This window comes from Thrips palmi, unplaced genomic scaffold, assembly GCF_012932325.1.
Source record: "Thrips palmi isolate BJ-2018 unplaced genomic scaffold, TpBJ-2018v1 HiC_scaffold_5, whole genome shotgun sequence".
In the NCBI taxonomy this organism is placed as follows: Eukaryota; Metazoa; Arthropoda; class Insecta; order Thysanoptera; family Thripidae; genus Thrips; species Thrips palmi.
Window position 1 is genome coordinate 14,031,990 of NW_023144632.1, and position 131,105 is coordinate 14,163,094.

Sequence of the window (131,105 nt, forward strand, 5' to 3'; positions counted from 1 at the left end):
ACCGCGCGCCGCCCTACATAGTCAGCACGGGGCGTGGCACGGCGCGCGTCGCGGGCTGGGAGGTGACGGCCGCTCACTTCGTCTCGCGACAAATACGAAAACGAGGCGTCGCGGCGAGTTTCGAACCCGGGACCCGGCCGGTCAGCGCGCCGCCTCGAACCAAACCTCGAATGACCACCACGTGCCGCGGGCAGGTCGAGCAGTGTAGGGCAGCCATGAGGGCAGCAAGGGGGACCTTGGTCTAATAAAGCGTTGTTAGGCCTTGAAAGGGAGCCCATGGCGGCCCAGCCCGGCCCAGCCCCAATCGAGGACGTTTATAGAGGGTCATCGGTTCCGGAAGACCCGGACAAGACTTTCCGTTGCGCCCAGTCCGACAGTCCGACCCGCGCCACGTCCGCCGCCCGGCGCCTCCTCGTCCGAAGAGTCCAAGAAGGAGAAGGAGAGGCTCCCCGGCTCTTTTACCGCCAATTCCTCGGCCGCCCATCACGTTGCCAGTTCCACGACATTTGGCAGTCGCGACCGCGACCCTCGACCTCGGAAGGCTGATCGTTCTGTCCTCCTCGCACCGGTGGGGCGGCCGGTAGGGGTGCGAGAGAGACAGCCGTCCGTCTCCATCCGCACCCAAGACGCTGCGATGCTGTCCAGAGTGTGGTCCAGAGACGTCCGGGATGACGATTTACGGGGCGAGCCCATGGGCGAGCCCTTCACCGTGCTATGGCCAGTTTACGGCGAAGGGTGGACCCATGGGCGGGGTGGCGGAGTGTTGTGCCGCTCACACTGTCGGGGGAGTGGGTGGGAGTGGGGCATGCCCTGCCCTGGTAAAACTGAAGCGTAGTCGAAGGCGTCATTGAAGCATACAACTACGCTTTTAACGACTTTACGCTAGTCAAGGGTGGCCAAGAGGTCTCTGATGCATTGAGATAGCGCGACGGGAGTGGAAAGAAGTACTAGACGCTTGAAGAAAGGCGTAAAAGTACGCTTCAGTACCAGTACTACCAGTGATGGCGCCGGTGGGGTCTGCGTCTGTCACGTCACCCAGTGCACGGGGTAGCCCAGCGGTTCCCAACCTTTTTCGGCTCGCGACCCCAAATTTGTAGCCAAAAATTTACGCGACCCCCAGGAAAAATTTTGCGACCCCACGCGACCCCTCCTGTAGCATGCCTTTGTTACGGAGTGCGATAATCCGCCTTAGTTTGGAAGCAGTATTGTCTCAAAGTTGATCAAAACGGGCACAAATGTCTGAAAAATCGTGTTTTGGGCCGACTTTAAGCATCCACTGCGTCTGATCCGAGGCGGTATTTCGTCCTCCCTCAACGGGCAATTGGTCTTTAGACCTTCCTTTTGCATGCCTTTGATACGGAAAGCGATTATCTGCCTTAGTTTGGGGGCAGTATTGCCGCAAAGTTGATCAAAACGATCACAAATGTCTGTGAAAAGTCGTGTCTTGGGCCGACTTTAAGCATCCACTGCGTCTGATCCGAAGCGGTATTTCGTCCTCCCTCAACGGGCAATTGGTCTTTGGACCTTCCTTTAGCATGCCTTTGTTACGGAGTGCGATTATCTGCCTTAGTTTGGGAGCAGTATTGCCACAAAGTTGATCAAAACACGATTTTTCAGACATTTGTGACCGTTTTGATCAACTTTGCGGCAATACTGCTCCCAAACTAAGGCAGATAATCGCACTCCTTAACAAAGGCATACTAAAGGAAGGTTCAAAGACCAATTGCCCGTTGAGGGAGCAAAATGCCCGCCTCGGATCAGACGCAGTGGCTGCTTAAAATCGGCCCAAAACACGATTTTTCATGGACATTTCTGAGCGTTTCGGCCAACTTTGAGACAATACTGCTCCCAAACTAAGACTGATAATTGCACTCCGTAACAAAGGCATGCTAAAGGAAGGTCCAAAGACCAACTGCCCGTTGAGGGAGCAAAATGCCCGCCTCGGATCAGACGCAGTGGCTGCTTAAAATCGGCCCAAAACACGATTTTTCATAGACATTTCTGAGCGTTTCGGCCAACTTTGAGACAATACTGCTCCCAAACTAAGACTGATAATTGCACTCCGTAACAAAGGCATGCTAAAGGAAGGTCCAAAGACCAACTGCCCGTTGAGGGAGCAAAATGCCCGCCTCGGATCAGACGCAGTGGATGCTTAAAGTCGGCCCAAAACACGATTTTTCACAGACATTTGTGACCACCGTGGGAAACCACCGCGACCCCAGGCGACCCCAGCCACCTCGCCGCGACCCCTCGAAATTTTTTCGCGACCCCATTTGGGGTCTCGACCCCAAGGTTGGGAACCGCTGGGGTAGCCTCTGGGTTGCCTAGCTCGCCTCCCCGCCATGTGTCTGAGTGTGCGCCCTGTTTGCCGTTCACACGGCCGGCGGTCGACCGGACCGTGTTGCTGTTAGCGCCTCGGCCGCCTCGACGGCAGCCTTCGACAAGGACGCCTTTGAGACGGTCGGGCCGTCAGGCCGTCGGGCCGCCCGGGAGGTAGGCAGCCAGTGGGGGCTCACCAAAGCCATCTACAGGCTGCGCCAAGGCTGCACCGCGCGTGCAGGTCCCCGCCCCGGCCGCCGCGAAGACGCCCGAGATGCCACCTGCAGTGCAAGTCCTGCCGGGGTGCAGCGAGCCAGCCCCACTGCAGCACCTGGTCCACTTGAAGGGGCGTCGCGCGCTTTCGCGCTGTAAGACTGAACGCTTGAACGGCCCGAACGCAGCCCGATGTAGCGCGACGCAGCGGCGGCAACGTCCCACTCGGAATAAAATGCAAAGGCCTCCATGTCTGTTGACTGGGCTTGCTGCGGTTTTTGTCCTGTGCCTCGGGAGTTCGCCTCGGCAGTTCGCTGTCATCGTACGGGACCGCTCCTTGGAGGCGCGCGCTGCTGTGGCGCTGCCGCTGATGAGTGTCGTCGGCGGCCGGCGGCCGGCAATGTGTGCGGTTTGGCGGTTTGGCGCGACTCGCAGCCTGCACTGTGTAGACACGACGAGCCGAACCCGCAAAGTGGCGCAACGACAACTTACTCGACGACGGCGGAGGACGGCAGCACGGCGGCGTTGTCCTGGAGGACTGCACACGGCGTCGCCGCACCGTTCCCTTCGGTTCACATGCCATTTTCCAGCCACAACGTCACCACGTCTTGCTGTGCTCCGCTACGGGGCCGAGGCGAAGAAGCACTCGAACTTGAACTTGAGAGGTTGGACCGCAAATGATCGTCGACGCGGATCGGTCACACGCGTGTATTCGCGCATCGTGCGCGCACCGCAGCAGCGCGCAGCCCCGAATCGAGGCAACTCAAACAAATTGAGACAACGAGGGGACATTCCCCCTCCAGCGACCAGAGCTCCGTCTCTCTCGCACTCGTGGGGCCGCCCGTGTAGGTGCGAGAGAGACGGAGCGACGAAAAGGACTCTCGGAATGAGTCTGCTGGTTAGCCGCGCTGCCGGTGTGAGGTGATGAGTTTACCCACTACCCTCGGTAAAATGGTCCCGGGACCGTTCTACCCCCCGGTTCAACGGTCCCGGGACCATCTTACCCCCAGGTAGAACGGTCACGGGACCACATTACCCTCTGGCAGGAGGGTAAAACTGTCACGGGACGAGTTTACCCCCTAACACAGTCCCGTGACTACATTACCCTCCCATATGGAGAGTAACATGGACCCGGGACCATTTTACCCCCTTTGACAGGGGAGTAATGTGTTCCCGGGACCACATTACCCCCTTGAAAAATGAAATTCAGTCGACATTTGACAGCACTATTCAGATACGGGAGTGAGACTGTCCCGGGACCAGGTTACCCCCGCCTTTGTGGCCCGCCAGGGAGTAGAATGGTCACGGGCTGGGAGGGTAAAACCGTCCCGGGACCAGGTTACCCCCACCTTTGTCGCCTACCAGGGAGTAGAATGATCACGGGCTGGGAGGGTAAAACCGTCCCGGGACCAGGTTACCCCCGCCTTTGTCGCCTACCAGGGAGTAGAATGGTCATGGGTAAAGGCGTCCCGGGACCGGGTTACTCTCCATATGGGAGGGTAATGTAGTCACGGTACCATTCTACCCTCTGGTCGGGGGGTAATGTCGTCCCGGGACCGTGTTACCCTCATATTAGGGGGTAAACTCGTCCCGTGACAGTTTTACCCTCCTGCCAGAGGGTAATGTGGTCCCGTGACCGTTCTACCCGGGGGTAATATGGTCCCGGGACAATCTTACCCACGGTAAACTGGTCATGGGGGTAACATAGTCACCTCACACCGGCTTGCTCGGGCTTGCGGCCTCCGCGCTGAGCATCCCGGCAGCGCGGCGGAATGAAATAGTCATCCGCCTCGAAGAATGGTTCAATTAGCGGAAAAGAGGAAGCCCCAGCTGTACGCACGCCTTCCTGCGAAACGGAGAGGGGAGGGGGGACTCGTAGACACGTGTCCGTTTTGCTGACAGAAAATCAGCACAGCGGCCGAGGACGGCCGAGGCATGAAAAATGAAAACACAAAGGCCCGAGACACGACGTCTCATTTACTTAGTAGCTCCACACAAGCTCCACTGCGCGTGCACTCTGCACTCGCAAGCACGTCGGGGGCAGGACGAGGGGCAGGGGCAGGGGCTCGCACTTTGGACTGTTTGTTTTCCACCCGTCATTATTGGCAGGTGGAAGGGGGGGGCAGTAAGGCAGGTTCTGCATTTACTGAGCTGCGTGATGGAAAGCGAATACAGTTCGTAACCCTGAGGCTGCAGAAGGGAGACGATAGGAAGCTTGAAAAATACTAAAACGTTTCTGAGTGCGCCTGTTGTTGCATTTTTACGCGCTCCTGCAGGCTCGGGCAGGGGCAGGGTGGGACGAGGTCCGCAGGGACCGCGCTGCCCAGCATCCTTCGGCAAAACACCATCCGAGACTGTGGGACACAACAAAACACGCGGTGGACGTGAGTTGGACTCGTAAAGCCCTCCGATTGAAAGCGTCGCGACGCCCTGACCCTGGCTGGGCTGGCTGGGACGGGTGGCGCGGCCAGCACAATGGTGGCGGTTATGGCGTGGGGCGGGGCAAGGCGGGGCAAGGCGGGGCAAGGCGGGGCGGGGCGTGTCTCCCAGGGCCGCACCCTGCGTCGCGTCGCGCGTCCCAGAGAGCCCGACGCGTCGCTTGCTCGGAGGGACAGCCAGCGCGCTCCGTTTCAACTTTGAAATTCCGCACGGAATCCGCATGCGCCGTGACGTCATCCCACGGCTACCCGCGGAGTGGTTTGGGGAGGGGGGGGGGGCAGGTAGGGGGCCACGCCGAGCGGGGTATACCTATTATGTCGTCTGTTGTCCCGCGGGCACACATACACACACTCACACACACGCAGGGGATAAAAGGGGGGGGGAGGCCGGTTGCGTGTGTCTGAACCGGTGTATACGTGTGTGATGTCGTCGCAGGCTGTCACAGAATGCATACCTACGAGAAGGCCCAAGTAAGAAGATAACGATGATAAAAATAAGAAAAACGAGGGAGGGGCGACGAGGATCAACACACAGCAGCGAGAAAAATAAAGGACACGACGTGACGGATCCAACGACAGGGAGCAGGGGCAGCAGGGGCAGCAGGGCAGGCCGACACCGCCGCAACTCTTGTCTCGCCGGCGGCGCGCTGCGGCGGGCCGGCTAGTTGCGCGGATTTGGTTTTGGCCGCGTCGACGGCGTGGTGGCCAGCTCGAATGACGCAGGGTGCCCCGTGAACCTATGTCTCTCTCGCACTCATGGGGCGTCCTGCGGGAGTCCTGGGTGCCATGAGAAAGCTCGTCGGTGGCGGCGCGGTGGCCGCCTGTGCCGACAGCCCTGGCTCTATCTGCCCTGCCGGCCTATCGCCGCGCGATCACACAGATAGGCCCGCGGCGGGCCGGGCCTGGCCGGGCCCCATCATGGCTGTCTCTCTCGCACTCGCGGGGCGTTTCGAAGGGGCGCGAGAGAGGCAGCCACAGCGTCGCCTCGTCCGCGCAATTCATCTTGGTGGCGCTGAGCGCGCTGAGCGGCACGCGCGCTGTCCCCGCAAGCAGCCTCGGAAAAAATACGGGAAGGTGAAACCGACTGTCGGCGGGCAGGACGGCAAGGCGGGCAGCACGATTGTGCACCTGCGATTCCCCGCGTGGTTATCTGGTAATGGCGAGGCAGACGGCCTCGAGTCCTCGACGCGGCGGCCTGGAGACATCCGAATGCTGTCGCAGGTCGGAGGACGCCCACGCGGTGCACGGGGAGGGAGGAGGGGCGGAGAAGGGCCGAGAGAGGGCGTTTTCTCCAGGCTCTGGCTCTGGAGGCTCCGGCAGCCTGTTGTCCGGCGGGCCATCTGGCGGAAACGAAGCGAGGAGTGGAGTGGATGCGCGCCAGGCCCAGGCGCGCCACGGCAGGGCATAGACACACGCCTCGCCTCGCCACGCCACGCCTGCCTCCCAACTCCGGGACGTGGTGGAGCGAGGAGGCGAGGGCGAGGTCGCGGGGCGCGCCGAAACACTCCCCTCGTGCGGGTCCCGCGCCTGTCGCACGAGGTGCCGAGCCGACTGGAGGACTCGTCTCGCAAAGCAGGACCGCGCCGGTGACTCTCTGGCCAAGGCCTGGCAAGGCGTCGGCGTGGATCCATGTCGGTCGACGCGGTGGCGGTGTGGAGTGCGGAGCCTTGCTGCGTAGCTGCGTGTGTACTCACCACGCAGGATGTGATCATTGGCATGCTGTAGGAGTCAGCCGCGCTGGCTGCGCGCTGCGCTACAGGGCCTGCGCGGTCACTGGGGTAATCCTAATCCACAGCCGAGTCCTGGGCGGTGCATCGCCGGGTAATCCTCAGTGGCTCCAGACTGTATCGCGGACTGGGGGGCGCGCCGAGAGAAACGCCCTCGGCCACACTGTCATCAGACCGACACTGCTTTATTCGTCACTCGCGTCACTCCACCTCGAGGTCCTCGTGGTCCTCGTGCCGCTGGTGAATAGCCGGTCACCTTCCGCGAGTTCCGCGGCGTGGAGCCGAAGAACGTGGGACTCAGGCTGTCCGAGCGACGCGCGGCAAGCATGTCCTTCCCGTGCGCTGGAACACAACGAACTGAAGAGCCGAAGCCGAAGAGAAGCCGAGCCGAGCCGAGCGCGCCCGAAGCGAGTCGAGCCCGCGGCGAGCAGCGCGCGCGCCCCAACGCGAGAGCCGACCGGTAGCGGGGTGGGGGCAGGCGCGATGCGATGCCGCCGCTGCTGGCCGTGCCCCGCCTGGGCCGGTCAGCGCGCGCACGGCTGTCTTGAAGGCGAGGAGGAACAAGAATGAGAACAGAAGGGTTGATGCTTGATGAGGGGAGAGGGGCTTCCTGCGACCGGCCGACCGGCTCAGGAGGGTGGGAACGAGCTGAGCGCTAAGCTCCCTCCGAACCACCACCGGCCGAGTCGCCTCCCAAGGACCTGCCACTCTGTCTCTTTCGCACTCATGGGGCGTCCCGTATAGGTGCGAGAGAGACAGAGCGGCGAGGACGTCGACCGGCCAGGACGCCGGCGGTGTGAAAACGCGTGTCCGGGCGCGTTTGGCGTTTGAGTGTGCATCCTGAGGGACACGCCCCCAGGGACGCCGCGGCGACGCCATGGCGACGCCGGCCTTGTCGGATTACTTCTGCGAAAAGCAGCCGTTCGGAAAACACTTCTCTCACGCGAACGGGACGGAACGGGGCAGAGCCGGCCCCTCGCGGCCCCTCGCGGCCCGACAGCGGCACGCATGGCGCATGGCATGGCGCATGGCATGGCGCATGGCATGGCGCATGGCGCCGCCTCGCCCGGCCCACTTCCTCTGCATGTTGTGCCCCATCCCCTCGGTCCTCTCCGTCGGCGACGTCCGCGTCGCGCTGCGCACTGCGAGATTAAAAACAGATCTGGGATGCAGCCTCGCCCAAGCCTCGCCGCGAAACAAAAAGTGCCGCGCGGGAACGGATGCAGCTCAAACATTCGAACGCGGAAGGGTTTGGTACGCCGCGCCACGCCACGGCATGGCACGGCACGCCCGGGCACGCCTAAAGGCACGCCGCCGCGCCGGAGGAAGATGCGTTCCACGCGAAGCTTTCTCTTCTTCAAAGACGGTCATTTCTATGCAGAACAAAAATTATCAGTGCGGTCCCCGAATCCGGCCTCCGTTGCCTCCGTCGCTGGGTGTATAATATCGGAATAAACTGTGACGCGAGATGAAGCGGAGGCTGGAGGCAGCAAGCGTGCGGACGGGGACGGGACGGTCGGAACGGCAGTCGAGTGATTCACAAGAATCGCTCCGTCTTCCTCTGTCGCACTCATGGGGCTCTCCATAAGGGTGTGACAGACTGAATCGGCGCGGGCATGGTGCATGGGATAATACGTGGGTAATGCGGTAGCGCCGCGGCCGGGCGTGGCGTGGCGTGGCGGCGTACGCCAGCAACAATGGTCCATCCAGCCGTACCGCCGCGTACCGCCATCCAGCCCTTCTTGACCTGTACGTACTGCACCGCGGACCCAGCCCAGCCCGCTACGGCCCGATTGCGACACGCTCATCGCCAGCAGCCCGGACACCACTTTGAGTGCGCCGCCCTGGAATGCAGGCGGTGCAGGCGGTGCAGGCAGTGCAGGCCCAGCCTACAAAGGTCACGCCTTATCTCTATCTGCATCGCGCTCCACAGAAAGACATTCTGGCGCGCCGCAGCGCCGCAGCAGTCGCTTTGGGGCTTGGAAGATGGCTGCGGGTCTCGCAGTCTCGCCATGCGGATTCATTCCACTCGAGAGGAATGTCCGAAGGGTTTGTAGTAACTTACTTCTAATGGGATCCAAGGTGGCGAGCCTGGGACCCTGCAATCAAGGACCCCTATCCAAACGAGCGGGCGAATGCCCGAAAGGGTGAAGAAATGAGCGCCGAATTTACGACGCACCAGGTAGCGTCGTGCGCGCGCTCACACACACAGTGCGTGAGCCTGGCGTGAGCGTGCATGTTGCTGCAGGGCTACATGAACGGCGATTCGGGCGGTCTGCCCGCGGGATGGACGTGTATAGAGCTTGTTTTGAGGCTGAAGGCTGACGCCAGGCTGACGCACTCTGGCACGCAGCAAACCTCGCGGTGGCCTGTCAGGCCGCTCATCCTCGTGCCGTGCCAATATCGAGCGTCTGGCTGCACGCTGCGCTGCTGCGCTGGCCCTGAGGGCGTCGCGACGCTTCGTGTCGTCGGCCTCCCTGCCCCGTGCTCCTGCACTGTATTTGCGGCATTCTCGGTCGCGCCCGGCCACTGGTCCAGAGTCCCGCGCCAAGTCCACGATCCAGGCTCGGACTGGCCAGGGCAGACAGGCAGAAAAATCTGCCGGGGCCTTCGGGTTTGGGACCAGTAACGTCACAAAGTTGGTCAAAAAGTGACTGAACCTCCGAAAGTAGCCGTTTTCGCTGAATTGGAGCGGCCACTGCGTCCGATCTAGTTGCGGCCAACGGCCTACCTCGACGCCCTAGTATTCTTAAGACCCTACTCACTCATGCCCTGTATCGGGAAGACGTTGACCACAACGATTTTGCCTTTGACCGCAACGATTTTGGGACCAAAGTTGGTCAAAAAGTGGTCGAATCTCGGAAATTTGCTGATTGTTCTGACTTTGGCCGGCCACTGTGTCCAATCTAGTTGCATTAAAAGGCCTCCCTCGGCGTCCTTGTATTCTTAAGACCCTACTCTTTCATGCCCTGCATCGGGAAGACGTTGACCACAACGATTTTGCCTTTGACCGCAATGATTTTCCAACCAAGTTGGTCAAAAAGTAGTCGAATATCGGAAATTTGCTGATTTTGCTGACTTTGGGTGACCACTGTGTCCAATCTAGTTGCCGTAAAGGGCCTCCCTCGGCGCCCTAGAATTCTTAAGACCCTACTTTTTCATGTCCTGTACGGGAAGGCTATTGACCGCAACTAGTTTGGGAGCGGTAGCCTCACAAAGTTGGTCATGAAGGGTAAAAACAGATCGGGGGCCTTTTGCGGTCTTATCCGCCGGGGCCTTTTGGGGGCCAGTCCGAGCCTGCCACGATCAATGCTCATCTGAACGCTGGCGAAGAAACAGTCGGGGGAATGAAGTGTTCAGACGACGCGGGGCGCGGCCGGCGGGGCAGGACGGCGGCCACGAGGACACACGGAAGAGCACGAGGCAGTGCTGCGGCGCGCTGCGGTCAGCCGCTTGTCGCTTGGCGGCGGCCGCGCGGCCGCATGCATGCATGGCGTGTCTGATGAAGTTAGGCTGTCAATCCCTCCGCATGCGAGACTCCGGGACCCCGGGACTACCCGACACTCCCCGGCCGGCGGCGGCAACCCGTTCCCCGCGCACGACGCACCGCGACCGCGAGGCGCGGTGGGCGCGGTGCGGTGGGGTAGGTCCGGGCGAGGCGCGCGCCGCGAACCTCTTCGCCCGCCACCGCGCTGAGAGCGTTTGCGACCCCGCGGCAAGTGGCGAAGCTTTTCAAACATCGCCCTGCCCGGCCCTGCCGACTGCCGATGGCGCTGCTGGAGCGACTCGTGGAGCGATAGGCGCTCCGTGCTCCGAGACACGCGACGGCAGCCGATCCCTGGTTGGTTTGTACACAGTACTAAATCGTTCGTAGTAGTACGAACAAAACGAAGACATTTTAAAACCTTCGAAGAAAAATGCTTCGTATAATGAAGCAAAATCCTTCGTATGGCGCAAACGAAATAGTTCTGTCATGTCTTAATTTTCTTTGTATTATCAAGCAGATGCCTCGTGGACTGTTTTGAGTGTGGTCCACGCGTGCTGAGACACGAGGCATCGCCCGCGATGGTACACGGTAGGCTGCAGGTTGGTTCCGAACGGGGGCTCTCGTCGGCCGTCGGGCTGTCTCTCTCACACCCATACGGGACGCTCCATGAGTGCGGGAGGGAGAGAGAGAATAGAATAGAATAGAGAGAGAGAGAGAGAGAGAGAGAGAGAGAGAGAGAGAGAGAGAGAGAGAGAGAGAGAGAGAGAGACGGCCCCACGCCACCACGTCGTAGCCCAGCCCAAAAGCGGAGGGCAGCAGCCTCAGCCTTCGACGCCGCTGGGTGCTGCCATGGTGCTGCGCTGAGTGCTTGCTACCCGTGCTACCGGGCGGCGCGTCGGTGCGTCGGCGCGGCGTCACCCCCACCTCGTTCCCCTAGTATCGTGTTGTGGGCAGGTGCCTTGTTCGGAGCTAATATCTTATGCTCCGCCCCGCCCGGCCTCGCCCGGGCCCTCCTGCAGGTGGAACGGAGTCAGGGCCAGCAAGGCAGCAAGGGCTGCCCCTCCCGCCCCTACCTCACCCCGGCCATGGCCTGCAGGACTTGATGATTTGACGATCGGTCGGCGGCAGGCCCAGTGTAGGCCCGGGGGGCTCGGGGCCCAGGCCCAGGTGGTGCCTGTTGGGCAAGGACAGGAGGACGGCCCGGGTTTAGGGCTTGTCAGGGCCAGACCAACCGGGGTTCCACCAGTATTTCGGTCTAATGGCCTGATAGAACGCGGACGTCTTTGCGGACATTTAAGTTCAAATATGAATGACTGCAGATAAAGTAACTCGGGCGAAAATGGAGGGATTCATTCGGATTCGATCGACGGTCCCCAGGGTTGCGCGCGGTCGATGTTGACTCTGCGCTCTCTGCCGCTCAAAAAACAGTGGGTGCTGGTTTGGGTGTCAGAGTGTATGAGACTGAGTGAGTGTGCGTGTGTGCGCGCGTAGTGCACCTCGCTGCCCCGCCCCGCCCCGCATTGGCGCCTCTCTCTTTGACGCCGTGCCGCCTTGGAGCCGCTTGGAGCCGCACGCCGCGCCCAGCCGTGCCCAGCCATGGCTCGGCTCGGACGACCACCAAACTCCCTAGGCCCGGTCCAGACTCGACGCCCCGCCGCGCTCTTACTTTCTCCATATGACCATGCGTGTGTTACAGGGCCTCCAGCCAAAACACTGGAGCCGGGGCGTGGCGGCCGTGGCGGCGTGGCGGCCCGCTGGGTCCACTACAACGTCCGCGTCGCGTCGAGGCGGGGCCGGGGGCCGGCGTGGTTCGGTGCGCGCGGGGCCGTGACCACGGCGCCCTTGGCCTCACCTCACGGCCCTCGAAGCCTCTCGGCAGGTCCTGCAAGGCAAGGCCCTGCCCGGCAAGGCCCCGGCCTGGACCGAGGCCGGAGCACTAGGGGCACTAGGGGTGCGGCAGCCACACGGACTCGGGCAGTGCGGCCAGCCAGGCAGCGCAGCCCCTGCGCGAGGAAAGGTCGCGGAGCGTGGTGGGTGAAGCCTTCAGCTCGGAATCCGAACCGGGTGCGTCGAAGGTGTCGAGGAATGCCAAGAATCTAGAGCTAGCTGCTCGAGCTGCTTGAGCTGCCCCGGCGTCGCATTGCGTCGCATCGCCAACCTGGGTGCCGCCACGGCATCGCTATCCGGCGCCACGCGGCGCCCCGCCCCGCCCCGCGCCGCGCCGCCCGCCCCCGCCTCAGGCCGGTGGCGATATAATTAAGTCGAGTGTGGCTGCGGCGGTCTACAGGTCTAAATTTACACCACGCGCTCGACGGAGCCCTCCCGCCGCGCGACTGCCGCGAGGTGCGGTTTGTGAGGTGCGCGAGAAGCAGCAGAAAGCCGAGTGCATGTACTCGCAGCCTGCAGGGGCGCCTCGCGCCTCGAGCCGCGGGACAGCAGCAGGCCTGGGCAGGCGATGGCAGGCAGCCGTCTTGGAGGACAAGGGCCCCGTTGTGTTGGTGGCCGCCATGCCGCGCTCGGCGGCTCAGCGCGACGAGTCCCATGAGCCATGGGCACGCAGCAGCCCCGCGCCGCCGTGGCCGCCGTGGCCGCCATGGCCAGGGTGGTCTTGAAATAGCTCTCCCCTTCGCCTCGCCACCCTCCCACTCTCCCCGCGTCCCCGCCTGACGCCGCCACCTCGCGGGGAGAAGGGGTATAGGGGGGAGGACGGGGGACTTCCGGCAGCCACACTACAACCACCGCGGTGCTCCAGGCAGCACCTCTCTCCTACATGAACATGAACATGATAGGCCAGGAAAGATCCTCCGTCGATTCAAGCAGATTGAAGCCCGCCCAAGCCGAGGCAATCTTGCAGCACGCGACCAGTCCGTCCTTACGGTCCTTTACCGGGACTGTTGCTCCTCGGCTGGGCTTGGTGTTCAAACGTCCCGACAAGGCCGGCCAGGGCCCTGCAGCCCTGCACTGCTTTGCCAGTCTCCCAGCCCGTCTTACTGTCTGCGCTCTGCTCCTTGTCCCAACGAGAACGTCCACTCGCAGCACGGTATCAATGCCTCCGTGTCGTGGTGCCGGAGTGCCGGCATGGCAGTGGCCTCGACACTCAGCAAGTGGAGTATGTCGGGCCGCGCGCGTTTGTCCGGTCGGCTTTCTCTGTCTCTGTCTTACCTGTGGCTCTGCTGCGCCGGCCGCGCCACGCTGAAGGCGCTGAGGGCCGCGACTCCCGCGGCGACTCGCTGCACTTGGCGGACTTGTGCTGCCGGCACGCGAGGTGCCCGTCGGGGCCTGTCACTCTGTCACTCGCCGCGCGTGGACCACACGTGGCGAGAGTGACAGCGAGTGACACGCGAGTCCACGGCGTGACTAGCGCATCCTTGTTGAGGTGGTCATTGCCGCGCCGATGCCGGCTCGGCCGCACGAAGGCCCCAAGTGGCCCCAAGTGGCCCTAAGGCCCGAAGGCACACCCTCTTGCCGCTGGTGGCGGCGGCAGTGCGCGGCGGGCTGCGGACTTGCGGACTTGCAATGCTCGCCGTTCCAGCCCTATTTCGGGCGGAAAGTGCATTATTTTTAGCATCCGAAATCGCCGCCGGCCGCGGGGTGGGCTGCCGTGGCTGCAGTCTGCTGCACTGCCGGCATTTCGCTTTCTTCGCGCGTCCTGCGGCCTCGGCCCCTTGCCTGAGCCCGAGGGTGGGGCGTGGGGCTTGCCGAGTCCTGGCGACGTCCTGGCACGGCCACCACGCCACGCCGCGACGCCAAGGGGGTCGTTGCTCGCCACTCGTCGCTCAGGCGTCGCCTCGCGTCGCCTCGGGTCGACTGCCGTTCATTTGACGTCCTTCCCTGACCGCGGGCTGAAGACTGTAAACTGTACACTTGTCCGCAACGCCTAAGCGACACTCCGCAGTGTCGCGGTGCTTGACCACACGCGATTCGAGACGTTGACGTCGACTTGGAGTCCGCGGCGGCGCTGCGGCGCGCTGCGACGCACGGCGGACACGCTCCCCGTCACTGCCCGCGCTGCTCGCGCTCGCTGCGAGTCGGCGGCCTGCGACGCCTGCGACCCACCCCGACACCCCGACGCGATCCCCGGCGCGGCCCCAGAAGCACTGAGGACTGACTGAGGGAGGAACAGCAACAGCGAGAACACGCGTTCAGAAAATAAACTTGGTTCGGCGCGGAGGGGGCAGAGGGGGTGGGGAGGCAGAGAGGGGGCGGGGCTTGTTCGCACCGGCAGCGCGGCAGCCTTGCCGGCAATCCGCTTCATTTGCGATCGGCAGCCGCGGGCCCTTGTCCGGACCCTTGCGCGGATTGCGGAGCGCCCGGAACGTGGATGTCGCCGATGTGGCGGACGCGGATGCGCAATGCATGACCTCAGGACCCTCAGACAGGTGTTCGTTGGGTTGCCTGCCGGGTCTGCTGCCGGCGCCGGGCAGCTGCAGGCTTGTAACACTGTCAAATGGGTTGCCTACACTGGCGGCTTCGGTCCAGGGCTGGAGCTGGAGGCCACGCAGGTCCGGGTCCACCCCAACGCCCAGAAGGTAGGCAGCAGGGCCAAAAGGTCCGACGGTTTGCCTAACCCCACGGCGCCGATGCGGGCGCGTGGTTTCTCATACTTCCCACAGTCGACGCCTGCGATGCCTGCCTTGTGCTGGCAAAGTCGTTCTTGTTGTTGTTTTGATTCGGTCTAAGTTCTGATGCTCCGTGTAAAATGTCAATAATCGTAGGAATTTTACGATGATTCTGCGGGGAATTTGTTTTTCATTGGAGCTAGACAACTTTTTCGTACGCACGATCCTTCTGATACGTTTCTTGGGGTTTGGTCATGTTGCATTTGTCCGTAATCTACTGAAAGGGACCGGCCAAGACTCTCTACGCTAGGTTAGGTAAATATTTTACTTCTTCATCAACGACTTGGGCCTCCAAATTTGTTGAATTTTTGCTGGAAGTCTTCAAGCTTGTCCCTCTAACCTCACACTTCATTTCAAGGTTTATTCAAAGCCCAACGTACTTTAAATTAAGTTCTATTGTCAGATTTTCTTGCAACTGACAGGAATGTTATAGTAACTTCTTTCTTCTTTGCAGACATTTCACACCATCACCATGGGTAGCTTAGAAGCTGGAAGTACTGCAACTAGAGTCGACATTTCGATTTGCCGCAGATTTGGACACATCAAAGTGTCACGGATAGTATTTCTACTATGCTTTCTGCTGCTGTTATTACCCTTCATAACTCATTACTATTTATCAAAGGTATTTGAATAAAAAATTATGCATTATGAGCTTCTACCCAGTCTAGTGGAGGGTAAATTATAGGATATTGATTGCAGGTGGAGAGTGGAAACCAAAGTAATGATGCAAATCATATTCGTTTCAAGCTAGAAGCTCTTGAGGACCTGGGTGCCCTGAAAGCATCAGATTTAAGATTAAGAATACAGGAAATGGAACGTATCAAAGGTAGTTTATCTTCACAATTATGAGAATTACGATTACATTGTTGACCTCCTGCTGGCCTGTTGGTTCTCTTCTCACCACCAACTTCATGCTAGGTTCTGTTTCTGCTGAACTTCGTGATCTGGAGGCCAAACGACAGGGTCTTCAGCAGGAAATTTCATCTTTAACAAGCCGCATTGAGGATTTAAAAACAGAGCTTTCAAGACAAAAGACTGAACTAGAACGAGTTAAAATGTCAGTTGTGCAGGTGAGACAAGATTCAATATCCTACATTTATTCTAGCTCCTGAGAAAGAATGGTCATAGTTTGAAAAATATTTCAGGCACAAGTTGCTCAGAGAGAGGCAGAGCAGAGAAACGCACCTCAGCTCAGTTTACCTGGCAGGCTTTTCCCTAATGAGCTTCAACGGATCCTGAATGCTGCTCCACATGAAAGTGCTTCTCATATTCACTGTCGCCAACACAACTGCTTTGATTATTCACGTTGCTCAATCACCTCTGGTTTGTATCTGATGTTCAAATTGTGGTTTGTCTCATTCTGATTATCACGTTTATGATGTTTTTTTGCAGAAATACATTTTTATTTTTCTGTCTGTCTTCAGGGATGCCAGTATATGTGTATAGTGATGCTCTAGGAGAACTGAGCTCTTTCTTGCACACGGCTTTACAACAAACTTTAAGTTTTAATCTACACATCACAAAGGATCCCAAAGTAGCTTGTCTCTTTTTTGTTCCCATTGGTATGTTGTGCCTTACTTTTGTTCAATTTGATGTGACTTCTGTTAAGTGCAAGTCATTCACAAATTAATATTGATTGATTCAGGCCATGAAGCTGACCTCAAGCAATTATCGCAACTTCCCCACTGGGGAGGAGATGGTCGGAATCATGTTTTATTCCATCTTTCTCGAGAGAGACTGCAGCCTTCTGCTGCTTTGATGACATCGAAGTTGACTGACAGAGCTATTCTTGTGCAGTCGACTTTCATTCAAAGCTCTTTTCGGCCTGGCTTTGATGTTGTCATATTCCCAGCCTTGGGTCCCCCTGGGGGAGATGTATGGCAAGACTGCGCTCCAATGCTTCCAGCCAGAAGAGATTTTCTGTTAACATTTCAGGTAAATGCCTGGCTTTAGTCTCCTTGTGCTTTGGTTGTTGTAGACGTAGTGTAGTCTGCAATTTTTTTGTCTTTGTTCAGGGTGAATTATGGAGTTTGGATGGACCTGGTGAAGCGTTACAGTGGGCACTAGAGCAACTTCATGGAATGGCAGCAGGCACTACCTCTGATCGCTTCCAGCTTGAGGTCAGTTGCAATCAAATTGTTACTGCCCTTTATGGTATTCATTTTTCTTTCTGATTATTGCTTTTCCTTCTTAGTTTTCTTGTCAACCAGCTACAGAAAAAGAGGATCTGTGGGGAGACTGGTCTATGTGTGGGACAGAAGCATCAAGGCAAGCTCTGTTAAGAAAGTCTACATTCACCTTAATTCTAGTGCCTTCCAATGCATCCCTTGTTTCAACCGCCACACTTCAAGCAAGATTGTGGGAGGCCTTGAGAGATGGAGCAATTCCTGTTGTGCTTGGAGGAGATACTCTTCTGCTACCTTACAGGTACAGAAAACTTATTACAGACTGATGTACAGATTTTGGTTTTTGGAAATGCAAGGCTGCTTCTGAAACTGTGGTACAATCTGATTTTCAGTGAAGTAGTTGTTTGGCGCCGGGCAGCTCTTATTTTGCCCCTCTCACGTGCATCTGAATTGCACTTCCTGCTGCGGTCTGTGAGTGACACAGACTTATCAGCAATGAGGCGTCAAGGACGCTTCATTTGGCAGAGTTATGGTGCGTCTCTGCAGAGTATCTTGGACACCAGCCTTGCCGTAATTCGGGACAGAATTGGCATCCCTCCACCGCCAGTAGAGGATGCTCCTTCTCCGTCAGTCTTCAACTCAACATTTTCTGTAAGGCACTGTGAAGGCGTTTGTTAATTAGTAGCAGTTTTATATAATTCAATGGATTTGAAATATTTTTATCCAGCCTTTGAAGACTGAAGCCTTGGTTGCTGATGCAGAACCAGAGGAAAGCCTTGGGCCTCTAGAGCCTCCTCATGCCTCCCCTTCATTCCGTAGAAATTACACAGTGTTTCTCACACAGGTATATTTTTTCTGCTTTGAACAAATTGTATTGTTAATGAATGATGTCATTCAAAAAAAGTTTTCTTTAGGGCTTTGAGATGTGGAATGATTGGGGAGACCCCTTTCATTTGTATCCTCAGCTTCCATTTGATCCATTATTGCCATCAGATGCCAAATTTATAGGTAAGATGCTTGTGAAAGTTATTGATAATGATGCTCAAAACAACCTTCTCCAGTCATCTCTCTAATTATGTACAAATTTTTAGGATCTGGTGTCGGTTTTCGACCCATTGGAAAAGGCACAGGAGGAGCTGGCAAAGAGTTCTGTGAGAGCTTGGGGGGAAATAGTCCCAGGGAGCAGTTCACCATTGTTATGCTTACCTATGAGCGAGAACAGGTATTGCAACAAATCATTCATACTTGCTGGCAGTAATAGCATTGAGACATAATTTGACTTCGTTTTCATTTTTGTTCTGCAAGGTTCTTATGAATTCTTTAAGTCGTCTCCATGGGCTCCCCTACTTAAATAAGGTGGTGGTTGTTTGGAATTCCCCTCGTGCACCCCTAGAAGATCTAAGATGGCCTGAAATTGGGGTTCCTGTTCAAGTAAGCCAGCATATTTTTAACTGAAAAAAAAAAAAAAAAGTGTGACTTACTTTTATGGGCGTTTAGTTTCACAGACCGTATTATTTTCCAAACAGGTTGTAAAAGCAGCAAGAAATTCTTTGAATAACCGTTTCCTGCCTTATGATGAAATTGAAACTGAAGCTGTTCTCTCTGTAGATGATGATGCTCATCTTCGACATGATGAAATTATGTTTGGTTTTAGGTTAGTATTCTCACTTTGTCAATAAAATCTCCTCATCTTTTTGTTTGATTGATTGATTGAATAAAAATAAGCTTGAAAATTATTTTCAGAGTGTGGAGAGAGCACCGTGATCGTGTAGTTGGATTCCCAGGAAGATTCCATGCATGGGACATAAACCATGGTGGCTGGTTATACAACTCCAATTATTCATGTGAACTCTCAATGGTTCTAACTGGTAAGTTTTTCCTTTTATTATTTTTTTTTTCTTTCTTTCTGAAGGTGCACAATTTTGATGCAGGGTTTTGTGCATCCATATACAGTAGTATCTTCTTCTTTTGTAGGTGCAGCATTCGTCCACAAACATTATTTATATCTGTACAGCAACTGGTTGCCACAGGCTATCAGAGATAAAGTAGATCAATTTATGAATTGTGAGGATTTAGCAATGAATTTCTTGGTTTCTCACATAACAAAGAAACCTCCAGTTAAGGTAACTTCTAGATGGACATTCCGGTGCCCAGGATGTCCTGTTTCTCTGTCTGAGGATGACACCCATTTTCAAGAGCGACACAAATGCATCAACTTTTTCTCCCAGGTAATTTTTTGTTCAGTTATTCAGTTAAATGATGTTTTCTTAAATCTTGATCACAAATGATTTTTCCCGTCATCTTTTATATTTCAGGTATTTGGCTATACACCTCTGCTGAACACACAGTACCGAGCTGATTCAATCCTTTTCAAAACTAGAATTCCTCATGACAAACAGAAATGTTTCAAATTTATTTAAAAGTCATTTGGTGTTTATAGTCAACTGCCACAGTGTTGCTATGTTTGCCCACTTATTTATTTTCTTTTGTTAAGGTTTAGATTATTTTCTTACACAGAAGTTTTGACAATAAAATAATCTTACAGTAGTTACTTTTTCTTGACTCATGCAAAGAATTTCATGAAGCTTTCTGAAAAAATAAATTGTGTACTTGTGTTTGCAGATTTGTGAGGGACCAGTTCCTTTTATTTATTCCTCTAGATCTTCTGTAAAATACTCAACTCAAATGAATTCATGTTAAGTTTGATTTCCACTTTGTGCTACTTGCCACTCTAAGTTTTTAGATTGAATGTTTAATTGTGTCTGTGTGTGCCGGAGAAAGTGATGTATTGACATCATGATCTCTGAGATTGAATGTTGTGACTTGATTTGAAACAAAATTCTTAGTACTCATTTCTATCAACATGAAATGTCCTTTTGCTCTTGTTCAAAGTTTTTCTTTCCTCCAAGTAAAGACTGGCTGTGCTTCTCATTCTCTTCATGCTCAGTGTAACCTTTTTTTTTTTTTAACAATAATGTGTCTCCCCATGAATATTTATTTATTTCCATATTGTGTAGAGTCCTTTTTGTTTCTTTTTCTGTACTTTTTTTTCCAGTGTGAGCTACAATGTTTAGTGCCATGTATGTAATTTCTGTGATATTGTGAAAGTTTGTTCAGTTTTAGCAAGAGAAAGAGCAGAACGCTCTGTTTGCCAATGATTTACAGTGTCTTATTATGGTTTAGTTTTGAATATTAGGTAAGCACTCAGTCCTTTTTTGGCACAATGTTTGCTTATTTATTTATTTATTTATTTATAGAGTCATGACTTTTATTCTATGACTATTGGACACAGTATTGTAACCAGTACTTATCAACAGCCTCAAATCTTGGAACAGTTTTGTGGTTTGGACTTCAATATGCTGTCTTTTGTCTTATCATGTGCCAGCACCTTTGTCACTTAGTTCGTTACAATTAATGTAAATATTAAATTATTCTTTTTAAGTAAAAATTATGCTCACTTATTCCTCCTTTCCTCAAACAAACCGGTCTCGGGAGGGCAGAACAGTCAACATGGTGTCAACATGAACTCACAAAGAGTGGTTTGAGTCAAAATTAGGTCCACCCTGACCCCGAGTTTGACTGCCCTGCTCCTGTTCCCCTCGACTCGAATTGAAACAGCTTGGACCTAGAACGGTCCACCGCTTGCTTCAAAGGTCCTTAAGAGTAATCGTCTGTCTGCACTGCACCACGAACCGGCATGGGATCAGCTGTGGTCTAGCCTTTTAAGTTCAAGCTCACAAACACTTGGCCGCACTTTGCTGATGCTTGACGGTCAAGCGGGTTGCCTATCGGCGACTCTGCGGGCGGCGTGGCATAGCATGGCGTGGCGGGGCTGGAGACACTGTGAAAATCTGTGATCTCTTGGCCCTCGGGCGGGGACTGGTAACTCGGTGCGGGGTAGAAGTGTTTCTGAGCCGCAGCGCCGCAGTGCTGCCTTGGTTCAGACTCAGAGGAGGTTGACCGCCAGCGCCAGCAGCAGCAGCAGGGCGGCCGAGGCGGCCGAGCTCGCCGCCGTGGCGGAGGAGGCCTTGTCCTCCCAGAGGGGGATCGACCCCGTCTTGGCCAACTCGACCCAGAACTGCGACGAGTCCTTCATGCTGCGGTCCTGGGTGCCTCCCGCGTAGTCTATGTGGACCAGCCCGTATGGCTTGCTGCGTAAAAAAGAAGAAAACGAAAATGAAACCTCTTGACGCCGGACGCGTTGGGCTGTTGGATGGCGTTGGATGCTATTGGACGCACTGTTACCCTCGTACCTGTAGCCGGCGCTCCACTCGTAGCTGTCGATCAAACTCCAAGCGCAGTAGCCGATCACCTTGATGCTGTACTCCTTCATCGTCGTTACCAGGGTGCGCAGGAAAGCCTGAAACATTTCGCGAAAAAAAAATAAATGTTTGCACGTTCGACTCTCTCTCTTACTCACTCCCGGCAGGCATTTGCGGCACTTACGCTGAAGTACACGCCGCGAATGCGGTCCTTCGTGCCCAGCTGTGAAGCGTCGCCGTAGCCGTTCTCGGAGACGATCAACGGCACCTTGTACTCGTTCCAGGTCCACAGCAACGCGGTGCGCAGCGCGTCCGGGTCCATCTGCAGGCAGAGGGAGTCGTGACGTCATGGCCCTGCCCTCCAGGCCTAGGCCAGGCCAGGCCAGGCGTGCCCCGCCCCACCCTTTTCGTTGATACCAACCAGGTCGCTCTCGAGCGTCAAGTTGACGAACGGAGTGTCCTGCAGGTATAGGCCGATGATGGGAGCTTTGAAGTAGATGCTGTGGGCGGTGGCGTCGGCGTCGTAGTTAGCGGTCATGCCGTAGTACACGTTGAAGGCGATGAAGTCCATGGTTCCTGAGAAGGGTGAAAATGCATACGTTGGTAGCGGGCCCGGCAGGACTTCCTTGGACAAACCGCCACGCTGTTCTCACCTTTGAGGCGCTCGCTCTCGGCCTGGCTGAACGGCTGCAGCTTGCTGCCCGCTAGCTCCTTCACGATCTGCAAGGCGGTCATGTGCGTGTTAGAGGACGGCCAGCGTGTCCAAGCCAAGCGTGACTGTACATCCGTGCAGGCACGGATTGAGGGGGGGGGGGCAAAAGAACAATTGCCCTTGACCTCCAGATAGCCGCCTGAAAGGTAGGCCCTGTGAGTAGGCAAAACGTGCCCCCCTCAGGCCGCCTCTGGACACCGTACCTGGGGGTAGTCGCCGTACGTGACCGGGGCGAGCACCATACCGCCGGAAAACTGGTTGAAGGCGTTGGAGGCGTACACGTCCTCGGGGCGGGTTGACCTGGGCCGGGCCGTGCTCAGGGCCGCCGAGAAGCCCACCTGGCCTGCACGCCACAGAAGACACACCAACCGATTACACAATGGAACCAACGCGAGGGCTGGGGAAGGCCTCTGCTAGCCCGTGAGTGCGAGTGCGACGGTTGGTTACTGGTTACACTAGACTGACACGCGGTGCGAATTACTAACTACCGTCGCCGAATGAAGAGCCTCGATCTTTACTCACCCTCGAGTCCGAGCTCCTTGAACAGGTGGTAGGCCTCGGCGTGGCCCAGGGCCGTGTTGCGCATGCACGCGTAGTGGTCCATGTCGGACTGGGTGTACAGGTTGGCCATCAAGAAGAGCCGGGGGAAGTAGGTGCAGTACATGTTGGCCTCGTTCACGGTGGCCCACAGCTTGACCTGCAGCAGCACGGCGTTGAGCACGGCGTTCAGCAAGGCGTTGAGCACGGCGTTCAGCACGGCGTTCAGCACGGCGTTCAGCACGGCGTTCAGCACGGGCGTTCAGCACGGCGTTCAGCACGGCGTTCAGCACGGCGTTCAGCACGGCGTTCAGCACGGGCGTTCAGCACGGCGTTCAGCACGGCTAGCCGGCATCCTGGCCTCCCTCACGCAGGCCTGCTGGGTGGACTCACCTTACTTCCGTACTCGGTGAAGACGAGACGAGCGTACTCCTTGAAGTAGTTGACCATTTTGCCGCTCTGCCATCCTTTGAACTGCTCCTCCAGCACCCAAGGGTGGTCGAAGTGGTACAGCGTCACCTGTAAGTGCAGACCAGAATTTCCTTAGTCGGGAAGAAGCATCTGGCCGGAACGGAAATTTTGTTTTCGTCGAGGATTAAACTACGCCCCTGTTTGTAACTACAGAGTGCGAAGTTAGGGACACGGTTGCAAGCGGGCCTATGCGCGCGCAGCAATAGCCGGATACTTAGCGCCTGGGAGGTAGGCCGCGGACGCGTCGGGCAGTCAGGCGCATCGGTGTCGAGCCGCTGATCTACCCTGCCCCTGAGCCGCTAGGGGCTACTGTCTCCTCTCGTTTTGCAGCGCAGGTGGGTATGCATCGGACTCGAAATGGCGTACGATCAAGTGGCCAGAGCTCGCTCACCAGAGGGACCATGTTGTGCTTGAGGACCTCGTCGATGACGTCGTGGTAGTGCTGCACGGCCTGGTCGTTCCTGGAGACGGCGTCGGGCATCATGCGCGCCCACGAGATGGAGAAGCGGTAGAGCTTGAGCTGCAACCACATCGACCACATCGTCACGTCAGTCAGTTTACCAAACGGCACTACGGACAGTGCTTCGTCGGTCCCTCTCGCACTCATGGTGTGGTTCGTGGTGAGGTGCGAGAGAGACGGCGCCGCGAAAGCACCGTTCGGAATGAGCCTGCGTTCGGCGGTTGACGGACCTTACAGTGGATTTGCCAGAAGACCGGTGGAGGCGGCCGAAACTCTAGACGCGTTTTGAGCTCCAGAGTAGCTGAATGGGACTCATACCGAACGTGTGACCCCACCAATGGATTGCTCTTCAAACGAGGAATCCGTTGGTGGGGTCACACGTTCGGTTCGAGTCCGTTCGGCAACTCTGGAGCTCAAAACGCGTCTAGAGTTTTGGCTGCCGGTGCCGCGTACTCGAGGGCGTACTCACCCCGAGGTCGGCGGCAGCCTGGACGTCCTCCTTGTAGCGGCGGTACGAGTCGGCGGCCACGTCGTGCGTGTCGCTGCCGAAGCCGGCGCCCGCCATCTTGCCCGAGTGCAGCACGCGGTCCGCGGCGCTCTCGCCCTTCCCTGCGCCGAGACCGCCAAGACGGCCAAACACATTGCAGCGGCAGCGCCGGGCAGCGGGGCTCAACCGCCAAACCCCAGCGCTCGCTCGGCTGAACCAGGCTGAACCAGGCTGAACCACCCAATGAGAGCGCGCTGACGTCACCGACTTGATGCCTTCCAGCGAAGTGCGAGTGCGGCAGTGCGGCACACGGGGCATCACGACGCACTAGTATTCGTTATGCAATCCGCGCTAAACTTGGCGTGTGAGAGTCTACATATCTAACCTATGTCTCGGGGAGGCGCAGCCACGCGCAGCGAGGAGCCGCGGATAACTGCATCGACAAGTAATACTCGGGGGCACTCAAAGCCAGATTCCTTCAGCCGAGAAATACCGCGCCGCGCTGTTCGAAGAATAGGCTGGCGCGGCTCATCAGGCAGGCCTCGGCCGCCTCGGCTCGAGCAGGCCTCGGGACTGCAGTTTTCACTTCGACGCCTGTCGGTGGCCGATCCAGAGCCGGCCTGAGAGAGGCACAGCTTGCCCCCTCCCCCTGCGCACGCCGCTGCAGGGCCTGACTCACCGTCGGCCTGCCAGCTGCCCTCCGTCTGGAAGGCGGACGTTCCCGCCCCGATGAGCAGCCCCTCCGGCACGGCGAAGGGGTCCTCGGCGTCCACCGCGGCGCCCGCGACGGTCGAGGGGAGGCACACCGCCAGCACCGCCAGCACGGCCAGACATGGGAGGAGCTGCATCTGCACCGCCGCCGCCATCCTTGTCCTTGTTCCTGCTCCGAGCGCCGTTCTGTGTTAGTTTTCCTCCCGGCCAAACAGCGAGCCACTGCAGCCACTGCGCGGTGCGCCACCTCAAGGCACGACTGAACAGTGCGCGGCGACGAGCGAATAGATAGGGCGTCGAAGTGTGCGGCCTCGAAGTAAGTGGCGAACGAGGGGCGCGGGAGGGCTTCTTATTCGCCAAGTGTCCCCCTCGCCCCGCCGGCCCCTCGGCCAGGAGATTCGGCGCGGTGATTCACAGAAACGGAGGACCCCGCGGTCCTCAGAGATAACGGTGGAGTGGTGATTCGGCAGGAGTGTTAATCTCGCAGCGATTCTCAGAACCTTTCGAGAGAGCGCGAGGTCAAAAAACGAGGGTGACTCACCTTGAAGCTGCGGCTGCCCAGGGCAGGGCCAGCCAGCCGGGTTAGTCATTTTCCGAGACGCGTGTTGTTGCAGGTGGTGTTTCGAGTGGCTCCACAGGAGCGTCAAAGGGAATGACTAGATCGGCATTCACCGGACCACGCCGGCCACTTATCAAGCCCGTGCCCGAGTCGAGTGCCCACCTCCGGTCACTGCCTTGGCAATGGCTTGGCAGCAACGGGACGCGTGGCCCGCAAAGTTGCCGCCTCCGCCGGTGCGATCTCAGCCCCGTAGGTACAAGCCAAGCGCAGAGAAGAATGTCACCTCATGTTGCCCTGACCAGGCGGCCTGGATCACCGGTTTCTGACGTCACGGATCCGTGTTTCGGCTCGACCCCCCCCCCTCCCCCCGCTCTCACCCCGTGTTTACGTTTTCGCCCGCCACCAATTTTTGCCCCAATAACTGCCTCGAAAGCATCTTCCCTTTGCCCTGTTTCGACCCGCTTCGCGCCTTGAGCGGGCCTTCCCTGTTTCGGCCCTCTGCGCGATCTTGATTCGGCCTACCATGAATGCGAAAAGACCTGATCAAGGTAGTTCGTAGACGAAAACGGACGCTTGCGCAAAGCCTTCTTTTGGCCCTTCTCCCAACCTTTTTCCAGCCTTCGCCCGCCAGCCGCCCTGTCAAACATTGACGCGGGTTTTCAGACGGACCTATCCTTGCCTTCCCTCCGATGCGTTTTCAAGGCATAAAGGAGACTTCGAGTCGGAACCCGCACGTGCCGGGTTCGTGTCGCCGGGCGATACACTGCTGGAGCCGGGCCTGTCGCGACGGCGTGAGGCGCTATTGTCGCGGATCGGGGCGAGATGAGATAGGGTTCACGTTCAAGGCCGTGCTGGCCGTGCTGGCCGTGCTGTGCTGGGACTGCCCCCTAATAATGACACAGTGTTGCGCCAGCTGGCGCGGCCCGCGGCCATAAAGGCACTGGCACGCCAGTGCACGCCACCGGGCTTGTGTCGCTCGCACTCTCTCGCACTGGAGACTCGAGGGCGTTCCGTGGCGGTGCGAGAGAGACAGCGCGGGGTCGGCCGGAGGCTGTTTTTGCGGCGCTGCGTGACATCCGCGTGCTGACCGCCACGCCGCCACCGCTGCAGCTCGAGCGTTTTAATTTCGGCTTGACCGCCATGTCACGCCCGAGAGCACCGGCAGCGCCGTGGCAACGACCACGACGACCCCCGACGACCCCCAACGCCCCCCGCGGACGGCCTGGACGGCCTGGAAGGCCAAGCTGCGTCCCCGTCGGCGCCCCGCCTCGCCCCGCCTCGCCCACTCGAAGCAGCAGGGGAGGATGCAGGAGAGTGCCGGGAGGGCCGCGGCAGTGCTCCACCTGCGTCACTGTGACGTCTGGCGCCGTGCCCCGCCACGCAGTGCCGGTCGCGCGTCCTAATGTCCTACTGGGCTGCCGGTGCGCCGTGCTTCGTGATTAGAGCGGGAAGGCCAGGGCCCTGCCAGGGCCGCGTCAGTCCAGAGTCCAGACGGCTTGGGGCGTGCGCCAGCGTGCGCGTGATGGCCCGTGAAATTACTTCCGTCGAAATGGACCCCGCACCGGCCTGGCCTAACCTCAAGTCACACTGCTACCGTCGAGACCCGCGGGACGCCTGGAGTGAAGGCAATGTGCCCATGGTGTAGGGTCACATACGCACTGCTTAGCCAAGAGTGGCCGGTAATGGGTATGAGACATTTAGCTTAATTGCGTTTTTAACCACGTAATTTAATTTCTTTTGAAAATATGTTTTTTTTAATGTGCTGGCAGATGACCCGTCCTTTGGAATGCGTCGACGGCAGTTGAGTCGCCAGAAATAGAGCGGCGTCACCGCGTTGCCGCGATGCCGCGATCGTATCGAGAGGCGCTAATGGGCTTGTTAGGGGAATTCCCGCGGCCCATGACTGCCAGCCTGGCCGCCTGGGCGCCTGGCTCATGCACAGCGCCCTCCTCCCTGGAGTGTCCCTGACCATGATGCTGCCATGGCCCGCCATGCCCCGCTCGCGCGGACGCCGAGGATCGCCGGCTCGCGTGGGTGTCACCGTGTCACACTCACAGGTGGGGGCAACGGACACCTACACCTGTGCACACCTGTTGACACGGCAGCCGGTCGCGCGTCAAACGGTCCGCAGCCTGCGGTCCTGTCCACCACGGCGGCCCATCCACCACGGCGGCCAAGTCCACCACGGCGGTCCATCCCCTACGGTGGTCTAGTCCACCGCGGCGAGCTCGACGAGCCCAGTGCCATGATCGCCCTGGTCCTCGTCGGGGTGGCGGCCGCTTGGGTCGCCGACTGTGGCGCGCAGAACTACCAATTCGACGACCCCTTTTTCAGTGAGTTGCTGCGTCTCTGTGTCTCTCTCGCACCTCCACGCAACGCAGCACGCCGCGCGAGTGCGAGGGAGACGGAGTGGTATGAACCCCTCTAATCTCTCCGACTGGCTGGTTTGGCTGGCGCAGACCGCAAGCTGTTCGACCAGATGGACGACTTCTACATGCCGAAGCGAGAGAACTTCGTGGAGGAGCGCGACCCGGCGCTGCGCAAGAAGATGCGCTTCAGGAACGAAGTACGCCACGCCCTGCGCAGTGCGCACAGTGGGCCAGAAGGCCGGTGGGGGAGGCCAAAGTTCTATACGGGTATTGAGCTCTAGAGTGGCTAAATGCGATATGCGGAGCGAGCGTGTGACCCTCCACCAATGGATTCCTCGTTCGGAAAGTAATCCATTGCTGGAGTCACACGTTCAGTTCGAGTCCTGTTTAGCGACTCTGGAGCTCAAAACGCGTCCAGAATTTTGGCCTCCTCCGCCCCTGTCGCGTTTGATTCATTCGTCACATACCACCACATAGTTTTATCATGGCAGTCTGCTCTCCTCCTAATCTGTTTGTTCCTCCTCCAAGATTTGCTGTGGGACCTATGTGAAAGAAAACATGCTTCGAGAGGACAACATAAGGCAAGATTGTTACGAGGAGGTGTTTAAAAGTCCAGGTAACGTCTCCAGACAAATGGGAATCCTATGGGAGAAAATGAGTGGGGCACCGGCTGGCTACAATGTCGTTCTTTTTTCTTCGCGTAGATTTTGTGACGTCATGGAATTACTTTGACGCCGACAAGATAGAATCCGTAGCAGCGAAGATTATCGTAAGTACACAGAGCGGCAATGCCACTTTTTGAATTCCAACCTGACGCGCCGTTCTCCTTCTTGCAGTGCTTGCAGCAGTGTTTGTGGAAGAAACGGGGAACGGTAAGTCGATCGGATTACTTGGTCATCGCGTAAAGCGTCAACTGGCAGGTGCTTCTCCTTCCCAGATGGATGGCCGGTACGACCGGATCACGGGGCGTCTGCGCGAGCGGTACCGAGAGGGCAAAGGGCTGCGGGAGCCCAACCTCAACTTCCCGGAAGTCGCCGTCGCCAAATGCCTTCCCTCGAGAAACCGTACGCGCCTTCTGCCGCCCCCACGTTCCCTCGTTCGCGAAGGCCTGCACGCTGATTTCTGATTGGTCTGTCGGTTGCAGCCGACCCGTCCTCCTACTGGCTGGGCTTCGGCTCCCGCGGCGGCTGCAATCGTGCCTACTTGGACTTCAGCTACTGCGTCTGGGAGGAGCTCCACGCGGTGCGTGTTGTGTGTGTGTGCGCGCGCGCGTGTGTGTGTGCGTGTGTGTGTGTGTGAGCGTGTGTGTCAAGCTACCCCGATAACGGCCTCCCTCTCCGTTCGCAGGACTGCCCCGAACAGCTCTGGGACGCCGACAGTGAGTGCGCGGAATGGCCGGACCGGTCTGCAGTCTAATGTGGCGGTCTATGACGAGACACCCACGCGGGCCACGCCGCCACGCCGCACGCCCGGCCCTATGGGTGCCTCTCTCTCTCTCTCTCTCTCTCTCTCTCTCTCTCTCTCTCTCTCTCTCTCTCTCTCTCTCTCTCTCTCTCTCTCTCTCTCTCTCTCTCTCTCTCTCTCTCTCTCTCTCTCTCTCTCTCGAAATTGGCCCCTGGGAGTGCCCGGCTTCCCATTTGCCGTTTGCATGTTCGTTCCGTGCCCAGCCTGGTTCAATGGGTCCGCGGTGCGGCCCGTGGTTTACCGGTGCGTTGCAATCCCTTTGTGCTGTGCCGCAGATTCCTGGTGCGTCAAGACCAAGAAGTACCTGCAGGCCGTGCGCCGCGCGTCGTGAACGAGGCCGCGCAGCGCCCCGCCGCCGCCACCGCCTCTGAACCGCTCTGAACCTTCCCTCCGTGCCAACAAAACGTCCCAGCAGATCTTGTGCTACTCGTCCCGTCTTAAATTATGTTTAGAATATTCAGTCAGCGAATTAAGTAAAGAAAATGGAAGGCTGTCTGGGGATGTGGGCTTGATCTTTATTTGGCATCGAGCTTGCGACGCGACCGCTCATTCGACGAAGTCGTACAGGGGTGACTGCGTGACGTTCTTGAACGTGCGGTCCCAGAAGGCCATGCGCTCCGCGAGCAGGTGCCGCTTGACGGCGAGCTCCTCGCCGATCTCCAGGTACACCTCACGGCCCGGCCGCGACGGCGGCCACGCCACGCCCACGTCCTGGACGTCCGAGGCGACCGGGAGGCGGGAGAGGCTCGCGTTGCTGGGGGTGGGGTTCCTGCGCACAAGCATGCAGAGGCGCTCAATGGTACTCAATGGTAGCTCGACGCGCGGCACGGCGCCAGGCCAGCACATACCCGGTCTTGATGAAGTTGGTGAAGAGCTTGGTCATCTTGTCGCGCACCCGCTGCTCGCGGGACGTCTGCTTGAGGGCCGAGTGGCCCTTGAAGAGGTGGTGCCGGAAGACGTAGCTCAGCTCCTCCCCGTGGCCGGCGCCTGCGTCAAGAGCGTCCTGCACTGTGAGGAGAGGGGCGTGGAACTGCGCTACAAGCGGAAGCGGGACTCACCTTTCAGATTTTTACTCGAGAAGAAGAAGGACAGTCCGCTCTTGGCGGAGAACGTGAAGTGGTACAGGTACACGGGGCTCGCGGGTTGGGAGAAGTGGGTGAACCACTTGGAGGACACGTGGATTCCGTGCAAGAGTTGCAAGTCACCGAATAGCTGGAAAACGCCGCAATGAAAGTGCGTTCGAAGGGGCAAGCGAGAGAATGGGAACGGGTGGAAGCGCTCACGTCGATGAGCGCCCCGGCGGAGTCCTCGTCCACGTGGCCGCCGTCGAAGTACAGCTGCCGGACCTTGCCGGCCAGCTCCTGGCTCTGCTCGGGGTCCAGGCGCTGGTACAGCGGGTCCGGGACGGTGCACGTCATGTCCTCGTCGATCATCCGGAACCCCTCCTCGGTGGGCGGCCTGGTGACGCCTGGGGGCAAAGTACAGTGCGGAAGGTCATTTGCAGCGCTCTGCGTGCCGCATGGCCGCGGCGGCAAGTCTCTGTCGCACGGGGTAGAGCTGGCCGTGGCGGCAGCGGGGCGGCACTGACCTGTGTAGAAGATGGAGCCCTCCTTGCTGTTGGAGCCGATGATGACGGGCACTGGTGCGTAGCGGCCCTCGCGCATCAAGACGTCGGGGTGCTCGAGGAGAAACGCCTCCTCTCCCGGGAACTCCTTCTCCACGACGGGCGAGAAGGGGACGCGCCCCATGATGCTGCGCACGTCCTGCCGAGCGCGTCAAGCACCGCGTCAAGCACCGCGTCAAGCACCGCACCAAGCACCGCGGCCATTCAAGGCACCGTTCCAGCCTCCAGCCGCACAGTGGATTTGCCAGAAGACCGGTGGAGGCGGCCAAAACTCTGGACGCGTTTTGAGCTCCAGAGTCGCTAAATGGGACTCGAACCGACCGTGTGACCCCACCAATAGATTCCTCGTTCGGAAAGCAATCCGAAAGCAATCCGTCACACGTTCGGTTCGGGTCCCATCTAGCGACTCTGGAGCTAAAAAAACGCGTCTCGAATTGGGCCGCCTCCACCGGTCTTCTGGGCCACTGTGAGCGGCTCCACTCGCACTCACCTCCTCCCCCAGGACCTCGGTCAGCCGGTCGTTGATGTGCGTGTGCGACTGCTCGCGCAGGAACTCGACGCGCGTCCGCGGGTCGTCGGCCGTGGCGTTGTCGGCGCCGCACTCCAGGGCCAGGCTGCGGGAGAAGCGCTCGTAGTCGGCCGTCATCACGTACTGGTTCTGCGCGGTGCTGCTCGACATGATGGCTCGGTGGAACAGACCTGCGGGCACCGCAGCCGTCAGCCACAAGTCCGCCTCCTCGACGGCTTCCCTCCCTGGCCTTGCCTGGCCGCCTTTCCTACCGCTGGACATCGGCGACATGAGGTGCAGCGCCACGGACGCGCTGCCCGCCGACTCGCCGTACAGCGTCACCTTGTCCGGGTCGCCGCCGAACGCGCGGATGTTGCGCCTCACCCACCGCAGCGCCGCCGCCTGGTCCTTGAGGCCCGCGTTGCCGGGCGCGTCGGGCGTGCCGGTCGCGAGGAAGCCTGCGGACGGGACGGGCTGTTCAGACCACAGTGGGCTCTGGCCGGTGGAGGTGGCCAAGATACCGGGTGGGTTTTGAGCTCTTAGAGTCGAACCGAACGTGTGACGCCATCAAAGGATTGCTCTCCGAACGAGGAATCCATTGGTGGGGTCACACGTTCGGTTCGAGTCCCGTTTAGCGTCTCTAGCTCAAAACGCGTCTAGAGTTTCGGCCGCCTCCGCCGGTCTTCTGTCAGATCCACAGTGAGAGACACGCGTCCCACCGATAGCGCCCAGGCGGTAGTTGAAGGTGACCACCACCACGTCGAGCTGCATGAGGTAGTCCGGCCCGTAGAGGCTCGTGTCGCCGTTGCCCGCGATGAAGCCGCCGCCGTGGACGAAGAACACGACCGGCTTGAGCCTCTCGGCGGGCTGCTCCGACTGCGAAGCCTGCGGGGGCAAGAACAAGGCGAGGAACTTGAGTCCTGGGCGCCGAGCAGCGCCTCCTGGCCTCCAAGACGGACAAGACCTTGACCAAGACGCCCGACGAGGCGCGGGTAGGCCGCGCGGCGCCTTGCGTGCGTAGCGGGCCTGCCTACCCGCGCCTCGTCGGGCGCTTCGGCCTGGCTTGAGAGGCTGCGCTACTGCGCTGCTGCGCTGCGCCCAACCAACTCGGGCGGCACGTTTCCTGCGAACGCGCTTCGCTTACCTTCGGCTTGGGAGTGTAGACGTTGAGGTACAAGCAGTCCTCGCTGATGCGGGCGATGTAGTTGAACATGAATTTGGCCATGCCCGGCATCGACAAGACCATCTTCAGCATGCTGCCCATCGACTTGATCGGAGAGGTTTTCTGCCAATTTTTCAAAGATTGTGAAGACGGGAGAAGATTGCAATTTCAACCGAAAGGTAGACGCCGGTTGGAAAGTGAATCGGAAAGACAGGTTTTGTGTTGCTCCGAGTGTCGACGGGCGTCCCGAACGCCGCGTGGAGTACGGCGGGGTTCGCTCGACAAGATAAACATCAACGGCCTTCATCGCGGTGTCCAGCGCCAGGGCCAGGAGCGAGAGCGAGACGCAGGGGCCGTCGCTTAGCCACCAAAAACACACTCACGAACCCCCAGCGAGACTCACCGACACTTTGTGGGGCTGAGGACAAATGTTGCCCTCGGAGAGGGCGTCCAGCACGCCGTCCCAAGGCTCCACCGGCCGAGGCGCCTGCCAAAGTCAAAGCCGGTTCAGGGTTTGTCCGGCCAATGCTTTCGTCTCTCTGGCCCTCTCGCACTCGTGAGCCTTCCCGGAGGGGGTGCGAGAGGGAGAGAGAGAGAGACAGTGCCCTACCTTGAAGCGCAGCTCCTCGAGGGGGGGCTTGGCGTAGGGGATGCCCTGGAAGCTGAGGAACACCGAGCCGTCCGGAGTGATCCGCTCTCGGCCCCGCACCTCGCCGTCAGCCACCCTGACCTGCGTGCCTGCAGCAGAGAGGCCGGGCACGGGCGTGAGCGTGCTTGCTGTGCTCGCCGCGCCATCCCAGGCCGTCCGCACTCGCCGCGTCGTCGTCTACTCACTGTACGTGATGGGGGTCAGGCGGTCCGCGATCACCGCCGCCGCGATGCCGGCCGCCATGAGGAGGATGCAGGCCACGAGGACCCCTGCACAAAGACGACATGCGGCGCCTCGCAGTCAGGCGCACACCGGGGTGCGGACCGCAATGAGCGCACTGAGCGCACTGAGCGTAATGAGCGCAATGAGCGTACTGAGCGCAATGAGTGCAATGAGCGTACTGAACGCCAGAGGTGTTTGTGTATCAGTTGACGCACCTCTCGCAGTTGACTTACGCATAGTATTTCTATAAGTTAGCTACTCACCGCACACGAGACCGATGGAAACCCACGTCGCGTTCCATGCTGCGGGCAGGAACCGACGGCCTGGAACGAAAGGGCATTTCAAGAGTCGATTGACATGCACTGCCGTACTTGGTGACCTTCGAGAGGGCTTGCTTCAACAGAAACAGATCGGGCCGCGAGACTGACCTAGATTCTGGAGGTTTTTCTGAATTTGGACCATGCTGCGGTGCGGCGGTGCGGCCTGCGATCGCCGCCGGCCGACTGCCTCTCGGTCTCGGTGTGCGGTCCACGGGCGCCACGCCGCGGTCTACGCCGATCGACATGGCTCTGTGGCCCTGCACGCCACCGGACGCCACCTCGCCGCCTCGCCGCCACGGACATCGAGCCGTGCCGCGTGCCGGCTATGGCGGCACCCCAGCGGGCCCAGCGGGCCCAGCGGCCCAGCGGCACGACAACGACATGCACGAGGCTGGCGTGCCTCGCGGCTCTCTATGGCATCCACGGCGCGCCACCGCGTGCCACAGCGTGCCGTGCCACTGATTCCGAGAATGGTCGTCGTCGCTTCATCTCTCTCGTGGGGCGCCCCATGAGCGCGAGAGAGACAGAGCGACGGAAACGACTTTCGGAATCGGTCTGCAGACGGCGAGACTGTCACGCGGCGCGGTGGCACTAGCACTCCACACCAGAGACTGTCCTCTGTCCTTCCACACCACGCGTGGCCCGTTCGGTGGCCTAGGCCGTTGGCATTATCATCAGCATCAGCATCGATACTACTTAGAATGCAAAGCTCGTTGAAGAGTCCGATATCGTCGAATACGAACCATTTAGAGAACCACATTCATCCAGCGCGGAAGGCGAAACGGATGGAACCGCCTGCAGGGTAGGCAACCCAACACACGGTCACGGGGTAGATTTCTCATATTCTCGGACAAGGTTTTGCGCAAATTTCTCATAGTCATGCCGAACGCTGATGTAAACAGGAAGGGAGAAATAGGTTATGCTTAGCATACGTCATTTAAGTCTTGTTGGAGGAAAGTTATATTTTGGAAATTTTGTTGACGATGCGTTTATGACAGGCGACGAATTATTCGTTTTCTGGTAGAACATTAAAATTTTTTTGTGTTTTTAAATATTGACTGCATGTAAACTTATACACAATATTCAGTGTGTTAGTTGACGTCTATGTGTGTCACTGTCTTATCCCTTCAGATTTTCAAACCAAGGTGTGACTATGATTGAGGCGGTTGCTTCTCTTTTGACGGGCCCAGTATATTTAGCAGGAGAAAATGTTGAATGTAGCATTACTTTCTCTAATCCACTGGTTGCCAGGCACACCACATCTCAGAGTTACAGGTAAAAATGCAAATAATTTTAAATTAACTTTATGAGGTCCAGATCATCAATTAATTTATGTTTTAGTGATGGGTTGGAGAGTCTTGCCTGGGCAAGTGCCCAGATACACTGCCAGTGTTCCACCAATGCCAAGGTCGCTCATCCGAAAAGCAATACTTTGGCAGCGGAAGAACTATCAATTACAAACAAAGGTGCTGTTCAAGAATATTTATACTTGTAGCGAGGCTCTACCACTCTACCTCAGTTCATCTCTTAAATAAAGTGTTCTCTTATTTTTTTAAATATACCTTTTATATTTGTCATAGATACCTCCTTTGCCCCATGTAGAGGGGAGAATGGCCATGTTGTGATGTCAACTAAACCCAAAATATTACTTTGTGATTTGAGACTTGCTCCAGGAGAAGTAAAGACTTGTGAGTAAACAAATTATTCCCTAAAGTGTTTGAAGTGTAGCACATCCAAGGTAACTAAAGTTTTATTACTTTTAATTCCACAGATATTTATCGGGAAACTTTACCCAGTGAAGCTCCCCCATCTTATCGAGGGCAAGCAGTGAAATACTCATACAAGATAACAATTGGCATGCAACGTGTGAACTCCCCTATAAAATTGTTGAGAGTTCCATTTCGAGTTCTTGTTGTTAATGGTATGTATATACATATTCAAATGAGGCAGAATAAAATAAGGAGTTTATTATTAATTTCTTTTTAATTGTCAAACATTTACTAGGTCTTCCTGATTTGAGTGTTTGTGGAGACAGTGAAGATTTGGCACCCAGCAATCCATTTTTAGAAACTGAGGAAAAAGAAACACCCTTAGATGTCTCCCTTCAAGTATTACAAGTAATTAGTCAACAGCAATATTTTAAGGTAGGGACTGCAGTGTCATGGTCTTTCAAAAGCTTATATCATCTTGCATCTTTTTGACAGAACATTACTGCACGCAGAACTCCTAACTTTTACAACATTACTAATCAAAGGGGGAAAGTAGTACGGTTTTGTCTTTTCAAGAACTCTTATAAATTAGGAGAAGATATTACTGGAACTTTTGACTTCTCGTCAACAACTGTGCCTTGTGTGCAGGTAAGGCAACTGGTGGAAAACTGACGGTGAAAAATATCTACTGATTAGAAAATCAGTTCCAATTGTTTCTGTTTTTCAGTTTTCAGTAACTCTACAGAGTGAGGAAGAGATTGCCGCCGATAGCCGTCGTTGGGCGAAACAATCCTCAGCTGTGATTTCATACAGCAAACATCACGAAGTATGCCTCAGCTTAAAATATTCTCAGCTCATTTTACCTATACCTCTCCACATAACACCAGCTTTCACAACTCCTTTGGGTATGTCTAGCTGTCTTTTGCTCTTTAGCTGTCTTAATAAGCAACTGGAATTCCATAATTTTCATTTTGCAGTGTCTCTGAAGTGGCGGTTACATTTTGAATTTGTGACAACCACTACCCCACTAAGTCAGCAAGTGAGCAGTGATATCAAGAGCAATATGTGGCAGGGTCCAGGTGCATTGGATATAGAAACAATGGTGTGGAATCTTCCTGTCAATATTTATCCAACAACACCTTCACAAGTTGCTCAAGGGTTACAAGCCCAAACAAAATACTCAATAGCCTTGTGAGTATGAGTTGTGTAAGGGCAACGTGTTAAGTGATGAAGGTGTGTATCATTCGGCTTGAAGTAACATGCTAAATTTGGGTGGCATTGTGTCATTCACATCAATTTTGCCCAAAGATTGTATGAGTTGCAGGGGCGGGAGCAGAAGAGATTTGCACACCACAATGCCACCTCTGTTAAGCATGTTACTGGGTAGCTTCCAGATTGTCTGTGTGTTATTGAGAGGGCTGATTGAATCTTCCAGCCTTTGTGCATGTACTTTATTTAACTATGATGAATATTAAATATTTTAACTAGTTGCATCAACAATAAATGTATAAAAATTCTGAAAGTAGTAAATTTAACATCTTATCACCAATTCTCTATACTAACATATTATATGACAATATGACAAATTAAATCTGAGCAAATTCAGTACCAATTTAACAATTATATATTAATGATTGTAAATTGTAACACTAGAATAAAATGATTTGTTTTGAAAAAGTTCTTATTTTCTGCAGAAGATCTAGAAAAGATTGTCAAAAGTTAAATTTAAAAAAAAGAGTATCAAGAATTTACGAGTTTCTTGCAAAACACAATGCAGCTTAGCCTTCTAGTTTAGTACAGACAATGATGTGAGGCTTCATGGAAAGTTGAGACACCGACATTTTAAATTATTGTCCTGTTAGAAGTCATGGCCCCAACTACTTAAATTAAAAATTCATAAATGGTTCTTGCTTCTTGAAACATTTGTTGTTAAACCATCATTTTTACTATAAATGAAATCTTATCAAAATACATTCAGTCATCAGCCAGCGACTCCTGAGAAACTAAAAGACTTAAAAGCAATACATGGCAGCAGGTAAAATTTCAGCTTCCACTATGCAACCAGTGCATTTGTTTCCATCGCCCGTGTTTGAATTTTCCTGCACATGAGCTTAAGCAGGATCAGGTTTGTTAACATTGTTGTTGTGAAAGACATTAAGGGCAGACCACTGCTGATTGTGTAAGAGTATGTGGGGTCGTCTGGAACGCATGTGACTGACAGCTTGCTGCGGAGTCCAACCATTTTTCTACACCAAAAAAGAAACAAGCTTCTGTCAACAAAATGAACAATTGAAAAAAAAATACCATTCACAAAGAAGCACAAAACTATACGTACCATCATCAAGTAGCAGCCAACCAATGTTGCACTTCGTGTTCTTCCTGCTTTACAATGCACGTACACGCTACCTTTTCTCTCACCAGAATGGAATTTATTGATAAAATCAACCCCTTTTAGAAGTTTATCTTGGCATGGTGTCTCAAATATATCAACAGTGCTTAGTTGTAAAAACTCCACACCATATTGTTTCCAAGCCTGCAAACATACGTTTGGGATTTAAAGAAGCCTTTGACACAAATAACAGTATTTAGGGTGAATTTCTTACCTCAGCATCATTTGAAAACAGGCGCAACTCGTAATCTTCATTCATAGATATTACTGCCTTAATGTTCTCGGCTTTCACTAACTGAAAGAATGATTAACATGAAGGCATATCAATGTTAAATTTAAAGCAACATGCATAAAGATATAAAGGCAATGACACAAGCTCCGAAAAATATGTCACAATAAAGAATGTGTACTGAACATGTATCTTACCGTGTCCGCATCCCTTGCGAATGGTAGAGCCCCCAAAACTACAGTCTCGTCAATCCTGTCATACCATCGTCGACTGGAAACCTTTTCCATGACAACATTGTAAAAGAGAGTTGGATAAAATGTGATTCGTGCGAACATTGTGACAGAACATGTACGCGTGGTGTTGTGGTCACTTTCTCCTGCAGACCATCCAGCAGACGACTCAGCAGCAGCCTTAGCTTGGAGAGAAATCGGTTGCCGGTATGACGTCACAGCTAGGACACAACTCGAACTAGATCGATAGAATCGAACCGTGTGAATCGAATCGAAATCGACGAAGGCCGGGGGCCGGACGTTTCGTTTGTGTTTCGGTTTTTTTGACGAAAGTGGTTTTACAGAAAGTTGTTAGATTTGTTGGCGCCCCATTAGTGCGCGGAAGTTGTTGCTCCGTTGGTCCACCAGTAAAGCTTCATATTTCCTCTTCTGCGTGAGGAAAAGGAGAGAACAAACATGGATGAGCCTCCGCCACCCGGCGGTGAGGTTAGTTTGCTGTATTGTTTATGTATATCTTTGTAGAAACCTCTCTGCTATAGTTCGTATCTTCTTTGAACCTCGTCATACTTATGTTTACTTCGCACGTTTATACCATCTTTAATTTGCTCATGTCTAGCAAAAGACATATGTCCGATTATTTTCCCAAACTTGCCGAACTTGGCATAGTCCTAGCCCATATTATAGTCAACTAGGCCTTCTGACAAGCTTTTTGCCTCTTGAACCATCAATTTTTCCCTTTTCGTTTGAAGTCACAAGTGCTTTTTTTCTGTTTTAGATGATGCATATGACCGGAATGATGATGTCTGGAGTAAGTGCTTTTTGCGTTTCGGCAGCTTTTGCCATTTTGCAGTGCAGCATGATTTTTATCTTTTTCTTTTCGAAATCTAGATGATGCCACCTGGAACAGAGGCTATGGATGGTAGCATGCTCCATTATCAGCAGGAAGGTGCTTTAACAGCTCCTCCTCCACCCTCTTACGGAATGATGCCACCTGGAGAAGAGGTTTGTGAACCTCACATGGACTTAAGTCAGTGGTTGTGAATCCTTTTGCTGAGGGTTTTTGCTCACTCTGCTTTTTATGTGTATAGTCTCTCCTTCCCCCCGGAGTTGAGGATGATGACACTCCACCTGCTCCACCCCCACCATCATTTCAGCTTGGTATGGAAGATGATGAGGATGATGAGTTGAGATTGCCTCAGGCTTTAGAGCAAGCATTGGCCTTCAAAAGTCACAGAGCTCAGGCTTTAGGAGTGGACGAGGACGACCTGCGTCTCAGGAGTAAGTCGTTTCTTTTAGCTGCAGCTCCCACACCCTCCCTTTTCAATTGTTTATGGTGTAGTATGCTTATTCTGTATTTGATACATTACAGACGATATCCCTGAGGCTCCACCGGCACCTGTCATCTCTCACTCTGTGGCCGATGATGACTATGAAGATGAGGAGGAAAATGATGCCAGTCACAAATTTGCAAAGGGTGGGAAAATGACCAAGGTAAGAGCAATGGAAAGGAAAGGAAAGGTAGTTGGCCAAAACTTGTGTTTGCCAAAACATGTTTCGAAGCTCAATTTATTTCTTTGACATTTCAGGAAGAAATGAGGATAAACAAAAATAAGAGGAAAAAGAAGAAGAAGAAACTCAACAAACAGAATTTGCGCGTCCAGAAAGAGCAACAAGAATCAGGTGTTACAAGCAAAGAAACTGATGAGGAGACTGGTGAAAAAGATGTAGATGTTGAAATTGAGTAAGTCCAATCGGCCTCCTTATTCGGTTGAGCGTTAATTGATCTAGTTTTAATAAACTTTGGATTGCGTACTCTAGGTATATTCAGGAAGTATTGGGACTTCATGACTTGGACCCTATGTACAGACAGTTTGCTAAAGTTTTTGAAACTTTCCGAATCACTGAGCCTGAAAAGCTAGACAGAGAAGAAATAAAAAAAGAGGAGCCCGTTATTGAGTTCAAAAAAGCTCCAAAACCCATTGATGAATATGACGATGAAGATGAAGAGGAGGTAACACTGTCACAAAAACAAATATTTCATAAATGTGCCTTTGATATATACATATAAAATCTGAGCTGTATTTTAATTATTGTTTGTTGCATTGCAGAAAAAACTGGATGAAAAAAAGAAGTTGTCCAAACGAAAACTGAAGAAACTTACTCGCCTCAGTGTAGCAGAATTGAAACAGCTGGTATCTAGGCCGGACGTTGTAGAAATGCATGATGTCACAGCTAGAGATCCTAAGTTACTAGTTCAACTTAAGGCACATCGTAACACTGTTCCTGTTCCCAGACATTGGTGCTTTAAACGGAAGGTATATAAAATAATCTTGCTGTTTTATCGTTGAGCCCAGATCTGTTATGTTTGACTAATTTTCTTCCTTTTTTTGTACTAGTATTTGCAAGGAAAGCGTGGTATTGAAAAACCACCATTTGATCTTCCGGAATTCATAAAGAAAACTGGCATTATGGAAATGCGAGCCGCCCTCCAGGAGAAGGAGGACCAAAGAACCCTTAAAGCTAAAATGAGAGAAAGATCTAGGCCGAAGATGGGAAAAATTGACATTGACTATCAAAAGCTCCATGATGCTTTCTTCAAGTAAGGAACTTTCCTGCCTATTTTCATAATTTATTATTGATCCTTTCTGTGAAAACTTTACTTAACTTTATTTTATTTTTACTTTAAGGTGGCAGACAAAACCAAGGATGACTATTCATGGTGACTTATACTACGAAGGAAAAGAGTTTGAAACTAGGTTGAAGGAAAAGAAACCTGGAGATCTAAGTGATGATTTACGTACTGCTCTGGGAATGCCAGTTGGCTCTAGTGCCCACAAGGCAAGTGTTAACTTATGGCCTGTGAAAACAGAAAAATAATAATTCAATTTTATCATAATTTTTGTTTTCCCACCAGGTTCCTCCACCTTGGCTGATTGCTATGCAACGTTATGGACCGCCACCATCTTATCCAAACCTTAAGATCCCTGGTCTGAATGCACCCATTCCGGACAGCTGCTCCTTCGGTTACCATGCTGGTGGTTGGGGAAAACCTCCTGTCGATGAGTCTGGAAAAGCACTCTATGGTGATGTCTTTGGACAGCAAAATCGTGATCTTGATGTGTGTAAAGCCTGCTTTACTGTTCCTTATCATTCTATAATAGTTAAGCCTAAGTCTTTGGTTTTCAAAACATTTCTGCCTTTTTAACGTAGAATGATGCTGCTGAAGAGGAAGTGGACCGCACCATTTGGGGCGAGCTCGAGTCAGAGTCTGAAGAAGAAGAATCAGAAGAGGAGGAAAGTGAAGGTGAAGAGGAATCAGAGGACCAGACTGGTCTTGTTACCCCAGCAGAAGGCCTGGTCACACCCAGTGGAATGGCATCCATTCCAACCGGGCTGGAAACTCCAGAAATTATTGAACTCAGAAAGAGGAAGATTGAGAATGAAATGGATGGGTATGTTAGTTGAAAATCATTTAATTACTTCTACTTGCTTATCAGTAAATTAATATTATTTTATTTCCAACAGAGGGGACACTCCTGCGCAGCTTTACCAGGTCTTGCCTGAGAAACGTGTTGATCGCGTGTCTGGTGCAATGATGGCATCGACTCACATTTATGACATGACCAATACTAGTGCACCCAGGGAGGGCGTGCCTATCGTCCAGCCACGAGGGCGAGTTCAATTGCCAGGAATGTCGGATCAAGCTGTTGAGCTGGCGTTGGATCCGTCCGAATTGGACCTTGTGGATACTGAAGCCATGAAGGCCCGGTACGAGCAGCAGATCCGCGAGCAGAGCCACCTCCAGAAGGAAGATCACTCGGACATGTTGGCTGATCACTTAGCAAGACAAAAGGTGAGGTTCTCTAAAACATCAAGTTATGAAGGGTGGAACAAATTTACATTACACACAATTGAAAAATATTCTCGTTTGTTTTCAGAATAAAAGGAAAAGACAGCAAACACAAGCTGAGAAACCAACTAAGAAATACAAAGAGTTCAAATTCTAAAGAAGGAATATCTGAATGGGGAAGTATTGTAGGGCTCTCAGCTCCACTGCATTTTATCATAAAAATGCCAATCTTTTTTTTTTTTTTTTAACTCAAATGCAATTGAGTGTTTTATAGTTAGCAACTGACATGGTTGCTTCATGAATTGTCAGGGACATTGTACATAGTAATTAAATAATTTGATCAGAAGCAGTTGACTATTTTTTTATTTAATGTGCTTAAAAAAACAGTTGAAAACATTTTCAATTAACTGGAGAGGAACAAATTCAATGGAAACTGAACAGTAAAAGAATTTGTTTGAAGACTACAAAACTTAACATATTTAGAAATTACATGGTGTAATTCAATTAACAAAAGGTCAGTACCTTGACTGTGTAAACTTACTAGCTTATATACATAGAACAAAAAAACTTACTCTTATTGACATACGGCTAGAGCCCTAGTTGAAACAAGACATATAAGAGGAATATTCAATGATCACCAATACAAAAACACTTAAACTTTTGTCAGAAAAGTTTGAGTGGAAAAAAAGTCTTGATTCAAAAGTCCACTTATTCAATTTTAAGAGAGGTCAGGTTTCATCACTGAGAAGAGAGCTTTGTCCCTCTTTCATGAGCCATTTCAGTCAGTCAGTTAAGTAGTCTCATTATCTGATGAATTAAAACATTGTCATTTATCAGGAACCCAAAGAGCATGTGTGGTACTCTCATCACAATTCATTTGTTTAATTTTCATGACCATTAAATGATTCTTTATTAGATTACAGTATATCTAAAATCATTTTTCTGCAACGCAAAAATTATGAATATTGTAGGAGCACTTCTACAAGTAACTAAGTCTTCAACTGTGATAGGCATCTCCTATCCTACTGTTAGTTTTTAAGAAAGCAAAAAATGAACAATAGAGATACTCAGTAAATGCTATTCAGCTTTCAACCCATTTGGGTTTGAAGCTTTTTTAAACTTATCATTTAACTTTGGTTTGGTCTGCGGAGGCTGAGGAAGCAGATGAGGTAAACCGACAAAAGCAAGCACAGCCAATAAATGAAGATACAGGTACATTGACCTACAAAACAAAACAAAAAAATTACAGTAATAATAAAGTGTATAATAATTTTGAAACCAACAAGATGAGATACTTACAGGTAGCAGCGCACACTTGGTGTAAACTCCAAGAGAATAAAACTGAATGTAATGTAAGCCATGGTTACCCGTGTGGTCCAGAATGTCACCAAGTCGTAGAATGCTTTGAGAGTGACAGATTTTGTAAAGAATGGGCGAACATGACGACGAACCTGGCATGGAAAAATAAAACCTTAAAAGTCCTTTTTCACTTAAGCATAACTAGAGTAAGGTGTGAAGTTGCTTACCTTTCGGGCCGTAAATGTGAAAAGGGCACCACTAGCAAATGTCAAATAGTACCCAGGGTAAAAACCATGCCAAAAGGCAGATAATGCATAAGTCAAAACAGTTGCATTATTTTTAATACGATCGTAAACGACTAGCCTCAACCAGCAATTTGTACCCTTATTCCATTGTTCAATACAGTCTCGCAAGTTGAGTCCACACTGAAACATATTTTAACAGACCCAATTTCACTTCTTGAATTTGGTACAGAAAGAAAAACTGTGGTTAACATAAGATAGATCTGAAAACAAAAAGGCAAGTTTTGTCTCACCTCAAAACCCAAAATATTTATGTTGGAATGTAAGTCCCATCGAGGCGTGCCGTCCTCAGCATAGCCGTTGAACCCTAGGCCACTAGCATTGCAGATTGCATCGGCCAAAAGCCATGCATGATAATATTTGAAGCGATGCACAGCAGTAGCGACCATGAGGAACAGCATTTTGGACGGAACATCAAGTTCGAGGAATTCGGGTTCTGAAATGCAGTTAAACTCAAAGCTTAAAATCAACTCCATGTTAGTTTCTCACAAGTACTTATAATTTGACTGGCTGACAATGCTTTACCTTTTATTATTCGGATTGGGAAGACTGGCACATATTGAGTGAGTAAGAGAGCATACACAAGACTAGCTCCAACCTTTCTCATGACTGCCAACAAAGGTGAAGGTTCCAATACCATTTCTTTCTCAACATGATCGTCAATTCTCTTCACAAAAAGAAAAAAAAAAGGAGTATTAAACAACAAGTTAAGTTAAAAGGAAATCAGGTTTTCTGCATCATTTCAGAGAGTTTACTTACTATGTTTGTTCCAGAATGAGTCAGGAAATTTGTGCCATGAATGAACTCAATGTAATCCCTATAGAATATGATTGGTCCAGCCATTAAAGCTTGAAAATGGAACATGTATGCAAAATATTCTAGAACAGATGGCATTTTTCTGAAGAAACAAAATGAAAATATAATTTAGTTAAAATGGGGAAACGCTACAAAAAGATACAGAAAGACAAAAAAGTAATTAAAACTCAAACCGTAGAGCATGGTATTTTCGCACTCCCACAAGGTCTTCTTCCTTCTGAGTCAGGCCATCATGTAAGCTAAATGCCAAACTGGTCACTTTCTGTGTAATCACCATGAGGGGTCCTGAAAGGAAAATAAGTAACAATAAATCAAAAAATTTGATTATATTTACATAAAAAATCAGTAATTAAGAAAATTATCTCACCGGTAATATCAAGAGTATATGAGCCATAATCATATATTTGTCGATGCAAGTGGATGCACGACAGGTAGAAAAGAGCCACGGAGAGGACAGCTCTAAAATAGAAAAATTAAGCTGTATTAAGAAAAGAAAGCTGGCAGATTGAGTAAGAGTCAGATCAGGAGTGAGGCGGAGGAAATGCAGATAGCATGGAGAATTTCTCCAAGCAGGTGGTCTTGCCCGCCCCACTTCCTGCCTCGCCCCCGGATCCGCCAAAAGTGCACCTACATTTGCATTATCTTGGGATCCATGACGCGGATGACCACGTAGCAGACTGCGGGCAGCCCAGCAAGGTGGATGGCTTGTCTGCAAACAAGGAAAGAAACCGTGAACGTGAATGCCGATCCGAACACTTCGTCCGAGGCGCCGGAACCAGACCAGACAGCCAAGGAGGCCCAGGGCCCAGAGCCCTTTCGCCACTCTGTCTCTGTCACACTCATGGGGCTCTGCATAAGAGTGCGAGAGAGACAGAGCGACAAACCCGCGAGGGGAGCGAGGGACCCAGACCGATGGGCCGTGCTACACTGTGCTACGTGCTACGTTGCAGCAGCGTGCCTGGAGCCAACAAGTCAGACGGAGACAATGAGCTCGAAGCGTGAGTGGCCAATGGCCGTGCCTCCAATGCAGTACCGAGCCGGCCAGCGACCCACTGGCACCCATCGGCAGCGCCCAGCTTCCATCGTCCGCCAGCGCAGCGTGCGCAGTCGTGTCCCGTGTTCCGCCTCCACAGGACTTCCCCCTGGTTGCCCCCCTGGTTGTGGTGTTCGGTCGTCACAGTATTGACCCCTGGTTGCCCCACCCTGTATCTGTTAAGTGGAATGGCCTGTTGTGGCATGTACAGAGTGTGAGCGCCTGTCGTGGTCCAGGCATTAATCGCAATCGGATATGCTGTCAACCCCTCCCAACACACCGGTGTGCGGACGGTGGCCTACCTCGCCCCTGCCAGCCGCTAGCCAGCCAGCCGTCGTCCTGACAGGAAGGAGAGAGAGAGAGAGATAAAGGGAGAGGGGGAGAAACTGCGACTCCACTTGGGGCCGCAAGCGGGGACGTGGCTACCGGCTGCTACACTGCTACCGCCGGCCGGGCCGACGCCGCCGACTGCCGAAATGCGGGGGACCAAGCAGAGAGGCCGAGAGCGCGGAAAAGGTCAGGGTCAAGGTCACAGGACGTCGCAAGCGCCAAGCGGCAAGCGAAATGGGTTCTAGATGGCGCAACTTGGGCTGAATTTGAAAAGGACGACGCGCTGCGTGGTCGGGGTCCCTTTAGAAGCCCCAGGTCCAGGCCCCTTTGGCCACGTTTGGCCTTGCTTGGGTGTGTGCGTGGTTCGAGGTTCGAGGCTCTGTGCTGTCCGCTCTGCGCCTCCCTGGCTACAGTCCCTGCAGTCCACTCCACTGGCGGCCCGCCGGCCATGATTGCCCTCAACGTGACCTGCACACCCACAACAACAGTCCAGATCTCGCAAGCAAATTGCCGTCAATCAGCTTGCAGTGCAGTGTCGGGATGCATGTGTGTGCGTGAGGGCCCAAGTCCAGACTCCGCCGAGCCGGCCGAGCCGGCCGAGCCAGCAAAACAGTGGTTTCGTCGCTCTGTCCTTCTCGCTAAACAGGACTCGAACTGGAACATGACCCCCACCCCCACCAATGGATTCCTCGTTCGAAGAGCAATCCATTGGTGGGGGTCACACGTTCGGTTCGAGTCCCATTAGGCGACTTTCGAGCTCAAAACGTGTCTAGAATTTTGACCGCCTCCACCGGTCTTCCGGCGAGCCGCTGTCTCTCTCCCCCTCGGGGCGTTTCGTGTGAGTGCGAGGGAGACGGACAGAGCGACGACACACTGTGAGGCGGAAGAGCGACGACGACGACGCGACTCTTGGGGTCACGGCACGGGGTCCGCGACCGCGACAATTCGTCCGACTTGAATGGGCGACCTGTGGACTCGGCCCGCCCCGCCCCGCCCAAGCTGCATACTTACGCCCCGAAGCAGAAGTAGCCGAAGAAGAGCCCCAGGGCCAGGGCCACGCCGTGCCTCGCGGCCGCGCCCACCCGCTTGGGGTGCAGGCGGCCGCGGAACAGCGGGGCCAGCGCGAGGGCCAGGAACTGCGTGATGAGGAAGTTGACCTGCAACCAGACCAGAGCAGCGAGGGGCGGTGAGAGGCGCGGCCTGAGCGAATGCCAACGGCACTGCACGGACAACGGTGTGCATTATGCATGGCAGCATGGCACACTCCTCCTGGAGCATGCATCATGCATGCACACCGTAAGCGTGTGCTTGCATGCACTGCACACTTCGCACTTTTCAGTTTGCGGAGCGCGCGGCCCGGCGACACGCGTCCAACGGCGTTTTCCACGTCTTCCAGGACCTTGATGACGAGAGCGCCGAGCGTGGAGCCGCTCAGCCACGCCCTGCCACGCTCTGCCACGGGCGGCCAATAATGGAATGGAAAATGCGGGGCACACGTAGGAGCCCGGCAGTTTTCCGTCACCCTGTCTCTCTCGCACCCCCACGCGACGCAGCGTGAGTGCGAGAGAGACAGAGAGACTTTGTTCGGAGTCAGCCGCCAAGCCAGGCCAGACCGAGTCGCCAGGCCACTCAGCGCGCCAAAATAGAATTACCACGGTGGCGCTAAAGGGGCGGAGAGGCGGCGCTGGAGTTTGCAAAGGCTGCCTCGCGGTTCTAAAAGGGGGAGGGGGCTGCACCCATACTGCTGCCGCTCTGGAAAAAGGCTCTCTCCACGGCAGCAGCAGGGAAGAAAAAGGGAAGCCAGTCTGACACCAAAGAGGAACACGATCTGCTCGTTCATTTTGCCGCTGGCCATCCAGGCTCTCAAGTTGTTGAGAAGCAACTTTGGGCGCGCCACTCACGCCACGCAGCTGCGCGCTGCGCCGCCTGGGTGCGCCGCGCCTTCGTGGGCCTCCAGGAGCACGCACGAGTTGGTCCAGCCTGGTCCAGCGTTCCGGCGGCCTAGCGAGGGCCTAGCGGTCCGTCCGGGCGGGGCAGCGACGGCAGCGACGGCAGGGGGGCGGGATGGGGCCGCGGGGGGAAGCGCGGTGCCGCGTGGATGTGGCTGGCCGAGCGCGGATCGCCGAGCGCGGAGCCATGGTGAAGCAGAGCATGGCCGCGCAGGCTCCGCGACTCCGCGCCGTCCGCCTGGTCTCCATGACAACCCGCAGGCAGCCCGGGCAGCGGCAGCGCCGCGGTGGCAGCGTTATCGACGTCCGAAGAACAATACTACTCGTTGCCGCCCGCCCCGCCCCGCCCCCGCGATTCGGATACTTGGTCGTCCCCCGTGCCGTCCGGCCGCGTGGCCTGCACCGCCTCAACGCGGGGGTGACGGCCGGGCCGGGTCCGCTCAGTTACACGTACTTTGCTCCGAGTGTTTGCAAAACGGTGCAAAACAAACTTGGCGGGCGCGGGGCGGGGGGCGGTGCGGGGCCGAGCACAGCCCCACAACAAGCGCGGTATGCGCTGGTGCTGCTTGGTGCAGGCAAGCCAGGCAAGCAAGGTCAGACCGGCCCAGGCCGCTCGCTTCGTTAGGATGGCCAGCATGGAGCGGGGCGGAGCGGGACCACAGATCGGCGCTAACCAACACCTCCACCGGAAAAAAACCAGCTGTAACCGTATGCTGAATGTCTTTCGTGGCCAAAATAGCCAATCGTAAGTGGCTTGGAACAGTTGTCACCGAAAGCAGACACACGCACGTGTAGGTCCTGAATGGATGTGGCGTCTGCCACAGCCGGCTGGCTCGGCTGGCTTGTGAATGAGCCGGAAAGTCTTGTTGCCTACATTTCAGGCTGCCTGCCCTTCGAACAGGGATCGTTGTTCATCGACGCGTTCTCGGGGCAGAGTTATTTTCGAGAACGGCCTGTTCGTTTGACGACTGGGCGCCGGGCGCGCTGGGCGCCTCTCGCGGACGGCTGACGCGGGCTGACGCGGGCTGACGCCGGCTGACGCGGCCTGCGCGGGCCGAGAGTGGCCGCGAGGCCAGAGGGGCCATGGGTCCAAGTGGGCATCTCGGCCCGATATAACGGATATAACGTAAACGCGGCGCGGTGGTTCAGGCCGTTCGGGCCGTTGGGGCGTTCAGCCTTCGGCTGGCGGAGTGCCGAGCTATTCTGCTCAAAAAACAGGATGCACGAGGAGCTGCTTCAAGGTTCAAGTGAGGCATGCCAAGGCGGCAGGGCGGGGCGCCGTCGTGTGCCTAGAGGGCCGTGCAGTGCAGGGCCATGCAGGGCCTTAGGGCCCGCACCCTCTAGCCCATCGTTTACCCGGCAATCACTCGGCCCGACGGCCACGTGTTTAGTAGTGTAAAGCAGGGGGGGGGGGGAGTGACCAGGAATAGCGGGGGGGGGGGGGCAGCCAGTTCGACATGGGCGATGGCTATAGCGGACGGAAGAGTCTACTCAAGGTAACAGAAACAGAGCAGCGCGACGAGGACGACGAAGGACACCCAGCCCAGCGCCTTGGCTCCTGCAGGGCCGTTTACGAGAGGCGACGCGAGAAGCGAGGCGAGGCACCGTCTTCTTCCTCCACTGCCCCAAAAATATCGCTCGGCCAGCCCGGGATACGAGAGCATCCAGTAGGACAGCGAGGCGGCAGTTCTGCGTGCGGGCTAAGGCAGCCTTTCCGCTGCCGTTTTGGCGCTGCGACTTTGACATAAAGCCCTTTGAACGGCTTCGATCAGCCTTCCTGCATAGCCTTCCAGCATGTTGCACAAGAAGACGTTGGCATCCTAGCCCTCCTCCGGATACGGGGTGAGCGCCCCGGTCAGTCCTGCCCGTCCTCCGCCCTCGTGGTCGCGACATCCGACAGCCGCCCAGCCCGCTCAGTCTCTGTCACACTCATGGGGCCTCATGTAACAGTGCGAGAGAGACCGGGCGACAATCGGCTCACAAACGGCCAGCCGGTCTCACATTGGGCTCAACGAGATCAACAGGGCGCGCCTTCGTCCAGTAGGGTCCACGACACCGCGGCGTGCCGGCCGGCACCACACGGCACACAACGGGGAGATAGGAGGGCCACGGCGTCGCTCTGTCTCCCTCGCACCTACGCGGCATGCCCCATGAGCGCGTGCCAGAGAGGCAGCGCGACTAGAGCTACTCTCGGAATCAATCTGCTGCAGGCTGAGGCTGGCTGAGGCTTCCTGGAGGACCACGAGTGCGGCGTGGAGATGCCTGGCGCTGCACCGAGCAGCACGCCCCACTGGGGTCGTAGCCGCCTGGGATCGATAAGAGTCCGTGACGCGGGACCCGGGACGCCTCGCCCCCTCGCTGGCGGCGCTGGCGGCCCGCGCGCGTCCCCTGCAACCTGCACCTGGGGGAGTCTGAGCTGCGGAGCTGCCAGAGCCATGGCAGCCTGCCGCTGGACCGGAGGGGCGCGGGAGTAAGAGGGTAAGGGGGCTCGCGAGCGTGGGCGTCGACCCCTCCCCCTCCCCCTCCCCCCGGCGCCAGCTTCTCCTGCTTCGCCGCATTACCAATTCAACGCGTCGCACGCGGCCACGTAGTGCGGGGAATAACGTCAATAAGAGGCGTTTATCTTCAAAATATGATCGAAACGATTTTCAAACGGGAATCGGTAGTTTAGACGGCCCTGATGAGAACTGGCTATGGAGACATTCCGCCAACTCGCCGGAACAGGGTGAAAAACGGGTTGCCTACCTACAGGCGAAAAATTTATAATTTGGGAACAAGAAGTCGCATCGAACCCGTTCAAGCGGCGGAGTGTTCGGACACACAGGGAGAAGCTTCAATTAAATTGGCGCGCTTAAATCTTGAGAATTGTGGCGTCCACAGCAAAAAATGTGTTTCTAGTTTCTATAATTGCAGTTATTTGAACTTTTTGCTTACACACCGTACAAATATTTTTGTACCACGAGATGCGCTGTTCTCTTGCCCGTCCGTGGAGTGTTTCGGATCGCAAATAGGAGCAATGGTTCTCGATCTACAGCGATTTTAGTGCCGCGCGGCGGCAGTTCCGCCGCTCTGCCGACGCGCTCGCCTGGCCGGCCGCGGCCGGTGGCGGCAGGCGGCTGCAATGGAGCGGACCGGCCACGACGGTTTTCCTCCGGAAAAGCACCCTAAATTTTAAGATATCAATTTGAAATTTGGCAGGGGGGTCACTCACTGACTCCACCATCGAGTCGCCTATAGAGACATGCTGCCAGGCGGGTTGCCTACTTCCAGGGGCACTTGACGGGAAATGGGCGATTTTGACTGCTTTTCCCTCGGAAAACCTTCTACCAAGTGGAATCCCAAAATGTGCGCTGTTTTGTCAGCTTTCCATCGAGTGGTCTGCGGCATTGCTCGCCCTAGCGAGGCCCACAGCGCAACGTTCAAAGCGCCGCGAGGTGCGCGGTTACAGGTGCTGGCGGGGTCGCGCATCCTGAGCCGGGAGCGTTCTTTGGCTCCCTCGCAACCGTCGCAACCGTCTGTCATAGTAGACTATCCCTACACTTAAAAATGGGAAAAGCACCTAATCTCTAGATTGTATGCGTGTATTTGAACCGTATTTCGAACGGTTCGATCATCCACGCCACGGGCCCCAAGCCTTTGAACGCTGCTACTCGAGACCGGCCCTGTCTTCTCATCGTCCCTGCGTCGGGAAATTATTTAGTCGTGTTCACCACCCAATACTATAGCATGGCGGTCAAAGAGAGTCCCGTCCTTGCCATAGTACCCGCAAGGCGCTAAAAAGTTGTGCGCTACACTGGAGTAAAATGTCCTGTGACTTCAACGGCATTGCGCCGTGCAACCGCGAAGAAGCCGATGGCCGGCTTCTGTTATACACGTCGCGGACGCAGACGTGTCACGGGGCTGCAGCAAGGTGATGGTTCGGACAGTGGACAACAGAAGTCCTTGTGCTGGCAGTCCTCTTTCCGTCACATTATATTTGATAGAACTATGTGCATAACTGGGCAAAATCCTGTGTTGGTCCGAACCATCACCTTGCTGCAGCCCCGTGACACGTCTGCGTCCGCGACGTGTATAACAGAAGCCGGCCATCGGCTTCTTCGCGGTTGCACGGCGCAATGCCGTTGAAGTCACAGGACATTTTACTCCAGTGTAGCGCACAACTTTTTAGCGCCTTGCGGGTACTATGGCAAGGACGGGACTCTCTTTGACCGCCATGCTATAGTATTGGGTGGTGAACACGACTAAATAATTTCCCGACGCAGGGACGATGAGAAGACAGGGCCGGTCTCGAGTAGCAGCGTTCAAAGGCTTGGGGCCCGTGGCGTGGATGATAGAACCGTTCGAAATACGGTTCAAATACACGCATACAATCTAGAGATTAGGTGCTTTTCCCATTTTTAAGTGTAGGGATAGTCTACTATGACAGACGGTTGCGACGGTTGCGAGGGAGCCAAAGAACGCTCCCGGCTCAGGATGCGCGACCCCGCCAGCACCTGTAACCGCGCACCTCGCGGCGCTTTGAACGTTGCGCTGTGGGCCTCGCTAGGGCGAGCAATGCCGCAGACCACTCGATGGAAAGCTGACAAAACAGCGCACATTTTGGGATTCCACTTGGTAGAAGGTTTTCCGAGGGAAAAGCAGTCAAAATCGCCCATTTCCCGTCAAGTGCCCCTGGAAGTAGGCAACCCGCCTGGCAGCATGTCTCTATAGGCGACTCGATGGTGGAGTCAGTGAGTGACCCCCCTGCCAAATTTCAAATTGATATCTTAAAATTTAGGGTGCTTTTCCGGAGGAAAACCGTCGTGGCCGGTCCGCTCCATTGCAGCCGCCTGCCGCCACCGGCCGCGGCCGGCCAGGCGAGCGCGTCGGCAGAGCGGCGGAACTGCCGCCGCGCGGCACTAAAATCGCTGTAGATCGAGAACCATTGCTCCTATTTGCAATCCGAAACACTCCACGGACGGGCAAGAGAACAGCGCATCTCGTGGTACAAAAATATTTGTACGGTGTGTAAGCAAAAAGTTCAAATAACTGCAATTATAGAAACTAGAAACACATTTTTTGCTGTGGACGCCACAATTCTCAAGATTTAAGCGCGCCAATTTAATTGAAGCTTCTCCCTGTGTGTCCGAACACTCCGCCGCTTGAACGGGTTCGATGCGACTTCTTGTTCCCAAATTATAAATTTTTCGCCTGTAGGTAGGCAACCCGTTTTTCACCCTGTTCCGGCGAGTTGGCGGAATGTCTCCATAGCCAGTTCTCATCAGGGCCGTCTAAACTACCGATTCCCGTTTGAAAATCGTTTCGATCATATTTTGAAGTTAAATGACGTTATTCCCCACACTAACGCTGCCTGGCGGCACGCGGCGGTAGCGGCTTTGCAGGGCTGGCCTCGGAGGGTGCAGTGCAGCGCGACTCTGGGGCTCAAAGCGCGTCTGGAAATTTGACCGCCTCCACGCCTAGCAGCGCAGAGGGTGCGGCTGCAGCCGGGCTCGCGCGACGCACCTCATGCAGTGCACCACAAGCACGGCAGCATGACGTGCCCCCCGCCCCCCGATCGGCCACTGCCACGCCGGCCACGCCCACCCGCCAAGGACGCGTCCCCGTGTCCCCGTGCCTCGCCGCGACGCGACACACGCTGCGACGTGGGCGTGACTCACTCCGCGAGGCCCGTGTGGCCCGGCCGGCCCGGCGCGCGATGCGGATTACGGAGGCAACGCAAATCCCACATCGGAGACACGTCACTCGTCTGTCACTGCAATGATAATCCAAGCGCTTCGCGTATGAGCGTCAATCGGTGCAGTAATGCGTTCGACGCGTCTTCATAGCGCGCCAGTTGGTGCAATGCTTCCCATGCATTAGCATAAGGCGGCATAAGGGCATTTTCTAGGCGATGTAGCCACGGCATCGCGCTAATGGTGCGATGTCTCAGTGCATTATTGCACCATACGAGCTGCTTGCAGCGTTTGGAATGGCAGTGTAGGCTCTGCCGGCGGCCCGTTGCCTTAGCCGTCGCCCGCTTTGGTCTGCTTCTGCTTCGCTCGGGCAAAGCGCCAAGCGCCACTTCAGGCCCGCTTCATTGAGGACCCAACGCCAGCTTCATCGCCGACACGCTGATTCCCAGCAGTGATCTCATCGCTCTGCCTGCCTCGCCTGCCTCGGTCGCGCTCATGGGGCGTCCCGCGGGTGTGTGAAAGAGGTAGTGCGACGGATTGTCCGCGGAGCACCTGGGAGTGCAGTGCGTCGAGCGTCGAGTGGCGTGAGCAGGACGACCGTTATCGCTCGGCCAAGCGGCCAAGCGGCCACAGCCCGGCCGTGGCGGGGCCGCGGGGCGGGTGTCGAGTCGCTGCCGTACTCGAAGGACGCACGCTCACTGTTTGTTGTTTCGGCGGATGGCGGTGCGAATCCCGCCCCCCGCGGGCTGATGAAAATGTCGCGCCACCTGACCTGCAGGCTGCGGGCACCGGGCGGGCACCTGGAGGACGATTCCATTCAGTGTTTCATCGCTCCGTCCCCGTCGCACTCGTGGGGCGTTTCGAATGGGAGAGAGAGAGACGAAGCGATGAAACACTGCATGAAATCGCCCTGCTGGCCCACGCCAGCGCCACTTCAGACTTACACTGACTGATCCTTCCGCGTGGGGCGGGGTGCTCCCGGTCCGAGTCGCTGCATCTCGAGCGCCGGCCTGTCCCCGTCACTCCCGCGCGAGCCAGTGACAACAAAGTCTACTTTTAAGTTTTGGCAAAAGCCCTTCCCTTTTCCCGCCGCCCTGCTTGCCTGCCTGGCCGGCCCAGTACGCCGGTGACCTTGCCGCAATGCCGGTGGCGCTGCGTGGCCTTTGTTGAGGAAGGTCCGGAGGCGAGCAGAGTGCTGGCGCGGAACGAACCATAGCGGCAGGATCGTCAGGGATGTCATCAGCCAGCCGGGTCCGCGCTGCGCGGTGCTTCGCGTGATGGGACGCGATTGCCATCGCCGCGTCCTGGACGTCCTGGTGTCAAAATCATTTCCCGCCCCGCAACAAGTCCGGCCAAGTCTGTGGAAGGGTCGCTGCCCTCCGCCGCCCCGCCCCGCCCCCTTCCTGGATACATGCGCCGCGGCTGCCGTTGACACTACCCTACCCTACCCCATCCCCGAGGCCGGCCGGCGCGGCGCGCGCCCCGCCCCCTCGGGACCGCAGCCACCGCCCGCGGCGTCCCGGCGGTGCTGGTCCTGGCCGGCCGCGTCCCTCTCTCGTCCCTTCCTTGCCGCCGCAGCGCTGCAGCCGGCGTCGCCGCGTAGCGTATCCCCGTATACCTGGTCAATGGGCAGCCCCGACAGCTCGGCCAGCCAGGAGAACAGCCTGGAGCCGTCGTAGAGCTCCATGCTGGCGGCGGCCGCTGCAGCGTCGCTGAGTCTGGACGGGCTCTGCACCGCCACCCGGCGAATCCACTTGACGCCGGACTCCACCTCCATACTGAAGCGATGCGCGGTGCGATGCGCGGATGCGAGCCTGGCGGCCGGCCACGCTGCCCCGCCACACAAGCAGCAGCCGGCGAGCGCAATGAATGGGTGTACACTGCGCGGTGACGGGACGGGAGGGCCGAGGGCAGCCGAGGGCCAGGTTAGGAGAGACGCGCGAGAGCCTTGGCGCGGACGGGACGGACGCTCCCTGTCAGGATGTGGTGTGGACGGGCACGGGACTGGGGAGCGCGCGGCGCGGCTCGGACGACGCGGCGGCGGACCGGGAATGGTTGGGATCACGGGCTGTGGCGAGACGGAGGGGTCGGCGCTCGGCTGCGTGCGAAAGCGACGGGAACGCGCGCCATCCCCGCCAGCTGCCGTGCGCGCGAGCAGGAAAGCCGCCACGACGCCGCCGTGTCGGACGCCACCCAAGCCGCTCGTGTGGGCTCGGCCTGGCTCGGCTCCCGCTTCGGCCGCGCTCGGCGCTCGGCTCTCCTCCTAGCCGCGCCCGGCCCGCCACGCCTACCACCCCTCCTTGAATCTCTGGAACGCGTCGCGTCGCGTCGCCGGCGCTGAGGCGAGGTGAGCACTAGCACTGGGCAGTCTGATCTCATTCTGATGCGGCGTAGCTCCAGCCAAGGTGATGTCATTTCACCTCCCGAATCTCTCATTGACGGTCAAGGATTCAGTTGCAGTTAATTCTATATTCACTTCCCAACTTTAATGTTTATTTTATGTATGTACACATTTTCAAAAGACTGGCAGGCTTAATTTACACAAATGTTTAACAAATTTACAAGCTCGGCATCTATTGTTGACCTACCACAAAATGCTCATTAAATCACAGGCTTTGGGGGTACAACCTTTTCAAGATCGCCAACCTGAAATTACATTATAAATAATTAAACTCCTGTTCAAGTAAGATAGAAATTCTTATTATTCTAAATGGAAAAACATTCTTACCACAGACTGAATGTATGATCTGTATTTGTGGTGCCTCAGAAGCCAGGTGATGTTTTCTTCCAGCGGAGAGGGAACCATTCCTAAGTCAAGCAAGGTTGGTGTACCATAATCAACCTCATCAGTTGTTGCTTCCTACATTGTGTGGAAAAATCAAATCAAATGAGGTGGTTAAGAAAGAGGACAAGTGTAAAATAAGAGACCAACAAAATTATGAGACTTAACATATAACATTTTCAAATAAGAGAAGTGTTAAATCATTCAACAGCATGGGAAACATAATATGATAACTACACATGTATGCTTGAGGAAACTTGAGGAAACTTACCAGCTCCAGCATTTCCCTGCTCATATTGCCAATGGGTTTACCAGGCATCATTTCAAAAGCCAAAACCTTAGCAATTTGGAAAGGGGTGAAGCGTAAATCAGAAATCTTAAAGCCTTCATCTTCACCCATCCGCATCTCATTCATGATCCACAACATTAGATCATAAAGATAATAACGATGCGGTCTGCAGGAAAAAAAGACAAGTTAGACATTTAAGTGCATTTAAGGTAATGAGATGCACAGATCTATGTTACACATGAGCACATAATATTCAGGAGACATGAGACATTTAATGTCGCTTACCCAACTGCTTGATATGTCTTGCCCTCACAGTCTGGATTCTTGATGATTTCATAGATTGCAGTGGCAATATCATTCACAGAAACTGGCATTTTAGTGATACCCAAACCTTTCTTGTACAGAGGGAAATGATCCTGGCCTCTTCGCAAGAAATGGACATGTCGCCTGCAATAATGAAATAAGAAGTGCAAAATGAAGAATAGTCGTTGCAATATTTTGCTTACACGTGTTTTAATACTCACATCAACCAACGGTCTTCAAGACCATACACAATGGATGGGCGCAAAATCACTGCTTCTGGGAATTCCTCCCTAACTGCTATTTCCCCATAGTATTTGGATTTCAAAACTCCTGATCCACCCAGAACCATTTTAGCCTAAGAAGAAACAAATGTTAAGTAATTTAGGCCATGATGAAATAAAATTTATGTTAATAGTTCTTTACTAAACAAAAACATAGCTTACCGCAGGTTTAGGAGTAGCATTCAGAGCAGAGACATGAATAAATTTTTCCACACCCATTTCACGACTGATTCTCGCCAGTCGGCGAGCTCCTTTAACATTAACATCATCAAATGAGAAGTTCTTTGTCTCCCAGTCTCGTCCAATCAAGTTAATGACAACATTAGAATATTTAACAGATTTGCGGATAGACTCTTCATCTCTCAAATCAAATGGTTGAAACAACACCTGTCCTAAATCACCCACTAATTTCAAGGGGAAAACATCATAGTTATCACCACGGTAGGGAAGAATCAACTGTAAGAAAGAAAACAATTTCCCACTGTTAAAGTCAGATCAAATCTGAAAGTTACTTTATTATTCTGAATCTTACTAACCTGTGAGCCATGCTTCCCAAGCTCATTGCAAACATAGCTACCCATGAAACCGGTGTTGCCAAAGACGGTTGCAACTACACCATTAAAACTTGAGCGCCCACCAGCTCCTTTGCGCATTTGGGAAAGGGCCGGTTTCTTGATGGGTCGGACATCAGAACTGTAGGAGACATGTTGGATGGCAGAGACTGCAGCAGCAGTGGCTCCGAACTGCTGCCCTGGAAAACGAAGGCGATGGTTTACGTGAGATTAAACTGAGGGGAACAACAGACACAGTACCAGAGCACTATTAGTCATTTCACAAATGAAAGCTATCTTGCATGGCACTAGTAAGAACAGTCAAAAGATAACATACTTGAGACTTCACAATAGAATAAAACTAATGACAGTGCTTAGCAAACGAACAGAAACGAGAAGTCAATATAATAAAACTGTGACACTCAGCACAGGTTGCAAGGTTATATCTGACACCAAGTGAAAACTCATGTGAAAGGATACATCAAGCAGGGGGAGAGACAATTTTTGAAACGGTGGTCAGATGAGACACCGTCAGTTCAGTAAAATGGAATCAGCACGAAAGAGGAAACAAGAAAAACGAAAATTACTCACTCGATATGCAAAGGCTCCCTTGCAAGACGACGGCAGCCATGTTTGCGACTGCTTACAGCTGTTTTTTCGATCGACTAGGAGGACTTTCGAGAGCATCGATCTCACGAGAGTCGTCTCGAACCCGTCTTTTGTTCTTTCGGAAGCGAGGGTAGTTCAAATCCTAGCGGACGAAAGCAAAATGCAGAGGTTTTCTATCTGCATACCGGAAATGAAACGATGCTTTTGGAATTTTAAACCTTATTACAATTGGATTAATTGCTTCATTCATTGTCTTATTTACGAACGGAGATCACTACGGGCGATTACAAAATACCGGCACCTGGTGGTTGCCATGGCAACGCGATTGGCGTCGCGTCTTTTTATCGGTTCCGATTCGTGGCCAGTTGTCCCGGTTTTTTGGCTCAAATAAAAACACAAAAATACGGAAAACATGTTGAACTTTCAAATCATTCCGACGAAACAGGATTTGCGCGAAGCAGCCGCTATCGACAGGCGCCGCCGGAATGAGGAACAACGAAAGTGCCGAGTGTTCAACGTCAGGAACAGGGTTATTGGCGTGAGTGCTGTTCACCGCTCCACAAGAAAAATGACCCCGTCGGTACGCCATCGTAACTTTTATCATCGACTGATAATGTGGGTCGATTTTCGCTCGGTTTCAGCTGGATGTCGAGGCACTTGACGACCAAGTTAAAGAGAAGCGTAAATTGGCCGAAGATGAACGTAGACGACAATTTGTTTTCGACCAGCAAAGAGTTCGCGACGATCAGATTGCTATACTCGCGGAACGGCAGATCCAAGAAGTAAGTTCAGGCGTCAGGGATAAAATATTTACATTCCGTTCTCGTAAAAACGCTTTTTTTAATGCAGGAGCGGAAAAAGCTGAATCGAGAAATCAACTCATTCCGACAATACTACCAGCGGCCCGAGGATCGTAGGGAATTCGACATTTATGATCCAGACGCCCTGAAGAAAGACATTCCCTCCAGGATCCAGGACGACGATCCACGTTGTGGAGTCTCTTCTGCCCAGAAGTGAGTGCCCCGCCCCGCCCCGCCCCCTGCCTCATGACTGCACCGCTGCACCGGAGAGACAAGCCCTCCCGATCCTGGTTATGGCCTCGCAGGTTCGAGGGCGAGGACCTGGCCAAGCCGGAGCGCCGCCACCTGCAGACGGAGCAGCAACGGTCCTGGCTGCAGCAGCAGATGCGCGAGCGGCGCCGCGCCGAGGAGGAGCGACGCGCGGCCGAGGACGCGTACCAGGCCGCCATGGTGGCCAGGGACCTGCGCGCCTGCCAGCTGGACCGCATCGAGCAGCACTGCCGGCGCAGGCTCAACCAGACCACCGAGGAGTACAACCGCGCGCTGGTCAGTACGCTCACCAAACACTCGGCGATCTGTCTCCCTCGCACCCCTTCGGGCCTTCGGCACACTCCATGAGTGCGAGAGAGACAGAGCGACGTGTGAGGGCAGCGGAATCGCTCGAGAGCGTGTCTAGGCTGAAATGCATCGTCACGGATGCGCAGCCAAGAACCCCCAACTTGAACTTGGTCCTTCCCCAGTCTTCGGAGCAGGAGGCCCGGCGCCGCATGGAGGCGCAGCGCGACGCGGAGGACGCCCAGGCCGAGCAGTACAACCACCTGACGTCGGACATGCTGACGGAGAACCCCGACTGCGCGGTGAGCGCGCTGGGCTCCCCCCACGTCGTGGCCATGGCGTACCGGGGCATGTCGGACGAGGAGCGCGCCGCCATCCGCAGGGAGCAGCTGCGGCAGGCGCAGGCTCGGAAGGTTGGTCCCGGACTCTCTGCGCAGCACTGTGCAGCGAGGACAACGCAGTCCGCGCAGCCCCCCAATGATGTGGCCTCTCTTTCTCTCTTGCGCAGTTCGAGGAGGAGACCGAGAAAAGGCGCCAGGCCGAGTGGGACGCGCTGGCCGTCAACATCGCCAAGGCCATGGAGCTGAAGCAGATGGAGCTGGACCGGAAGCAAAGGTAGGTCGCTGTCTCTCTAGCAGCCTCAGCCCCGTGAGTGCGACACGCGAAGCAGGGTCTTGACGCGCTCGCTGTGCTCGCTGTGCTGCAGGGACATAAACAGGCGCACCATGGAGGACAACATGAAGCTGGAGGAGGAGCAGAAGGCGCGGCGGGAGTACTTCGACAAGGTGGTGGACACCAACGTGCCCACGCCCACCTTCTTCGAGATGTTCGGCACCTCCTCGCGCTGAGTCGGCTGTTGGTGCGATGGCGCAGGAAAGCTATGTTCGGTGTACCCGGTATGCTGGGAAATGGCTTCAATACGAGTCAAATCACTTCTTTTATGCATACTTTTATTGACCAGAAGGTTTTCTTAAATATTTTTTTGCACCGATTGTGGTGTATTTATTATACACTCTGTGATATTTTATGTTATGTCAATTTTGCAACCTTTTTTACCTTTTGGCATACGATAAATAAAATAAAATTTTTACTGCATGAGCTCAAACACATTGTTTTCATTTGTATAAAAGGGAGAAAGATAAACGTACGGGTGAGCTTAGTTCAGACCTTTTATGTCTAAACAGCCTTGTTTATAGAAGAAATTTGAGAAAGAAAAGAATACTGCGCAAGTCGCTGGACTGAGCCTGCCACAGCCTGCCTGCGTGTATACTGTAATGTTTACTCCAAGGATCTCGCCACTACATTACCTTACCGCATATCTCGTAGGATCTCCAAACAGACATGAAAAAATGAATGCCCAGATGCACCGCATCTTTGCGTGGACCTGCTGACGATTCGTGTCTTCGCGTCGCCCCCAGCCCGAGGGACCTTCCAAAGCGACCTCAGCCCGCTTGATTCGAAACCATCGAACGGCGTCGAGGGCACCCTCAGCTCGGGAACGCCGCCCTCACGTCGTCGTACCGTCGCCCTTCCCCGCCGAGGGCGAGGCCGGCGATGCCCACCGCCTGCCTGCTCGCCTGCACCACGTCGTCGTACCGTCGCCCTTCCCCGCCGAGGGCGAGGCCGGCGATGCCCACCGCCTGCCTGCTCGCCTGCACCACGTCGTCGTACCGTCGCCCTTCCCCGCCGAGGGCGAGGCCGGCGATGCCCACCGCCTGCCTGCTCGCCTGCACCACGTCGTCGTACCGTCGCCCTTCCCCGCCGAAGGCGAGGCCGGCGATGCCCACCGCCTGCCTGCTCGCCTGCACCACGTCACGCCGCAGCGCCACCAGGTGGTGCAGGTACTGCTTGGGGCTGGACAGTGACAGCGCCTCGGGCTTGGGCAGGGGGTTCAGGCCGCGCCGGTGTCGGAGGCAGGGCGGCGGGGGCGGGGGCCGGCGGGGGCAGTGCGGCCACGGCTCGAGGGGGTGCCCCAGCCCCAGCCCTGCCAGCAGGCCGGGTCGGGAGGGCCGTAGCGCGGCGGGGCACGACGTCCTGGGCCTCCAGGAGTAGCCCCTGCCGTAGACCGAGGCAGAGCTGTAGGCCGGGCCGTGGAGGTCCACCATGCTCTCGGCCTTGCGCGGCGGCACGGGGAGGACGGTGTCCGCGTCGAGGTCCACCTCCGCCCAGGACAGGTCTCCGTCCTCCCAGGGCCGGATCGGCCCGACCTGCGTGGCGGCGGACGCGGTGGAGCGCCCTGGCAGCACGCACTGGGAGCCGCGGGTCGCCGTGGACGGGCCTGGCTGGCGGGGCGCGAGCAGGCAGCACTGCGAAGCCACGTCCGCGATGCTCTGCGTCGACTTGCAGCTCACCTCGCTCCGCTCCGTCTGCGTGCTGTTGCACGCCAGGGGCGGCGGTGGTGGTGGAAGTGGTGGCGCTGGCGCTGGCGGCGGTGGCGGCACTTCACACACTTTATTGAGACCGGCGCTGGCCGTGCGCACGTACACCGCCGCTTCACCCAGCAGGCAGGACAAGCTCTGCAGCACGGCCTGCTTGTTGACGTCGGCCACTGCCGGGGCCCGGCGGCGGCACGGGGCGGCGCGGGTGGCGGGCGCGGTCTTGCGGCGCCGCTCCGGGCGCACGTTGAGGAGGTTGACGAGCAGGCGACGCTGCTTGGCGGTCAGGGCGGGCCCCGGTCGCTCTGGCCTGGATGTGGCCGCCTCGCTCTCGGTCGACGGGCTGCGGACGGGCCGCGCCGTCGCCGAGGGTTTGGGAGTCGGCCCGGGTGCTGCGTCGCCCGAGCCGCCCAAGCAGGGCAGCCGGAACTTCCGTGGGGCGCAGGTGGCGTCGGGCGGCGTGGCAACGGGCACGGCCTCGGGCGCGGCGGTGGGGACGGCCGGTGCCTCGAGAGGCAGGTTGTCCAAGCTGCGGGACCGCGTCGAGGTGGCCGCGATGGCGTCCTGGAGAGGGTTGGCGAGCCCGAGCTGCCCGTCCAGCGACAGCGGCTGCAGCGGTCGGACGATCTCCAGGCTGAACATCTGCTGCTGCTGCTGGAGAGGGAGCCGGACCACGGCCGACAGGGACTCCTCCAGGCGGCTGGACCCCGCCTCGGCGATGATGTCCGGCGGGGCGTGCTCTGGCGGTCGGCGCGGACCCTTGCACTCCGCGGCGGTCCGCCCCGCAGCCCCCGCAGCCCCCGCTGCCGCCACGTGGGGCCGGTCGTCCGTGGCCCCGCTGGGGGTGTGCTGGCCCGCGAGGCCCGCGGACAGCAGGAGTGGGTCGGGGCGAGGGGCCGCCGCGGGGCCCACGCCGTGGCCCACGCCGTGAGGCAGGGTCAGGCGGTAGGCGGCCGGCGCGTGGCGCGCGTCGTGCCCGGCATCGGGCGCCTGGTACGACACCCGCACGTCGCACACCAGCAGCTGCGGCTGTTGCGGTGCCTGCACTTGCATTGCCTGCGCTGTCTGCGGCGGGGAGGCGGCCGTCAGCCCGCCGCCCTGCTGCAGCCACTCTGTCATGGTGGCGGCCTCCCTCGGGCTGACCTCGGCCTCGCAGGTCGCAGTGCTGGCGTCCTTGCAGACGAAGTCGTCCGGCACCGTCATCAGGGCCACGTCCACCACCTGCAACGCAAGCACACCGTCAGCTTGGAGGCTGGAAGCGCCTGCACGCTGCGGGGTAGGCCGTCCCGCAACACACTCCAGTGTAACGGGCCGGCCCTGAAGCGCCTGCACGCTGCGGGGTAGGCCGTCCCGCAACACACTCCAGTGTAACGGGCCGGCCCTGAAGCGCCTGCACGCTGCGGGGTAGGCCGTCCCGCAACACACTCCAGTGTAACGGGCCGGCCCTGAAGCGCCTGCACGCTGCGGGGTAGGCCGTCCCGCAACACACTCCAGTGTAACGGGCCGGCCCTGAAGCGCCTGCACGCTGCGGGGTAGGCCGTCCCGCAACACACTCCAGTGTAACGGGCCGGCCCTGAAGCGCCTGCACGCTGCGGGTTAGGCCGTCCCGCAACACACACCGGTGGAACGGGCTGGCATGCTCAGGCGCTCCCGAACCATAGCTATTGATGGCTGGGCGTTGGACCGCGGATCGTCTGCCCTTCAGGCCCGACCGACCATGCCGCTGGGATAACACACCAGCCCTTCATCCCTACCTGCGAGGTCATTGTGGCTTTGTCGTTGGCGTTGGTCGTCATGGTGCCCGCGTCCCTGGCGCTCGGCTCGTCGTGGTGCTCGGGGGCCGTCATAGTGGCCGCGTCGCACGCGATGCTGGTGGCCGCGTCCACCATGCCCCTCGCCGGCGCCGTCCTGCTGGGGGCCTCCACCTGGCTGGCCTGGGTGGCCTGGGTGGCCTGGGTGTTGACCCGGGGTGGCGTCGGTGGCCGAAAGCGACCGCCACTCCGCAGCGTGTACGCGCGCAGCAAGGTGCCGTTGGGGGGCGGCTCAGGCGCGGGCCCCGGCTCGGCGTCCAGGCTGTCGTCGGAGAAGGAGTCGTCCTGGAGCCGCCCCCACAATGTGACTCCGTGCTCCCAGGGCGGCACCAGGCCCAGACCCCAGAAGGGGTGCAGGAAGAAGGGGTGGGGGTGCTGGCAGGCCTTGTCCTCGCGCAGCACGGACTCCGTGCCGCTGCCCTTCTCCTTGACCCTCAGGACGCCGGGCGGCTCGGTCTGCACCTCCTGGTCGCGGCGCATCCGCCGGAGGTGCAGCGCCAGGGCGCGCTTGCTGATCTCCTGCAGCCTGGCGCGCGCGTTGGAGCACAGCTTGAGCTCCTTGGGCTCGTCCTCCGCCTCCTCCGAGGTGTCCGGCAGCGCGCCGCCCGCGGGGCCGTTGCCGCCCAGTGCCGCCAGGTCCGGCCGGCCAGCGCCCTGCCACGCGGCCCAGCCGGCCGACCCGGGCTCGGGCTTCTTCTTCTGCGTGTACAGGCGCTTGGTCACGGCCGCCACGATCTCGGCCTTGCGCGCCTCCTTGGTGGGCCTGTGCACGATGGTGACGCGGCCGGGGCCGTGCGAGAACGGCGCGGCCGGGCCGCCGACCGCGGGGGGCGTCGTCGGCGACGTGACGCCTCGCGTGCCGGCGGGGGCGGCGGCGGGGGTGGCGGCGGCCCGCGAAGGCAGAGCTGCGGGCGGCACCGCGCGGGGCTGCGTGGGCAGCACGACGGCCTTCTTGCCCGGCAGAGGGGGTGGGTCGCCGAAGGAGCGGCGCGAGACGGTGGAGCGGCGCGCAGACACCGAGTTGATGGAGTTGTCGGAGCCGGACAGGCTGCTCGTGCCCTGGGAACTCTGCGCGCCGCGCATCTCAAGCATAGAACCGCGCCGCCGCATGCTGGCCCTGCACACACCAACAGTCGTTTTCAACGCAAGACAAAGGGTGCTCGCTTCAGAAAAGGCCAGGGTTGGATGTCTGAAACAACAAGCAGCTCTGTGGTGCGAGGGTTCTGTAAAGAAGACCGTCCATGTGACTTCCAAAATCAATCAGATTCGTTTCCTGTGAGACCCTATTCGCTATTTCAGCTAACTGTGTATGCCCGGCTTCTAACCTAACCTAACCTAACGTAACCGTGCCTCAGGCACCGTGAGACTGGAAGCTCTCACCCCAAACACCGCCGAACTTCCTACCGCATCCGATCTAAGAGGGCCGACAGTCGACAGCTCATGTGGGTGTCGTGATGGGTGCCGTGTGCCCGTCTGTCGGCGAGTCGGCGCTCCCTGAGCACCTCCGTGCGCTCTGCATTCTGCCCATTCTGCCCATTCTGGCCGCCACCCCAGGCAAGCAGCCAGGCAAGCAGCCAGGCCGGGACACGCCAACATTTCAGCCTGTGACTGCGCCAATACACTGTTTATGTCCCAGCCACTCCATCCCATTGCCCCGCGCCTCGCCCCCCGTGGGGCGCTTGTTGTTGGAGTGGTTGACAGCTCGTTACACGTTAGCGGGGCATTCGTGAGGGGGTTCCCCGGGGCCGTGGCAGGGTGGCGGGGCGCCTGATGGGGCGAGGCGAGGCGAGGCAGGGGCGGCAGGCAGCCTCTCGCGTGCCCCCGCCTCATAACTGCGACTCATCGCCACAAGCGACCTTCGCTCCGCCACCACGCCGCGCCACGCCGCGCCACGCCGCGCTCGCAGCTCACACTCTATGGGTGCGAGGCGACGCCGAACCCTGCCGAGGCGAACTCCAGCCATAATACACCCGGTGTGTTGCGCCCCGCCCCGCCCCGCCCCGCCCGACTGCCGGGAAATATGCGCGCGGGTGGAGCGAGCGCGGTCCCAACGACGCTCGGCCGCCGCGTTCCCTTCCCTCGCCTCCCTCGTGAGGGGCCCGGCCCTCTATGCGGGCCGAGATGAGCCCCGCGACCCCTTGGAAGGGTTGAGGTTCGCGGCGCAGGCCCGCGCAGGCCCGGGCAGGCCCTCCCCTCCCGCGGAGAAGCCTCGGCGAGGCGCGAGGCGGGGAAGTCCACCATTACCGTGCAATGCTGTGGCCGATATGGCCGCCGTTGGCCGCCGACGCCGCGAGCAAAGGCAGCAACGCGCAGCGGGTGCCAGTCGAAGGCGTCACGTTCCGGGTGGCCTTCGCCTTGGGCTTCGGCTTGGTGCGCCACCACTGACCAGGGCCAACGCCGCGGCCAACGTGGTGCGACAACAACCCACCCCACCGCGCTGTCCCGCCGTGTCCTGCGGCCACGCCGAGACCCTCCCCGAAGTCCCCGGCCGGCCTTGGGAGTCACACCGTCACGCCGACGGCGGCGCGCTCGCGAGGTGTTCGGGGAGGGCCGCGGCCGGGCCGGGGTCGGGGGCTGGGCCGGGCTGGGCTGGGCCGGGCTGCAGCACGGTTCCACGACTCCCCTGATGTGTCTGTTCTCACCGCAGACAATCGATTTTATCGAGTGTAGCCTTGCCTGGCGCATCACGCTCAAAGGGGAGTTAAAGCCGCTTCCAGATTGTGAGGGTGGGACTTGGTGGGACTGCGGACGCGGAGGAAGGGGAAGGGGAGGGCAGAGTGGAAAGACCTCCCTCTCGGCATGAACGGTGTGACTGACCTAAATCACTCCAAGGCGGTGAGGCGCGGCGAGGCACGGTGAGAACGAGGCTGGCGCCCGCTGGCGCCACTGGCGAGCTGCCCGACAAGCTGCAGCTACGCAAGCCTTGCATAAGCAGGGGCAGTACGGCAGTACTCACTTCTTGAGCAGGCGGCTGAGGTACTCCAAGGGCGAGGACAGCTTGGGGCCGGTGAGGTTGCGGGTGGCGAAAGTACCTGCAACAGTTTTATCCATACAAGTATCGGTTGCAGGTGTTGCACTCACTCGCAAAATTTTACAAAGAGCTGGGAACGACTGGGCTAATGGGGTGGGTTACACTGAGTAGTTGCCCGCCCACACTCCCGCGCGGTGGAGTGGGATGGTAGGGGACTAACGGCATGCAGGTTTATACCTAAAATGGCTGCTCCTCACATGAATATCTCCATAGTCCAGGGTAACACCAATAGCTAAAGAAACTCAAATCATGCTCCCAATCGGTACTTTCAAGGCATTGTCGAAGTCGCGACGCCTGTCGGCCGAGCCACCACCGTTCTTTGTAGCAGCTCGCCCAGCCTGCCCATCCCGCCCCAGCCGCAGCCGCAGCCCCGAGTACCTCAGCCTCATCCCCTCCCGCCCGCTCGTCCCGGTACAGCGTGCGGTACAGCGTGGCGGTATCGTCGGCGCGCCACATGTCCTACTTCACACATTTCCAGCTCGAACGGAGCGAGTAGCGGCCAAGGCCCAGCGCCTCACGCCTCATGCCTCGCGCCTCGCGCCTCGCGGCCGTGTATCGGCTTGCCTGCGACAGTGCGGGACCGGGTAGGGGTAGCTGTAGAACTCTCGCACTGGCTTTGACGTTCAGGCTGCTCTGGGTCACGTCGACGTCGAAGCGTGAGGCGCTCGGGACAAGAGGAAGGGGGAGTTGCGTTTGTTTTGCCTGCCGACCGACACGAGACGGTGTTGCGGGTTGCCTTTCATCGAGGCGTCCAGGAAATCTGACGGGGAGGCGTGTTGCCGCTGCCATGTCGCGTTTGGCTATTGGGGGTGGGGCGTGGCGGTCCTTCAAGTCCTTACAGCGAGTGGAGGTCCACGGAAGTCGCTTGGGGCGATGTCAAACGCCATCCCCGTGCTGCTGCGTCCAGCGCGCGCTCACGCACCCCGCGCCCTGCAGCGCCCTGCAGCGGTCGTCGGGCCGGTCGGGGTGCGCGGACGACGGACGACGGCCAGCCCCGCGGGGCCGGGCAGAGGCGGCAACACGTGACGACAGCGGCGGCGGCGGTGGCCGGGCGGGCGGGCGGCGCTGCCTGTCGCGGGGGCGAGTCTAGCACTACTGCGGGTGGGGCACGGCGGCGGTCTCCAGGTGCTCCAGCCCGTTGGCGTGGACCGGGTGGGGGTGGGGGCGGCCAGGGGCGGCCACGCCGCGGAACCAGCGCGCCAACGCCAAACGCGCGCACCCTGCACACGAGTCGGAATCCAGAAACTCACGTGTTGACTGGCGCGCTGGCGCAGTCCGCTGCGGACGCTGGTGACGCGATGTGACCGATGCGGCGCGACCGACGCGTGGGCGACGTGGAGGTCAAGGACGCATCCGTGTCGCAAGCAATTGGTGGCCCGCGTCGCTGCATGCAGGAGAAAGGCCGAGATAAGCGAGGAGAAAGGCAAACAGACGACTGAAAGTTCGGTGTGGGCGGGACCGGCGGGGCGGGGCGGGGCGGGGCGGGGCGGGGCGGGCCGAGGCGAAGCGATCGCCGGGCCCTCTCAGAGCCGGCCACTCGATCCGACATCACACGGCCTGCTCGCCTCCAACCGACCGGACACTCCGGAGCCCCCTGCCCACCGCCATGAACTACGACGAGTACCCCGAGTTCCCGAGATGGGAGAAAAACTTGTAAGTGCCAAGCGGCCCGCCTCTGCGTCGCCTCTTTCTTATCTAGTGTGCCGCGGAGCCGGCGAGAGAAGGAGTGTAAATGAGAGGTGAACTTGAGTAGAGAACCTGCACGCCAAGAACGGTTCATGGTTTGCTCAGGTGGCCTATAGTGGCGACAAAGGATCCAGGGAGCTCCTGGGAAAACCAGGAACCATTTTTGCCGTGTGCCTCAGAGGCTCAGAAAATGCAACAATTACTTTTCAATTTCTGCTGTACACTTAGATGGAGTTCAGGTCGAGTTCAGGTTGCAATAAAATTATAGCAACAAAATTTTGGTGAACGTGAGCTTTTTTTTTTTCTTGTGGCGACGTGTTTGGCAGTCACACCAATTTAAGGGGGAGAGAGACAGAGCCCTCTGAGTGCGGCCGGCCTATGACGGACCCATGACGGACCACTTGACCGAGCCAATGCAGGCGAGACCTTTGGCGTGGTTGCCGTCCTCCTCTCTGTCGTTGTGCCTCGTCCCCATCGGTCCTATCGACGGAGCAGCGCTACAGTCAGTCACCTTGGTCTTGCACCTCGCCGGCCAAGGTCGCCAAGGTCGCCAAGGTCACGGAGCCGCTCCGCTGTCAACACGCGGGCGCGGCCATCGCGCCGCTCGCTCGCCGCATCTCACCAGGGCCGAGAGTTTTCGATATCTCGCGGGCAGCCGGGGGGAGCGGGGAGCGGGGAGCGGCGCGTGTGACCCGGCGGCGGTAGCGACAGCGGCGACTCCCGGACCGTCGCGAGATGGATGACGCGGTGACGCGACTTGTCACGTCACTGCCTCTCTCTCTCTCTCTCTCTCTCTCTCTCTCTCTCTCTCTCTCTCTCTCTCTCTCTCTCTCTCTCTCTCTCTCTCTCTCTCTCTCTCTCGCTCTCGCTCTCTCTCTCTCTCTCTCGCACTCGTGGGTGGGGCGCCTTGTGGGTGCGAGAGAGACTGCGAAGACGCTCCGTTCGTAATCAGCCCGCGGGGCGTCACGCGCTAATGTGCGGGCGTCGCGAGTCGCGGCGGCGGCGCGTCGGCGCGCTGGCCCGCTCGGCGTCGGATCGGCGTTGCAGTAGGTGGCAGGTAGCGCCCCAGAGTGCCCAGTGCAGTGCCAGCCGCCAGCCGCCGGCCCCGACGCAGTCATGTGGAGGTAGACTGACGCCCCGCGCCCCGGGCCCTGCCCCCCTGGGGCCCTGGTTGTCCCTGGTCCGTGGACGAGGAGGTAACTCTTTGTGTGTTCCAGCACCGCGAGGTCGGGCGAGGGTCTGACGATCCGCAACCTGTCGGTGCGCGACATGCGTTGGCCCACCTCCCTGGGGGCGCACGGCTCGGACGCCATGGTGAGTGAGAAGCACTAGGGCGTCGACTGCCCCGACGCACAGTGGGCCAAAAGACCGGTGGTCAAAATCTCGGACACGTTCTGAGCTCCAGAGTCGCTAAACGGAACTCGAACCGAGCGAGTGGCCCACCAATGGATTGCTCTCCGAACGAGGAATCCATTGGCGGGGTCACACGTTCGGTTCGAGTCCCATTTAGCGACTCTGAAGCTCAAAACGCGTCTAGAATTTTGGGCGTCTTCTTGCCCACTTTGCGACACGGCTCGACCCGAATGATAAGAGCCAGCTAACAGTGTCGCTCCTTGTCCCGCAGCACACGGACCCGGACTACTCCTGCGCCTACGTCGTCATCTACACCATGAACGACAACGAGGGCCACGGGCTGACCTTCACGTTGGGCAGAGGCACCGACATCGGTAAGGACCGGCTGCCGCCCGTCATGCGCCAGCCGCCACGAAGCACGGAATGGAGACGACTGCCGGGACCGAACGGACCGAACGCGGCGCCGCGCAGTGTTGCCATGAAAGAAGCAGGAGCCGAAACACGCAACAGACCGGTCTGTTTGGGCTTCTTCCTGGCACCACTGCTCGAAGGATGGTCTTCTGCTCGGGGGTTGCGCTCGGTCCCGCTGCCTGCGCTGGCGTAGGTGGGCGTAGGTGCTCGCGTAGGTGTCAACGACGACGCGCTCTGACAGGCTCTGACTCTCTGACCTTGCAGTGGTCCAGGCCGTGCACGCGCTGTCGCACCTCGTGGTCGGCCAGGACGCGGCCGACATCTTCAACGACTTCGGCGCCTTCTGGAGGAAGCTCACCAGTGAGACGCAGCTCAGATGGGTACGGCCGTGCTGCAGTGCGGCGTTGTTGCCGTGGGCTAGCCCTCGTCTAGCCGTTTCGTCACCCTGCCTCTGGCTCTCTCGCTCTCACCCGGACGACTCGCCGCGTGCGTGCGACAGAGACCGAGCGACGAAACGACGCCTGAGGACCCCAGGAGCCCAGCCGAGCCAGTGAGACTGAGTGTTGTCCTTGTCGCAGATCGGCCCCGAGAAGGGCGTCATGCACCTGGCCACGGCCGCCATCGTGAACGCGCTGTGGGACCTGTGGGCGCGCATCCAGCACAAGCCGCTGTGGAAACTCATCGCCGACATGGAGCCCGAGCAGCTCGTCCGCTGCATCGACTTCAGATACATGTAAGCTTGCAGCATGCTTGCAGGCGCCACCCGTCCCTACAGTGGCGAGTCCAGAGCCGGCCTGGGGAGGGGCACAAGTCCACATTATGTCTACTTACAAGGGGCCTAGGGGGTTCCGTCCTCCTGGATCCGTGTCTGTTCTTTCGAAATGCAAGGCTCTGATGATTTCCCCGCAGCACCGACGTCATCACCCCCGAGGAGGCCGTCAAGATCCTGAGGGAGCGGAAGCCTAACCGAGACAGGATGGAGCGCGAGGCCCTGACGCGAGGCTACCCGGCCTACACCACGCAGGTACACTACCCCGGTCCAATCCGAGTTCGGTCCGAGTTCGCTCCGAGCCTAGCATTCCGGTATGAGCCCTGCGTGTGCTGCAGGTGGGGTGGCTGGGCTACTCCAACGAGACCGTCACGCAGCTGTGCCACAAGTACCTGTCCGAGGGCTTCACCGCCTTCAAGCTCAAAGTGGGGCAGGACCTGCAGGACGACAAGAGGCGCTGCAAGCTGGTCAGGAGCATCATCGGCGACGACAAGATTTTGGTGAGCACACATAGCGAAGGGTAACGGGGATTCCGACTCTAAAACTCTCCCGAGTGTTCGTTTCTTCCTGCACCCTCAGATGGTGGATGCGAACCAGAACTGGGACGTCCAGGAAGCCATCGCCTGGATGAAGGAGCTCGCCGTCTTCAAGCCCCTGTGGATCGAGGAGCCCACGTCCCCGGACGACGTCCTGGGCCACCTCGCCGTTTCCAAGGCAAGCGTGCCGCGCGAGGCCCCGCGCCTCTCCGTCTGCCTCTGTGACTCTGTCTACCTCTGTCTGACTCTCGCGCTGCCGCAGGCCCTGGCACCCCTCGGCATCTCCGTGGCCACGGGGGAGATGTGCGCCAACCGCGTCATGTTCAAGCAGTTCCTGCAGTCGGGCGCCATGCAGTACTGCCAGATCGACTCGGCGCGCATCGGCGGCGTCAACGAGATCCTCGCCGTGTACCTGATGGCGTACAAGCTGGGCGGTGAGTCCCCGAGATTGACGCGCTGATCCGACTCGGATTCGGCGAGCCTCGGATGCCTCGGCTTCGCGCAGGATTACTCAGCACGTGCCGCAATCCGCGCTCGTGGTGTGTGTGTGTGTGTGAGAGAGAGAGTGCGCTACGTTGTACCGCCTTGTGCTTGCAGTGAAGGTGTGCCCGCACGCTGGCGGCGTCGGCCTGTGCGAGATGGTACAGCACCTGCAGCTCTTCGACTACATCTGCCTGTCCCAGACGAGCGAGGGCCGCTTCATCGAGTACGTCGACCAGCAGCACGAGCACTTCGTCAACCCCGTGCACGTCCGGAACAGCCACTACATGCCACCCAAGGTACGCCCCCGCCCCCTAGACCAGCGGTTCTCAACCTTTCTCGGCTCGCGACCCCAAATTTGTAGCCAAAAATTTCCGCGACCCCCAGGAAAAGTTTCGCGACCCCACGGGACCCCTCCTTTAGCATGCCACTGCGTCTGATCCGAGGCGGGCATTTTGCTCCCTCAACGGGCAATTGGTCTTTGGACCTTCCTTTAGCATGCCTCTGTTACGGAGTGCGATTATCAGTCTTAGTTTGGGAGCAGTATTGTCTCAAAGTTGGCCAAAACGCTCAGAAATGTCTTAAAAAATCATGTTTTGGGTCGATTTTAGGCAGCCACTGCGTCTGATCCGAGGCGGGCATTTTGCTCCCTCAACGGGCAATTGGTCTTTGGACCTTCCTTTAGCATGCCTCTGTTACGGAGTGCGATTATCAGTCTTAGTTTGGGAGCAGTATTGTCTCAAAGTTGGCCAAAACGCTCAGAAATGTCTTTAAAAAATCATGTTTTGGGTCGATTTTAAGCAGCCACTGCGTCTGATCCGAGGCGGGCATTTTGCTCCCTCAACGGGCAATTGTTCTTTGGACCTTCCTTTAGCATGCCTCTGTTACGGAATGCGATTATCAGTCTTAGTTTGGGAGCAGTATTGTCTCAAAGTTGACCAAAACAGGCACAACGATTTTTCAAAGACATTTCTGAGCGTTTCGGCCAACTTTGAGACAATACTGCTCCCAAACTAAGACTGATAATCACACTCCGTAACAAAGGCATGCTAAAAGAAGGTCAAAAGACCAATTGCCCGTTGAAGGAGGACGAAATACCGCCTCGGGTCAGACGCAGTGGCTGCTTAAAATAGGCCCAAAACACGATTTTTCAAAGACATTTCTGACCGTTTTGGTAAACTTTGAGACAATACTGCTCCCAAACTAAGACTGATAATCACACTCCGTAACAAAGGCATGCTAAAGGAAGGTTCAAAGACCAATTGCCGGTTGAGGGAGCAAAATGCCCGCCTCGGATCAGACGCAGTGGCTGCTTAAAATCGGCCCAAAACACGACCCCAGCTACCTCGCCGCGACCCCTTAAAATTTTTTCGCGACCCCACTTGGGGTCGCGACCCTAAGGTTGAGAACCACTGCCCTAGACACGCTAAAATAGTAGAAGAAATTGCAGTTATAAATGTGTCGGGTACTGTGACTGGACATAATTCCTCCCTCTGTTTGCCTCTCATTGTCGGTGCCCTGACTGCACAGGCCCCGGGCTACAGCACGGAGCTGCGGCGCGAGGCGGCCGAGGGCTACGAGTGGCCGGTTGGCTCGGAGTGGCAGAAGCTCTTCGCCAGCGGCAAGTTCCAGGACCCCAAGCACGTGCCCACCCTGCCGCCCACCAAGCACTAGTCTAGTCTCGACTCCAGCCGTCACTGCCATCCCCAACTGTCTCTCCACATGTCTGTGCAACACACTTGTCATCGATGAAATACACCGTGCGATTTTATTCTTTTTAATCGGTTAATTTATTATTACCTTACACCTGGAAAATCAATAAATAATGACAAATTGGTCCGAAACGTCACAGACATCCACGCAATTTGATAAATAAGTAGCTAGGAATAAATAAGGCCTCTCGGCTTGAGTCAGTCAAAGTGGATGGGGACGGGCCCCACATGCCAGCGGCCAGGTTCAGTTACCGCTGCCCTGCAGGAACTTGCGCACGGCCTTGTTGACGGCCTCGGGGTCGTCCAGGTGCGCGAAGTGGTTGGCGTCGCGGACGATGACGACGCGCACGTTGGGGAACTTCTTGCGCGTGCGGAAGGCGGTGGAGTGCTCCACGTAGGCGTCGCGGCCGCCGAGCAGCACCAGCACGTCGGGGAGGGCCGAGGAGACGGCCTCCGCGGTCGGGCGAGCCGGCCTGCCGATCGGAAAACAGTCAGACGGCGAGCGCACATTCGCCAGTTCCACGCTGTTCCAGTATTCAGTGTGTTTCAGTTTACAGTTTCGATTCGGAAGAGCGTGCTTACATTGATCGTTCCGGCTCTGCTCTCTCATCCGTCGCCGCGTCGGCCTTGGTCGCGTTCGTTTCCTCGGCGGCGTCCTCATGGCTGTTGTCCGCGCTTGTGTCCTCCGTGGCGTCCGTGGCGTCCTCGCTGTGGTCCTCGCTGGTGGTCGCGCTGATGTCCGCGCTGGTGTCCTGGCCGGCGTCCTCGACGGTGGAGGCAGGAGCAGCTCTGCGCCGCCACCGCCGGGGCAGCCCCCACCCTGCCGCGCGGTAGTAGTTGAGCGGGGCGGTGAGCGCGCCTGCAACAGCAGCACCACGACTTCAAGCCCCAGCCCAGGACTCGCTCCAGGCAGGGCACCGAGAGGCTAGGCACGGATACGTACCGGGCTGGCCGAAGGCGTACTTGTAGGCCTCGAGGTCCTGGTCCGTGACGGCCGGCGGGTCGCGGCGTCCTCGGCGCAGGGCGGCCGACAGGCAGGCCAAGTCGTCGCTCTGCAGCACCAGCTCCGCCAGGAACGGCACTTGGAACAAGAAGAAGTACCTGCGCAAAGCGGCGTTGCACTTTCTGCTCTGAGGTCCGCGTCGACTGCCGACTGCCGACTCACCATGACCGCATCAACTGCTTCCTGTCGAACACGAGGGCCTGCTGGAAGACGTAGGGGTGCGGCGCCCCGATGCTGACCATCTTGTCCACCTTCTCCGGGAAGCGCTCCGCGAACATCCAAGCCACCGCGGCGCCCCAGCCGTGGCCGACGAGCGTGGCGCGCGGCCGCTCTGAAAACACAAAGGAGGCCATCGTCGTGCGTTACAGCTCCCTGTTCGAACGCCCCACGCGAAGCACGCCGTCGAGTACCTACCGAAGGCTTCCAGGAGCTCCTTGACGTCGTCAACCAGGGCGTCCGCCCGGTAGGCCGAGGATCCCGACGGCTTGTCGGAGTCCCCGTAGCCACGCATGTCGAGCGCCACGACCCTGCAAACGGACGCCAGCGTTTCAGCGTTGTTTGAGGCCGCGGAAAATGGGAAACTGAGGCGGGCAATGGGCGGCGCACTCACCAGTAGTCTTGGGAAAAGGCCTGCATCTGGTGCTTCCACGAGAACCAGAACTCGGGGAAGCCATGCAGGAGCAGCATGAGGGGGCGGCTCGAGTCGCCAGTGTGGACGTAGTGCAGCTTGATGCCCTGTGGACCCAAAGGAGTCGCTCAGTCGCATCGCGTTTCAGAGCTCTCTGCGAGGGTCCGCAATGGTCCGCCCTGCTCGTCTGCGAGGAGGCGAGAGGGGAAGAAGCGCAGTGTCACTGCCCAAAGTACCTCGCCGGGGATCGAGGCTAACGCTAACGCACCGCTCACGGTAAAGGCGCCAAAGGCAAGCAGGAGAAAGGGCGCTGCTTCCGAGCTCCGAGTCTCCGAGCAGCGCGACGCCCAGCAGAATGCCGAGTCAGTGTGTTGGCAGGCCCTGCCGGGCCCTGCCTCTGCCCTGCCTCCTGGTGGAAAGGGTGCCAGTGCTTCTCTGTCGGCTAAAGTAGGCTGTGGCTACAAAGGTCTGCACAGAAAGTGACAAACCACGACCACCTACGACTTTTACAGACTGAAGAAACACACCATAGCCCAACAAAAGAGTTCCGATACCGGGAATCGAACCCGAGCCTCCTGGGTGAGAGCCAGGTATCCTAGCCACTAGACCATATCGGATGCCTGAGAACGGGGAGCGCAGGGAACGGAACAGCATGGTCGACGTGGTGTTGACGAGGAGGGAGGCGAGCACAAGGCCGCGCCTGCGCAGTGGGCGTCAAAGCGCTGCCTTGCGGTCGCGCGCGGAAGTCTGACAGCCTGGCCGCTTCCGCTTTCGCGCGCGCGACGCTTTCAATTTGAAACGGGGCCAGCCAGGCTGCGCGGCTGCGCCAGGCGCCTTGGTCTTATCTACCTTGGACAGGGTGACGTAGGCGTGCTGGCCGAGCGCGGCGTCCTGCAGCACTGGCGGAGGCTGGGTGCGTGGCTTGGGCCTCCAGAAGCCGCCGAAGGGGTTCCACGCGACGCGCACCAGCAGCACCAGGCTGAAGTAGAGGGCCAGGGGCGCGCTGAGCAGCCAGACGGCGGCCACCGTCGCCACCCTCAGCAACAGGCGGCGCCACGACAACCTGTACCAGGCCATGATCGTCCTGTCCGAGCCGCGCTCCGCGTCGCACTGCGGCGCACTGCCACGGCCCTCGGCTGTCCGCGGGGCGCAACGGCACCTACTTGCCACCTCCACGGCCTCCTTCGCCTCGGGGCAGCTTCCCGCCCCTCCCCGGACTCCCCAGCGGGCCGGCGGTGCGCCACAGGCCACAGGTGCCGCGGGCAGGACATCGGAAGTCGCCAAGAGGACCATGACAATGCAGTCCGTGCAGCCGGCAGTCGGTGCAGCTCGGCCGTGTAGGCCAACAACGGTCCAACGGTCCAACGGAACGGTCCATGCTGCAAGCATGCTCCACGTCGGCGGCAGTTTCTCCCAGTAGATTGGGTCACGGCAAGCGCGGCGCGCGGCCAAGCCGGCCGAGCCGCCGCTACGACGCCCTCATCGAGGACCCCGCGGACCGTGGCGTCCCGTCGCGCGTTCCACCATCTCCGCGGGAGGGCCGCGCTGTGTCGCGGTCGACATGGTCGACATGGTCGAGATGGGCCGTCCGCACGTGCGTGACTTTGTCGTCGCATGGCGAAGCGTGGCGTAGAGGAGAGGAGCACAATGCGACAGACAATGCCGTGGCCGAGTGGCCGTCGCCCCACAAATCAACTTTCGGGACAAACGAGCGGCAGGCAGGCAGGCAGGCAGGCAGGCAGGCAGGCAGGCAGCAGTGCTTCTCCGTCTCATGGGGTGTCCAATGTAAGGTCATATGGAAGATAGGTCTTAGACAGGTCTTAGATAGGAGGGATTAGCTGCCCGGTCTCCCAGCATGCATCTCGGTTGCGCAGACCTATCTTCCATATGACCTTAGTCCAACGGGGGCGCTAGATTCCATGGCAAAGTATTCACTTCAGCCGGGGAAGTGCCAAGCGCCAGCGCGCAGAATCCCGCATCATTCTCTCTTGGCCCATCGACGGCGCACCGTCGCACCCAGCAACACTGTCAAAATGCCAAGTGTTCTTTTTATTCGTATTTCGTATATGGTAGGACTAGGCGTGGAATGGTGTAAATGTCCTCCGCTCAACGTGTTCCTGGAGTCGGTTTCAGGAACGTAGTGCGAGTAAGATTCTCGAATCGTCCACCAGATGGCGTTTCCCGAGGAATGAAAGGTAGGGGGAAAGGCGGGGGGAAAGGGGCGGGCGTGCGGTGTTGTTGGTTCGCGGTTCGCGTTTGTACCAAAGGCGCTGCTTACAAATGTAAATATGGAAATGTGAGGGACGGAACTTACACTAGAGTGTAGATCAGATCGGATGAAAGCTATCAAAAGTAGCCATGCCTTGTGCCCGTCCAATTAATCTGGGATGAATCGGCGTCCTTTTCCTGTTTATTTCTACTGCGTGCATATGCTCGCTGCATGTTTTTCAAGGCGATTTTAAACATTGATGGTGAGCCACTTTCATGTGTTCGAAAAGTTTGATACTAAACTCAGTTTAGTTCTTTGTTTTTGTTCAGTACTTCTACCGACGCATTTGCCAGAACTCCATTACTTTGATAATGTCTGATAGGTAGTCTGTGATAAATGCTCTTAAAAATTTCCTCTTATCACAAGGTTAGGTTCTGCTTCTGTTACAAATATCTTTCCCTTAACAGCTGTGTGTATGTCTTTCAAACTAAAGTAATCTCTTTTGCTTTTTTATTTTATTTTAGATTCACCATGGAGGACTACAAATTTCTTTTCAAAGTTGTCCTAGTTGGGAATTCCGGTGTAGGAAAGACCTGCCTAGTGAGGCGGTTTACCCAGGTCTCTGTTTTTCCCAACTATTTGTTGCTCTTTTGATAGGAATTTGTTTCTTAATCCTTCATCTTGGGTGATTGCAGGGCCTTTTTCCTCCTGGTCAAGGAGCTACAATTGGGGTGGATTTCATGATAAAAACAGTTGAAATTGATGGCGAAAAAGTGAAGGTATTTATTCTTCAACAAGGTATAGTATTGAAAGCGTTTCTAATTTTTAACTTCATGTTTCCTACATCTGACTTCATTTACAGTTGCAAATATGGGACACTGCTGGTCAAGAGCGATTCCGATCTATTACACAGAGCTATTACCGCTCGGCTCATGCATTAATTTTAGTGTATGACATAAGCTGTCAACCAACATTTGACTGCCTCCCTGATTGGCTCAGAGAAATTGAAGAATATGCAAGCAATAAGGTGCTAAGGATACTTGTTGGTGAGTTGTCTCACTTTTGTTTTTAAGCACACGTAATGATCCAACAAAATATTTACTTCAAACATTTGTTTACTTTCAGGTAACAAAATGGATAGAGAAGATCGAGAAATTCCAATTCATGTAGGGGAAGGTTTTGCCCAGAGACATGATATGTACTTTTTAGAAACTTCTGCTAAAGAAGCTGAAAATGTTGAAAAGCTATTCATGGAAATAGCTGCAGAACTCATGGAAGTAAGTTCTTCTATTTTACCTCACTGTTTTGTAGCTTGGAATTTTAATTTTATTTATTTGTTTGATTTCAGCAAGCAAGAAGTAAGGAGCTTCCTCGATATGATACTATTTCACCCACTATTAATGGTAGAACTACATCAATTGGGGACAACAGTTGCTGTAGCAAGATTTCATAAATGTTGGTTTAAGTTAGTTTTTATTTGCACCAGACATCCTTATCTGTTAGGAAATTATTGTTATTGATGCAAATAGCTCATTAACTCATCAAGTCTGAATTTCTTCATCTGTAATTTTACCACATTTTTAATTTTTAATTTTTGTTGTAACATGTCCACATGAATGGATGCATTTGGGGCGTGACAAGGTTTTTAACCTGATTCTTTGTTGTCTTTGGGAGAAACCATCCTGGAAGGTGCTTGTGCTTAGGTTTTGGGGTCAGAAATGTACCTTTTTAGAAACTACCAACGCTAATTTAAAATTTTGACTCAGTTGGTGCACAATGCTGTCTTATTTTTTAATTAATTTTAACTCTGGCTGAATGCACCTTCACACATAGCTTGTTCATGTTGCTTTCAAAGTAACAAAGAGGCAAGAAACGAAATTGGTTCTTTTCATTTCTTAATAACTTTTTGACATTTTAAAATAAATACTCAACTAATTGTGATGCTTTTAAAAAGGCAAGGCAATTACCACACTTGAATGTGTAAGGTCTTTGTGATAAGATACTCCTAAAGTATGATATGAATTTAGTGGTAGATGCTTGCTGTTGATTCAGATGGGATCTGGACATTTTCTTTAAAACAGATTTATAAGTAACTGTACTGAAAATTTCATATGCGCCTCTAAAATCCCAGTACTTATACTTTATTAAGTGTTGTAAGTACTGTGTTATTGCAGTGCTTCTGCTGTCCCCTGTTGTTTTTCCATTCTGAGGAAGCTGTATCCTTTTAAATTCTTTGTATTCTCATGTGATATGTATGCTGTGTAAGATACCTAAGACTTGGGTGATTTTGGATCTAAGAAGTCATTCAGCACCAGTTTCATGACATTTAGAACTTTTGAATCCCTACTGACGGGCTTCTCAGGTAGTGTTTTCAAAACCACCCTAGCTTTGGGCAAATCACAATTTGCATAAAGTGACATTTTATTTTTATCGGTGTAGACTGAAGCATGACATAAAGTTTGAACGGTCTTTGGGGGTTTCAGATTCAATCCTATCAAGAAATAGAACAAAGGCTGAACTGTAGTTGATACTTTTCACTGCATGGTCACAACAGTATTTAAGTTTTTTCAGTCGCAACAACACCACAGTCTTTAGAAAAATGGACGGCATCCTTCAGAAAGGATGGATCCTAAGAATATTTGATCCGTAGCACGGATGCTCCTATTTTTTCATCTTCCTCAGAATAAGATTGATGCTTCTTTCATCTGTGATGTGTTTTTGCATTCCATATTCTTTTTCCAGTTATCCTGGCTATCAAGATTATATTACCTTTTCATTTTGCATCTCCATGTTACTTTGTTTTCCCTTCCAAAAACTTTTGTTAAACTTTGATGATTCTGTTTAAGTATTAATTTGTTATTTGATTTTGTGACAACTGTCATGGTTTTTGTAATACATGTAGCTTGTCAGCTTGTTATGTAAATAATTTATTCATGTTTCAAAATTTAAATAGGTGCAAAATTGTTTTTTTTCTTCTTGTTGCTGCATTGCTTGGATTTACAATTTAATTTATTGCACACGTTTTATTTGCTGTCTACCCTTCCATTTTTGCACGCATATTCAACAGTGATCATAAAAAGATAAAGTATTATAAAAAACGATGAATACTAGAAGAAAACATTTCTTGCTTCCCACTAATTATTTCCATTATTATTATTCCAGACCAAATAAGTTGTTTGTTCCATCAGCCTCAAAGGTGCAATTGGTTCCTGCCTTTGAAGGAGCACAAGTCACTTGATGTGACTTAAATTTTACAATTGAAACTAAGTCTCAGGTACAAACATACATGAAGATTGAAAAATCCTCAAACATGAGAATGAGCATGAAATACTGCATGTGTCAACAAACATTCTTGATTTGTTTTTTCTTCTTTTTGGGAAGAAGAGAACCAGGTGGCTTGAAAACGGTACTGCAATGGAGAGAAAATTTATGTTTATAACCACATTGCATCTTGCCAGATTGCTTCAAAACAAATTTTTTCAATGAACAAAAATACTGGGTGCAAAACTTACTTGCATGTTGTGCAGATAGGACTGAATTTGCAGAAGACTGAAAAAAGATAAATTAAGTAATCAACAAAAGTCCATTTCAATGCTCCAAAATAAATGAAAAATTACATTGATTCAATACTAATATCATACGTACTAGATAAACAAATAGAGCAGACAAAACCAATATCTATGAGAGTTCTATGACAAAAGCAGGCAGCTCTGTAATCAACCCTTGCTGGAGGAGGTAGAACTAATTTCTTGCGTATTGGAGGCTCTGGTAAGAAAACCCACTGTAACAAAATCCCAGCATACATGCAGTTTATACAATGAATAAATTGTAAACATTAGTTTAAAGTTACAAAATATACTCACCAGCAAATACTGTAACAGGCCCTGGAGTTGAGGGATTTTGAGAAAAAGTCCACCAGTAATGTCACAACCTTGCTGAAGGAGCCCCAATTCATATTCCAAACTACATACATCCATTACAATATTCTGCAAAAGGAGAATAATAAGCGACCTAGTAATTTTTTTTAAAGAGTGGGTAAGTTTATTCCAGGTACCAGAGAGGTGCAGTGCTGTGCAGTGCACTAGAAGCGCCTATAGAGCACTGCTAAAAAACTGCTGAAAATAACCCCTAATTTCAGCATTTTTGATGTGCCTCTGTGACAGGAGCCAATTTGGAGCGCATCAGAGGCAAAGGAATTTTTATACTGTTCTGAAAATTGCTCCCAAAAGCTTCTGCATAACCAGTCCGTTTCCTGGATCACTCAATGAAGATAGAACGTACTTGTTTCTGAGCCGTGAAGAACACATTCATGTACGCCATGTGCTGTGAAGCTCCGCCTGCACATCCAGTCAGAATCAAAAGCCTTGAATTCAAGTTTTCTCCAGCAGATTTTTCTTTATTTATCCTACATGAAGAGAAAAGAGTGACATTAATGAGTATTTATGAACAGGGTGGATTCCTATGATTTCTATTTCAATTTAACACAGGTCCCTGATGGTGGCACTTTACCTGTTTATATAACAAAGAGCCAATGTTAAAGCTCCTGCAATGAGTGACTCACAATCTTTATCTTCAAAGAAAGTGGACTGCTCATCTTGCATGAAATCTTTGATGTTCTGTTTTACAGTAGTTTCCAAATGAGCAAATATCTCATATTGACCATCTGATTGTCGAACTGCAGTCGATTGCCCAGATTGTCCTGGCTGAGGCTGTATGGCATCGGCATCACAGAAAAGAAATTCACTGAAAAGAAACAATACCATCACAAATGAGCTAAATACATCATACTCAGAAGGGCCAAAATAAATTGTACATGGTATTAGAATGAGTGCCAACATATGAACCAAGCACTTAACACAAATCAAATTTTACTCACCTATTAGAAGCATTGCAGCCAACAATAGCAACCTTATTTTTGGTCTTCAACATGAGATGCATGTTAGCAAGGGTTATCACAGAGTCGAGAACATGCATCAATAGCGAAGGCTGGTCCCGTAAATACCTCTGACGAGTGTGAAGGTCCACTACTATCACCAGAAGGCTTGTCTCCACCTCTGAAAAATAAGTGTCTCGGGATGAAAAGAACAAGAACCATTGTCACATTGCTTTGACACTGTCAAAACGATTCATAACCTATCTCGATGTTTGGACCGGAGCCATGACAGTGAATGTCAATGAGATGCACATACTTTTGTTTGCGAAAAAAATTATTCTAAGTTGCTTACGGTAATGTAGATACAAGAATTATGAGTAACCATTTTTTAAATCGAATAATTATTGTAGGCACACTTACCATCAGCCATGGCAGCCATGTTTTCAAAACAAACAACAGCACCACACCCAACAACAACAACAAAGATATGAGAAACTTGCACTGTTTGTATGTATGTACGGTTTCTTTCTCATACTATGTTTTTCCCGCCGTTTCGTTTCCCAGGCTTCCACGTTTGTTTACCGTAACTGGTTAAGATTTAACCTGAAGGGCAGAGGTTCAACTTTTGACGTTTTGTAGTGGTCTCCCTTTTGAGTTTATTTGCTCAACTTCTTCTTATAAACGTGGGGCACCATGACGAAGCCACTGTAAGTATTGTTCCACCGACAGACCAACAAGGAAGGAGTTAGTTAACTGAGGCAATTTGACTTTTCTCCTGTAATTAGCTAATAATTTATCTCGTATCTGTTCCAGGGGCAGGGTAAGCTTGTTTCCATTTCTACCGACTTACTAACGGGAAAGTTCTACGTAGCATTTACTGTTTCTCGTCTTAATACCTTGTGAAAGTTATTTGAACTGGTATATGTCATTTATTTCTAGACCTGTTTCTTGGTCTATTTCAGAAGTCCAGCGTGTCTCAAGGGAGAAAGAAACCAAACCAAAAAACACCCATCAAGCAGACTGGTCAGAAAAATGTGTCGCCGTCAAAACCCAATCGAAGTTCTGTTAACAAAGATTCCACCATGGATGTGTCCCGAAGAACACGACGCTTTAAATCGGGAACCAAAGCTTTAAGGGAGATAAAAGCTCTTCAGCGTACCACTCATCTTTTGATTCCAAAAGCCCCTTTTTGTAGAGTTGTCAAAGAAATTGTTCATCAGTTTTCATATGAAAATCTAAGGTATGTCTCCTTTTTTGTTGTTCCATCCTTTTCAGGTTTGCTTGATGTTTCATGGCCATCATATTCTTTTCCAGAATTCAAAGCTCAGCTCTTGCTGCTCTTCAAGAGGCTGCTGAGATGTACATGGTACAGTTTTTTGAAGACTCGTTGTTGTGTACTCTACATGCTAAGCGTGTTACTCTTAATATTCAAGACTGTCATCTCATGAGACGTTTACGTGGACCTGCAGAAGTTGCTAATAAGTAAGGCGTCTGCCAAACTGCTGTCTTTGACTTTATTTTAGCAGAGTGTGTATTCAATAGTTTGTACATGATTTTATATATGAATATATACTCACATATATATGGTTACATGATGTGTTTTCATGAATGGTGCAACTTGAGCAATTATGGGCTCTATTTTTGTTTAACTTGCTTTATCTCTTAATTCAGTGTTGGAATTAACTTGACCTATTTTAAATTAAAATGGAACATTTTTGAAATGAAAATTATGCTTGAACTCTTGACAGCCTTAACCACCTGAAGCCATTCTATTGTGACATGTGTTAGGACATTTTTGAAAGAATAGATAGTTCAACTTGCTAGGCATGTTTATTTCGATTACAGAATTGACAAGTTGAATACCGTCACTAACCATCAACCATAACAGTAATAATTAGATTCCAAACTGAAATTGTGGTCCAATGTATGACCACAGAATAATTTGAACAGCTTCAATTTCACTTGTGTAGGAAACTGGAGCCATACTTGCAAGAGATACTGGTAACTGAGAAATAATGTAAAAAGTAGTGATTGTTTTTTAAAATACATGACTGAGCAGCTTTCTTTGAATGGAACCATGTCAAATAGTTTAATTACGTGTTTTTAACCTTTACCATCTGAATAAGGATTGTCTTAGCAAAGAGGAAAACATCCATATAGGGTAATTTTAAGTTTAACTCATTCATTCAGGATAATATGTTGAAACTTTTATCTCAAGCCTTGTGCAAGTACACCCAACACCACTGAGTTGCGGCTCTTTAAAGGGAAGACAAAGATGCTGTGCGCTAGAAGTACTGTTGAATGCATCTTGTTGTAAAATGAGATTTCAGATAGATCAAACCGAAGTGTTTAAGCATTCATGTGTACATTCTGATATGTTATATACTAAAGAGTAATAAAGAAAATCATCTTTTCAAGAACACAAATTAGCTAAAGGGCTTTAAAATTGAACTTCTTTTCATTTGGTTACTTGTTGGGGCAAACAAATTCACATGACTTCGAACTTTCTTGGGCTAAAAATTTGGTGGCCAAAACATACACATGCAGCACTATAAGAAGTCAAATGAAATGCTACCAGTAAGTTGGAGCAACCAAATGTCTCTGAAACAAGGAACATTTCTCTTAAGACTAGAGATTTTAATATTATTTCTTGCAGACAACAGCACTTCAACTTCCTTAGTTTGCTGATTTCATAAGACCACACTTTGTGTGTGATGTGTTATTGTATATCACAGTATGAAAATGCAGAGCATTAATTTTGTTGAACAACAACAAACCTAGTGAAAACACTAACACTAAGCTAACAGCGGGCTACACTCTCAGAAGTGTGATACAAAATAACATGAGACCCATTCACTGCACAGTTCCTCAATGGATGTCATTGGTTCATGGACTACATTCTTGCAAAGCTGGACATCCTACACAAAACATGAAGAAATAAATCCAAAGCTCATGCGTTAATAGAAATTATCAACATCATATTGCTTAAACTTCATCAGTCCGTGATTATTAGTAAACAGTGCTCGCTGTATTTTTTGTCATGTTTGTGTGAAGGAATATTTGACTTTTTCTTAAAAGGTCTATTACTTAACACAGGAAGCAAACTGTTTCGTAGTGTGAAGCCAAAAGTCAAATGGTGAAGCAAAGAAGGAAATAAAAAATAAAACAAAATGTACCTGTAAATTAATTTTAAAGTCTGGATTTAATATGGCATTTTGAAAGTTGGAAGTTCTGAAGAGCTGAGATTTCCAAATGTTTACAAGCACTTCTAGGTTCACAAGACACAAATAATGCGTTCTTAGAGTTCTGAAATGTCTAGCTTTTGTAAATATTGCCTGTAAGTAACAAATGAAAGATGAAATCAGAAGTAACCAGATAAAAGTGGCAGTTCCCCATTTCAATTTTAAAACCAACTAAAGTCCTTTCTTTTTTTAAGAAGAGGGGGCGACGGGAGATTTTTTTGTTTGCGTGTGTTGTTTGAAAATTACTACTAGTCCACTGTAGCTGATAAACAAAATCGAACATACCCATGAATGGATACACAGGTTGCTCACTATTAATAAATACGACTGAATTAGAACAAGACATCTTAGAACTCTATTGCAATGAAGTCACTTTCCCCAGAAAATGAAAAAAAGCTTATGCCCTGGCACTCAAATACATAAAATGAATGTAGTACATTCACTCGCCTTCTGCATTCATTAGATTACTTATCACAAACATGCTCTCTTACTCAAGCATACAATTGTAAATGAACACAATAGACATACATAGGTTTATCTTACTTATTATTAAAACAATCAATATATAAATATCTATATATTTATATATAGACAATTATGTTATAGGCTGACACAGGAAATACTTAAAATGAATATAAACAAGAGAAAGTATATCTGAATAAAAGAGTTGCTATAACATTCAAACCTCTCCTTCACAAACACAAAAATATACAGATGTTCAACAATCATTACATTCCTTTCCAAAAATTTTGCTATGTTAAAACACATTAACTAGACATCCTCACCAATTTGCATACTTCCTTATTAATTACTCAAATTCATATCAGAGATCAAATTCATTCTACTTTCCCTTGTAAAAACACATTGCAAGTGAATAGTAAAACAGCTATACTTCCAGCTTCAACCCTTCTCTTGTAAATGAGACATGTGACCGGAGTCTTACATGGGAGTGAGAATGGAATATCTTCAGTCTAGAGCAACAAAGTGATTTGCCTGGAATCACAAAAACTATTAAGGGACCATTAAAAACCCTCAGTTGACAAAGAATCAAATACATTGCAAGATTTACAATTCATTCTAATTCATTGAATGGAACAGCGCCGAACAGCGCCAACCAGCAAAAACTCCAGTGAAGTTAGAGAATTCAAGTCAAATCACATTGAGCACAGCACTACTATAGTTAAATTCGTTATCAGTGAATTGTAATTTTAAAAACACATTATTCCAGAGAAAAACTGTTGTTTTTGCAAAAGTGCATTTAAAATGTGAAAGTAGGGTACCCAAATGCATCTAAGAGGAGCCTCACCGGGAACAACAGCACCAAATTACGGTCACAGTTTAAAGTAGAGTAAAAGATCCGATATGCTCTTCTGTCTCACTTTACACTATATAGGACAAAAGGTTGAGAGAAGCTTGAAATCTTCATACTGATCGGCATATCTGGAAGTTAATTGCAAATGGTACTGACCACAAATGGAAATGAGCAACAACTCCAAGTTCCAACATGCCAGCATGTAAATGAATTGAAGTTGGCACAAAAACAAAAATTGAGCTTTGCATTATCATTTGCTCCAAGGATTCGCTCAATGCAGTACATTGATTTATTTGGGATGCACCATACTAGTTTTAAACAGAAAAATTAGATAGACAAAGTTCAGTCACTCTCCCTTGAATCATTTCAGTTTTTTTTTTGCCTAGTTAACCTCAATACAATCAGATTCAATTCACAATTCTAATTAGCACCAAATTTTACATTATATATTTTCAAAGAGGTTGTAACATTGTACAGCTACAGCATTCCAGTTTGCGGTGACTTATCACCCTTCCAACAGTTTTAACACCACCTGAAATTTTCTGATCAAAATCAAAACAGGTACATCCCTTAGCTTGCTCCTATTATAAGATCAAGTATAAGCCATTTCGGATGTAGGACAGAATGGAACTGTCCACTAACATATTATCACATCATTATACATTCTGCTACTTCAATTTAACACGTGTGCACACACAGTCTCACCGTTCCTTTTGTATTGATGATCTATACTTAATAATGTGCAACCTGAAAACGTAAGACAATAGCACAAAATTCATAGGAATTTATAAAGGCAGAGGGACAAAGCTTCAGATTTGGCAGGATTTATAATGCAATCAGTGCTGAGATAAAAGCTCTCAAAACCCTGGAATTGTGATATTTTATCATTAATTCATGCAATGATCACTATGTCTTAGCATATTCACTGAAATAAAACAAATAAGCAAACAAACAAAACAGTTTCCTAAAAAAAGGGCAGGGAGGGAGAAAATAAGGACGACCCATTACTAAGTATGATTGTTTGGTCATTAAGATCTTAATGAGCTTACCTCTAAAACATATTGCACCTGCACTTTGTACCAATATTCATGTTTGTATGAATTGGGATGACTGAAACATTTTTTAATGGTACAAAAAGCATTTGAAATGGTTACATTAGTTTTCATTTGAATAGGTAACTTACAAAATCATGAGTTTAATGGTCAGCATTAGCATCTGACATTAAATACAATTACTTGAGATTTCATTATAGTTGAAATGACAGAACTGCTACAACAATTCATAACGACTTTTCCTATCGTCTGTGTGTGCAGACAGTTCCTCTAAATTTCCAGAAATTTGCCTTAACAATGTGCATTATTTTGCACCCCCACAATTGTACATAAACATTCTCACAAGCACACCAATTCATTACATTAAACCATGCCTTTTCAACACAAATCGAAAGGTCACTTGTCAGAACACAAAGCTAAAAATGTCCTTCTCATGTATGGGTGTGACCTCAAAGAAAAGAATACAACACAGCAGATGCTTGAATTGGTGAGGGATAAATGCTATTCCTTGCCTGGTCTCCAATTCTTCAGTTGCCTTTTCGGATTCCATGGATTCACTCACATCTTATGCTCAGGGAATCTAACCACAATCTACAATTAATTTCAAGACTTCAATGGTGATTCTCTGATCACATCTTTGGTCCTAAAAGACAGAGAAAGGTAGGAGCAGATTTTGTTTCGAGAACAGTTATTCAATATTCTAGCTATTTTAAAAGGAAAACACAGAACGCACACATCGTGGACGGCTTGAAAGTGGTTCGACTCCCCGACCCGACCTTCACTTTCCATTGAGCAATGCCTGGCTGCTGGAGCACGCACACAACGACACTCGCACACACACACATACACACACGTACAAACAGCGTGACGCGCTCGCGACACCCACACGGTCTATCACAGTCGAGACAACTGTGCAGTACTGCAGTACGGAGGCCAAGAGGCCAGGTCAAACTGGCGGCCTGGGCAAAGGCCTGGCTAACAGTTCCTGCCCGGACCTCGTCCTCGTCCGCGCCTCGTCCGCTGGCGCTTCCCCAAGCCCGAGACACAGGCTGGGGCTAGGGCTAGGGCTGGGCTCGGTCCGGGCCGCGGTCGCCGACGTGCAGGTGGCCCGCTCGGTCCGCGACTCGGTTAAGCACGGCACCATGGTGAGGCTGGCGAGGTGGCTGCGCGGCGCCCCTGGCCCCCCTGGCCCCCCTGGCCCCCCGGGCACGCCGAATTGACACTCACGAGGTCCACACCGTGTACACCGTCCACACCGGCACAGGGCGCACTAGCACTGGGGGCGGCACTGTGTGCTGTCCGACACACCGAGGCCGAGGCCGAGGCCGCGGCGCTCGTCCCACTGCTGGGGCTGCTAGCCTTGGACCTCACTGTTGGCACTCGCCTAGGCTCCGCCGACGGCGATAGTAACCGCACAAGTCCGGCCGTGCTGGCCGTGGAGGCCGTGCTGCCGGGGGGCGGCAGCGGCACGGGGCCGGTGGAATGTTTCGCCGTGGAGGCCGGGCCCGCGAGGAGCAGGCCGGGCTGCAGGCCGGGGGCTGGGTCTTGCTTGCGGGCCGGGGACGGGACTATCACAGCAGGGAGGCCGAACCCCGCGAGCCCTGCGGGGTGCGGGTGGGCCGGGTGCGGGGCGTGCGGGGCGTGCGGGTGCCGCAGGAGGCTGCTCCCCGAGCCGCCACTCCCGCCGCCGCCGAAGCTGGCCGACGCCGAGGACGCCGAGCTGGTCCGGTAGGGCGGCGGACTCTCGCCGTCGAACACGGTCCGGTTTGGTGGCGGCCGGATGCATTTTTGATAAATCTCGCTCTCCTGCAACAGACGAGGCGAGTTAGTCACCACACCGCGGCAGCAGGGCAGCAGGCTCCACGCTGACCGTGCAGTCCCCACCTGCTCCGGGTCCCGGATGTGCAGTCGGGAGCTGGCGCCGTACGGGTACTCCTCCCCGTCCGGCAGCGCGATGGAGGGCGGCAGGGCCAGCTCAAGGTCTGTCGACACCGCCGTGAGGCGCACCGCCCTGTCCACGGCGTGGTCCACCGTCCTGCGTGCGTGCGAAGATGGCCGCTCCGGCCGCCCAGACCCCACCCCCGCCTCCAACCGCAGACGGTCCATGCCCGTGTGCAGGGCCAGCATCTGCAACAAAAACAAAACAGCCCTTAGCAAAAACGCCCTAGACACCTCGCTCAAGCCCCGGCCCCTCGCGCCCGCTCGCGCCCTGCCAGCATCGCCGGCCGCAGTCTTGGTGGCAATGACCCGGGGAGCTTATCGCAGTGCGGGCTGCAGTCCGCAGGAGGCTGCAGGCCTTGGTCGCGGGGACTGGGCCGCCTTGGCCGCCTGGGAGGTAGGCAGCGTGCCTCGCTCGGGCGGCGGGCGGGCCGGCCTCGCCTTCCAGCACGGCGCTATCGCTAGCGTGCGCAGCTTGCGCCAGCCGGACAGGACAGACCGGACTAGCCGGGCCACCGACCTGCGTTCAAGCCCGCGCCCCATCGGTCTCTCTCTCTCCCACCACTCGTGAGACGCGACCCGCGACCGCGGCTCCGGGTGCGTCAGTCCGGCGACCGGGTCGGCCTCAGAGTCGGCCTCGCCCGACGGCCCCACGGCCCGACACGGCCGGCATCTGGGCTCACGTGTTGTCTTATCAGCCGAGTCAAACCGTGTCGGGGCCAGTCGGGTCGGCCGGCCCGGCCAGACGGGGCAGCCCAGCCCGCCAGGCCGAGCAGCCAGCCAGCCAGACGGCGCAGCGCGCGCAGCCAGACGGGGCAGCCCAGCCGGCCAGACGGAACAGCCAGGCAGACGGCGCAGCCAGACGGCCAGTACGCCGCCCAGCCTTATCGCCGTTTCGGCAGACGAGATAGCGCGGGGCGGCGCGGGGCAAATTAAGCAGACCAGTGCGGCAGAAGGCCCTGGCGACCCAGCAGCCCAGCGGCGCCTGGAGGTTCCCGGACACAAATGCACAGTTTGTCGCTACAGGACACGTGTGCCCCCTCCCCTCCACCCACGCACCGCGCACCGCAGCGAGGAACGCACTCCGATCGTTGAACCGCGGGCCAAGGGACGGACGGCACGGACGGGGACCCACGGGGACCCACCCACCCACCACCATTCAAATCAGCCGCCACGGATTTGCCAGCTAGCGGCAAAGGGTTCCTGTCACTCATTGAGTGCGGCCCGCCCAGTCCCAGCGAACAAATGGACAAAAACGGAGTCGGGAGGCGGACAAGGGAGAGGTGACAGACAGGAAACCGAGATGCTTTCTGCCTCGTTTCTCGTCCTCCAGGACGCAGACCGTTGTTCCTGAAGTTCGGCGCCGTGCCAGACATGTCCCGACATTCCGTCCGACAGCCCGCCCAATATTTACCACGCCTTTACTTGAGGGAAGTGGCGGCTGCACTGAGTACTGCCGCGGCCCCGCGGCCCGGCTGCGGCGGTCCGGCCCTGCACGCGAGGGCACTGATCTTCGAACGCGAGATAAACGCGCAAAATAAGCAAACTCTTGAGTGAGAGACGCCGCGGCATGTCCACCATTCAGAGACGCGAGGTCGCCGCCCCGCCCCGCCCCACGCCGCCGAGTGGACGCAGCTCAGCGCACGTCGCGCGCGGCCAGACTACACTGCCAGCAACTCGCGCGGACTTCCCCCGCCGGGGCGGTGGTGGCGGTGCGCGGCGGTGCGGCGCGGCAGCACTGCGGCGGGCTCCTGGCGGCCGGCTTGTCACTCTGGCGCACTGACACTTCACCCACACATACACACACTGACACTTGCACGCAATCGAGCGCCACTCCACTCACTTTCCACCATGGCTTCTCGTCGATGGGCTTGGTGGTGGCACCCCGCCTCAGGTTCTTGACGAAGTGCAGCAGCTTCTTGACGCGCACGCGGCGCACCCCGGCGAGGCTGTCGGCCAGGCGGGCCAGGCCCTCGGGGCTGGGGCAGCACATGCACCCGCGCCCGTCGTCCGAGTGCTCGTCGAGGTGGTGGACCTGGCCGTGGGCCTGGCCGTGCGCCGCCAGCACGCTCCCCACGGGTCGGCACATCACCGCGGTCTCATCGGCAGCCTAGCGACCCCGCCTTCTTCTCGCACTGCTCCACCACGGCGTCGCGACGCGGCGCGTCTAGACGTCATAAAAAGTATCCGCACCGAGCCGAAACATTAATTCCTTCACGGCGGCCACAATAAAAATCCACAGCGTCACGGCGTCGCCGCGTCGGCCGTCTCGGCGCGACTGTCAGAAAAAGAGACGTCAGTCCGCCTCAAAGGGCCGCAGGACACCGCCGGGCCGCTCCGCCTCCGCCAGGCTCAGGACGCGGACGGCGGCGACGCGAGTCGACACGCCGCCAGAGGAAAGGGTGCCGGTCCGGGCCGCGTCGCGTCGGCTGCGAGCGGCTGGCGAGCTCGGCGCGAGGCGGCGGCTGAGAGACTGCGGCGCGCGGCGCGGCGGCGGCGCGACGGCACCCGACGGCACGGCCTGAGGTGAGCCGAGCCGAGCAGCCGAGCGCAGGCCGCAACGAGTCGAGCCGATGCACAACGGCCAAGGCCGAGCCGAGCCGGGCCGCCAGCCGCCAGCCGGGTACACACGTGTCTGGTCCCACTCGGGCGGGCGGTCTGGCTGACTGACTGGCTCCCCTCCACTCCCCCTGCACCGCCTCGCCGCCTCGCCTCGCCCCGCCGCCCCGGCTCAGACGGCCCGCCCCGCGCCGACCGGCAGGCCGCCGCCGACCCACTGCCGCCCCCCAGCCAGCCGCCAGCCAAGCCAAGCCAGCTCCAAGCCAGTGTGGTTGCACGGCTGTACGGCCGGGGAAGGCCGGCTGGCTGGCAGAGCCGCCCTGCAGACGCTACACAGACGGGCCAACGTCGGCGCGTAAGCAAATAACATTACTCAACGGCTCTATAGGGCCGCGCCGAGCGCGAGACTGCTGGCTGGCGCGCCATGGCGGCGGGCCTGTGGGCGTTGCGGCTGGCACGCCAAAGGCACGCCAAAGGCGGGCCGCGCGCCGCGCATCGACGTGTGCAGGACGGGGCAGACAGGGAAGGAGCGCCACTGGCAGTCAGAGCGGTCAGGTGGAAGTGGGGCCGGCCGGCAATTGGTTCCCTGCTGCTTCGCTTGTCGCGAGGGCGAGGCATCCGCGGAGCCGCGGAGCCAGACGCCTGGGCACGGCCGGCACGGCCGGCACGGCGATAGCGGGAACAGCCGAGCAGAGCCAGACTATCCAGACATACACTCAGACCGCCCGCCGCGAAGCCTGCCGCTGCCACCGCCCCAGACACCCCGCCCCAGACACCCGGCCAGCCAGGCAGCCACGGCGGCCCCGGAAAACGTAAAACGCGCACAAAGCCCCCTGGAATTAATTGCAAGTACTAACGAGTCAGCCCACGGCGACGAGGAGCGGACCGACGGACATCCTCGCCCCAATAAGAGGAAAGCCAGCTCGAAGGGCGGCGCGACCAACGCGGAGTGCAGGACGTCGAGGACGTGCAGAACGCAGGTATGGTGGGAGCAGGATTTCGCCTTGTCTGACGTCGCGTCGCGGCCCACCGCGGGGCGCGGGGCCGGCCAGCCGCGGCCCGGCCAGACAGTCGTCTGGACGGGCCTGACGTCGATGTCTGGCCCGCCAGGCCGCCGCGCCAGGCCGGGGCAGCAACGTATCCGGCTCGCGGTTGCCGCCAGCCCCGCCGCGCTGCAGTAGGGCAGGTGAGTGGCCCTGCCGCTGCCCCCTTGCCGGCCCCGCGCCGTCTAGCGCCTCCCCCTCCCGGACAGGTGAGCCCGCCGACCCTCACCTCGCTCCCTCGCGGTGCGCGCGCCGGAGACACCGCGACAGGCAGCTTCGCGGCGCATCGCGGCGCATTGCGGCCAGGTCCGCGTCGAGCTGTCCAGGGCAGCAAGGGGCATTGGCCGGCGTGGCCGCGCCTCCCCGCCGACGCAACGCGACGGTGCTCCGCGAGGGTTACGCAATCAGCAGACCTGCCGACGCACGTGTGAGAGAGCGGGTGCGGCGGGGCGGGGCGGGCGGGGCGCCGCGGCAGCAGTCCGCCGAGGCAGACGGGCCGACCGGTGCAGCACCACTACTGACGTCAGTGTGTCTCTGGCACGCCGGCCACGCCGGCAACGCCACGGCGTTCCACGTTCCAACACCCCCGTCCGCGCCCCGCCGCCCCGCCGCGGCGAGGGTGCGCGTGCCGGGCGTGCCAGGCCCAGGCAGGCTTGCCTACTGGAGCGTGCTCGGATCATCCCTCCCCAGCGAGGCTTCGGCGAGCAGCCAGGGGCAGCGCGCCGCGGCCGAGGGGCATGCCGAGGGATGGAGCTGGCAGCCCTGGCAGCGCGGCGGAGTGAGTAGGCGTGCCGGGCGTGCTAGGCGTGCTCGCACCACTCGAACCGGCGCCGCGCCGTCTGCCCACCCCAGCGGACACGTCAATGTCACAGCCCGGCGTCAGACACGGCGGAGGCGGACACAAAAAACCACACCAAGAACACACGTCGTCGGCGGCGGTGCGGTGCACCGTGTTTGACATTCAAGTTGACTTTGCCGTGTTTTCCGACAACATACACGCGACGGGGTTCGCTGACCAGCACCGCCGCCACCCCGTGGAGACGGGCAGCATCAGCCAGGCTATCAGACAGTGACCGCGTGGTGGCCAGACTGGGGCCTGCCGGTCTGCCGGCCTGCCGGGGCCAGTCCGCCTCGCCAGAGCGTACCCGACCCTCCCCGCCAGCCCCGTCACCCCGCCACGCCGTGGCCACGGGCCGCGGCACTCGGTCGACCAGTCACCGATAACACGAATCTTCCCCTTCGAACCCGAGCAAGACTCGCGGACCGCGGGGCAGGCGCGGAGCCACGATTTTTCTAAGGAGGGGGTGATGCGGCAATTTGGGGCAAAGACGTGGTGGTTGCCAACCTTCCAGGCGGGCTACCTCGCACCCAAGGGGGGCAATTACCCCTTGCTACCCCCACCCCCTGGCCAAGGGCACGCGGTATGGAATCTCGGTCCGAGGCCGACACTCCAGGGACTGGGCCGCTGGGCCGCCCTCCTGCCCCTCCTGGCATCCACGCATAGATGGGATGAACGGCATCGCAGCCACGAGGAAAATCGGGAACGCGCAGAAACCACGACAGTGTCCTGCTGTGAGAGTGAGACAGAGAAGGACCACTGCGACGGTATTACGTCTGCTATGCGCAAGGCGGCATGGAGCACCAGACAATGGACAAAGCCATGAGGACGCCATTGTTATCAAGGAAACTCAGAGACAAGTTCAGAAGAGGGGCGGGGCAGGCGGCGCGGTCAGGCTCGACGCACGGGGGGTGAGGGCCCCGTTTTACGACCGTCATCCCTTTTCGAACACACCGGCGGCGAGACTCGGCATTTTTTTGCTCCCGTCTCTCTTGCACCTACAGAACAAGAGAGCCCAGCCAAAGCCGAAAGGTGTGCAAGAGACGGGCATAGAGCGTGACAACAGTCCATTCGCAACGCGCAGTGACAGCAGTCCCCTCTGAATGCAAAAGACTGATTCTGGGAGTCGTTTTCATCGGCGTCTCTCTTGCACTCGGAGTGTCCCGCATGGGTGCGAGGGAGACTGCAGCCGACTAGCGAGCCCATGTGGACGACACCGGCACAGCGTGGCCGCGTAGCACAGCGGATTCGCACTACGTAGAGATGCCGAGATGTGCCCGCCCCCGCCAAGCAGGGCTAGCAGGTCGTGATAGTCGGCGTCGTGTGGTCGCGTCTCGGCGTGACGTGGCGTGGCTATTCGAGCACAAACTCCCGCCTGTTCTAACGCGCCGCGCCACGCACAGAGGACTCGAAAGGTCGGCCCGTTTTATTTTAGAGGCGCTGAGGGGAAAAAATCAAATTAAATGAAAATGGAGAGGGAAAGAGAACGAGCGAGAGAGAGGTCACGACGCTGCGCTGGCTGCGCTGCCGGTGTCGAAGTGAACCGAGTCTTTGTCCGCCCTGCGTCCCGGCGTGACGTGAGACGTGAGCCGCGCGCTGCGCTCCGTTCATCCACCTGCACGCGTCCGTCCCGTCGTCCACGACGCCCTGCTCCCCGCCGAGCACCGCGTCATCGTCGCCCACCTCCCCCCTCACCGCTGTGCCGACACCCGGCGGGGGTAGGTCCGCGCGTTTCGGCGGCGCCCGCCACGCCGCGAGCCCAGCCCAAACTGGGCCACACACACCACCGCCGCCTGCGGGCTGCGTTGGGGCTGCGGGAATCGAAACCAGGACGCACCCTTGGAAGTGAGGCGGATGCCTTACAGTGCTGCGCAGTGATGTGTTCGCAGGAGGACGACCGGCCTTTGGCTTAGGGTTTACTGGGATTACTGAGCGGCGGGCCCGCGTCACCGAGGCCGCCAGCCCCGCCAGCCCCGCCAGTCCAGGCGAGTGAGTACTCCCGGCGTCTAGACGGCCTAGGCTCAGAGGGTCTGGTCCCCGCCAACGACAAGGCGCGCGGCGCGCAAGGCCGCGAGCGCGGAGGCTGGGTCGGCTGGGCAGAAGGCGGGGCCGCCGGCGGACCAGCTGACGCGGCGCGCGCGGCGCCGAGAACCACAAGCGCGGATCCAGGGGGGGGGGCAAAAGGACAATTGCCCCCCCCTTGACCCCTAGATAGCCGCCTGAAAGGTAGGCAAAAAGCACCAATTTGCCCCTGTAAGTAGGCAAAAAGTGCTACTTTGCCCCCCCCCTCGGACCGACTCTGGATCCGCCACTGGAGAACCAGCAGTGTACTTTCACTCTCCGCGTCCTCGGCGTCCTCGGCGCCACCCTTCCGCGATAGGAGCGGACAGCCCTGCGGCCCTACGCGGCCCTGCGCCGCCCTGCCCTGCGGGGGTCCTGCGCCCTCCCACCCTCACCATCGATCCCCAGCCCTTCGGCCCTGCAGGCCCTGCAGTCTTTGCCACCCCACGCGGGCCGCGCAGCACCGCGCAGCGCGGGGCCTCCGCACCGCGACTGTACGCACGCCCCGCCGGCCCCACAAAGCAGCGCGAGGCAGAGGCAACGCCAGGCAACGCGCCACAAAGCGACAGAGCGCGGAGGTAAGCCCTCCGGAGGACAAAAGTTCCCCCCGCGCGTCTCCGGTCGCCTCGCTCTCGCACTCTCGCAACAGCAGACAGAGTCGCTTTCGTCGCTGCATGCCGCGGTGGGCGCGGTTTGTCTCGCACTCGGGCGGGTTCGCGTGTACAGCGAAAAGCGGCTCCCGGAATCAGTCCGCGGCGCTTATTCCGTAGAGGCGCTCCGTCGCTGCGAGTGAGGCAGGGCGACGAGACGACCCAAGGGTGGGCGGTCGGTCCGCGGGCAGCACTCGGAACACATCACACACGCGGCGATCAATCGGACGCGACGCGACGCGCACGCCAGCGACGCCGCGGCCGTGACACACTCCAGACGTCATCGCGGCGGGGCGGGGCGGGGCACGGCGGGGCACGGCGGGGCACGGCGGGGCACGGCGGGGCACCCTATCACGCCCTCGCCGTCTCGAGGAGCACGTCGTGCACGAGGACGTCGGGCCGAATCACCCCGACGGCTGGCGAGGCACTTGCAATCAGAAGGCCCGATAACGCAGTGTCGCGCGGCGGCCGCCGTCTCAGACAGCCGCCACGCCGCGCCGCGCCTTGGCGGGAGCGGGACTAAACTTTTCCTTCACCCTATCAGCTCGTGGGCCGCACCGCCGCACCGCGGGACGTCGTCATCGTGCACCACCAAGCCACTTGCGTAACCGCCACCACCCACACCTGGCGACCCTGCACGGCCGGACCCTGCAGCCCTGCAGGGCATGCCGCGGCATAACGAGGCATGCGGTGCACAGCGCCTAAATATAAGCGCCTGCGTCCCGCCAGCGCGGAGTCCGAGCCACGTGGGGCCGGCGTGATAGGCCTCAAGTGGCCCGCCGGACGATTACCTCCGTTTTTATTTTTAACGAATCCGTCCCGGCGTCGCGTCTGCGTCGCCTCGTCACTTCGGCTCCGCAGTGCGCAGTCCAAGGGGTCGGCAACTCATATATTACTTCGTACGCGGTGGCTATATTACCCGTATATTACCACATATTACTTGCATATCACCACAATTTCGCCTCTATAATACCCCTATATTACTATATATTACTTTGTATTACTTTACATTACACGTATATTACCTATATTACTGGTTATATACGTATACTCCCTCGTACACGGCCAAGGGAAGTTGCCGACCCCTCGGCGCAGTCGAGCCTGTGCGGCCGGAAGGTGGGACAGCCCTCCGCCCTCCTCTGTGCGTCCTTGAGCCCTCACAGCACACACACACAATCTCCGCGCCCCAGGACGTGACTCAGCCACGCGCGTCACCATCGACCGGCGAGGCGGGCCCAGGGCGGGCCCGCGACGCTCGCGGCGCCCGGACTGTAGCGGTGCGTCAATACCACAGAAAAACAGCTTCAGACAGCAGCGTCACCAATGACTCCGCCGGACTTGGTAAAAGGCGCGAAGCCGCCCCCGTGCGCCCCCGTGGCCCGTTTGTGTGACCGTGAGCGGCGAAGCCAGCGCCGCGCCGCGCCACGCCACGCCCACGCCAGACAGGCACCAGACAGCGGGGTGGTGGAGGGGGCAGCCCGGGGCAGCCGCCACGGCAAGGCCCGAAGGGCGGGCAAGGGCGTACCGACGCCCAACATGTACACCGCTCGCTGATGCACCACCACCATCGCCACCATCATCACCACCAACGGGCACGTCCTCCAAGCCGCCGCGCCGCCCGCGGATCCCGACAGCTGGAGAGCGCCGGGGCGGGCGGCGGGCGGGGTGCACACGGGGAGGGGAGGGGAGCCGCCGTCTGAAGGGCGTTGAGGGCAGACGGCGAGGGAGGCACCCCTGCGGCCGTGCGGCCGTGCGGGGCTGGTGGCGGAGCGGGGCGGGGTGCGCGAGCCGCTCGGCGAGCCACGAGGGAAGAGAAAGAGTGCGACACAAGCACGCACACACGGATCACACCAACGGGACGGTTCATCAAAGTAATTGTTTGCCTAAGGTGATCCCCCAGTCCATGGAGGTATACAGAACCGGTGAGGTAGAGGATGGCTTATAAGCCCCGCCCCGCCCCGGGTCGTGACCGGCTTCTTGTCTTTCGACTGTCGGCGCCGTGGTCGGCTATGTTCGGAGCTGGAGGTCAAACGAACGCATCAACGTGAAACGCGTCACCCGGGCGTCAATTCGGCGTCCAGTCGGCGTCGGGCCGGCGTCATGGGTCGCGACGTGGCGTCCTGTCTGGACCAGCCAGTCGGCCGGCCAGCGCCAGACAGCCAGCCTCCCCCGTCCCGCGGCGACGGCGCGACGACGGGGGGAGGCGCGGGGTGGAGGGTCGCGCCGCGCGCCGCGCGCACGGCGTGCTCCACAAGGGGAGGCAGCCACGGCGCAGCGCCGCGCCGCCCCGGCCGACACGAGAGCCCTCCAAACTTATCTCATAGCCCTCGCGGCTCTCCGGCGGGGGACAAAGGCGGCACTCAGGTCTCGATGTCCAGAGCGGTCGCTGGACGGGCGGCTCGGCTGGCTTGTTAGAGGCCCTTAGTACCCTTATGAACGCAATCGAGCCGCGCGGGCGGCGCGGACTGACGGGCGGCCTTGCCCAAGGCCAGCGCCGCGCGTCCCCTCCCCTCATTTGCGTACGGCCCCGCGGCCCGCCGACTAAGGAGGGTAGAAAAAGAGGGAGCGAGCATCGCGTCTGCGGCGCGTCTGCAGCGGGGAGGGAGTCGCAGTCGAAATTGGATAGGTTCGGGGAACGGCGGCGCGGGGAGAGGCGGGGCGGCGGGACGCAGACGGAAGGGGTGGGCGAGGGCGAGGGTGAGGCAAGCGCGGCGGGCGGGACGGCGGCGGGCATTTCAAGGTGACACGCCACCCTTCCACCGCCCCGCCGCGCCCCGCCAGCCGTCGGGACGCGACCGGACAGCGCGGAGCAGAACCCTGCCCTGCCGCCGCCGTCTGACTCGCCTGCAAGCAATAAAATCAATTACATTTCAAGACCCGCCAGCCAGCCAGCCAAGCCCGGCCAGACCCGTCGGTACCAGTCTGTCCTGGCCAGACGGCGACGGCACCTCTCCCGCCCCGCCCCGCCCCGCACGCAGACTGGTCCGGCGGCCGGGCCGGGCCGTGGCCTGGCCGGCATACAGGAGCGAGCGTCGGTCGTAAACACGGCGGGTGCAGGCCGGGCAGGCCGCGCAATGCAGCAAGCAATGCCGCATGCAGCCAGGTCCGGCTGCAGCCCGCCCCGCCCCGCCCCGCCCCGCCCCGCCCCGCCCCGCGCGGCCACTTCAAAGCGCGGCCCGGTCGCAAGGGGAGGGCAAAAAGGAGGCAAAAGCGGAGCACAGCTCACCTTCGGCAAGCAGGACAAGCAGGTCATCGCGGAGGGCCTGCGGCGGGGCGGCGAGGCGCGGCGCGTCCTTCCGCCGCCCAGACGTCATTCGGCGGCGGCGCGGCGGCACCTTGAGACCCTCAGACAGCCAGACCGTACTTCCGTCGCTCTCGCTCGCACCCGCGGTGCGCCCCGCGTCCCGCAGGAGTGCGAGGCAGAGGCAGACGGCGGCGAAGCCCTTTTCGGAATGCGAGGGCGGGGCCGCGGGCCGCCTGGACAGTCCAGCGACTGGAGGGCCTGGAGGGTGCCGGCGCTCGGCGCACTCGTTGGAGAGGCCGGGTGCCATGCCGCCTCGTTCCAAAGAGTAGTTTCGTCGCCTTGTCTCTGTCGCGCTCATGCGGCGTTACGAAGGGGGTGAGAGGTGAGAGGCCACGGAATCAGGCCAATGTCCGGCAGTCAAAGTGCTTAATGCAATCGCCCCTACCACACCATACGTGTCACTGCTAGTGTGACGACGCGGACGCGACTGCCGCGAACCCTCTTTGCCAACCGCCTGAGGGACCGTTCCGTCGCTCTCTCTCGCACTCATGGAGCGTCAAAGGGGGCGACGGGGGGAGAAAGAGCGAGCGAGAGAGAGAGAGAGAGAGAGAGAGAGAGAGAGAGAGAGAGAGAGAGAGAGAGAGAGAGAGAGAGAGAGAGAGATAGTTACACGGAAGGATCCTTCGGATCGGTCGGCTGCTGTAGGCTGCTCCACGCCCAGCTGTGGCAGGTAGGGGTGGAGCACCCTCGGCGCGCTCGGCGCCGCCCCGGGGAGGCACCCCAGTATAATTGGATCTCGTAATGAGTATCGCCTTGCAGCCCCTGCGTTGCGCGGCCGGCGTGGCACTGCTGGTCTGTGTGGTGCGTGCGTGTCAGAGGGAGCGCGCCACCGCGGATAAGCCCCTCACGCACCGCCTGCAGACTGGTTCCTCTCTCTCTCTCCCGCACTCATGGGGCGCTCCCCGCCGGTGCGAGAGAGACAGACAGACAGACAGACAGCGAAAACCGGAGCCGGCGGGCGGTGCGGTGCGCGGTGCGGAGCCAGACAGACAGTCCCCGGCTGGCTTGACTTGGAAACGAGCTGCAGGGCGAAGTGCATTGGCGGCACCGCACCGCGCTCCAGACGGTCCTGCCCCCCGCCCTGCACGTCGAATGCCGGGCCCGCCGGGCCGATGCCGGAAGCAGACGACGCGACGCAGACGATAGTCTGGCGGGGCCTCGCCGGCCGACGCCGCGCCCGCTATCTGACAGGCGCAGTGGCGTACACCGCGTGCACGATCATTATGGGCCAAGCCTTTTGCCTGCATTCAATCTGGCGGAATGTGTTGCTATTTGCCTACCTTGCAGGCTGTCCCGTTCGAAAAAAGGAGGGGGGGGGAGGGCCTCACCTTTCCCCCTCCCCCCCCCAGCACGCCACTGGGTAGCCGCAACCGACTGGATGGCTGACGAGGCGCTCAATAACAGTCCGAACGATTTTCTCCCACTTCCCATTAATTTTTTCCTCACCCAACGTTTTACCGTTTCATAGGTGGGAATAAACCCGGTTGAGGGGCTCGGATTTGACCACAATTGCACCGAGAGAGAAAGGCAGGGAGAAGAATCCCCCCCCTCCCCGCCTCTGCTCCCTACCAGACGAAATCGAACGGCCTCAGCATCACTACGGCCAGGAAACACTCACATCGACGAGCTCAGCGGCCGCCGCACACTGTACTCACCTGGAAAGGAAAACGGAAAAAAAACATGTTAGGTAATTTTGTACGGGTGTATGTTTGGGACATCCGGGACCGCCGATGGACAAGGTCAAACTCCTACGTACGCGTCACGCACTTGTGGTACATAATCATCGTCACCTCAAAAACGCTCCGTCTACTCACGCATCGAGTCGCACAAAAAAATACAGTAAACAAATAATCATACAATCGCAAAAAAAAGTAATTCCTGGCGTAATCCGGAGAGGAATCTGGTACGGACTCCTTCGGGCGGCGAGTTCCCCCTCCTTTTCAGACATGCACGGCCGGAATCAGAAATGACCACGTCCAGTCCAGCGTGACGTTGTTCTGGCCGTCCCGGTCGAAGACTAGCCACAAGGAGCGTCGCCATGGTCGGTCCAAACTCCAATACGGGGACAAAAGTCTGTCTCAAAATCGTCATGCGCGTGCGTGTGTGTGATGTGTGCGTGTGTCGACCTTTCCAGGACACAGCCGCCGCACCATTACAGCAGTCAGCCAAGCAGGCAGCCAGGCAGCCAAGCTTCGACCGGAAGCGGAAGCTGGACACGTCCTATGGATTGGGCGAGCTGGGGGCGCACAGCTACGGCACTGCAAGCGTGGACGACACAGATGATTCCAGGTACACGTCGTCATTTTTGGAACGGGGAGAGCGTCACATTGAATGAAGCCTAAATGAGTGCTGCCTGCAAACTGCGCGCATTTGAGACGGCTTGGGCCGGCCCGAGACAGCCTGGCCTGGGACAGCCCGGGCCTCGGGCAAATGCCCCCGCGCCGGAGCAGCAAACTTTCAAGGGGCGGCGAGACTCGACGCGACGCAGCGCTGCACCGCCACCCCCGCGACGTCGCCCCCCCCCCTCCCCCCCGCCTCGTCGCCGCGCGGCCCAGACGGCGCCCCGAGGCCTCCGCGGTCTGGTCGGCGCGACCCGCCGCCACAACGCCGTGCTGCGCGGCGCTGCGCCGCAGCCATGTTTGCTGACGCGTCTTGGTGTACACAGGAGGCGTACACAATGCGGCCACGGCGGCTCGGCGTGGCGGGGCGTGGCGGGGCGTGGCGTGGCGGGGCGTGGCGGGCCGAGCCCTGACCGCCACAGCACGCCGTCAGGACGCCGTCATCGCGCAGACGGCATGGTAAACACGGCGCAAGTAATGCCTGGCACCGCCACCCGGCCGTCCAAATTCAGAGCTGTGGGCCTCACCAGTGGGCCTCACCAGTGGGCCTCACCAGTGGGCCTTACCCCCTTTCTGAAACGTGTCGCAGCGCAGCGTTTGGCGAGACAGACGAACATTGGCCCGGCCCGGCCAGGCCCACGCGGCTAGACTAGAGGCACTAGACACAGAGTACACAGCCATACCCGACGCGCGGCGGCCCCGCGGCCCGGCGGCCCCCACCGCGAACGCCGCGCCGCGCCGTGCCGTGCCGTCTGGCGTCCCAGACGTGCCAAAAACTTCGTCTAGCCACATAGCGCTAAACATGGCGCCGGCGGGGCGACGAGGCGGGGCGACGAGGCGGGGCGACGAGGTCCAATGCCTTTTATCCCTTGCTCGGCGCGCAATCCTTCCCTATTTAGTATGGCACAAATGCTGAGCGCAGTTTCCGGCGCGCCACCAGAGCGCGGCACGGCGCAGCACCGCGCTGCACGCAGCGGCCAGTCATGCAACGACTCTCCACCATAATTAGTCTAGGCTAGACAATAGAGGCCGCGGCTGCGCTGCGGGTGGTGCCGTCCTTGTCGCTCCCACAGCGCGGCCCACAGCGCGGCAGCGCGGCCCTCGGCGGGGAAGGGGGAGAGAGGACTTGACTCGAGTGCGTCTGCTGTGTCTGCTGCAGCGCTGCAGCGCCTGCCATACAAAACGCGTCAAAGGAGGGGACTCGAACCCGCGTGCCCTGCACTGCGTGCTGCGTGCGCCTTGCACAGGCAACCATGTGGCCGTGCCCGTCATGGCCGGGCCGCGGCGGCCAGCCAGCTAAGCTCGAGCTAGCCTCGTGCGGGCCCCTCGCATGCGTAGGCCAGTCAACGGCCTCGCACTAGAGTGTGGTGCGCGCTGCGCCCACGGCAACGCCCCGCCCCGCCCCGCCACGCCCCCCTCCGCCATGGTGCCATGGTGCCGGCTCGTCGGGGGCTTTGACCTAGAGAACTCCAACGGGCGGCCGGTCGGGAGGACGTACTACTCCGGGACTCTAGTTCTCTCTAGACGCGCCAGCAGAGTGGTTCAATCCACTTGTCCAATTGCCGGTGCGTCTGCCTCACGCCTCGCTCGCCAAGGCACGGGGCGCCAGTGCGTTGCCAGTGCGCAGCAGGCCGCGGGTAGGCCGACCAGGCCGACCAGGCGTCTGATTCCGAGCACTGCTTTCGTCGCTCTGTCTCTCTCGCACTCATGGGGCGGTCCGTAGGGGTGCGAGAGAGACAGAGCGACGAAGCAGTGTTCGGAATCAGACGGCAGGCCGACCAGGGCACGCCGAGGTGGCCACGTCAACGACGTCAACGCGCTTCCGGGTAGCGGTCGGCCTAGGTCGGCCTAGGTCGGCCGCGACCGCCTGCACGACCTGTACGGGCGCCGCCGCGCCGTCGCGCGTTCGTGTCACTCAACTCAAAGTCCGCGCCGTCGCGCCGGGCGGCCACGGCTCGCTCACACTGTGCCTGCCCGTGCCTGCACTGCCACCGCGACGTGTCCCACGGGATGCCGGCCGACCGGCGGGCCGAGGCCGCAATCGGGCAGTCTGGGTGGAAAAGACGCGAGCACACAGACCAGCATTGTCTCGACTCCGTCTTCTTTTTCAGGTGGCTGCACGTGCCGCCGCCTCTCCTCCGGCCATCGTCCTCCGCACGCACACACACGCACGCACACGCACACGGCGGCAGGGCGCATCGCGCCACGAGGTCCTCGTCTCTTCCTGACGCCTCGGACGGCGCCAAATGCAAAACACGGAACGCCGGCGCCGCGAGTCCTTAGGCCGGGGAGCGCTTTCCCCCAGAGGGGGGGGGGGGGGCAGACAGAGCACCAACCACACGGCCTACAAGCTCGGCCCGTCCGCTAGAAACTGAACAAAGGCAGCCATGCCACGATGGCCATGCGCCACGGCACCATGGCGGCCATAATGGAGTCGCAAGGGGGGGGGGGGGGGAGGCTGGGGCGTTTGCTTGCCCTCGCCGGATGGCTGGCTGGACTAGGCTCGCCTCGCCGCGCCACGCCGCCACGCCGCCGGGGCGACTGGCCTAGATCCGCGTCCACTGTGCAGACAACTTGCAAAAGCCGGCACCGTTTCCCAACGGCCGGCCGCGTCCAGCTGTCCGCCCCGAGTCCAGCCCGCCCAGCCCGCCGTCACGGCGGAAGGGCACAATGTAAAGCCCAGAGAGGACTTTCTGTCCTCTCTGGTGTAGCCTCGGCGAGCCTCGAGCCACGTGACTATCGCGGCACCCGGCACCACCACGCACCACCACCCAGCCGGCCCAGCGCACGTAGTACATGCACGCGCCTCAACGAGGAAGCCGACACTTACGCGTCACACCGTGAGGGGTCACGGGGGCGGGTGCGCGGGCGCGGCCGGGCGAGAGAGAGCGGCCGGGTGACGCAAGCCGTGGGCCAGGCTGTGCTTGGAAGGCGAGGCGCGGCGCGTCGACGAAGCCTTTGCCTAGCCTAGCACCTCAACCGCCGGCCGGTCGGCGCCTCACGCCAACAGCCAGACGGCCAAATGGCGCGGCCCGGCCTGGCGGCCCGGCGGCGGGGCCTTGCTTCGCAAGGTGCAGACAGACCTCTCTCACCCTCTCTCTTCTCGTGCTTGTAAGGCGTGCCGCAAGCGTGCGAGACAGACAGGACCGTTCGGAATCAGTCTGCAGGGCGGGGCAGTGTCACCTCGACGGCGGCAGCGAGGTCCTGGAGCCGGCCAATCGCCCCTAGAAGGAAGGAACACTGGTGGGTGACAGACAGACAGACAGACAGACAGACAGAGTGAGCCACCGCGTACGTTCAAAGTTCTCAGCCGGGGAGTGAGAACGCGGCGTACCCGCGATTCGACCTCGCGGCGCACAACTACGCTTTCAGTTTTACCAGTGTACTGCGTAGTGCAGAGCCGTGCGGGCGACACGTTTACCATACTGTGTACACACGGCCCTCCCCAGGCCTAAATGAATGATTCGGTGCCGGCGCGGAAGGAGCGTCCTTCGTCCTTCCCTCCCGACGGCGGCCGTCTCTAGCGCTCCAGCCATTCGGCCACGCCGCTATCGGACGGCGCGCTGCACGTCAGTCAGGGCACGTCACGGCACGTCACGGCACGTCACGGCAGCGCGTCGCGTCGCGGCTCGCGGCCTGACCACCGCCAGTCGCTGCTACACTGCCAAAATGGCGTGCCGGCCGGACAGCCCTCTGCAAAGACCGCCAGCGGAAGCACATTTTTGACATCCGACCACTTTGGTGACGCCACCATGACGCCACTCATTATTGAGCGCGAGTAGTGCGAGCCTCGCGTGCTTCGCCGCCTGCACACTGCTTCCGAGAGTCTTCTCCGTCGCACACATCGGGGACGGCCCGTGAGTGCGAGCGAGACAGAGCGACGCAGACGACTCTCGGAGTCAGTCAGCTGATTGATCGGCGCGACCGGGAAAGGGGCGGGGGAGGGACGCGCAGACGGACAGTGCACGGCACTGCAAAGCGCCGCCGTTTTCGGTCGTCGGCGAAGAATGGGCGGCCGGCGGCGTCGGAGTCGTTTTCGGCGCTCTGCAGGCTGATTGCGAGCACTGCTCGTCACTCCGTCTCTCTCCCCACTCCCATGGATGCGACGAGGCATGCTGCCGGGTACGAACAAAAGCCAGTAATAAGCACCGAAGGTAGCGTACGGGAGGGGGACTAGAGTGACTTAGCCGTTTTCTTCGCCATTTCGGCAATTTCTTTGCATTATGAAGATGTGCCGGAGGGGTACTGAGAATCCGTTTGCATATGCAGACGGCATTTCCAGTTAGGCAGGGTGCGCGCGTCGCCCCCCCAGGGTGCGAGAGAGACGCCCGGCTGGCCGGGGGAGGCGGCGCCTTCCCGGAAGTTTAAGGCCCCCCGGACGGCGCGCCGCGCCACCACGCGTGGGCCTGAGGCCGCCCAGCCCTCCCGGCTCGCCGCGGGGCCGGAGACATGCATGCCCCGCAGAGTGCGGGGCCGGGCGCGGGCCCTCAGGCTTGCAGGGCCCGGCACGCCCCAAACCCACGTTTGCACCAGCAGACGCCCCTCACTCCAGGGTCTCCGGGGCAGAGAGACCCCGGGCGGGGCCCGCCGTCCGGTCGCAGGCCAATGGCCGCGATAAAGGGGTCGCCTTCCCGGTAAAAAACAGGTCTAGACGGCCACGGCGGCCCCGTCGCCACCCCCCACCTCGCGGTTGTGGCCGTTTGGGGGGCCGCCCGGCCCTACCCGGCCCGCCGCGGCGCTTTGGAGACGGCGATGGCCGGCCACGTCAACGGGGGCGAGGGCGGGGCGGGCCTTCTCCGGCTTCCGTCACCCACCGCGCACGCCCACGCACCACGACAGCCACCAGACAGATCAGGTTCTCTCTCGCACTCACGAGGCGTCTACCTGGGGCGCGAGAGAGACGGTCGGGGCCCGCCTGTTCCGGAATCAGCAGAGCCAATGGATAATCCAGCGCACCTGCACAGTGGAAGTCATGCACGATGCATACGGCGCGGGTGCAAGAGAGACAGGTAGAGCGTAGAGCGTGGTACAGGCAGGCCATGCAGTGCGTCACCCCGTCGTCGTGGACGTGGCGTTGCTTCGCGTTGCTTGGGAGTGGCGTTTAAAATAGGCTTTGTTTGGGCGGCCGGCCCGGCCCTCCAGAGACACGTTTTTCTTGGGCGGCGGCGGCGGCCGGCACGACGTCAACATGGCAGCACAAGCGGCGACAAGCGTCCGGAGCACCCTCAATTGGACAGCGTCTGCGACCAACAGCGACGACGTCGCCGGACCCCAACCCCCGGACTAGCGGGGCGTGGCGGCGGCGGGGCGTGGCGGCGGCGGGCGTGGCGCGGCGGGGCGGGGCGGGGTGCTTGCGCGCTGACGAGACCATTGTTAGTCAAGACCAGCGCCGGGGCGGGGAGGGGCTGGGTCTTCTACTAGGTATGGAGGGAACACCGGAGTGGAGGCGGTGCGCCCTAATTGAGGCAAATAATGCAGGCGGGGAGGGGGGGGGCGCAGTGGGCCGGAAGACCAGTGGAGGCGGCAAAGCCAAAATGCGAGATGCGTTTCGAGCTGATCCGCGGTCTCATCCGCGGTAAAAATGAGAGCCTGCGACCGTCTGCGCTGCGACCCACCACCAGCGAAAGTGGTCGCAAAACGTCATTTCGGACGCCCCCCCCCCCATAAATCGGCCCTGGCGACGCTCAGTGGGGCCGCGAACGCGCGGACGCACTCGCTGCGCGGCGGGCCGAAGCGATTTATCGTTGCCAATGCCCTTTTGCACCTGCGGAATGGCCGGGACGGCGTCAGATAATGCGAGGCTTGGGGGGCGTCCATAAATTGGCCGCCAGCATCGGCCCGGACCTCGCGCATCCTTGCCCCTCCGCCTCTTCTTACAATTTGGCGCGAGTTATTCAGTCGGTCGATGCCGAGACGAGATATCGACCACTCTTCAGTTTCCAGACAGGCCCGTTCTGTCTCATTTATTTTCAACGGTGCATGCTTGATACGTATATATACGCTGCAGCGGGGCCCTGCAACGCCCCGCCCCGCCTGCAACGCGCCGACCGGTTCGCCGCAGCCCGTCGGCCCGTCCCAGACGCCAAATGTGCAAAGCCTGTCCTGCCGGCCGCCGCGGCTGGAAGGGGGAGGGGGGGAGGGGGGATGAATAATGGCCTGCGAAAGGGCGCGTAGGGACCACAACGCGCTCCACCGCCACGCCACGCCGCGGCCGGTGCGATCGCTAACTGCGACCGGCTCTGCGTCCAACGGCGAGCACTCCGCGCGTCCACTGCTGCCGACCGACGCCTGGCTGAGCGAAGATGCGTCCCCGAGTACAGAACCGAGAACCCTGAAGACCCAACTCTGCAAAGCCTGCGGCAGGCGCGGCGCATGTTCAACCAGTGTGCCGGAACACCTCTCCACCCGAAGTGCACTAGCCTTGTTTGCAAACGCACGCAAGCTGCACATTGGAGGGCAAAGGCGGGCGAGATTGCAGAGCGGGAGACAATGACAAAGCAACCCGCCAACCCTGCAGGGGAGCCCTGTGAGTGCGAGGGAGACAAAACGACGAGAGCGCTGTTGGCGCTGAGGGCACCGGCAGACTGGTTCCCAGCGCGGACTTTCTCCCTCGCACCCAAGTGTGCGCGGGAGAAGCCTCCGACTCCGAATCAGCCTGCAGGCCGCGCCCCCGCCTCTCCGGGCGAGGGGCGAGGGGCGAGGGGCGAGGGGCGAGGGGGTTTACTTACGGGTAGCGTGGAGTGGGGGGGTTCTCCCCCCATACCAACGGGGCCGACGGGGCGCTGCTGGCTCACGAGGCACGACACCACGCCCACGGCGCCGAGCACGACGAAGGCCAGAGAGAGGACGGCTAGCACGCCCCACACTGCAACAGAAAAGGAAAGGAAATGAAATGCACTCCCTCGGCAAAAAATGGTCGCGTTATCGTTCCTTCTTCGTTCGCGATTCAGTCCGAAGCGCTTCGCCGGAGCGGCGTGGAAGGCCGCGGCGGTTCAAGGCTGGACTTTCAACGCGCGGCCCTAAGCACACATACATGTTCATGAGCGGAGGGCGAGGCGCAGGACCGCAGCGCGGGGCGGCACGCACGGCACGCACGCCGAGGTCAAACACCCGCGCCATCGACACAGGTGTGCCGCCCTCTCCATCAGCCACTTGCCTCTTCCCGAAGCAACATGGCCATTCTTCGACAAACAACCCTTCCTTCCCGGGAGAAAACATCACACAGTGCAAAACAGCCAGCCGCGGACCCTCAAACAGGAGCCCTTACCTACGCCGAAGAAAAAGAGGCCTTCCCTTGCCACGGCGGAGCGCGGCGGAGCGCGGCGGAGCGCGGCGGAGCGGCAGGGGCAGCGCGTCCTCGAGGTCGGCAAGGTCGCGCGGCCGCGCGCCGCGGATGGCAAGGGACAATGGTCGAGTGTCCGCGGTGCGCGGCCCGCACAAGCATAGCAAGCAGAGATATCCATCGCGGTGGAATGTCAAGTCGGCTATCATCGAGGTGCTGAGGCCGCGCCTGGGGCCGGGCCTGGGGCCGGGCCGGCGTCCGGTCCAGTAACCAACCAGGTACCCACGGGGCGCGGCAGGGCACGGCAGGGCACGGCAGGGCCGGGCCGGGCCTCGCGAGTGGCCGCGAGCACGTCAGAGCAGAGTCCGCGGCCCGCGCCTCGGCGCCGACGCCAAGGAACAAAACACGGCCGCTCGTTTGCACCTTGCCCCGAGCGGCGCTTATCAGCGCGGATGCCTCGAGCCGACGGCGACGAGGATGGCGGGGACGTCGGCCCGCGCCAAGCCCGTGCCCCTCGAGCCCAATTTGCGGCGCCTCGAGCCTCGACCACCCCAGCCGCGACCGGCCGCGACGCGGTGGCGGAGCAGCAGACTGAGAGAGAGTCGTCGCTCTGTCTCACTCGCACCGACAGGGGACGCGCCATGAGTGCGAGAGAGGCAGAGCGACGGAAACGACTCTCGGAGTCAGTCTGCCGCGGAGCCCTCCTGTTCCGCCCGGAAGCACGCGGCGGGTAATCAGTCCGCGAGGGAGGAGCGCAGCGCCAGCGCCACGACGAGGGCGGACGAGGGCCTCGGTGGCGGCCTGCGCAGCCCGCCCCGCCTGCGGGGAAGGGCGCGAAGACTGTGAGGACCTACGCACTGGGACGCCTCCACCGCGCTCGGCCCATATCTCGGCCCATGGTTGGGCCCATGGTTCGGCCTGGCTGTCCGCTGCAAAGCGTATGTGCACAGCAGACCGGACAATACGCAACACCAAACCGTCCTTAAAACTAGCTTATTTTGATAAATTTAAACTTGTGAGTACACAGGCCAATTTATACACATGAGTAGGGCAATGATTCACCCCTCGGACCGAGTAGTCCGTACGCTATTCCTCAAAGTGTTTATCCCCTCGTCAAGAGTCTCAAGCATTTTATCAACGCCGCTCCAAGAAAAGGGACGCCAGCCCAACCCGTCGGCAACTGGCCCGCGAGTGGGTTGCCTCGCCGATGATAGCGCGAGGACCACTGCCAGTGCACCGCCCAGGCAGCGCAGGCAGCCCAGGCACCGCCGGACAGCGGGGAGATTCCACCGTAGCCGCAGCGCGGCTGGGAACTCGGCGCCGGCCACCCCGCCCCGCCCCGCAGGCGAGTCCGTTGGCGTCGCGGCGCCGCGCAGCCCGAGGGATTAGGGGCGTTGCGCGTCGCATGGCGGAATGGAATGGCGGAATGGGGGGTCAACGGCCCGCCGCAGCGCCGCGCAGCGCGCACTGCACCAAGGCCGCCGGACACGCCCCGCCCCGCCCCGCCGACCTACAAACCAAGATGCTGCTTCGTGTCGCGGGGCGGGGTGGGGCGGGGTGGGGCGGGGCGGCCACGACGGCGCCTTGCGGTCCCACAGCGCTAGACTTGGTTATTTTGAGGGGAACCCTTCGGCGCGCGATGCCGCGCCATCCGCACGCCAGAGCGAGAACTTGACACGATTGACCGAGGGGCTTAAAACCGCAACTCTCAAAACCTGCGACCCCACTCCGAGTGCATCGGTTACGCCGTTATCACGCCTCGGAACGCAACAAGCTGTACCGTCTTAATTTTTTCTCACTTTCCAAACGAGAAACCGCGGCGGGACCACGGCGCAGCGGCTCTCCCCCCCTTTTTTTCCCAGGGGGAAAATTCCCCAGTGGTGTCCAATATATCGGGGCACAAAGGAGACGCATCCCCGGCGATTTACGGTCAAGACTGCATGCCGCCCTGATCCCCGTCCTCGACGCGGAGGGGCAGCCGGCCCGCCGTGGTCCTCCCTGCGGCCCAGCACGCCGACGACACCTCGCAGCCCGCGCAGCCTGGCGCAGCCCGAGGAAAAGAAGCCGACAAAAAAACGAGCCCAGGCGCAGCATGGCGCAGCGGTAAGCTGGATATACGTCCCCCAACCTCTAGAAATCGAGCTAGACATGCTAAATCCCTACATTTTTTGTGAGGCAGTGGAAATAGCCGAACGGGCGCGGCGAGGCGACCGACCTGAGGTGCCGGACGCGACGTCGAGGCCGGCCCGGAGCTTCTCCAACCGCCCCGCCCCGCCCCGCCCCGCCGTCACGTGCCGTCATAGCGGCGCGCCACACGCCACACCGCGGCCGCGGCAGCCACGAGGCGCCAGTCGTGGAATGCGAGCCGAGGAAATTAATTTCCGCGACGCGTGCCTCCACCACCAGCAGGCTCCGTCTCTCTCGCACTCATGGCGCGCCGCGTGCAGGTGCGAGAGAGACGGAGCGACGGCTCTGGAACAGCCCGGCGCGGCGCGGCGCGCAGCAGCCCACCACGACATGATGGACGCCGCCTATCCATCGCGCGTCGCGCCTCGCCTCGCGCCTCGCGCCGCCAGGCCGCTTAGACAGTTATATTCCAAGCGCCCGGCCGGTACGATACGCGCGTTGCGGCGCTCTACGTACGCCCCTCGGCGCCGAAAGAGCAACCAGCTCAAGCGTCTGTTTAGCATTGACCAGCAGGGCAGCCTGGCACGGCAGCCAAGCCAGGCCTGAGGGCCGCTAGAAGCGCCAGATGCTGTGCACTTCGGCTTCGAACACGTGGGGCCAATGCATATGCGGCAGACTGGCTGTCTGTCTGGCTGGATACCGCGATACAGCACAGCCTGCCGCTTCTCCCTGCGCCTGTCTGCCCGGCGCGCTGCAGACGCCAACGACACAAAATAATTTGGGACGTCAGAGGACGCGGGGTCGCCTCGGAGCCAGCCTTTTTATCGCCAGTCATATTGCCCCCCTGCGTCCTCCACTCCCCCTGCCCCTGCAATAATTGTATCGTCTGCACGCGGACACACACACACACACACATAGTCGGGCGTTCGGCTGAGCCTGGCTGTACTACACCGGGCCCGGCCCGGCCCGGCCCCGCCGCGCCCTTCAGAAGGTCAGCTGTCTGGCCGCAACCCCCCTCCCCCTTCCCCGTCAGCCCCCCTGCCGCCTCCAGCAGGGCCGCAGCGGCGAGGGGGGGGGCGACGCTTGGCTGGACGATGAGCCGTTCGGTTCCCAGGAAGTCAAGTTTCGTTGGTCCACCATCACGACGTCCGTCCCCCTGCCGGCCCTGCAGCCCAGCCGCCCGGTGACCCAACACGCACTACGTTCCGCCCCGGCAGGCCCGGCAGGCCCGGCCGCCTGATCCAATGTCAAGGCTTCGCGCTTCACGCTCCGCCACCAAGGGCCGGCAGCAGCCAACGTGTGCAGAAACGGCGGGGAATAAAAACAAAAAGAGAGAAGGCAAAAAACCCGGAGAAAATGGCGCAGTCTCGGCAACCCAGCAAGACGCCTCCCGTCGTCAACAAGCATCAAAACACAGAGCGAAACAATGCAAATAATTGCAGCCAACGGCAAGCCGCGACGCGCGCGTCGGCCGGGGGGTGCCGGGGGGTCGCTCTGTCCCTCTCCGCCGCACTCGCGGGGCGTCCCTCAGGGGTGCGAGAGAGACAGAGCGACGAAAACAACTCTTCGGAATCGCTCGACTCGACAAGATTAAAACGGCGCCGACGGCACCGCGACGCGGCGCCCGCCAAACACGAGGTGAACGACAAGCAGCCCGCCAGGCCCGCCAGGCCCGCCAGGCCCGCCACCACGGCGCGCGAACCACCGCGTCGACCGCCGCCACGCGGGGAACGCGCTCCGCGACGCGCTCCGCGACGCTCCGAGGTGTTCTGCCATCGGGCATTATTTTTAGACAAACTGGGAACTATGGACACGCGCGGACGTCGCGGACACGCGTCGGCGGCCCGACCATCACCCCTCGATGGGAACCAGACGCGGAAGTCGGCAATTTGCATCGGAGCGCACGGCCAGCGCTGGGCCAGCAGACTGTCTCTCTCGCGCCCAGACGGTGCGCCCCACGAGTGCGAGAGAGACTCTCGGACTGAGCTCGGGGCGCCCGGCCCGACCCGGCCCGGGGTGGGCGGTGGGCACGGCGACGCGGGCCACCGCCGCGACACGCGCCACATCACGCCACCCCGATTTCCGGCCGCGTCCGTCCGCCACACTGCCATGGGCCGCACACTGCCGCCTCGCCTCGCCGATAACACGAAGCAGGCCGACGGCGGCGTGCGTGGTGCCACTGTGGATCGCACTGTGGTACCCTGTGGTGGCCGCGTGCGCAACGATAAAGACAAATACTTGCTTTCTTGCCTCTCTCCCCGGGCCTAGCGGGGCAGCGGAGCAGCGGCGCGGCGAGCAACACAGACCGACCGGCGCGCCGCCCTCGACGAGCCTCGATCGCGGAGGAGCAAGCGCTTTTTCAAACATTAATTATCGAGATGAAAGGCAGGCCGGGCGCCGGCCGCCGCCCCGACAAAGAAGGCCTTCATTTCGGAAGCGTTAATGCGTGCTTTGCAGAGCGGAGGAATTTTAATTTTTCTGACGACGAGGGGGGCCGGGCCGGGCCGGGCAGCGCGCCGCGGACAGCCGCGACGAGCAGGCCACGCGGCGATGGTGCTCCCCTCCTCCCCCACACCCCGTGTACGTCACCGACCACCAGCAGACCATGACACAACATGGCACGGACATCCCCCGGGGCCCCGGGGCCCTTCACTACACGGCAAAAACACACACCGCCAGTTTCCGTGGCAGCCTAGCCAGGCCTCAGGGACTGCAAGGCTGCAAGGGACAGAAAGGGACCGGTGCGCCTCCCACTGTCTCTTTCGGGACCAGCCAAGCGCGCCACGGAAAATAGGCGACCCTCCATTCCAAACACTCAATGGACCGCGGTTTGGGTCGCAGACGCCCTCAGACGCCAGCGGGGCTGACCTCATTCCTTCACCACCGCGCGGGCCGAGACGGGAAAGGCAAGGGACAGGCCGCCATGGTCGCCGCCGCCATCACCGGTAGCCTGTCCTCACCATGGTCCCGGCGACTCAAACAGTTTCAACTTTCGGCGGGGACCAGAGGCAGCACGAGCCGCTGCGCCGCCTCGCAAGTTCCAAGTTGAGGAGTCCTAGGCAAAAGATCTTATCTGGGCCCTCCTCTTCAAAGTATCGTATCTGCAACGCGAGCCAATTTCAATTAGTTTGACCATTTGAGACGGATAGGAGGGAAGCGGAACATATTTCTACACGCAGTATCGGTTTCTTAGATGTGTCATCTTCAAAGTTTTGCATTACAGATGAGATTCTTTGAACAGGAGCGCTCAGAAAAGATCTTTTGAATAGAACATCTCGAAGTTCCAGCCGCGCAGCCACCTAATTAATGCTTACATCACAGTCCAATTGAAAATCAATTTATCGAAGCGGCATCCACGCGTCCGGCGCGGCACTGCGGTGGACGGGCCGTGGCACTGCCGTATGGCTGAAGTCTTCCTCTTGCAATCTCCTGTTAGCGCCGATCATTCACTATGCAGGCCGATGCAGGCCCCATCGAGGGGTCGGCAACTCATATATTACTTCGTACGCGGTGGCTATATTACCCGTATATTACCTGTATATTACCATATATTACTTGCATATTACCACAATTTCGCTTCTATAATACCCCTATACAGTACCAACTCGATCGCTGTCTCCTCGATCGCTGTCGTGTGCGAGAGAGACAGACATAGGATTCGGCGCTAGCCCGCTTCGCTTGCCGGCCCGAGCTCCAGACCGGCAGCGCCGACGCACGCTTGCTCGGGCCAGCCAGCGGCCGGGCCGAGCCTAGCCACACCCTCCCCGCCCCCCTTGCCCCGGCGTTCACCGGCCGGTACGTGACAGCTCGTCTGCTCGGCGTCCGTCTGCCGCTAGGCTGCCCCAGCCGGCCGGAGCGCTGTGGCGCTCGCCAGCGCGGCCGGGGCTAGTAGCAGCGAACGAACTGCTCTCACTATCGCTGTCGCGCGACAGCGATCGAGTTGGTACTGTAATATACGTATACTCCCTCGTACACGGCCAAGGGAAGTTGCCGACCCCTCGGGCCCCATAGAAACGAGGCCGCAGCACCGAGGGCCGTTCCCATCGCCCTCTCCCTCTCTCTCTCTCGCCCTTCAAGGGTTCGTCCCGAGGGGTTAGCCACTCGGTACTAGGGCGTACACACGATTCCGGATTCCCGCGATTCCTGAACAAATCTTGCATAAAAGGAGAGGTTTTTGAAGATTTTTCTTAGCTTTTGAGTGTTTAGTGTCTCTTACATATCCCTCTCCATTGAAACTTTTAAGATTTTCGATAAAATTTTGAGCAAGTTACGAACGATTCCCGGACTGAGTGTACACACGATTCCCGGAGTGGGTAACCCCTCGGTTCGTCCAAAGGGTACGTCCGAAATGAGTGCGAGAGAGCCAGACTCTGAATCAGTCCACAACTAATCAAGCCGGAGGCAGGGTAGTGCCGCTTTCATCCTGAACGTCGGACAAAGGTGGGCAGCGGTTGGGGCGGCTTGGCAGCGGCGACATCGCCACAGCGTGCACCGCACTGCATCGCACGGAGCGCGAGAGAGACGGGACGACTCTGCGCGGCTCTGCTGATGTCCGATACACGCCGCGCCGCCAGGGGACAGACGGCACCAAACCGAAGCACCATTCATTCATTCGTGTGGCCGCCGCGGGTCGCCGGAACGGCAAAGCAACGCACGCGGCCCCGTGGCGAGGCCGCCGTCACAGCTCTAGTCACGCGACCCTCGTCACGCGGGCCCTGGCAGTCGTCCTCCTATGCATCAAACTTGTGGTGGTGTCCGTGCCAGAGCCCTCTTTCCGACAGTGTAGGTGCGCCGCCGCCCCGCCCCGAATGCCTCCAGCCAGGCCGTGCCCCGCACACGGCACTGCAGGAAGCGCCCCAGCCGTGCCGGCCGCGCCGCCGCGCCGCCCCGGCCACAGAGCGGGAGGGCGGAGGCGGGCGGGCTACAGTCGCAGCCCAGCCAGCCAGACAGGGGGGCTCCTCCTCCCCCTCCACCGGCCCTATGAATGAGAAAATCCCCTATCTTGATCACCAAACTCGCTGAGGGTGTAGGGAACTCTTTTGTTTTATTAGCTTTTATTCGGTCTGGCGTATAAAGGGTTTCGTCTCGGCCCACCGCCACCAGACTGCCCCCTGCCTGCCGCCCCCCTCCCCCCCCCCCCCGCCCCGCCCGGCCGGTCGGCCCGGTCGGCCTCCGGCACTGTCTGGCCGGAGTGAGGGGGGAGGGAAGGTAAAGGGCCCGCCGGCCGGCCAGACTCGGCGGTGACGCTCCGAGACGCCCGCATTGCACTGTTAAAAACACGCCCGGTGCGCCGGATATCATCTTCCAAGGGCACCGCAGGGCACCGTGCCCCCGGGCGGGGCGGCAGGGTCCCCCCAAGCCCTGCGGCCCTGCGGCCCTGCGGTTCGGCGTCCGGTCGCCCCTGCCTTCGGTGTGCCTTCGGTGTGCCTTCGGACCGCCGCGGCATGCCGTTGGGGGCTTGGGGGCGCAGCAACACAGCTCCGCTGCACTGCGCAGTGACCTGGACGCTGGACGGAGACGACTCCGCGGCGACTCAATCAAGTCCGCGGCGTCCGCGGCGTCCGCGGCAGTGCGGCCGTCGCCGTCCGCGATGTCATTGCGACGGGCGTCGCGTCGCGGTGCCCCGCCCGCCCGCCTGCCTGGGCTGCCTGCCTGCGCGTGCGAGGCCAGGGGCCAGGCCGGCCAGGCAGCGGGCTGGTGGGCGCGGTGCTCGGCGGGCCGGCCGGGCAGACGGACGAGGGGAAGGGGGAAGGGGGGGAGGGGGAGGGGCGTCTGACGAGGTGGCTGCCGCTCCCCACCGCTCTCCGCCCGCCGCGCCGCCGCGCCGCCGGGCCGCGTCGGCTGTCTAGACGAACGCTCAACAAAAAATAAAACTTAAAAAAAGGAAAAATGGAAAAAAACGAAAAAGAGGAAAAGGAGTAGGAGGTGAGTGGAGGTGGGAGCAGTGCAAGTGCAGTGGCGACTTGGGCCGCCGCGACATGCGACTGCACGGACTGCATGCGACTGGGGAGGCCGCGACCTGCATCCTGCATCACGCCGGCCGTGCAGGCCGTGCAGGCCGTGCAGGCCATGGAGGAGCCCAGCGGCAACCATCGCCGGCATGGATGGGCATGGCCCGATCCAGCAGGAAACCGGGGCCGGGCTGGTATAGGCTGGCTGGGGCACTGTGCGGTCGACTCGCCGACACGTGGCCCACGTGGCAACACCGCGAGCGGCACTGCCATGGCACTGCCATGAGCGGCGTAGTGCACTGCATCCTTGTGAAGGACCTCTAGCCAGCCATTTCGGGGGGGGGGGGGGGCAAACTTGGGGCCTAGGCGCGGCATGCATGTCCTTGACGACCGCGCTGTCACCTTGCTGAAGCAAGGCCGAGCAAGGCGCACACTGCCAGTGGCGTGCGCAGAAATTTAGAAAGGGGGGGTCAGGCCACGCTTTTTGCCTACTTACAGGGGGAAAGTGGCGCAATTTGCCTACCTTTCAGGCGGCTGTCTAGTGGCCAAAGGGGGGGTCATGACCCCCCTGACCCCCCCCCCCCCCCTGCGCACGCCACTGCACACTGACATGCCCCTTGTGTGTCCGTTCACGTCATAGCAGCAGGCGGGCAGCCTCGCGCCAACACCTTCCCGACGGCGTCCGGATTCCCCCCCCTACCACCACCACCACCACCACCACCACACACACACATCCACGTCCACGGGTCTCAATCAAGAAATTTTAAAAATACCCCGTCGGAGTGAGTCAAGTTGAGCTGGGACGCGTCCATTTTCGCCAAGCGGACTGAGAGTCGTTTGTGTTGCTGTCTCTCTCGCACCCACGCGGGACGCCCCATTAGTGCGAGGGAGACAGAGCGACGCGTCCGCAGACATGAGCGCCGCGACGACGCCCATTGAGGCCGTCAACGCGACGGCTGCCCCTTTGTGCAAACGTTCCATGCGCAGAGTCGCGGAGTCATCGGAAAATTTCCTCCAGCCACGCGTTACCGCCCTCCTCGCGGGCAGCAGGACGCGGGGCGGGGCGGGGGGCGGGGGCGGGTGCCGCGATCGAGTGCCGATAAGACGCTTTCAAATGAGCAATGCGAGGGCCGCGGGGCCGCGGTGCAGCGAGGGGCCCAGCTGGGTCCGTCCTTTCGCGAGCAAGCACTGCCATCATGGCGCGCATTTCAAGAGGCGTTTTAATCATTCGCATCTCAGCGCAGCTGAGGACTGTGGTGCTGCGCCACAACGACAAGGGAAGGCACAGGGGGTAGCAACGGCCTAGGGAGAGCGTGAAGCGATGCTCGCGCCGTCAGTGCAGAGGTTGCGCACTTGTTCGAGATTATGAAAACTAGACTGTGTTTTTCAAAACACTTTGCACCGATGGAAAGGGCTTGAAATTTAGGGTGCATTAGGCTAATTGCCTTTCTCGAAACTCCTCCCTTACCTGATATTAAGGTGCAGTAAAAACACCAAAAAACACAAAAATCATAAAATTTAGGAAAAAACTCGAATGCGCCATGTTGATGTAAATGATTTCGCCCTTGTGTTCGGTTGAATTGGAAGTATCGGGCAGTCTACTAGGCCTAATGCACCACAAATTTTGTGCTCTTTCGATCTGTGCAAAGCGTTTTGCAAGCAACGGTCTAGATCTTACAATCGAAGCAAAATAAGTAACCCCTGCACCTTACTCGCGCATGGCTTCACGCGCCTCCTAGGCCGTTGCCGCCCCCTGGAAGGCACCTGGAAGGAGCGAGACCCAGCCTCTGGCCTGCACTCGCCTCTTCCGGGGTCACACGGCGCGGCCAACACACTAAGTGAAGCTAAGTGACACCAGCAATGGCAGAAAGGCGGGACGGAAACGAGTCGGGGAGAGGCGGGGAAAGTGCGGCACCGAACTCTCGGCATCTCTTCCATAAAGTGACGTTCTGAAATGTGCAATGCACTTTGAGTAAACCTCTTTTCAGAACTTTACATATCCTCAGAAATTACTGTGAACTAAATACTCCAGAGAATTCAGTGGAATAGAACACAATTCATAATCAATGTCAAGGAGTAATTTAACAAAAAAATTAATATAGATCTTACATGACAACAGCTTTTGTTTAAATTTTCTGCGGTGATAGTTTGTATCAAATACACTGCTGGAGATACATTATTTCAAAGAAATGACTCATTGATGAGGGTATTGGGAAAAGTGGCTGGGCAACGCAAATAGATGCTATTGAAATTTGAATAGATGGATATGAGCAGGTAAAAATCATTCAATTTTTGAACAGACCTACTAGGCCTTGTAACACCAATGTAACTAAATGAAGACCAAGTATTAAATCAAGCTTAAAAATGTCTATATTCAGCAACCAGTTGTCGTTTCCAATGTAAAGTTGTTTAGATTCATGGAAAACCAACAAATGGAGCCAACTGACGAGTTGTCAGAACCAGAGGTCGCCTAGGCTAGGCTGTCATCGATGTAAATAGGGCAAGTGCTTTTACACCATCGTTTCGGCAGCATCGCTCAGAACGAGGCCGACCGAACCCCAGCACAGGCAAACACGATCCCTGCCTTCAGAAACATCTTTCACTTACAGAATCGACGAGCAGGGAGTGGAACACCGCAGAAAAGCGGGCTGGTCTGGGTGACGCGAGCGGAGCACTGGCGAACATAACCTCACTTTGCCGCTTCCCGCTGCCGAGTGGCACTTGAGTGGCACAGCAGTCCGGTCGCACTGAAATCCGTATCCTCGCGTGGGCACGCCAGGGCACGCCAGGGCACGCCTCACTCGGTGCTGTTCGAACCGCACGTCACAAAGTCCACCTTCACTAGACACCCTCCGAGCGGCCGGCCCGTCTCAAGAGTCTCACCACACGGCAAGCAGTCCCCGGCGCAGAGACGACGCCCCTTGACGAGTCGGGCGGCGGGGGCGGCGGGGGTTGTTGCGTGTCAGATTGTCCTTCGGTCACGACGCGACGTGACCAGGGGAGAGCTCTCATAGAAAAGTACAAAAACGGGCTAGACGTCCGGGACCGTCACGGCATCATGTCATGTCCCCACGGCGGACCGGGCCCGACTGCTGCTGGCTGGCTGCTGGCTGGCGGCTGGCGGGCGGGCGGGGCGGCTGGCTGGCTGGCTGCTGCCTGCTCTGCTGCCGCTGCCCGTCGTGCGACGAGCCGGGGCGACGCCTGCGCCCTCTCGCGGCCACCGGGCCAACTTCGCCGCGGCGCGGCACTGGCAGGCACTTCGTTTCTTCGCCTTCTTCGCGCTCTCTCGGTTTGTTGCTCTTTCTCTGCCGCACCCTTAAGGCTGACCCCTTGAGTGCGAGAGAGAAAGAGCAGCAAACCGATCTTCGTACTAATCGCTCGGCAGGCACTGGCACCGTGCAGCAATGGCCAATGGCCGGCGGCGTAGTGCTGTTCAAGGTTCGGGGCGCCCGCCCTCGTACTCACTCGCCCTCAGGCTCAGACTCAGGCTCGGGCTCGGGCAGCCTGAACGCAGCGCGGCGTCGGGGCGCATCTTGCCACGAACCACCGGCCGCCCGAGATCCGTTTCGGCGCTCTGTCTCATGGGCAGGCGCGGACAAATGGGGCAAAGGGGGTTTTGCCGGTTTTGCCCCCCCCCCCACCCTAGATAACCGATAGGAATGCAGGCAAGAAGCTATTGTACCCCGTGTAAGTAGGCAAAAGAGTGCCACCCTCCCTCCCCCGGCCGCCCCTGGATTCGCCACTGCCTTTAGAGCGTCGAGAGGCCTGTGGAACCCCAACCCCAACCTCCCCGGCACCGCCGCCCTGCCGCCCTGGCCGCCCTCGATGTCATCGGTCAAGGAACACGCTGCACGGAGATGCGCGGCCTGATAGAGACCTCCGCTCTCTGCCTCTCTGTTCCTGTCTCTCGGTCTCTCGCTCTCTCTCTCTCTCTCCCACTCTACAGTTGGCACTCCGCACTCCACTTACATCGCACCCATAGCAACGAAAGGCGGGCGGCTTGGTCTTGCAGGTCTTCCCCGCTATTCATCAAAAGTCTGGTCAAAAGTCCATCAGTCGTCTCCCCGGGGCCGTGCGCCCCCTCCGCCCGCACGCCCCTCCCGCGCGGGGCTTCGCCGCTTCGCGGCTTTCGCATCCTAGCCAAAGAGGAAAGAGGAAATCCGGAACAAAATCCCCTTGCCAGGCGCTGGCCGCGCTGGCCGCGCTGGCGCCCGCAGGGTGCGGCAGGGCCGGAACCAGGCTGCTGGGAGTCTAACCTGATTTATCTGACTTGATTTCACAGACAGGTGTGCGCCTGGCCGAGACGGCCGAGAGGGTGCGAACCTCGACGGCATGCCCGCCACACGCGCCCCACGTGCCCAAGCGGGCGGGGCACCTGTGATTGCGATTGCGACCTTTTCATTCAAACCGCGCTCAATCAAATCACCGGCTATGCAGCGGACGGGTTGGCGGGGTTGCTGGCAGCGGGGGAAGGGAACTCGGAAGGGAATGCGGCGTGGACTCCGCGGACGGCGGGCAGGGGCAGGTGGAAGGGAATGCCCTGTTCCTGTTGACGGCGCCGACGAACCGCCGCGGGGTTGCTTCCGGTCAAGTCTCGAGGAACGGCGCGGGGGTGTCGACGGGCACGGCCAGCACGGCCAGCACGGCCACGGGACGTCCGTCGACCCCGCGGCTAGCGGCTAGCCCATTTGCATCCTCATCCATCCAGGGATTGCTTAATGTGGGAAAAGCAAGCCGCCATTGTGCGGCCTATGCCGGCCGGCCGCGGTGTCGGCTGAAGTGTTGGACTAGCTGGGGGAGAGAGAGGGGGGGAGAGAGAGAGAGAGAGAGAGAGAGAGAGAGAGAGAGAGAGAGAGAGAAAGAGAGAAAGAGAGAGAGAGGGGGGGGGCATAGACAGACAGAGGGACGGGGACCAAGCCTGGCTCTCGTCACGGCCTCAACGGCTGGGCTCCTCAAGGCCCCTTTGCTCGAATCGCACAGCACCCCGACGATCTGAATAGAACTTGAAGGGATTCGGAACAGCTTCCGCCGCTCTGCCTCTCTCGCACCCCTACGTGGCCTGCCGAGGCCCTGGCCGGGGCCCTGGCGCCCCACGAGTACAAGAGGGGTAGAGCGACGAGGAGACAAGGCGATGCTGTGCATGCACCGCCATGCACCGCCATGCACCGCCGTGTGGAGTGCAACGCGTGTCTGGCCAAGAGAACCGCTTGATGCAAACTTGGGCGAGCCGCGACCGTTCAGGCCGAATGCAGGAGGGGCTTGTGGTGCCCGTCCCCGACACGCGGCCGACGATCGCCATTCAGTCCGACCTGAAAGGCCGAATTCGGTGCACGGATCGTCCAAGTTGGGCCAGACAGGCGCCGAGTGGTGCACTGCGGTTACTGTGCGCCCTGTGCGCGGTGGTCGCAAGATTCAAGGTCTTCGAGGTGCAAGGCTGGAATTCCTGGCATTCAATCCCAACGGCATACAGCTTCCAACTTGGCGGTGAGGTGAGACTCCCAATCCCCAGTCCTCCGACCGGGAAGACCAGACACTCCCGCCCAAGGGCGGATCCAGGGACGGGTTCAGGGGGGGGCGACGTCGCGAAAGTTGCCTACCTACAGGGGTTATGTGCGACTTTTTGCCTACTTTTCAGGCGGCTTCGCCGCCTTCAGGGGGGCGCGACGCCCCCATCGCCCCCCCCTTGGATCCGCGCCTGCTCCCGCCCTTGCCGCGCCGCCCAAGACTACTCAAGGCGGTCGACGAAGCTATCGCCGCGGGCAGCAGAAAGAAAGAACCCCGTGACAACTCCTTTGGTTGAATGCCGATCACAGTGTCGCAGACGGTCGCAGCCTGGGCAGTGCGCCCCCGACTGACGCACATATTCATACTGTACTGAACGCGGCAGCGCGGCCGTAGGCTAGGCCAGGGCAACTTTCCTTTCCCGCCGTCGAGTTGCCTCGTCTCGAGGAAGTGTCCACGGGCCGGGCGGATGTCTGGGAAACAAGGCAAGTCCGGGCCGCGAGGCGAGTCAAAAGTCAAGTCGTCTAGACCGTCTAGACTTGTCGGCGGCGGTTGCGCCACACGGGGCAGCACACCGAGTGCGCGAGCAGCGCAAGGCTGCCGCCATGCCGCCGCCATGCCGCCGCCATGCCCCGCCGGTCTTGACCGTCTTGACCCCATCGGTGACTCGGTGGGCGGCTCGCTTTCACGCTCATCAGCATATCAGCACGAGGAGCACGCGGTGCCGGAAATCGGGAATCGGGGCGGCTCGAGAAGAAACACCGACGCCGAAGCGAGTGACGCATTTTCGGCGGCATCTCTGTATAGGGGGCGGTGGATGTCGCCCTTCTCTCATGTTGTCGGGTGGTGTGCGGCGTGCCCGCGAAAACCGAAAGCGGAGAGCGGACGGCGCTCCAGCGGCGGCACTCCAGTGGACGCGCGGGGTGACAAATTAGTGAGCCGGGGGAAAGGGCCGCGCAAATAATTCCGGAGTGTGATAGGGCGCGGGGCAAAGTCACAAATCAGGGACGCCAACTTTACTGCCTCGCCGCAGACGCCGACCCCGGGCGCACGGCCCTCGGCCCGTGCCACGCCGTGCCCCACGCCGTGCCCCACGCCGTGCGGTGGCGTCGCAGCGTCGCGGACGCGGGGAAAGAGGGGAGGGGCGTGGGCTTCTTCTGCGCGCTCGGCGCGCTGCAACTCTGTCGATACCCAAGTTGACAAAGTTTTTCACGCGCGCGGGTCGGGTACATTGGCGCAGTCAGAAGATCGGGCGCCGTGCCGCCTGCCTGGCGCTGCCCCTCCCGTCCGCCGGGGCGGGGCGCGGCGGGGCTCTCCGCGAAGAAACTCAATCAGGCAGGTGCGCAGAGGCGGCGCCGCGACGCCGGAGTCGCCGCACCGCGCACGTGCAGGCCAAGCAGGCCGGGAAGCCTCGCCAAACTCGACCCACACCGCGGTTCGCGCGTCTGCCGGACGGACGGACGGACAGACAGACAGACAGACAGACAGACAGACAGACAGACACACAGACAGACAGACAGACAGACAGACAGACAGACAGGCGGACGGACGGACGGACGGACGGACAGTATCAAACCGAAAATAGACCTGGCTGGACACGAGGCCTATACCGCGAACACGAGCTGGACGGCCGCTTGCTTCGGCGCGGCGCGTTGCGGCGCCCTGCTGCAGCCTGCGGCGGGGTGGGGCTTGGCCGCTTGGCCGCTTTGGCGCGGCTTGGGGCTGACGCGCTGACGCGCTGACGCGTCAGATTGCCGGGGCGGACGCGCGGCGCGGCGCAGCGCGGCGCTGAGTGGCGGAAAGGGGAGACCCACGCGGAGCGCGGAGCGGCGTGGGACGCGGACTAGCTGTTCTAGGCAGCGCGACGGCAGCGCGTCCCTGCACTGACAGCCGATACACCGCGGCGGGGCGGGGCGGGGCGGGGCGGGGCGGGGCGGGGCACACTCCCACAGGGACACCACGTAATGCGTTCCACAAGAACAGGACTCACAAACGAGCGAGACGAAGATTAAAATGGAATCCGTTACTCGCACACTCGAGCCGTAGAAGCTTCGCAATGCACCCCTGGCCTAGGCCGAGCGAGCTCGCCGAAAGCCTCCCCCCATCTTCTTAATGACCACCGTTTTCTTTACTTTCCGCCCCGGGCGCGCGGGGGCCGCGATCCGCCGCGATCCTGCCGCGCCCCTCTTCGGCGTAAATCGCTCGTCGCGTACACAATTTGTGGAAAGCGATCGTGAGCTACGTAACACATTTTAGTGTTTACATGTTTAGTCTACGCGGCCGGCGCGCCGACGCCGCGCTGCGCCGCACGGGCCGAGAGGTATCGCTGGCGGCGGCGTGGCGCGGCAGGGCGTGGCGCGGAGTGGCGCGGAGTGGCAGGCGGCAAGGCACTGCGCGGCGTGTCTATTTTCACCGCGGCCACTGGAAAAATATGGCAGCTAGGCAAACGGCGGACGGATGCATAATTTTCGCATCATCGGCTGGATGCGGCCTTGCGCTGGTGCCGCGGTGCCGCGGTGCGGCGGCTGGGCCCCGCCACTGCCACGCGACGCCCCGGCGGCCCTGCCGCGCGATGCGCGCGATTCAGAGGAGTCGTTTCGTCGCTCTGTCTCCGTCGCACTCATGGGGCTCTCCGTAAGAGTGCGAGAGAGACGACGACGGGGCTTCACTTGGTGGACAAACAGCACTGCATGGAGGGAGACCGATGGAGCTTGCTGCTTTTGTTCTACCGTCGCCTCCTCACCCTTCTTCGGCTTCCTCTTCGGTGAAATGCCCGCTCGGCCCGCGCGCGCTCGTCTTCGGTCGATTCAAGGCACACAAGCGCACGGAAGCGACAAAAGTGGACTTTGGCATCCTTTTGCGTTTGCTTCACCTTTGGAGGCACGCAGAAGGTGGTGTGAGCTGTGTGGTTGGCAAACTCAATCGAGTGTCGGCGAAACGGAAACGCGATAGGACTTGCTGCACGTTTTTCCAGTTCACTCTGCCGCGACGTGTCCCTTCTTGGCGGTGCCGGGCGGTCGCGCGGGCGGTGCTATTACGGGCCGGCCCTCCTGTCCTCTCTGCTCTGCTGCTCTGCTGCTCTAGTGCGCCGCGGCCGTCGCGGCCGTCGCGGCACCAGGCCGGAGGTGTCGATGGCTGCAGTCTCAGCACGACAGGCGACGCGACGCCGCGGTGATCGAGAACTGGGTCGCGCCTCACTTCCGAATGGCAGAGCTTCGATCGCCCCGACTCTCTCGCACTCATGCGGGAGGGCCCTTGAGAGCGAGAGAGACAGAGCGACGGAAGCACAGGCCGCGCTCTGCCGGCCGGTCACACGCATCTCCTGTGCAAAGCAGCGGAGTGCGGTCGCCTCGCCTCCTCGGCAAGGACAGTTGCGGGCAGCCCGACTCCGCTCCGTCTCTCTCGCACTCGCGGGGTGCGACGTAGGACGCGAGAGAGACAGGGCGATGGAGCCCTGCTCGTAGTGAGCTTTACAGCACCCTGTGGCCGCACCACCGGCTGCACCGCACCAAAGGCTGCAAAGGCTGCAAAGGCTCGCCACTGGCCAGTCCGGTCCTTGGGGCTCGGGCCGCTCGGGCCGAACGGCGGCCGTGTCTCCGATAATACACACATTTGTCTGCATCCACCTGCCCGCCCCGCCCCGCCCCGCCCGCCCCGCCTTCCCCCAGACCCCTGGCCTGTCTCGCCGGCGCAACCGGTTCTCCAAAAAATACGGCCGCCGCTTCGCCGCTTGTTGTTAGGCCCCAGTGCCCCCTTCCCCCTTCCCTCCAGCGTCTGGCCGCGTCTGGCCGCGTCTGGCCGCCCCTCCCCCTCCGCCAGGGCCCCGGATATGCACCCGACGTGCCCGACGTGTCGGGGTGGCACGGCGCGGAGGACGACACTGCAGGGCGACGAGAGAGCGCGACGGGCCGTGAGTGGGGAGTGCGAGGGAGAGAGAGGGAGAGAGGCCGAGGGGCCGAGGCAGGTACAGGTTGGAATGCGGCCCTGGCGGCCCTGCAACACGTCTGGCCAGCCTTCCTGGTTTCGCGAGGCGGCGGCTCGGCGGCGACGCCGCAGCTTCCAGCGTTTCCAACACTTGCAGCAGGCAAGATTTCAAACCTCGGCCCAGTTGCTCGTCGCCGAATGGCGGCAACGACATTGCGGTGCCGGTCTAAGTAGTTCAGAGTGGTTCAACGAGGTTCAGCGTGGTTCAACGAGGTTCAGCGTGGTTCAGCGTGGTTCGGCGAGGTTCAGCGTGGTTCGGTGAGGTTCAAGGGGTCGCAACAAGGTTCAACGAGGTTCAAAGAGTTTCATCGACGTTTAACAAGGTTCGACGAGGTGGCTGCGTCCATAAGAGCCCAATACAGATAGAGAAAGACAGGTTCAGCGTGGTTCGGCGAGGTTCAAGGAGGTGCAACAAGGTTCAAAGAGGTTTAACAAGGTTCAGCAAAGTTCAGTGTGGATCGGCGAGGTTCAACGAGGTTCAATGTGGTGGCTACGACCATAAGAGCCCAATACAGAGAGAGAAAGACAGAGACAGCAAGCACTGCAGGGAGAGCGAGGACCCAGCATAGCCAGGGCGTGTGTGTATGAGTGTGTGTGTGTGTGTGTGTGTGTGTGTGTGTGTGTGAGTGTCTAGACAGGGCCCATTGTCTGCAGCCAACAACAGCACGGCGCGGCCGCCACCGCCGCAACCGCAACGCCCCGCTACGACACGCCACGCCCCGCAATGCCACGCCACGCCACGCCACGCCACGCCACGCCACGCCACCCTGGGGCCTAGCACCACCAGGCACCACGCAAGCCAACACACTACACTGCTTCTGGGAATCAGAAGCCGAAGACGCTCTGCCGGTGCCACTTCGAACACACTGTGTACTCCGCAACCTCCGCGTGCACTCCACACCCTCCGTCGGGCGTGCTTTAAGGGAGGGCGATTTTTTATATTTCGCCTATCTACAAGGGCATGTGATGCGTTTATAGACCCTCACCGAGGGGGGGGGGGAATTGCCCCGTCGCCTGCCCTCCGTGTATGTCCGACTAAGGCTCCCCGATGAGAGTCCGAGAGTCCGATTCTGTAGTGTACCGACGGCAGGCCGAGCCGACGGAACTGTCATTGCAGACTGTCCGCGCATCTTGAAAACATGTTGAATGTTTCAGCGACGGCGTCCTGGCCCGCGTCGTGGCGAGCGGATGGCGTGCGCCAGCGGCGCGCGGAAGAGTCGCTCCTCTTCTCGCGCCGCCGCGCGCATGTGTGAGTGCATGTGTGAGTGCATGTGTGAGTGCATGTGTGAGTGCATGTGTGAGTGCATGTGTGAGTGCATGTGTGAGTGCATGTGTGAGTGCATGTGTGTGTCAGCAGGTGGCATGCCGCTAGCGGCCGCGGGCCCGCGCCCTGTGTCGCCTCGGCCAGCCTCGGCCGCCGTCGCCGAGTGTTGCGTCACGCAAGTTGCCGGCGCACGTGCGTCTGCCACGCTGGCCGTCGGGACTTGAATAGGTACCGGAGGAAGTACCGTCGTGGTTCCACGCGCCAGACTCCAGTCCGCTCCAGTCAGGTGGCCCGAGAGAAGCCGACAGCAGGCCGCCGTCGACACCAGGGCGTCAAGCCAAGCCGCCCGTTAGGCCGGCACTGCTGCCCTGCAGGGTGTGGTGTACGCTGGCCTATTGATGTTGATTGCTGACCACAAAATGATCTTGCCTACGTACATGCCTCCCCCCTCGAATCCGCGCCTGCAATATGCTGCTTGCTGGCTGAAGCGAGGGCTGGTATGGTGGTTCTGCCGAGCCATTTCGGGAATCATTCCGTCGTCGTCTCTCTGCGCCAAGGCCTGCACCCACGGCCCGCGAGTGCGACAGAGACGGGGCGACGGAGCGGCCCCGCGCAGTGGCAGCGCAGCGGCAGCGCAGCGGCAGCGCCCTGTCCGGCTAATTCGACCGATAAACGTGCCGCCGAGCATTACGGCATCAACGGCCCCGCGGTCGCCCTGGTCGCCCTGGTCGCCCCGCCGGGCTGCCAGCGGATTAATTACGAGCGTCAAGACGGAGTCGGCGGAGACCCCAACTTGAACCGCAGGCGGCGCGGGGCGGCGCTCGGTGCTGCCTTGGCTTGGTCCGCCGGGGGAGTGCGGTGCGGCGTGCGGCGCGAAGGGCTCTCGGCTTTGATGGCCAAAGGCAGCCTGGCCGGGACATTGACTCTCGGGGGAGAGGAGGGGAGGCGGCCAGGACCCGGGACAGCCTCCCTCGCTTCGCGTCGACTTGGCGCGGCCCGGCGTCGCCCTTCCTCCGGCCCCGCCGAAGGGAAGGGAAGGTATCTGAGGAACACGCGGGAACACGCCCCGACAACGCCGACAACGCCGCGCGCCTGTCAAAGCAGTCAAGCCGAAACCTTGCAAGGCATTCGTCATTTGTCGCCGCGAAGGGGAGTAAGTGGAGGGGGAGGGGGAGGGGGAGGGCCGCCGCACTGGCGACCCGCAAACCGCGCGACTCGAGGATAGGGCTCGTGCATTGGCGTACCGTTATGGCACTGCCGGGTAAAGGACTCGAAAACGTTCTCTCGCGAACTGAGTCTACAGCAGCCGACGCCAATGAAATTGATCAAATCTTGCAAATAATCTGTCTCTTGAGCAAAACAAAACCCTGTCTGGAAACAGAAAGTTTTGTTCTTTGACCCAAAGTGCTTCAGAGAGCTTAGTTGATACTTTCTGAAACTAGGCTTGACAGCAAAGAGGCGTGGCAGTTCAAACGGGGCTGGAGGGTCAGGCCACGATTTAACACTTTTATTCGAACCTTTGAAGGGAATATGTGAAGAGTTAAGGTTCCGGAGTACTGCTTATGTGCTGAGGAACGACCTCTCAACATAGATCTGGTAAAAAATCATCAGGGTTTTTAAATATTGCTAGTTTTGAGCGTTTACTGGCGTCGTCTGCTGGCCTCAGTTCGTGACATTGTGATACTTTCGTACCGCCATATATTTCGCGTAATGAACGAGCCCTATCAATCCCGTCAGTGCGCGCGGCGCGCGTTCGAATCCGCACTGTGGCGTACAAGTCGATCGTTGTTTTTGCCGAGCCGCTCCGCGTCGGTCAGTGCCGTCAGTGCCGCCAGTCTGACAGACCTGGCGGCCACTCGCGGCATGCTGGCGGCCCGGGCAGGACGCCGCCGTGGCCAAGCCGTGGCCGCTGTACGTCGGCGGCCGGGGCGGCGCAATGTTTCAAAAGTGACTGGTGCGCGTCGCTGCCGCCAATGAGTCGAGTTATTTTTCATACTGCCGGGCTGGCTGGGGGGCTGGCTGTCAGGCCGGTAATGGCCTGGTTCGGCCCGGCGGCCCGGCCTTTTGGAGGGACTTCTCGGAACCTCCTGGAGGTTCGCAATCCTTGCAGTTCAAGTTCACGTGGATATAATTGCTGGTCGACATGAGAGAAATGACGGAGGCTGTGCGCGCTGCTCGACGGCGTGCTCGACGTGTTACCGACGGCGTGCTCGACGGCGTGCTCGACGGCGTGCTCGACGGCGTGCTCGACGGCGTGCTCGACGGCGTGCTCGATGGTGAGCTAGACGTGTTATCGACGTGTTATCGACGCGGTGCTCGACGGTGTGCCGAGTCGCCACATTGTCGTTCAGCCTTC

At 57.8% G+C, this 131,105-nt stretch overlaps 16 protein-coding genes and 1 non-coding gene across 28 annotated transcripts; 8 read left to right on the forward strand and 9 right to left on the reverse strand.

Moving 5' to 3' along the window:
• Nucleotides 1-14,811: 14,811 nt before the first annotated feature.
• Nucleotides 14,812-20,377, forward strand: LOC117650602 (exostosin-3). Of its 3 annotated transcripts, none has more exons than XM_034394140.1 (18): nt 14,812-15,161; nt 15,258-15,425; nt 15,503-15,629; nt 15,722-15,873; nt 15,949-16,126; nt 16,228-16,365; nt 16,449-16,738; nt 16,819-16,923; nt 16,998-17,230; nt 17,322-17,580; nt 17,657-17,773; nt 17,844-17,937; nt 18,021-18,151; nt 18,235-18,360; nt 18,456-18,583; nt 18,673-18,797; nt 18,904-19,157; nt 19,245-20,377. In XM_034394140.1, exons 2-18 carry the CDS (start codon nt 15,276-15,278, stop codon nt 19,347-19,349), a joined length of 2,712 nt encoding a protein of 903 aa, XP_034250031.1. In that variant the 5' UTR covers nt 14,812-15,161; nt 15,258-15,275; the 3' UTR covers nt 19,350-20,377. The 3 variants fall into 3 exon arrangements, with proteins under 3 accessions (XP_034250031.1, XP_034250029.1, XP_034250032.1); XM_034394138.1 differs by having other exon boundaries at nt 14,812-15,058; XM_034394141.1 differs by having other exon boundaries at nt 14,812-15,053.
• Nucleotides 20,156-24,899, reverse strand: LOC117650603 (myrosinase 1-like). 2 transcript variants are annotated; one of them, XM_034394143.1, is made up of 11 exons: nt 24,538-24,899; nt 23,841-23,980; nt 23,303-23,431; nt 22,834-22,959; nt 22,426-22,600; nt 22,107-22,246; nt 21,845-21,911; nt 21,613-21,767; nt 21,376-21,513; nt 21,183-21,289; nt 20,156-21,080 (listed from the first exon to the last, which is right to left on the reverse strand). In XM_034394143.1, exons 1-11 carry the CDS (start codon nt 24,722-24,724, stop codon nt 20,876-20,878), a joined length of 1,569 nt encoding a protein of 522 aa, XP_034250034.1. In that variant the 5' UTR covers nt 24,725-24,899; the 3' UTR covers nt 20,156-20,875. The 2 variants fall into 2 exon arrangements, with proteins under 2 accessions (XP_034250034.1, XP_034250033.1); XM_034394142.1 differs by lacking the exon at nt 24,538-24,899 and having other exon boundaries at nt 23,841-24,514.
• Nucleotides 24,900-27,188: 2,289 nt separating this feature from the next.
• On the forward strand, nt 27,189-29,462 carry LOC117650932. Its single transcript, XM_034394582.1, has 9 exons — nt 27,189-27,461; nt 27,588-27,694; nt 28,026-28,113; nt 28,202-28,266; nt 28,334-28,369; nt 28,435-28,561; nt 28,642-28,739; nt 28,845-28,875; nt 29,237-29,462. Exons 1-9 carry the CDS (start codon nt 27,374-27,376, stop codon nt 29,290-29,292), a joined length of 696 nt encoding a protein of 231 aa, XP_034250473.1. The 5' UTR covers nt 27,189-27,373; the 3' UTR covers nt 29,293-29,462.
• On the reverse strand, nt 29,463-33,662 carry LOC117650931 (juvenile hormone esterase-like). 3 transcript variants are annotated; one of them, XM_034394579.1, is made up of 14 exons: nt 33,555-33,662; nt 33,390-33,449; nt 33,090-33,173; nt 32,866-32,993; nt 32,659-32,742; nt 32,238-32,378; nt 31,813-31,969; nt 31,366-31,551; nt 31,076-31,284; nt 30,550-30,724; nt 30,245-30,429; nt 30,020-30,173; nt 29,810-29,969; nt 29,463-29,730 (listed from the first exon to the last, which is right to left on the reverse strand). In XM_034394579.1, the coding sequence occupies exons 1-14, from the start codon at nt 33,586-33,588 to the stop codon at nt 29,508-29,510; spliced, it is 1,980 nt and encodes a 659-aa protein (XP_034250470.1). In that variant the 5' UTR covers nt 33,589-33,662; the 3' UTR covers nt 29,463-29,507. The 3 variants fall into 3 exon arrangements, with proteins under 3 accessions (XP_034250470.1, XP_034250471.1, XP_034250469.1); XM_034394580.1 differs by having other exon boundaries at nt 29,810-29,948; nt 31,813-31,978; XM_034394578.1 differs by having other exon boundaries at nt 31,813-31,978.
• A 646-nt stretch (nt 33,663-34,308) lies between these two features.
• LOC117650364 (RAB6A-GEF complex partner protein 2) lies at nt 34,309-36,680 on the forward strand. Of its 2 annotated transcripts, XM_034393737.1 has the most exons (10): nt 34,309-34,466; nt 34,578-34,721; nt 34,788-34,912; nt 35,027-35,134; nt 35,218-35,367; nt 35,451-35,563; nt 35,651-35,803; nt 35,883-36,060; nt 36,133-36,388; nt 36,464-36,680. In XM_034393737.1, exons 2-9 carry the CDS (start codon nt 34,600-34,602, stop codon nt 36,348-36,350), a joined length of 1,167 nt encoding a protein of 388 aa, XP_034249628.1. In that variant the 5' UTR covers nt 34,309-34,466; nt 34,578-34,599; the 3' UTR covers nt 36,351-36,388; nt 36,464-36,680. The 2 variants fall into 2 exon arrangements, with proteins under 2 accessions (XP_034249628.1, XP_034249627.1); XM_034393736.1 differs by having other exon boundaries at nt 36,133-36,680.
• Nucleotides 36,681-36,796: 116 nt separating this feature from the next.
• On the reverse strand, nt 36,797-38,246 carry LOC117650365 (phosphatidylglycerophosphatase and protein-tyrosine phosphatase 1). The gene is made up of 4 exons (XM_034393738.1): nt 37,971-38,246; nt 37,759-37,839; nt 37,491-37,688; nt 36,797-37,401 (listed from the first exon to the last, which is right to left on the reverse strand). Exons 1-4 carry the CDS (start codon nt 38,106-38,108, stop codon nt 37,267-37,269), a joined length of 552 nt encoding a protein of 183 aa, XP_034249629.1. The 5' UTR covers nt 38,109-38,246; the 3' UTR covers nt 36,797-37,266.
• Nucleotides 38,247-38,281: 35 nt separating this feature from the next.
• LOC117650361 (splicing factor 3B subunit 2) lies at nt 38,282-42,199 on the forward strand. The gene is made up of 14 exons (XM_034393734.1): nt 38,282-38,489; nt 38,779-38,811; nt 38,892-39,005; nt 39,092-39,281; nt 39,373-39,494; nt 39,590-39,744; nt 39,822-40,014; nt 40,112-40,318; nt 40,400-40,602; nt 40,691-40,841; nt 40,918-41,121; nt 41,214-41,455; nt 41,529-41,856; nt 41,942-42,199. The coding sequence occupies exons 1-14, from the start codon at nt 38,460-38,462 to the stop codon at nt 42,008-42,010; spliced, it is 2,241 nt and encodes a 746-aa protein (XP_034249625.1). The 5' UTR covers nt 38,282-38,459; the 3' UTR covers nt 42,011-42,199.
• A 1-nt stretch (nt 42,200) lies between these two features.
• Nucleotides 42,201-55,270, reverse strand: LOC117650362 (lysophospholipid acyltransferase 1). Its single transcript, XM_034393735.1, has 11 exons — nt 54,873-55,270; nt 46,645-46,790; nt 44,902-44,979; nt 44,638-44,729; nt 44,444-44,555; nt 44,214-44,352; nt 43,980-44,121; nt 43,688-43,890; nt 43,380-43,577; nt 43,153-43,304; nt 42,201-43,075 (listed from the first exon to the last, which is right to left on the reverse strand). The coding sequence occupies exons 1-11, from the start codon at nt 55,029-55,031 to the stop codon at nt 42,931-42,933; spliced, it is 1,566 nt and encodes a 521-aa protein (XP_034249626.1). The 5' UTR covers nt 55,032-55,270; the 3' UTR covers nt 42,201-42,930.
• Nucleotides 55,271-55,718: 448 nt separating this feature from the next.
• Nucleotides 55,719-58,207, reverse strand: LOC117650927 (NADH dehydrogenase [ubiquinone] 1 alpha subcomplex subunit 9, mitochondrial). Its single transcript, XM_034394575.1, has 8 exons — nt 58,052-58,207; nt 57,446-57,660; nt 57,072-57,365; nt 56,850-56,983; nt 56,611-56,772; nt 56,308-56,491; nt 55,983-56,114; nt 55,719-55,900 (listed from the first exon to the last, which is right to left on the reverse strand). The coding sequence occupies exons 1-8, from the start codon at nt 58,089-58,091 to the stop codon at nt 55,856-55,858; spliced, it is 1,206 nt and encodes a 401-aa protein (XP_034250466.1). The 5' UTR covers nt 58,092-58,207; the 3' UTR covers nt 55,719-55,855.
• Nucleotides 58,208-58,378: 171 nt separating this feature from the next.
• Nucleotides 58,379-60,520, forward strand: LOC117650928 (RIB43A-like with coiled-coils protein 2). The gene is made up of 7 exons (XM_034394576.1): nt 58,379-58,607; nt 58,711-58,851; nt 58,919-59,082; nt 59,175-59,415; nt 59,610-59,837; nt 59,933-60,039; nt 60,131-60,520. Exons 1-7 carry the CDS (start codon nt 58,482-58,484, stop codon nt 60,270-60,272), a joined length of 1,149 nt encoding a protein of 382 aa, XP_034250467.1. The 5' UTR covers nt 58,379-58,481; the 3' UTR covers nt 60,273-60,520.
• Nucleotides 60,521-68,152: 7,632 nt separating this feature from the next.
• LOC117650949 (mitochondrial enolase superfamily member 1-like) lies at nt 68,153-73,657 on the forward strand. Of its 2 annotated transcripts, none has more exons than XM_034394607.1 (11): nt 68,153-68,294; nt 69,545-69,641; nt 69,952-70,054; nt 70,356-70,471; nt 70,670-70,824; nt 71,001-71,115; nt 71,199-71,360; nt 71,440-71,574; nt 71,659-71,830; nt 71,994-72,175; nt 73,407-73,657. In XM_034394607.1, exons 1-11 carry the CDS (start codon nt 68,248-68,250, stop codon nt 73,548-73,550), a joined length of 1,428 nt encoding a protein of 475 aa, XP_034250498.1. In that variant the 5' UTR covers nt 68,153-68,247; the 3' UTR covers nt 73,551-73,657. The 2 variants fall into 2 exon arrangements, with proteins under 2 accessions (XP_034250498.1, XP_034250499.1); XM_034394608.1 differs by lacking the exon at nt 68,153-68,294 and adding an exon at nt 69,348-69,451.
• Nucleotides 73,658-73,681: 24 nt separating this feature from the next.
• Nucleotides 73,682-76,296, reverse strand: LOC117651198 (epoxide hydrolase 4-like). Its single transcript, XM_034395008.1, has 7 exons — nt 76,069-76,296; nt 75,202-75,326; nt 75,006-75,118; nt 74,754-74,922; nt 74,532-74,689; nt 74,171-74,447; nt 73,682-74,061 (listed from the first exon to the last, which is right to left on the reverse strand). Exons 1-7 carry the CDS (start codon nt 76,294-76,296, stop codon nt 73,833-73,835), a joined length of 1,299 nt encoding a protein of 432 aa, XP_034250899.1. The 3' UTR covers nt 73,682-73,832.
• Nucleotides 75,765-75,836, reverse strand: Trnae-cuc. Its single transcript has one exon. It is a non-coding gene; the product is annotated as a tRNA-Glu (tRNA).
• A 1,156-nt stretch (nt 76,297-77,452) lies between the features above and the next one.
• Nucleotides 77,453-80,378, forward strand: LOC117651328 (ras-related protein Rab-30-like). 4 transcript variants are annotated; one of them, XM_034395230.1, is made up of 7 exons: nt 77,465-77,690; nt 77,740-77,854; nt 77,953-78,046; nt 78,124-78,207; nt 78,291-78,474; nt 78,554-78,705; nt 78,777-80,378. In XM_034395230.1, the coding sequence occupies exons 3-7, from the start codon at nt 77,960-77,962 to the stop codon at nt 78,879-78,881; spliced, it is 612 nt and encodes a 203-aa protein (XP_034251121.1). In that variant the 5' UTR covers nt 77,465-77,690; nt 77,740-77,854; nt 77,953-77,959; the 3' UTR covers nt 78,882-80,378. The 4 variants fall into 4 exon arrangements, with proteins under 4 accessions (XP_034251123.1, XP_034251121.1, XP_034251122.1 ...); XM_034395231.1 differs by having other exon boundaries at nt 77,758-77,854; XM_034395232.1 differs by lacking the exon at nt 77,740-77,854 and having other exon boundaries at nt 77,453-77,501.
• On the reverse strand, nt 80,340-82,875 carry LOC117651327 (general transcription factor IIH subunit 3). The gene is made up of 8 exons (XM_034395228.1): nt 82,722-82,875; nt 82,305-82,482; nt 81,938-82,171; nt 81,710-81,833; nt 81,292-81,414; nt 81,074-81,209; nt 80,941-80,977; nt 80,340-80,837 (listed from the first exon to the last, which is right to left on the reverse strand). Exons 1-8 carry the CDS (start codon nt 82,738-82,740, stop codon nt 80,768-80,770), a joined length of 921 nt encoding a protein of 306 aa, XP_034251119.1. The 5' UTR covers nt 82,741-82,875; the 3' UTR covers nt 80,340-80,767.
• On the forward strand, nt 82,874-84,028 carry LOC117651329 (histone H3-like). The gene is made up of 4 exons (XM_034395233.1): nt 82,874-83,008; nt 83,115-83,121; nt 83,264-83,541; nt 83,616-84,028. Exons 1-4 carry the CDS (start codon nt 82,995-82,997, stop codon nt 83,785-83,787), a joined length of 471 nt encoding a protein of 156 aa, XP_034251124.1. The 5' UTR covers nt 82,874-82,994; the 3' UTR covers nt 83,788-84,028.
• A 1,446-nt stretch (nt 84,029-85,474) lies between these two features.
• Nucleotides 85,475-121,121, reverse strand: LOC117651326 (immediate early response gene 5-like protein). 2 transcript variants are annotated; one of them, XM_034395227.1, is made up of 4 exons: nt 120,607-121,121; nt 109,368-109,504; nt 89,792-90,034; nt 85,475-89,713 (listed from the first exon to the last, which is right to left on the reverse strand). In XM_034395227.1, exons 2-4 carry the CDS (start codon nt 109,398-109,400, stop codon nt 89,036-89,038), a joined length of 954 nt encoding a protein of 317 aa, XP_034251118.1. In that variant the 5' UTR covers nt 109,401-109,504; nt 120,607-121,121; the 3' UTR covers nt 85,475-89,035. The 2 variants fall into 2 exon arrangements, with proteins under 2 accessions (XP_034251118.1, XP_034251116.1); XM_034395225.1 differs by lacking the exons at nt 109,368-109,504; nt 120,607-121,121 and adding an exon at nt 91,689-92,225.
• Nucleotides 121,122-131,105: the final 9,984 nt, after the last annotated feature.

Coding starts and splice junctions, on each gene's coding strand:
- LOC117650949 (XM_034394607.1), top strand. CDS start 68,248: ATGAACTACGACGAGTACCCCGAGTTCCCGAGATGGGAGAAAAACTT. Junction 69,642..69,951: donor CGCACGGCTCGGACGCCATG/GTGAGTGAGAAG, acceptor CTTGTCCCGCAG/CACACGGACCCGGACTACTC. Junction 70,055..70,355: donor GGGCAGAGGCACCGACATCG/GTAAGGACCGGC, acceptor CTGACCTTGCAG/TGGTCCAGGCCGTGCACGCG.
- LOC117650928 (XM_034394576.1), top strand. CDS start 58,482: ATGTTGAACTTTCAAATCATTCCGACGAAACAGGATTTGCGCGAAGCA. Junction 58,608..58,710: donor TCAGGAACAGGGTTATTGGC/GTGAGTGCTGTT, acceptor GCTCGGTTTCAG/CTGGATGTCGAGGCACTTGA. Junction 58,852..58,918: donor CGGAACGGCAGATCCAAGAA/GTAAGTTCAGGC, acceptor TTTTTAATGCAG/GAGCGGAAAAAGCTGAATCG.
- LOC117651327 (XM_034395228.1), bottom strand. Junction 82,172..82,304: donor GGCTGCAATGCTTCTAATAG/GTGAGTAAAATT, acceptor GTTTCTTTTCAG/TGAATTTCTTTTCTGTGATG. Junction 80,978..81,073: donor CTGCTCTATTTGTTTATCTA/GTACGTATGATA, acceptor ATCTTTTTTCAG/TCTTCTGCAAATTCAGTCCT.
- LOC117651328 (XM_034395232.1), top strand. CDS start 77,960: ATGGAGGACTACAAATTTCTTTTCAAAGTTGTCCTAGTTGGGAATTCC. Junction 78,208..78,290: donor TTGATGGCGAAAAAGTGAAG/GTATTTATTCTT, acceptor CTTCATTTACAG/TTGCAAATATGGGACACTGC. Junction 78,706..78,776: donor TAGCTGCAGAACTCATGGAA/GTAAGTTCTTCT, acceptor GTTTGATTTCAG/CAAGCAAGAAGTAAGGAGCT.
- LOC117650932 (XM_034394582.1), top strand. CDS start 27,374: ATGATCGCCCTGGTCCTCGTCGGGGTGGCGGCCGCTTGGGTCGCCGAC. Junction 28,562..28,641: donor ATGCCTTCCCTCGAGAAACC/GTACGCGCCTTC, acceptor TGTCGGTTGCAG/CCGACCCGTCCTCCTACTGG. Junction 28,876..29,236: donor ACAGCTCTGGGACGCCGACA/GTGAGTGCGCGG, acceptor GCTGTGCCGCAG/ATTCCTGGTGCGTCAAGACC.
- LOC117650603 (XM_034394142.1), bottom strand. CDS start 24,176: ATGCCCCGTGTGCCGCACTGCCGCACTCGCACTTCGCTGGAAGGCATC. Junction 23,432..23,840: donor AGGCTGCCGCCGACCTCGGG/GTGAGTACGCCC, acceptor ATGTGGTTGCAG/CTCAAGCTCTACCGCTTCTC. Junction 22,601..22,833: donor TCACCGAGTACGGAAGTAAG/GTGAGTCCACCC, acceptor GTGCTGCTGCAG/GTCAAGCTGTGGGCCACCGT.
- LOC117650364 (XM_034393736.1), top strand. CDS start 34,600: ATGATTGAGGCGGTTGCTTCTCTTTTGACGGGCCCAGTATATTTAGCA. Junction 34,913..35,026: donor ACTATCAATTACAAACAAAG/GTGCTGTTCAAG, acceptor TATTTGTCATAG/ATACCTCCTTTGCCCCATGT. Junction 35,368..35,450: donor TCGAGTTCTTGTTGTTAATG/GTATGTATATAC, acceptor AACATTTACTAG/GTCTTCCTGATTTGAGTGTT.
- LOC117650602 (XM_034394140.1), top strand. CDS start 15,276: ATGGGTAGCTTAGAAGCTGGAAGTACTGCAACTAGAGTCGACATTTCG. Junction 18,152..18,234: donor TTACCTATGAGCGAGAACAG/GTATTGCAACAA, acceptor TTGTTCTGCAAG/GTTCTTATGAATTCTTTAAG. Junction 18,584..18,672: donor GAAATTATGTTTGGTTTTAG/GTTAGTATTCTC, acceptor AATTATTTTCAG/AGTGTGGAGAGAGCACCGTG.
- LOC117650365 (XM_034393738.1), bottom strand. CDS start 38,108: ATGTTCGCACGAATCACATTTTATCCAACTCTCTTTTACAATGTTGTC. Junction 37,689..37,758: donor TGTTTTCAAATGATGCTGAG/GTAAGAAATTCA, acceptor GTATGTTTGCAG/GCTTGGAAACAATATGGTGT. Junction 37,402..37,490: donor TTGGCTGCTACTTGATGATG/GTACGTATAGTT, acceptor TTTTTGGTGTAG/AAAAATGGTTGGACTCCGCA.
- LOC117650362 (XM_034393735.1), bottom strand. CDS start 55,031: ATGGAGGTGGAGTCCGGCGTCAAGTGGATTCGCCGGGTGGCGGTGCAG. Junction 44,980..46,644: donor GGCTACTTCTGCTTCGGGGC/GTAAGTATGCAG, acceptor CCTTGTTTGCAG/ACAAGCCATCCACCTTGCTG. Junction 44,122..44,213: donor CTCATTCTGGAACAAACATA/GTAAGTAAACTC, acceptor CTTTTTGTGAAG/AGAATTGACGATCATGTTGA.
- LOC117651326 (XM_034395225.1), bottom strand. CDS start 91,934: ATGTGCCGACCCGTGGGGAGCGTGCTGGCGGCGCACGGCCAGGCCCAC. Junction 90,035..91,688: donor ACGAGAAGCCATGGTGGAAA/GTGAGTGGAGTG, acceptor TTTTTGTTGCAG/ATGCTGGCCCTGCACACGGG. Junction 89,714..89,791: donor ACATCCGGGACCCGGAGCAG/GTGGGGACTGCA, acceptor CGTCTGTTGCAG/GAGAGCGAGATTTATCAAAA.
- LOC117651198 (XM_034395008.1), bottom strand. CDS start 76,296: ATGGCCTGGTACAGGTTGTCGTGGCGCCGCCTGTTGCTGAGGGTGGCG. Junction 75,327..76,068: donor CCTACGTCACCCTGTCCAAG/GTAGATAAGACC, acceptor TTGGGTCCACAG/GGCATCAAGCTGCACTACGT. Junction 75,119..75,201: donor GCCTTTTCCCAAGACTACTG/GTGAGTGCGCCG, acceptor GTCCGTTTGCAG/GGTCGTGGCGCTCGACATGC.
- LOC117650931 (XM_034394578.1), bottom strand. CDS start 33,588: ATGGTCCAAATTCAGAAAAACCTCCAGAATCTAG. Junction 32,743..32,865: donor TCGAGGAGCTGCGCTTCAAG/GTAGGGCACTGT, acceptor TGACTTTGGCAG/GCGCCTCGGCCGGTGGAGCC. Junction 30,174..30,244: donor CCGCCGGGGCGCTCATCGAC/GTGAGCGCTTCC, acceptor GGCGTTTTCCAG/CTATTCGGTGACTTGCAACT.
- LOC117650361 (XM_034393734.1), top strand. CDS start 38,460: ATGGATGAGCCTCCGCCACCCGGCGGTGAG. Junction 41,456..41,528: donor ATTGAGAATGAAATGGATGG/GTATGTTAGTTG, acceptor TATTTCCAACAG/AGGGGACACTCCTGCGCAGC. Junction 41,857..41,941: donor ATCACTTAGCAAGACAAAAG/GTGAGGTTCTCT, acceptor GTTTGTTTTCAG/AATAAAAGGAAAAGACAGCA.
- LOC117651329 (XM_034395233.1), top strand. Junction 83,542..83,615: donor TTTTCATATGAAAATCTAAG/GTATGTCTCCTT, acceptor ATTCTTTTCCAG/AATTCAAAGCTCAGCTCTTG.
- LOC117650927 (XM_034394575.1), bottom strand. CDS start 58,091: ATGGCTGCCGTCGTCTTGCAAGGGAGCCTTTGCATATCGA. Junction 57,661..58,051: donor AGGGAGCCTTTGCATATCGA/GTGAGTAATTTT, acceptor TTCGTTTTCCAG/GGCAGCAGTTCGGAGCCACT. Junction 56,115..56,307: donor GCAGGGAAATGCTGGAGCTG/GTAAGTTTCCTC, acceptor CACACAATGTAG/GAAGCAACAACTGATGAGGT.